At 35.0% G+C, this 144,179-nt stretch overlaps 3 protein-coding genes across 5 annotated transcripts in view; 1 reads left to right on the forward strand and 2 right to left on the reverse strand.

Annotated features, from left to right (window-relative positions):
• LOC110106314 (cysteine-rich receptor-like protein kinase 2) overlaps window positions 1–957 on the forward strand; it is a 10,922-nt gene extending 9,965 nt beyond the window's left edge. For all 3 annotated transcript variants that reach the window (XM_020836180.2, XM_020836179.2, XM_028694770.1), the window contains exon 8: window positions 399–957. In XM_020836180.2, coding sequence (XP_020691839.1) covers window positions 399–707 — 309 coding nt within the window. In that variant the 3' untranslated portion in view covers window positions 708–957. The remainder of the gene's footprint in view (window positions 1–398) is intronic.
• A 1,158-nt stretch (window positions 958–2,115) lies between these two features.
• Window positions 2,116–58,693, reverse strand: LOC110106317 (protein MICRORCHIDIA 6-like). The gene is made up of 25 exons (XM_028694765.1): window positions 58,550–58,693; window positions 58,335–58,463; window positions 56,741–56,786; window positions 55,097–55,321; window positions 54,942–55,016; window positions 54,769–54,829; window positions 54,552–54,651; window positions 53,343–53,416; window positions 49,110–49,340; window positions 48,806–48,983; window positions 48,573–48,652; window positions 48,112–48,462; window positions 42,530–42,608; window positions 42,260–42,394; window positions 29,533–29,631; window positions 29,145–29,255; window positions 28,922–29,068; window positions 27,614–27,706; window positions 15,917–15,968; window positions 15,681–15,792; window positions 4,830–4,942; window positions 4,545–4,738; window positions 3,601–3,677; window positions 3,136–3,178; window positions 2,116–2,565 (listed from the first exon to the last, which is right to left on the reverse strand). The coding sequence occupies exons 4-25, from the start codon at window positions 55,311–55,313 to the stop codon at window positions 2,464–2,466; spliced, it is 2,724 nt and encodes a 907-aa protein (XP_028550598.1). The 5' UTR covers window positions 55,314–55,321; window positions 56,741–56,786; window positions 58,335–58,463; window positions 58,550–58,693; the 3' UTR covers window positions 2,116–2,463.
• A 4,203-nt stretch (window positions 58,694–62,896) lies between these two features.
• Window positions 62,897–80,129, reverse strand: LOC110106319 (DNA (cytosine-5)-methyltransferase DRM2). Its single transcript, XM_028694766.1, has 9 exons — window positions 79,908–80,129; window positions 79,772–79,811; window positions 79,596–79,691; window positions 79,323–79,419; window positions 79,192–79,238; window positions 72,129–72,242; window positions 66,295–66,394; window positions 64,354–64,517; window positions 62,897–64,312 (listed from the first exon to the last, which is right to left on the reverse strand). Exons 2-9 carry the CDS (start codon window positions 79,772–79,774, stop codon window positions 63,110–63,112), a joined length of 1,824 nt encoding a protein of 607 aa, XP_028550599.1. The 5' UTR covers window positions 79,775–79,811; window positions 79,908–80,129; the 3' UTR covers window positions 62,897–63,109.
• Between the last annotated feature and the right edge of the window lie 64,050 nt (window positions 80,130–144,179).

Genomic DNA, 144,179 nt, shown 5'->3' on the forward strand with positions numbered 1-144,179 from the left:
ATTTCATTACTCATGTCCCTGTTGATAAAGACACTGATAACAAGTTGATAATATGTGCTTGTGTTTTTATATATACTGTGTATCAGATTAAAACATATTCCAAAGACCCACCGTTGCTTAGCATGGTTGGTGGGCGAGTACGGTTGGGAACCCTCAAACCGATGCTCGATTCTCCTCGAGCGGCAGCGCCTCTTAAGTGGGGCCCAATCAAATGCGGACTAGGAGGTTTCTGTGGTGGGTGCCTCTTCTAGGTCATCCGAGGATTAGTCACACGCCTGCCAAGCGCCCTTTAAAGGGTGGCAGCGGGTGGATATCCCGTTCCCAAAAAAGAAAAAAAAAAGTTCTCGTTGCTTTTGTAAAATTTACTGCTTTGCTTCATCTTATATTGCCATTAACAGGTATGGAACCAGTACAAGGCGAATACATTGGACAATGTCATCGACAATAGAATCTACAACAAGAATGTGAGGGATGAGATAATACAAGTGATTTTGATAGGTCTTCAATGCACCCAAGCTGACTCACATAGCCGGCCGACAATGTCGAGAGTTGTGGAGTTGTTGAGGAGTAACCGTAGTGGTGATGATGAAGAACTTGTACTGTTGGATCCTCCCTTCTTAGATGTCTCCCCCATGGAAGCTCTTGAGGGAGAGAGCTCCAGGCTGATATCTGCTGATATGTCTGTATCTCGGCTTAGTGCAAGATGAGCTCGCTACCTGCTATTGCAATTAAGCTGAGTAATGGTGTGTGCTTATATATAATAATAATATGGTTTAACAGGCATGAGGCGTATAGTTTTGAAGGTCTATACTTCAATGGCATTTATGGTATTATTTGTAGTAGTGGTAGTATTTTGTAGCTTCAATTAGTACTTTTTATGTAGGAAATAAGTTTTAATTTTCTGTCAGCTGAATCTCTTATAATTTCTATTGAATATGGTGGTCGCATTCTTATGAATTTGTTGTTCGTTATGGAGTTCAAAATTTAGCTGTCATTGTTATTGTTTCAGAAGTGAAAGTGCAGAACATGAACGAGAGCTCCATTAGCTGCATTTGATAACAATTCAGCAAATTAATTATTGAGCTGGAAAAAATTATTTTTACTCGTTTATGAACAGATGAACATGAATTTGCATGGAGCAAAAGTTCTAAGTTTTCTGCCAAGTCAATTAATAATATATATATATATCAGTTTAAATTTTATTAGGGACAGTATTTTTGCTTTTTTAAAAATAATTTTATGCTTAGAAATCAGCAAAACATTAATCTCTTAGATATACAAATTTGATCTTAAATATTCCTATGAATAAAAATTGATAGAATTTGTGCGTTTGAATAAAAAGAATATATATATATATAACAATTAAGATTCAGAAAATTTATTTCTATAAACATCACGTCATAACAATTTTTTTACTTGCATGTCAAATTGATATGATATGGATATTTGATCTCAATTCTAAGGTATGAAGTAAGTATTTCTCCAAGCCCAAACTAATTGAATACTTGTGTGAAAAATTTCTCAAATTGACTTGCCATTTTGATGAAGTAAATAATTTACAATTCAAAGTTTACATTATCCTTTTCCTTGCAAGAGATCTTGAGAAAAAATTGTTACTAAATTTATTCCATCAGCTATTTCATATATAACTACGGGCCAAACCAAAACAAAAGACTTTTTTTTTCTCTCTCCGCTTGGACTAATCCACTTAATCGACTTCTTGTATTCATATTTCAAGCAAGTTGTGTATCTACTCCTATGATACTATTATTCCGGACCATTATGGGCAAAAATCCGGATAAGATATGCACTTCCTCGGGAATGAAAAAAAAAATCTACTTTCATTTGATATTTCGGACTAAATTCTTTTGCTCCTCAATAATCTATGAAATCCACTTTTTTATTTGAATCTACTTCTACAATCCCATAATTTTTGTCTATCTTTACACATGGTCTTCATACGCTACCTACATAGATGATCATCATACTCGAAGAACAAGAAAATTATTTGAATTAAATTTATAGATTTACTTATCCATTAAAAAAACAATCTCATAAGGAATGCCATAGTTCAATGACAACAACATACATCCTTCAACTGAACATCCAAGAACAAAAACAGAAACTGCAAAATTTTAACTTAATTGATTTAACTGTCAACTTCCAAGTAGGAGAAATTTACCCCAAATTACAACAGATTTACATCTCATTCTATCGACATTACAAGATCCGTGAAATTCCCTGATTCTATAATGAAAAGATTTTCCCTAACCTACTTAGGCAAAAGAATGAAACCTTTTATCGTTAAATTGCAACAAATATACAAACGCCCAGGACAACAAAACGATCCCAGCCTCCTAAAATTCAGATTTTTCAGCATTGGTAGAAGTAGAGTGGTAGTTAGCTGGCTATGAAATGGTGAAAGGTCTAGACGCTGATGTACTGTACAAATTCAATTACTAATCAAAATTTTTCTCTCTTAAGATCATTTATTATGCTGGCATCAGCCAAAAGCTTCGCATACAATTCTTCAGCCTCTCTCAGCTCACTCCTAAGCTTTTGTTCCTGATAAATAAATGAAATTCAGTCAAAATATTACAAGAAAGGCTTTGAAGCATGAGAAAACTTCTGAGTCATGATCATAGAGCTGTTAAGATAATTTATTGTTCATGCTCAATCATACTCATGCTCAATCAGCTCATTTACTTGATGAGTCAAGACGAGCCGTCGTCTCATTTACACCCCTAATCATAGTTTAGGGAGTTATTGAAACTAAGATAATGATTTGGATATAGTAGTAAGATGTAAATAGTCATAGGGGATTTACATATAGACCATAATATATATATATATATATATATAACACTTAAGTTTTTTTATTTATTTATATGCACTTTAGTGTCTTAATCACATCAAAGCATATACATAAAAAATATGTTTTATTTTAAATAAGTTCATATTAATGATATTTTTTATATGATTTTGATATGTGAGTTTTATATAAGTAAATAGTAAAATTTAAGTGACATATATAAGTAGATAAGAATTTTGTGGTATGAATGTAAATCCCCCAAAGAGTTAAATCGCAATCTACATTATGAAAGAATATAGCATAAGGTTGAGGAAAAGGAATACCTTAAGCAAAAGTTGTTTCTCTGTCTCTTCATACTCCAAGCACCTAAACAAAATAAACAGAAAAAACAAATTATCATCCTAAAATTGTAATATATGTTTATGCAAGAAAAAATTTCGGACAAGTTATCTGGAATAAAATGTGGTCATGATGGTTCTCAAAGCAATTGGATCAACTTTAAGATGAGCATAATAAAAAATTAATCAATCAAAATTTTTATTGTCCTAATCTCAAAATAAATCTAATAATTTAGAAATTCTATTTGAGCAAATTTCAGGATATTCAGACACAATTTTTTACCTTTACATCCAAATGATACATTAGGGCTCACTAATTCCTATGCCAACCATTCCAGGTCAGTTTTTTTAGAGGAGCTTTAAACCATGCCATCTCTTTGGAAGGCTAAAGCTGTATAAACTGTGTTTGAAAAAAGTACATACACTAAAAGAATGTGTCATTTTACTCACTGTTCATGCAACCTCTTATTTTCTAGCTTCAATGCATCCGATGTCTTCCTTTGCTTGTCAGTAACAACGTTTTCCACCTACACAAGCAACTGATATCAGTAAAAAGCCGCACTTATATTCTATAAGTTATAAAAGCCAAATTCCAGGATCCCAATTACAAAATTCAATTCGAAAATGACTTTTCATCATCTCAAAATGATTTATATTTCCAAAGTCTAATCTTCTGTAGCTAAAAAAAAAAAGATTTCTAAGCTAATGCAACCTGGTAATCGTAAAGCTATGCATTTTTAATTCTAATTGTTATAAATGGATTTTTCTGATAAATTCGATCCAGTAAATGCAACCTGGACACCAACCGTTTTGAGGCTTAAACCTAACAATCCAAAAATTGCATAAAGTATTCCTAGAGAAGAACCATTGTTAGAGAATGGAGATTCCTTGTGGAAGAGGGAAATTTAGACAGGAGGAAGAGGAGGGTAAGAGAGCAATGGCATCAACGACGTTAGAGATTGTTGGCAGTGGAAAGGAGGCCGGAAAAGTCATCATTTACTTCATAGGACAAACTAGATGAAACTCTATTTTGCTAGGTCATGATCTAACATTCATGTGTGCGCATCTTGTGTCATATGATATAACAAAATAAAATTACTCGAGGCATATGCCTCAAGCTTTTGAGGCGAGACGTGCCTCACAATTTGCAAGATGTGCGCCTCATATAAACAGTCTGAGGCATGCACCTCAAAGCAATTTTTAGTTTTTTTTTTTGCTAAGGTGCACCTTTAGGAGTGCCTCAAATTACGTAATTTTAAACAATAGATAGGGTTAGAAAGCTCAAATGCATGAAGGACACAGAAAACTTAATTGTACGTAATCATTTTTATATAGTGTAGAAAAAAGTAAAAATACACCAAGTTTAAACATCGTGAAACGAATGTCTTTCTTACCATCACCATCACTTTGTGATTACCACAAAAACCATCTTTAGTTGCATGAGGTGCAGGTCCACATTTAAATGATTCAGTTTGAGAGCCATGGATCTCACGTTTTCTTTTTTGAGGCAACAGCGCTGGTAAGAATGTAGGTGCACTCAAAGCAACCACACTCGGAGCAGCAGATGCCACACCAACCGAAGCTGTGCCTGAAGCATCAAAAGAAGAGGACAAGTCAACATTGATCTTTCAACCAATCAAGCTTTAGAGTAAGGGGAAACAAAAGGGTAGCTAGCTCACGATTCATCTTAGACTGTTGCAGGGCTACCGATGAATTTGTGGAAGGCGACTGAGGAACAATTTTATGAGGCATTTTCCTATTCTGGTAACCAACTAAATGACAATATAGGTCCCTATCCAAATTCAAAAGGTGGAAAAAAATCAAAGTTAAAAGCCAGATAGAGTCCCATCCTCAACTAATGAAATGACAGCCAAGCCACAAGAACAACACATTAGTGAAAGAAAGATAAAATTTTATCATACAGTAAAACAAAGTGAAGCCCAAGGTATTCCCATTCTCACCATTCATGGATTAAGCCAATCAGCAGAGCTGTTTGAAGTTGTTATTTTGCAATCACATCACTTGCCGTAATACCCAAATTAACATTAAAAACAAATATTTAAATTTTTTATTAACATTTATATCAAATTTTCACACATCTCAAACATGATCAAAAGTATTTTTATAGCATTCTATATTTCATTTTGATTATTTTAATATATAGAAGTATAAATATAAATATATAAGTATGATAGAATTTATAAAATTAGTTTATTAATTCAATTATTAAAGCCATAATCCTATAAATTTTGCTGTTTATATATTACAATCACTGCAGCAGGAATTAATATACTGTAACAATCCCTTTACTTTTCTACAAATCCGTGACATGCATGATTAAATGGGTGGGATGTTTTCAGATTTAAAAGGGTATTAGATTATGTTATATAACTATTACTTAAATAAATATTTACTTAAACACTAATTTAGCATTTCCATCCCATTTGCCGTAATCTTCACAGAGCCAAAACAGAGAGCTGAGAGCGGGCCTGAGAGTTCAACTGTGAATGGAAATAAGAAGAGAAGGATATAAGAAGAGAAGAAGTAGAAAAGGTGAAGAAGAGAGAACTAGGGTTCGAGGGTAAGAATCCTGTTTTTTTCGTGTTTTCACTCGAGTTTTGATTTAGTAAAGCTTTAAAGCTTGAATGAGAAATCCTTTTAAGGTAAAATGTTATTTTAAAGTTATTTCATATAGATTCATGTCATTTGGTAGAACTTGATTTGAATTGAGGAATTTGTTATTGTTAGGTTGTTTACAAAAGAACAAATTATGCGGAGATAGAAAACAGGAAACCTCTCCAAATGATAAACCAATAATTATGGTGAGATACTCAATATCTAAATTTGGAGAAAATTATTCATAAGCCTAATATTTGTAAACTCCTTCAAATGTATTGAATTATTATGTCAATGTTTATAGACTTTCTTCATATTAAACATGTTAATGACACCTGATTTTACCAATAAATCTATTGCATTTTTTATGATTACCTATTTAAACATTTTCAAGATATTTCGAACTCATTCATAAGATAATTTAATAAAATACAATGCATATTTTAGTACCTAGATGTTGACTTGCTCATGTCATGCTTTACATTTGGTACATGTTAATGCAGGTTAATTGATAACAATGCTAAATACTTTATAGCTGATAATAATGCTAAAAATAAAGAAAATGAAAGGTCATGTCATGTAAGATATGTTAACAAATTATGATGGCAGGCACAATGAGAGGCAAAGTTATGAAGAGACAAGCTTCGGCAGGGAATAAAAGAGATTCTCAACTCCTCTCGATGCTAGAAAGTTTAGAGATAGTATGATACTATGATCCAACCTTGATCGAAAGATAACTGATAACTATCACATTCGGTTAATTCCAAAGCTCATCAATGATTATTATAGCTGACAAGTAGATGATGACCAAATGATATAGATGTGTTGAAGCCTATACAGAAATTATAAGACATTTATAAAATAATGATTAATAATAATGAGGAAAAAAAAAAAAGCAAAGCAACCAATTTGATACCAGCAGTTAACTAGCCCAATACATTTAAATGATTTAACACTTAACACCTTTAGTTCAATTTCTTGCAAATCTTCATACCTATTGCTTATGATTGAGGTTTTTTACTTATATAACCAATGAAGCTTGTCTTAATTTAAAGTCTATTATATTGATATGGGTATATCTACGACTAGTAATGCTCATATTAGTTCAAATGATTAGTATGGCATACTAATTTTTTATTGTATTTTTCAATTTTATATTAAAATTATTTATCCTATTAGACTAGTAGTTCATCAAATATTCTAAATACTATTTCAGGCTATAAAAAGGAACATGTTAGATGACCTAATTTTGCCCAGTACCTTAGAGTTTAAGGTGCAAAGTTTTGCATGTATCATAGAAGAAAGATGCAGTTGATGTACAATTAAAGATTTCTCATTCGTGTTACTTTTTAATAACGTTTACTAGAAACCCTATAGCTCATTTTGATAATTTAAATTATATACTCTTTCGTATTAATCATTATAATGAATTTATTAGATGATCATAAAATATAGTGTGCATTTTGTGACGATTTGGGCATACCAATTTTCTACTTAATCGATCATAAGTAACAAAACTCAAGTTAAATGCGGCTAAAAAAAATGTGACTAACTGGATTGATCTGGCTATATCTATGAATAATAATGTTCATATTAGATCAAATAATTAGCAGGTCATATCAAATTTTTAATGCATTTTAATTTTATATTAAATTAATTATCCCACTGGACTAGTAGTTTATCAAATATTATAAATACTATTTCAGGTAAAAAAACGGGAACAGGCTAGGTGACCTAATTTTGCCCAGTACCTTAGTTTTAGGCATACAATTTTGAATGTATCATAGAAGAAAGATGTATTTTATGTAAAATTAAAGATTTCTCATATGTATTACTTTTTAAAATTCATGCTTAGTAATGGATACCGACAAAGTCTAGGGGACCATACACTATTCTTTAAACACTCATACTCGGGGGAAGTCACAATATTATCAATTTATGTGGATGATTTTATCTTGACTAGGAATGATGAAAAGGAAAACATTATTCTAAGGAAAAGTCTTACCAAGGAATTTGATATCAAATAACTCTGTTGATCATGTATCATCAAAAGATCAATTTGCAGATATCCTTACCAAAGGATTGAATAACTCTATCTTTCTCAGAATGATTGCCAAGCTGGGAATAACATGTCTATATTCCATAGCTTGAAGGGGAGTGTTAAATCCCAGCCTCTAATCTCCATATTGATCCCACGGCCACGGATAGGGATCTGTGGGAAGGCCGCCAGAATCATGCTGATTCCCTTCCATAGTTAGGTAGCTGATTTAGGAATGAATATATGAGGGCAATAATGCCTAATTCTGTAATGTAGTTATTTCTTTATTTAACATTTTGTATGGATCTATAAATAGGGATAGAATTGTGTCATAAAGTAGAAATTTTTTCCCTCTCAAATTCCTGAATTCAACACAATAAATAATATTATCCCCATATATCAACTTCCTTCTTATTAGGAAAAAAAAAGAATTAATTTGTTGAGAGAGCAAAAAAGAAGGTAGGATCCCTTAGTTTTATTGATGCAAGTGGAAAAAATTTGAATGCGCCTCAACGGTTGAATGAACAAAATAGAGAACTTTGATAAGCTTTTTAGATTATTATCACGAGGGTTTATCATTTTGAAAATTTGTTGATGCTTCCAATATCAATAAAGATGCAACTACTTTGTGATTTATTTACTAAACAATTAAATTGATTGGTTAAAAAATGTGGCTCAGTTGGCAATAGCTATTGCATGAAAAACACGGTAATATTTATTAGTCATCGTGTGTTGCATATTTAGATTTGATTTCAAAAGAATTTGATAGCATAAATCAGTTGGTGAATATTACCACACAAGTACTTGGAAGGTGACTTATTCTTTACAATCATATCTTTATATTATCTTAGTTAAAGAAACAATCATTAGAGAGATCTTGCACGTCCATTAGTATGATTTGCAAGCATTTAAAGAAAAAGGATGGGTCCCAGATCAACTCATTTTGTATTAGCTTTCAATAAAATGAAAAGTTTATATGACCATAATGATGATTTACAAGCATTTAAAACAAGCAAGAATTTTCTTGACTCAAAGTTGGAAAAACCATTAAAAGGAATGCTATAATTTCAATCGTTTCAGAAAAAATATTTGATTAAGTCAAAATTATCAGGCGCACACAGCAAATTATTATGGTTGGTTGATTCTAATGAAAAGCCATCACTTTTTTATGTGTATGATGGAAAATATAAGGTAAAAAAGGCAATCAAAAGCATGATAAAAAATACTAAGAGATTGTCCAAGTCAATAACAAGCATTATTAAAAAGAGACGTAACAATCAGCTACATCCTGCCGTTCACTCAACTATATATGCTTCAGCTACATCCTTTCTAATTTGATCAAGTTAATTATTATCATAAACCTTAAGTGATGAAAGACTTGACTGAACATACTAGAAACCTAAATTTGTAATGAATAAGGTTATAATTTATTGGGATAATTTAACAAGCTTTGAGAAATCGATTGTTCCTATCATGTCCAAAGAAATGAATATTGGTAAGTTCTTTGTAATACTATCCATTACATTTATGATATTTATATATCTTTCTAAAATTTATCAATATTTCACAATGTTTAAATTTGCGTATTCGGGTATTGAGGCGTTTTTCATTCGTGAGGCGAGGCGTAAGCCTCAAGGCGTTTTGAGGCGTAAGCCTCAAAATCAAAATATTGCGTAAACATAAAATGATAATTTTTTTATATACTAATAAGCGAATAATATAAAACATAAAAAAACATAAGATATGAAGTGAAATCAAAGTATCTCAATAATAAGACAACATGAAATATAGTTCAACTCAAAATTCTATCTTTCCCAAATCCCAGTATTTTTTTCATTAACATATAATTCCAATTTTCAAAAATAAATAGCAATGACATATCACATAAGAACTCATAAGTCATCAGCACTGTATTTACTAAGGGGTTCTTCATTTGAATCATCATTATGGTGAACTGCTCTCTCCCCTTCCTCCGCTCCTATAGAGTCCAATGTCGGACATTTACTTCAAGATTTATATAAGTTTTAATATATATAGCGTGAGGCGTAAGCCTCATGCCAGTGAGGCGAGGCGGGCTTCAAAGCGGGCCTCAACCAAGTTGAGGCGCAAGCCTCATAAAAAAAACTCGAGGCGTAAGCATCGAGGCGTTTTTTATTGGAATTGCGCAAAGGCGGACCTCAAGGCGAGCCTCATATTGCGCAATTTTAAACCATGATATTTCACAAATGTTTGATTGATGATGGACTGTTTGGTTATAGTGATCTAAATTTGTAAAATTCAGGCATTCTAGTTCATAGTCCAACTTCATTCTCTTCTGGATGAGAAAAAATTGTAACATTTTGGAGCAGATTCATACAAAGAGAAAAAATTAATTGAATCATCAAAAGCTAAATAATCATGTGAATGTTCAATATAACCTTAATTTACGGAATAGTTATGCCTTCTAATTAGTAAATCATATGCTCAATATAATCTTCATTTGTATTTTTAGCTATAATGATAATTAATAATCTTAAAATCTCATATTTGCCTTAGGCCACACTTAAAAAAAATCATAATTTGTTGGAAAGCACAAGTATTTAGGTAAATTTTTTTATAGTTGATGAAAATACTCTTGAATTTCATTATGATAATTTTGAGAGTAAAATCTATAGAAATGATGCTACTCCAATTATTGTTTTGGATAAAATATTAACTTTATAAATATATGCTTTGTGGTAAATGCGTTGATGCTGCAGATAAAAAACTTGAATATGATGATTTGTAAGTTTTCGGGTATCAAATTTTGTTGGATATGTTATGAAAGGAAAATACTATTAAATACACTTCAACTTAGATTGCATCAATTGTAATTTGCTTATGTTATGTTTGATATTATGCTAGGGTCAAATTCATGAACTAATGACATATGTTGAATATTTTGATTTATGAAATTTTTTATTAATGTAAAATAATATCTAAAAATATTAGCGATATATTTATGCAATTGGAAATAAGCATAAGCACTAGTTTTATTTCAACTTATTTTTACTTGTACATCTTTTTAGTTGACACTAACTTTCTTTAACCCTAAATTCATTTTTAAAGCATCGATTTTCTGAAGGGAATAGAAAAGTTTTAATGAATTATATAAATTTTCATTATGACTTCAAAAGATGCTTGTAGAGCGTGAATTTAAAATTATATAAGATATTTCATGTGTATGTTATATATTTGATAGAATAATTAACATCATTTTTTATCACATTGCATTATTATTAACATTTAAGTAATAATTAAATAATTTTGATATTTATTACATCATCATGTTTGAACCCCCTATTGAACCTTTAAACTTCTTCTAGTTCAATGTCTGGCCCAGTTTTAGAACCCTTAATCCCAGCAAGAAAAAGTTTCTCAGCATCAAGCATACAGCTCATTAGATCCGTTTCTTCAAATTTTAAAGAAATAAAGACAAGACACATCATTCTCAAAGATAAACAAATATATTCATAAACAATAATTAGTGTAACTAGTCTCATCAGGAAATGCTACCAATGTAATACAATGGACTTACACAATCTTGTTTTTTAGAAAGTGGTAGACAAAAATAAGGTGGTTTGAGCCACTATGGCAGGATACATCAACAAAAATAGAATTGAATGAGGGTCACTATAGGGAGCTTTAAGTGATGAGTCTTTATTTTTTATGTTTTATTTTATTCATGTCATTTTATATTTCCTGTTTTTCATTTGTACCTCTATGAGGGAGTTAGTGTTTATTGTAGCCCAAGGGCAATGTCGTCATTATGACTTTTATTTTCAGTTGGCCTATATATAGGCTATGTCATTGTATTTGAGATTAGTTTTTTAATGAATGAAAATTTGCCTATCATGTTCTCTTTGTGAGTTCACCCTCCTCGATCTCTTAGTGAGTTCGTCGGAGAAGATAGATCTCTTTGTGAGTTCTAGATTTTTCGTCAAATTTTTTTTGTCTTCGAGAGTTCTATATTTTCAGTCAAGCCATTGTTGAGGAAATCCGGATTGAGGATATTGGAGGTGAGTGAATTCGTGGCCCATTGAATCCCTGGAAGAATTTCCCTTTCTCCCCTACTTGGATCCTTTGCCGCCGCTCCTCCCTATCAAACCGCCGGCCAGCAGCAGCCCAGCCACCCGCCGGACAGCAGCCCGGCCACCCGCCGGCCAGTAGCCCGTCGGCCAGCCCGAAAACCCCATCCCACCGCCTCCCCCTTTGGATCCTCCCATCATTTGAATTTCCAATCTATTGATTTATTCATTTTCCTAATTTGTGCCTATTCAATTAGGAAAGTCCATTAAAGAGATTAAAGCCAAATTCGAAATTCAAATTTGCTTCCCTCTCATATTAACTCTATTTGGGGAAGTTACTTAAGATATAATTAAATCTGAAATTAGAATTCATATTTAATTAAATTATTTACTTAAACTTGGGACCCACTCTCATAACTCCTAAATTCCTCTCCCCTCTTCATATGGCCGGCCCCCCTCAATGGGCTCTCTCCTCCTTCCAAATTACATTACTAGCACCACAAATTCAGCCCAAATCTTCTCCCCTTTGCCACCCCCTCTCTCCCTCCTTTGATTAATTTGAATTTCAAATTAAATCCCTCCCCTAAACCTCCCAAATCTGAATTTAATTCAGATTTCCTGCACTTACTATTCAGCCCCCACCATAGCCGAATCCCCTCTAGCCCTCACGCCGGCCAACCCTCTCCGCTCCAAGCCGCCACCTCCTCCCTCCCCTCTTCTTCTCGGATGCTCCCTAAACTACCAGCAAGAATGCATGGTGGATCCTGAACTTGAAGGCGGACTCGTATTCGACATCTACGGAAACATCCATGTTCTTCGATCTCCATTCTTCGACGTGGGGTTTGACCACGACGACGACACAGTTGGAGATTACTTGGATCGAATCCTCCCCACCCTTGCGCACGTCATCGACGGACAACTTTCAGACTACGACTGGACCATCAACGGACGTCCATCCGCTTCCCCACCTCCGCCGCCACCACCTCCCTCGCCATCACTACGGATCGTCGGCGCCGTCTACCTTGGAGTGATCTCATTTCTTGTATGGTTCTTCTTCCTCCGACAACCCTAGACGTAGAAGAGAGACTTTGAGCCTCAAGGTGAGACGATCGCTTTGTTAACTGCCGGATTCTAGTTGATTACTCATTTCATTACTTTTGTTTAAGTTGTTATTTTAAGATCTTGCAAATTTAGTTGTAACAACTTGCCTAAGCATTGTTAACTTCTACGATCTTTCTTGATTTGTCAATTTTTGAGAAGCTTTAAATTATTTTATTATTGCTCTAACAATACTTTAATTAATCTCTTAAAAACAACTCCTGGTTTCACATCATTAAGATTAGAAAAATTGGCAGCAAAAAGAGAACTGCAACAACAGATATCAAGTGAAAAGCCGCAGCTAAGTTAGGTCTTTATTGCACAAAGTGAAAAGAGAACGACACAAGAGTTTTTAACACAATGCAGGCACTAGATGGAAATCAAAGACAAGTGATAAAGCAACTAGACAAGGCACACCTCAAGAAGTGCCAATCTGACATCAAGAGCATCAATCAATACAAAGCCAACTTATAGAAAGAAAGATCAAGGAAAGATAATTCCAGCATATTAACCATCATACTACCACCATTCCTTCAACCACTGAGCGTGCAGTTGGCTTCCACAGTGAATAGACAAATGCAAGGAGCAGACTAATACGTGAAGAGGAAAAAAAGATAACAGCACAAGAAACCAGAAGGCGGCACAGCTCAACGAGTGCCAATCAGCTACTGAGGACAGTTATCAACACAAAGCCAATCTATAGAAAGAAAATGCAGGAAATAAAAATCCAGCATATTAACCATGATACTCTTACTACCGCCATTCCTTGCACCAATGAATGTGATGATGCCTTCCACAGTGAATGCTCAGATGCAAAGAGCAAAGTACTATGTGAAGGGGCTAAGCTATTAGATATTTCTTCACCCTTAAAGTGATGGGGTTTCACAGGTTTCTTAAGGGAAGCATTACTGTTACTATCCAGTGCTTAGAAGTGTATAAGAAATGTAGAAAATGTTTCCAGGCCGTTAAGCAGAAAGCAGTAAGAGAACATGCTTCCAGGTTGTTAAGAAAAAAGGATTTCAACATAACAACCCAAATAGGGTCCATTTATGTTCAATGCATAAATGAAGCCATCCCAAATAATGACATCTTCGGAACAGCCCATAATTTTTTTCTTAGGCTTCATTTGAGACAGCTTTCTTACTGTTTTTAAAGTAACTTTTTAGAACAAAAAAATTATAACCTAGATATTTTTTGTACTAAAAAATTGCTTCAGAAAGCAGTAAGAAAGTTGTCTCAAATAAAACTTTAATCTCAATAAACCGGAAGCAGTAAGAGAAGCTTAAGGGAATGTGCAAATTTACACAAACCGCAAACAAATAAATATATGACAAGCATAATTAGTTTTATTATACGATAGTCCGTAATTTTTAATTTTTTTACTTCAATTTATTTGAAATATGCCTATGATGAATGCCTAATGGGCTCACATTAGGTTCATCGTGAATGCTGGGTTTTGCTATTGATTTGCTGTAGGGTCGGACTAACAACTAAATAATTTGATTCCCTAATGTTAGGTTGCTTGATGTAGTTTGGTATGGGCTCAGATTAGTTTAGTTTGTGGTGATTCCGAGGTTTCAGGCTATGATTAAAGCCATTTATGTGGATAACATCATTTGATTTTGAGATGGGTGTTCTCCTCTCTGCAGTTCACCTTATTGTTGGAAATGTGGAGCTAAAATTGGGGGCTTCTCCAGATTTTTTTGAATTGCACTGCACCACTATCTGCCATTGCATAAGACTAGTATGGGGGGTATTCGTTACCGCATTTTTAAGGCTTCATGTGTGCACTTATAATATAGGGTTTTGGCTGGCTGTATCTAACCTATTGTAACTTTCAGAACCCTGGACAAATATTAAGACTGAAATTTAAAGGTTAGCAAAATTGAAATTGGTTGATCTATACCAATCTTAACTATTGATTTAAAGTTTATCCATTGATTTAGAGTTGAGAAATATATAACTAGATTATCTAAGGCATGCAAGTGTTAGCTTTTCATCAATAAAATTTCATATTTCTATTTTCATCTTGTATATGTCAGCTTACCGTAAAATTCATTAGAGTGTGGTAGACAACCTTTGGAGAAAGATATCTCCATTTTGTTGACTTCTTTCCATTATCTATTTTTACCCTAAATACTTATTATTGGTATTGCAAAAGTTTTATTTTTTAAACAAATTGGCAATAACTAAGATTTCCATTTCAGTGTAACAAATCAATTGCCTGTTGATTTTTCATTTTTCAAACATCTCATTGATTGCTTTAAATTAATCAATCTTTGCTTCATCACTATGTCTCTGTTTGACATAATTTCAAGTTTACATTAAATAATAAATAATTTTTTATTTATATAGTAATCTTAGGTCTGCAACTCTTATTTTCTGTTGTGTGATCAACATCCGTTGCACCTAGTTGCATTAAACACTCTAGACCCTAAATATCATGCATCATCATCCGCTAAATAGGCCATTTATAATACAAGCATTCATTTATGTTTGTTTCCATCTATTAATGAGATATGACATTTTTTTTTTATGCGCTCTTTGGATATATTTCAAATTGTTAACATGACAAAAGCTGATACATCCAACGCTCATGAAAAATCTGAGATTAACACAACAAATAGAAATGAAGTACTTCTTCACTAGTCCAGTAAATTCTTAATTATTTAAATAGCTCTGCAGGTGGCCTACGTTTAAGACTTATAAGAAGAAAAAAGAAAAAAGCTCACCAGTACTCATATGTCATGTCCTTTAAGCGCATCTCAAGCTTTTGATAAATGCTTGACCTCTCAAAATCTTGCTTATCATGTGTAGGCTTGATAAAATTTGCCTCAAGAACCCCTGAGAAACAATTATTATTGATAGCACAACATAATGTAGCCAGGTTTAAATAAGCTCAAATTTTGCACAAGCCGGCAATTAAATAGATTTTAAAATATTCTAAGAAAGAAAATGTGGCTATTACCAACAACGCCTCTGCCTTTGCCATATGAATTGTGAGCAACTTTCCAAAAAGGCTGCAGACATTAAAATATATCAAAGATGCATTAGCCATACGTGCTATTAAATGCTTAATACAATCAAGAATACTATGATAAAGAATACAGTTACAGAAGACAATGAAAAATCACATGTACTTGATAAAATGCTTTTTTAGATGGGAACTAGAATTTGAAGAAAACGTTATCTGGATTTTGCCAATAGATAAGTGTTCATCTTCCATCGAGCAAGCGGAAACTCAGTCATTCAAATCATTATCATTCATGAAATTTAAAAGGAACAAAAGAGAAATAAAAAATAAATGAGGTAGATGGGAGAAACCTTGAAAAACTTGGTAGTTATAGTTACATGCTATAGCTGAAGCATGCATGTGAAGGGAGATTTATTTCTGTCTCCCCAACTGATTGCAGAAAGGGAGACGAGAGATGATAAATTCCACCAGCCAGCTGAAGTATGCATTTGCGACCAAATGTGGGCGGTAGTAAAACAATTTTCCTCCTCTATTAACTATGGTGACAAGACCTTGAAATAGTCATGTTACTTATGTCAAATCATACTTGAGTTGAACAATAGCATAATATAAGACAAATGAACCTAACTAGGTTGAGACCATGGAATTCAAAGTTTTGTAGCTTAATGAGTTGTTTGTGCAAGTACCCATTTAGTTGGAAATCCTCTTGCATTTGAACAAGAGAAGTGGAAATTAGCTCTAACTTAGGGGCGTAAGTGAGCCGAGCCGGCTCGAACTTGACTCGTTTATGGGCTCACGAGCCAAGCTTATCGAGCTCATGAGCTCGAGTTCGAGCTTGAGCCGGTTCGGCTCGTGAGATTGCAAGCTGGCTCGAATAAATATTAATATTTTTAAAATAATTTTATTTTATTTATTAAATTTAAATATTAAAAAAATTAATAAAAACCACCTAAGTTTTATTTAAATGTTAAACATTTCATATTATTTTCTAATTTTGACTAAGTTTTAAAAATCTCACTTAAGTTTTAAAAATCCAGCCTAATTTTTAAAAATCCCGACTAAATTTAAAAATTCTCACCCATGGCTCGCGAGCCGGCTCGATCTCATTTACAGTCAGATGAGCTCGAGCTCGCCAGTCGAGCTCAACTCAAGAGTTCGAGCTCGCTTTCCATCTAACAAGCCGAGCTCGATAAGTTCCTAAACTCGACTCGATTCGACTCGTTTACACCCCTACTCTAACTCTTTCTGCATTTATAAGTCATCTGACGGACCAGTCCCTAGACCAGCATTTGTTTACAGGAGGTGGAAGGGTTCTGCCTCCAATCATGCCGCCCACTTTGGGGGGTTGGTTCCAACATAAATCAGGAGCTTTAATGGGTAATTAAAAAGGGATTATGAGAGAAATTTAAATTATAATGGTTGTTTGGGTACTTTAGTCAATTAATTGTATGTTTAAGTATGTTGGGATCTGCGCCCTAGAGGGAGCGGTTCAGATCACAAGGAATAGTGTTGAAGATGAATACCACCTACCACCCTCAAACAGACGGGTAGACAAAAGTGGTGAACATAGGCTTAGGGACGTACCTACGATGTTTTGTGTTCGAGACACCTAGGTTATGAGCTAAATGGCTCGCATTGACAGAATATTGGTACAACACTTCTTCTCATTTAGCATCCCAAATGACTCCTTTTCAAGTGTTGTATATAAGATAACAACTTCACTTGATACATTTTTTACAGAGGAGCATGCCAGTTTCCTCAGTAGAGCGGTATTAGAAGGAAAAGGACAGGGTGTTAAATGAGTTGAAAAAACACTTGTTGAGGGCTCAACAGATTATGAAGAAGCAGGCGGATCAGCATAGGAAAGACATCTAGTTTGAGATAGGAGACAAGGCGTACTTGAATCTACACCCCTACAGACAGAGGACAGTAGCTTACAGGAGGAATGAAAAGCTGGCCCCGAGGTATTTCGGCCCTTATGAGATAGTAGAGAGGATTGGAGTTGTGGATTATCGACGAAGTTACCCCCAACTACTACTATATACCCAATGTTTCACATCTCACAATTGAGAAGAGCCATTGGAGATTATGCAGTCAGTTCAGAAATAACAGGGACATTGATAACGGAACTGGAGGTAATGTCGGAACCACTGGAGCTGAAAGGGGCACGATAGGGAGAGGGTGGATTCAAGAAAGTATTGATAAAGTGGAAGAGCCTACATGACTATAATGTCACCTGGGAGCCATATGAGAGAGTGAAGCATCAGTTTCCATCCTTTTACCTTGAGGACAATGTGGCTCTTTGGGGGGTAGTATTGATAGACCGGTCTAGCCGGTCCAACCTAGACCAGCATTTGTTTACAAAAGGCGGAAGGGTTCCGCCTCCAATCATGCCACCTCCTTTGGGGGTGGAGTCCAGCATTAAATCAAGAGATTTAATGGAGAATTAAAAGGGATTATAAGGGAAATTCAAATTAGAAGGGCTGGTATGTTTAAGTATGTTGGGAGGCTAGGGTTAGTTTTTTTTTTTTAATCTCTAATTTTTGCTGAAATTTGAGTTCTTGTGTTCTTAAGTGGGATCTAGAGGCGTCTAGAGATTCGGGAGAGACGGATCTTCATCTCAAATAGAAGATCCATTGTAACTTGTTGTTTTTCTTCATCTACTATCAATCAAAAAATTTCAATTCTGATTTTTTTCAACAAAGTCTTTGCAATTTCTGCTTTTACAAATTGCTGAAATTAAATTTCAGCAAGGAAATTTCTGATTTTCTACAAGCATTTCCTATCATCATCATTCAATATTTTCAATGGCCAAAATTTTGCTGAAGGACAGAGTAGGAGTGGGAGTGGGAGTGGGAGTAGGGAGCTGGAATTTGACCTTCCATTTATCTTTCATGCAGTAATTTGCATTTCTTCATTTTAAACATTCCCATGTATATTAGAATGAATGGAAGGGGATATAATGAGCAAGGAACTTACAAGGATCACAGATCAATGGGCAGAAAATAAGTGAAATAACAAGCTGCATCCATTAACCTCACAACCCTTATGGTCGGGAAGCCTCATTCACAGCATATAAACCATTGGGTTCATTGTTTATTGCAATCCTCTTCAATGATGAAAAAAGCATGTTTAAATATATCATCCTTATCATCACTATCTTATCCCGATTTGTGATATTCTTTATGAATTCTCTTTCTTCGTTCATAATTGTACAGCTCTGCATAAGGTATTACTTCTAGTTTACATGAGTTCCCTACAAAACATCTAGCTTGTTTTACATTGGCACGCTTCTTTTTCTTCACATTCCTTTTATTTTACTTCCATCCACCTATATATTGATGAGCATGTACATAAACTTCATGTTGATATAAAGTTACTAATAGCTAGAAAATGCGAAATATAAAATCAAGACTGATGTTTATTAAAGAAAGATGGAATCAAAAGAGAGTAAGTTTTTACTTGTTTGAATTCATCCAAAAAAATTTCTCCACATAAAATTAAAATGCTCTCTTCTAAACCATACAAAATTCTTAGAAAATTAGTCTCAAATGCTTATTTTATTGATTTGCCTTAAGCACTAAATTTTAATCTTGAGTTCAATAATGAAGATCTAATACCTTATTGAAACACTGTCAAGCATTCGGTACATACAGGGGGAACTTCCACAACGTCAAATAATGTAATTCTCCCTGAACTTCCATGTGTGCCATTATTACCCCAACTAGCAAGGTGGAAGGATTATTTGTACTTCAGATAAAATTACTACATGTGAGTAGCTGCCCTAAGGGATTTATTACATCATATTAGCACAAATTAAGGATTAAAGTTTGGTCTAAATGTAATTTAAGTCAAACCAATTAATTAAAACTATTTTTGTTGTATATTATTAGTAGTATTCAAGTTGGATGGTCGAAGTGAAGGAATGCATCGGATTTTTTTTGTGATAGAAAAGTACCTCTCAAACTTAAGGGAAAATTCTATAAGATGGTGGTGAGGCTTGCAATGCTTTATGGCGCATAATGTTGGCCATTAAAAGAGAAGCATAAAATTAAGTTAAGTGTTATAGAAATAAGAATGCTTAGGTGGATGAGTGATTTTACAGTTTACTCTTAGAAACAAAATGTAAAACAAGCATATACATGAAAAGGTTGGAGTAGCTCTAGTGGCAGATAAGATTATAGAGAGTTGCCTTAGATGGTTTGGTAATATAAAACGTTAACCTTCTGATGATCCTATTCGGAGAGAAGATGCAATAGATTTGGCCTTTGTTAAGGAATGTAGAGGAAGACCTAAAAAGAATTGGTTAAGAAGTATTATAAATGACCTTTTTTAGAATTAAATGAGAATTTGACTTTTAACCAAACACAATGGAGAAAAATGATTCATGTTGTCAACCCCACGTAGTGGGATAAAGGCTTGATGTTGTTATTGTATTTAATTTAGGAATTTTTTTCTTCTTTAATTTTAAACTAAGTTGGATTATCCATTTGGATAATCTTAGATTTGAATTTGAGTTATTTGTTAGGATTTGAGTGAAAATAGATGGGACTCATTTTGAATTCAAAAATATGATATCAAGCGTGAAATATGAATTATATTGGAATTGAATTTAAAAGTTATAAAATAAGTACCTCTTTTTCTCCCCCTCCCTGGTACCCTATTTCATAGTAGGGTTTCTCAATTCTTATATTCTCCCACTTTGCCTTGGCATTATTTGAAATGCATGAAACTTTCATCAATAATAATTTTAATGTTCCTTATATGTTTGGGATTAGTCAGAACTGAGAGACAAAGTTCCTTAATGTAAAAGGCACATCGACAAAGTATCTGATACTTAAGGTTCATTTGGTGCATTTGCAACTGTTTGTAAAAAATAGCTGTAGAACTATTTTCGAAAAAATAATTTTTTTTTTAAGTTGTGGGTATTTTATATATTTTTCCCTTTAAAAAAAGTCAAACTATAATTTTTTTAGTTGCAGCACTTTAGCATACTTGGTTGTAAAATACTATTTCTCAGCACAAAAATTTCTAAAAAATAGCAAATAAATTGCAACCAAACAAACTTGTGTTAGATGTTTGAAAAGTAAAGTTGTGAAAAAAAAAAAAAACCAAATGGATCTTTATTTGGTGGAGTGTTGGTTTGGTTTTGTACAAAAGCTTGTTGGAACAGAGGATATCAAAGGAAAGTTGAGTTGCTTTTCTTGAGGAGCATGTTGAAGAATCGTCCTAGTAATGATAGGGAATTTGTGCCTACTAACTAGGCAAGTGTATGTGCAATCTTGCGTAGGGATTTGTTGGTTGATGCAAATTCCAGCCTTCTCATGTTATTTTGTGCGGTCCTGAATAACTAAAAATCATTCAAGCTTAAATGAACCTCATCTTAGTTCACGTCCTAGTTGTGGATGGCTTAATACGACCTACCAGTCCTAGTATTGTGGATTAAGGTACTGGTTGTCATTTTTTTTCTCTTGGTTTAGATTATTTCATTGTTTATGTTCATTACTGTATCTGGGCATTGAGTCAGTCCAGGCTTGCGTTATGCTATTTAGTGACCCAAAACATCAGATGAGCGATTGCCAGTTTGGATTGTAAGCCTCCTTCCAATACAAAGAGTTCCTGTAGGAACAAATAGGCCGTAGCTTTGGAGGGAACAATATGGTCAATTGGAAACTTAGTGGGGCTTAAATACCAACCCATGTTCCAAATGTTTCAAATTTTCACCTCTACCTCTTTTCTTTCTAATATGGTTTACCAGATTTTAGTCTGACAGACAGATCTTATACATTGTTTTCCATTATAATCTAATTTTGAAACAATAACCTAATTGGACATTAAAGTGGGATTCCATCGGAGCTTGAACTATGTTATGTATATATGTAAGAACTCTTTAAATTATATATATATAGAAAATGACCGAATTGATCCCCTAATATTTTTTGAATGATTAAAATTAGTCGCCGACTATATAAAATACCAATTTGGTCCCTTGATTGTTTAAACATTGACCAAATTAGTCCGTCCATTGGGTTATGCCCATATTTAAAAAATTCTGAGACTAAAGTGGGACTTTTGAATACTGGGGGATCATTTTGATCCTCTGTAAATAGTGGACAATTTTGGTCATTCTCTCTCTCTAGAGAGAGAGAGGAATCAAAATGAACCATTGACTCTTCATGAAAGACAAAAATAGTTCCTAACTATATTAAATACTATTTTGGTCCCTCAAATCCTTAAAAAAATAAAAATAATCTCATGGTGGGGCTATTTTGCTTTCTCTTTAAAGAGTTGAGGGACCAAATGATCATTTAATATAGTTGAGGATTATTTTGATTTTTCATAAAGAGTCAATGAATCATTTTGGTCTATATATATATATATATATATATATATATAGAGAGAGAGAGAGAGAGAGAGAGAGAGAATGACCAAAATGTGTGTGTGTGTGATACTGCAATTAGTTATTGAAAATAAAATGAAAGATTATTAAAATGCAAAAAAAATTGGAAACGTTACATTTTAATGAACTCTATTAGTTCTCCTTCGTTGGCCAGCAAGACATGCTCCTCCAAAGGATTTTCTATTGTCATTTCTAAAAGAGAGGAGGTTTCTTGTAGCAATTCTTCATTCAGCATGGGTAGGGAAATTGAACATTATGCGACCAAACCCCTGGCATTTAAAGCATTTTGGGGAAGCTAGAGTGCTGACAGAAGCTGGACCTGGAATTGGGCATCCCCAAATCTGGCCGGCAGCAGCTGCTTCAACAGCGGGAATGTCAAGGTGTCAGCTTGCCCAAGGGACGGGATGGCTTGCTTATTCACCCAACCCCTAAACTGCTACGATTTTTCTTTTCCTCTACTATTATTGTTTTTCTTCCTTGAGGGCAAAGTTGATCACATATGCAATAGTCCACTACGGTTGCAAGTGAACCACAATAGCAATAAATGGGTTCAGAACTACAAGAAAGTAAGTGATTGTGTTTTCTACTGGTTCCATCAAGTAAAATTTTAAGCACAATAGTTCAAATTCAAAAGCATGGCTTTCTACGGAAAGTTATTATTGCCAACGATTGTGCAATCAAAGGAATATATTTTGCTGATAGTGGTTGGGAAAAAACTTTCGCTGCAGCTCCATCTTGGCCCAAGAAAAGATCTTGGTTTGTCCTTCTCAATGCTAAGAATGCTTCAAGTTTTCCCACCATAATGATGGCCACCAAATTCATAATGCAGTCAAGACGAACTTCTTTCACTTCAAGAAATCGCTCAATGATATGTATCCAATTGATGAATTCGTATGGGTCCAATCGACCCTCAAATTCTGAAATGTCTATGTTGATTACAAAATAAGGAGGCGGCCTTATTAATTCTCGGCGGTAGTAGTGAAGTAGGAGGAGGCCTTCTTGGGTCTCGGTTCGTCCTCCTCGCAAGAGGCTTCTTGATGGAATGAATTTTCCTCCCCTTCTTCACGGGGTTCTTCCTCCAATTCATTCCAACGATACTTAGGTTAGAAGAGCTACATCTCAACAAGCCTTTCTTGGCAAATCTCTTGTTGCAATCCTTCAATCACAACTTCTTAAATGGGCCATGAATATGCTCTTCTTGGCAGCATGCTACGATTTGGAGGCTCTTATACCAAATAATAATGGAATAAAGAGTCAACAAGGAAATCTTCTCCCCACCCAAAATATGAACATCATTAAAACCAAAAAATGAAAACAGAAACTGGAAAGAACCACCACTTGGAGACTTAACATCGGGATAAAAAACACCCTTGTGGCGAAAGAAAACTTCACTAATTATTATTATTCACCACCCTCCAAATGGAGGCATCCTGTCCTTATTTGCACAAAAATTGAGACTAAAATGCGAGGGAAAAACAAAAACAAAAAACTAAAGCTAGGCCGTAGAGGATTAAACCATCCCTGAGAAAGACCAAACCTGGGCAGGTTCAATTCCTAGGCAGCACCGGCGCCTAAGCATCTGCTGTGAGGGAAAAGCAAATGCAGGTCACCAGCTGTCAATAATACACTCGCACATTTTCGATACATGTGCACAGTGTATTTGCACACTTTCTAATGAGCCTACAAGAAGCACTTGCAAGCTTTTCATTGCATTTGCACATGAACTCGCATGCCTTTTAATGTACTTGCAAGCTTTTGGGATGACAGCATGCTTTCAAAGTTGTTACACGCTTCTCAAGCCAACATCATGCTCAATGCACTGACATGCTTCTTGAGCCAAGTGCATGCTTATTGAGGGAACTACACACTTCTTGATGCACCAACAAGCTTCTTAAGGCAATTACATGCTTGAGTTTAAAATTTACGTCATAATCCATACATGATTTTAAAAATATCTAGATTTTGATTATTTGCGCAAACTTCTATCATAGAATGGACATTAAGTTTTTAATTGAGATTTAAAAAAAAAATCTACTTGCGTGCTTGTAATTTGGATCCAATGGCATGAGTGATTAAGATTCTTATCAAATGTTTCATGGTGTCCTTTTTAATTGTTTTTACATATTTGAGTTTTAGTATGGGAGAGGCCTCACAAAAACTATTCCTCCTATAAATAAGAGGGCTGTTGTAGTTCACCATAACCCATTCAATCCACAATTCTCAAAGCTCTAAGTACAAAAGGGAAGTTCTATTCATGCGTAAGTTACTAGTCAAGTTCCCAATAAGTTTTTACTTTTGTTCAATTTTGAGTTCAGCTATGTTTTAAATCCTACAATTTAATAGTCATTTTTGTTACTTATATAATTTAATATTTATTTAGATAAATTTTAAAACTGCATTTATTTTCAAAATTCCCTTTATATTTGGATCCCCTATAAGTGTAAATTTCAAGCATTTCCCCACATTGGGGACATCTCAGATGGCGCTTAAAAAAACATACAAGGTCAGTGTCATGAGATACCGCGACAGATGAGTCCTCATAAGTCATACCCATCGCATTTAAAAAAGCATGCATAGTCTTTCATCACCTGCACAAGTGAATAAGCAAGATTTTCCCACCACATTAGAATAATGTGCACAAGTATTGAATTTACAAATTTCCTCACCGCATTGGACCATTGTGTATAGGTACTAAATTTAGAGTTTTTGCATTAAAACTTATGCGCGCATTAAAACTTATGCACGCGAGGCGGTTGACGATGGCAAGACAATAAAATTTGTGGAGGAATTGCAAAAATGTTTTGAAATCTCTTTTGTGTTTTCTCCTTTTTTTAACTTCGTTCCTTTTTTATCTTTTGTTCTCTATTTAGAGAGAGAAAGGGAGAAAGGGTGGCAAAGAAATAGTAGAGAGAGAAAGATCTGGATAGAGCAAGAAAGATTGGAAGAAAGAGAAAAAGAGAGTAGAGAGAGAGAAAAAGAGAGTAGAGAGAGAAGAATGACACAGAGAGTTAGAGAGGGGGAAAAGAAGATAGAGGAAAAGAGAGATGTGATTAGAGATAGAAAGAGAGGGAAGAGTTAAAACTGAAAGTAACAGAGAAAGAGAAAAGGAAAGGGAGAGAGAAAAAGTTCAGCAGTTGGGAATTCCCCTGCGATGAACTTGGAGTTGCCTTAAATTCCAATTCTTTGTTTTACCTTAAATCCTTTCACAACTTCCTTGATTTCTTGACGCCATAAATTTCAAGTGGGAGCGGGTTCTAGGTGCAAGCAAAGGTGGGTTCAACTATGATTGCTACTATGTACAGGCGGTAAGTTGGAAGTGGAGATCATGCATGCAAGGTGGGGGGATTTAGAGAGGCAAAGAAGGTGCGAGGGCACAAAGACTTCGATTTTGGAGAGGAAAGGAAAGGGAGAAATGCCGGTAAATTGGATTCATTATGGATCCCATGATCTTGAGAGAGCAAGACAAAGAAGCTAGCAGTGGTGTGAGGAGTTCTCAATTAAAGGCATGCAAATGAGAAGAGGGACAGGTAAATTTTTAATTTAGATTTTTACTCAAAAAGCGATGGGAGTGAGAGAACAAGGCCTCAAAAGATGGGCGGATGCATACGAGGTTTCCTGACTTAAAGGGTATAGAGTTGGATTCCATTCTAATCATGATTTGATATTATACATTTTTTCTTTTATATATACATATATATCACATTAAAAAAATATTTGAACTGATCTAATTTAATTATAATAAATTTATTTTAAATAATAATAATTTTCTTTTTTAATGACACATAGATTGCTCCTAATAGCAAAATTCATCATTTGCCACCATTAATTATGTGACATCACCTTGCGCACGGGTAAATGTTGTGTCTTGCTTTCATGCATTGGATAGGGCAATGTGGGCTAGGGCTGCAAACGAACCGAGCCGAGCCGAGTATGTGAGTGTTCATGTTTGTGTTCATTTAATATCAGCTTGTTCAAGTTTGGTTCATGTTTGTTCGAGCTTTATTGTTTGTGTTCATGTTTGGTTCATTTAAATTAATGAGTGTTCATGTTCGGTTCATGTTCAGTTCATGTTCGTACGTTTAATGCTTATCGAGCTTGTTCACAAACATATATAACGAATTTTTTTTAACTATCAAACAAATACGTTCAAGAACATATCTATGAACAAACAAATTTATAATAAAAGCAATTGTCTATGTAATAAAGATAATGATTATTTATATTTATTAATTTTATAGTCAAATATTAATTATTTTTATCTAGCTTATTCACGAGTTCAAAATCGAACACGAATCAAGCTTTTATCGAGCTTCTTATCGACCTTAATGTCGAGCTTGTTCACGAACTTCAAATGATGTTGTTCGCGAACATAAATGAGCCGAACGCATTAGTGTTCAAGTTTGTTTATTTAAGAATCGAGTATTTAAAATTTTGTTCAAGTTTGTTTGTTTAGCTAATTAAACGATCACAAACGAGCTTTAATCGAACCGAACAACGAATAGCTCGTCGAACGTTTGGTTCGCTTGCAGCCCTAATGTGGGCCTCCTTCCAAGATAATTTCAACGTTCTAAACATGTTGGCACAATATATTTTTTGAATGGGCGACATTTTAGTGACTTTAATTGCAGTAGATGTATTTTAACCCCAATTTGCACGACATTGCGCTTGTTTTCTATCATTTTCTTATCATGTCATCATTTGACAATAACCTAGGTCTTTCTAGGTATTTTCAACTCCCGGATGCGCTAACATTATCCATTCTGTGAGACAAATGAGGGTTGAGCATTTTGTGTTGTGTCGCATCCATCATTTGTCATTTTTGTCAAATTCCTATTGGTGGTGCAAGGAATCATCTCTAATTAACTTTGAAGCTTTGGACACTTTGGTCGAGTTTATCTCACGAAATAGGAGCCCGTTAAATGATTTTGATAGGGATTGAGGTGTTCAATTAATTTTGTGTTATGTTATATCCAATGATCGGCGTTATTGTTGATTTAAAGCAAGTTTAGTTCGTATTTCCTCATGATGAAGATATGTGGGTTAACACATCTCTCTCTCTCTCTGTCTCTAGGGAAGGGGCATCAAAATGGAACTTTGATTTAATGTGGTATCTAATCCCTTATGTCATTTCCAAGGAAATTATGTTGAGAGAAAGCAATGCAGTACAGACTATACTATAGTCAAGAAATAACAATCTTTAACCAAGACTACAACTGGCATATAAAAGTACAAGACTTTCTATATAGTACGTTAGGTATAAAAGGTTGAGTTTGGCAATGCAAAAATATCACCAGAATAAGGCGATTCTTGTGGTAGACATTGAATCCTTGAACATTAATAGCAGGCGCACCATTCATGAATCCAATCGTAGTGTCCACAATTACCTGAATAAAGACAGAAAAATATAAAATCAGTCTGTAAAATCAGTCGTGAAAAGATAACTGAAGAAAGAAGGAACAGTGTTATCTTTATGGAGTATACAATTGAAGAACTGATAGTTTTTCATCGTTTCTGTAATTTCTACATTTGAGAAAAGACTTGCAAAATAAAGAACTACAAAGCCCAACTCAAAACAAAAAACACCTTAAATGATCTATAAGGTCAACATTCTCCAAAACATCACAGCTAGGTTTCCAAAATCTGAAGTAAATTTTCACTGCAATGAAACTTTCAACTCTGAATATGCCCTCTCGGAAAAGAGCTTAATGTTGTAAAGTTTCACGTAGTGGAATAAAGGCTAAGGCTTGATGTTGTTATTAGAAAACAACTTGTAAAGTCCAAAGGCTACATGAAACTTACTATGGAAAAGCAAGGAAAACATCATTACTGCAAGATCAGAATTGATTCATGCGCTATACAACTACATCAAGCTCACAGCAAGAAAGGAATATAGTCGTTGAAAAATAATAAAAGACAAAATCCTAAACTTTAACATGCATTAACTAGAGTATGTAATGGAAATTAAGGCTTCGTTTGAGATGGCTTTCTTACTGCTTCTTAAAGCAGCTTTTTAATATAAAAGTTAAAAAAACTGCTTTAAGAAGCAGCAAGAAAGCTGTCCCAAACGAAGACTAAGTTTGTTAAAATTAGGTGTGACAAATGAAAACTAATCCGAAAATGAATGGTGAAGTTCCAGGCAAAAAAGCTACATGTGAATCTTGGAAGAGGGTTGCTTCAAGTGGTCCTTTGTTAAAGTATAACAGGTAAAAGCCTATACCTCAACAAGCACCTGGAAATTAGAGGATATGACAATGAAAGGCTGACAATGAATAGTGAAGTACAAGGAAAAACAACAAATAAGACATGTATCTTCTTCCTTTGAAAATACATATGTATAGTTATACAAGAAGTGATAGCAATTTTCAAAAAAAGGAAAGTAGTAAATAAAATTAAAAAAAACATACTCCAAGCAGGGATATGTAATAACGTCAATCTTCATACTACCAAAATATAGAATATAAGATAAGTATAATTAAAAATACATCAAAAGATATTATCATCAGAACTTGAGGATAGATAACTTAAACTAAACTTTAAATGGTGTACAAATCATATATCATAGAGCAACAATAATTTTGATTGTATCTAATTATACAAACCTCCTGGTTTACATCAACTTGTGGTTTGTACCTAATGCACTCGATATACATTAAATCCTTAACAATGTGGTGAGGTTCAACTTCTACACCACGTAACAATATCTTGAAGTTTTGTGGCAACTTCAGATACAAGATTGATGAGTATACCTGTAAATTGAGAAAAACAGAAGTATTAATAAAAGAAGACCACTATTGGTAAGTCACGCATTGTCTCTCAACTTACTCTGAGTGAATATTGATATCGACCTGCAACATTTGTTTGGGTTAGTTCAGCTTCCGTGTTAGACTTCTTTACTTTCTTTTGCTCTACATGCCCTCCAGTGATCAGTATATCCTGCAAGAATATGCAAGGAAGTAAAAATAACTTAAGAAACCATCTCTTGTAAGTTAACACAAAGATAGCAAAGAGGAAAAAAACCGTCATGAAACCACCAGATATATAACATAAAACAAATTAAACAATAATGAAAATAAATAAGCAATAGATCAACAAAAAGGGAATGCATAGATTTTTCTTAAAGCAGAAAGAGAATTCTAGGGAAGACAAAAAAGAGAAGAGCCGGGTTTTAAAGAATCTCAAAACAATGATAGCAACAGGAAGCTACTCTAACCTCTGAATCTGTGTAAAAATCAAGCTCCATAACACCATCATCATTGTGCCACAGATTGAACACGATAATTTTAGTTCCATGATGTCCTATGTCATCAAACTGCTCATTAAATTCAAAGCAAGTGTGAATTTCAATTTCTGAATAAGCAGAAAATAAGTACAAAGTTCACTTCAGTCAAGAACAAAAAAAATTAAGTTTTTCTGACACAAGTAGGTTATACATGCAATAAATAAGAAATAATGAAATTCAACATATCTAAAAGTGATGTGAAACATGTAAGTAAACAAGAATTGTGATGTGAAACTACTAGGAGTTACCTTGGAAATTAGAAAGACAATTGAATAAAGCTTTGCTCATGAAAATTTACTACTAGCACATAAAAGAAGATTATGAATCTAAATTAATCAACTTGCTTAGGCCAAAAAAGTGCAATAGTGATTAACCAAACAATTCCATCAAAGTTCAAGGCAAGAGTAAATGCTAAATACACATAACATAATCCAACGTTTAACAGCGAGAGGTTCACCTCAAGGGCCTTCTCACTCAATCACTCGTAGGCTTTAGCGGAGAAAGATGAACCATACGAAGAAAGATATTACCAGTAGGAAGACGGCGCCGAAGACCTTCGTTGATGGAGCGGTAGCCGATGGTGAGGAAGGTGGTGGGTGGCCGACGATGATCCAACGACTTGGTGGAAGGTGCTCTTCGATTGCCAACGTCAATTGGTACAAGATGCGGTTGATGTACCCTTCAACGGTTTCGTCGTTGCCAAAGAAAACGTCAAAGTACGGGGACCCAAGGATATCCGTTCTTCCCTCTTCGTCAAATACGAATCCGAGGTCGATCTCAGGATCGGCCATGCATCATTGAAGAGATGGGGAGAGGGCGTCGTCTTCTTCTATTGGCTTCAAGTGTTATGAGCAACCAAAACTTCCCAAGGGAGGGAGCAAAAAGAGGGGCGGCCAAGGTAGAGAGAGAGGGGGCGGGTGACTTGGGTGAGGGGATTTAGGTTAGATGGGGGGAGAATGAGATTTACTCAAATCTGAAAGTAATTTCAGATTTTGAGTAAATTTAGAGGGAATTAATTTGAAATTTGAAAATCAAATTAATGAGAGAGAAGGGGAATTTAAGTGGAATTAATGGGGAGCCCATTAAGGGTGGCTGACGGCATTGAGAAGGAGGGAGAGGGGTTAGGGGAAGACTAATTGCTTTCCAAATAAGTTGAGGTCAAATAGGAGGGAAATTAATAATTCCACTCTAAATGAAATTTGGATTGGATTCAAATTCGAAATCTTTCCCCATTTGGAATTTTGCAAATATGGAAAGTTTTTTAATTTCAAATTTTGAATTTCAAATTTACTAACTTCACCCTTTATTGCAAGAATCAAATTAGGGAGTCATTATGACGATTAAAATCATCATAATGATTTTGGGGGAAGATGGGGCCGACGGTCAAGAGGGAAGGGGGCGGTTGTGTGGTGGGTTGGGCTAGGTCGGCGGATGGGATTTATGTGGTAGAGCTAGAGGATGAATTGTGGTGGAAGATGTGAAGCCTCCGGTGGTGGAGATGTTGCAAGGGGGGCGGCGATTGACTTGGGGAGAGGAAGATGAGAGAACAAAAGCAAACTAGAAGTAAACTAACCACGAGCCGTGGACTCTTCCAACGACTGGTGGGCCTTGCACTCACTCACCTTGAGCTCACTCTACCTTCTCTCTAGCTCTCATGCAAGAAGAAGAAGAAGCAAAGAAAATTTCATTTATCATTCATCAAAGAAATTACAACATATGAGACCACTATATATAGGTCTCCACTCATGAAAAGAAAAAAGTACGAAATTGCCCTCTGGGCTACAATAACAAAACAACTTCCCAAAGGGGTAAAAATGGAAAACAACAAATAACTAAATAACACATTGATGAGGACATCGAAGATCAACGGCTACGATCGTGTCAATTTATTTTGATATATTTTATGTATTTGAATTGTTATTGTATTTTTCCCTTTCTACCCTCACTTGAGGGCTTTGTCTTATGATTGCCCTAGGGGCAATTGTGTCTTTTTATTTTCCTTCATGTATTTGGCTATTTAAGCCTTCTCCCTCCTTTTGGATGGGGGATGATGATTAATATGAAATTTCAGCTTTTTGTTTTGGATCTCTTTGTGAGTTCTAGAGTGAGTGGTGAAGCCTAGGAGAGGCTCAATCGAAGTACCCAACAGCCCTCTTTGTGAGAGCTCTTGGTTCATATCTTCTTTCTCTTCCAATTCTTTCTTTCTCCCATACCCGCCGGCTCCCCAACTAGCCCCCACACAGCCGGCTAGCCACCCGCCCCTCCCCCTTTCTTTAGCCCCTAGATCCCGCTCCCTCCACCTACCGTCCGGCCCCACTTCCTCCCCCACCGGCCGCCGGACCCCATGTCTGAAGCCGCCGACCACCCATGGAACCCCACCCGCCTGCCATCCAAAATTCATCCTTGGAATTTGAATTTCAAATTCAAATAGGCTTTCAATACTTTCCTAATTCGTTCCTTTGTCATTTAGGAAGTTTAATATTTGAAATTCAATTTGAAATTTGAATTTTGAATCCCTCCTTAGATGATAATACCCAATTGGGAAACTTTTCATATTTAATCAAATCTGAATATAATTCAGAATTTGATTGGATTATTGTATTCAACCACATGGGCCCCACTCACATTGAATTTAGACACAAAATTCAACCGCCCATAGGGTCGGCCCCTCCCTCCTCTCTCCACTTTGCCACCTAAGCACCAATTAAATCCCTCATAACTCCCATCATAACCGCCGGCCCCCTTTCCCCCCATTACTCCATTAATTGCAAGATTAATTGGAATTCAAATTTCAAATTAGTCCCCCCAAATTTCATTCAAATCCTGAAATTAATTTCAGGTTTTGAAAACAAAACCCCCTCCTCTTCTTTATTTCTTTCCCATAATGACCTCCCAATCAACTCCTTAATTGAATCCAATTAATTCCTATTGGATTTGAATTTCAGCCCTGACGAAGAGTTCTGGGATGGAAATACTTTGTTTCCCTGCAGCCATAGATGTCCCCTTCCCAAGCCTCTCCCCCCCTACGTCTCTTACCTGTAGGGGAATCCGATTCCTGGATGTTGTCGTGAATTACAGCAGCATAATCTTGATGCTCTACTTCTTCCCAAGCCTCTCCCCCCCCGTGTCCAAGCCTTGACGTTGCTGATTGCTCTTCATCCAGTGCCTTGGTGATCAAACTGGAAGCTTCGTATTCTCTGATTATTTGGGTAAACTCTCCCCCAAATCCTTAAATCTCTTAGTCACTTTTCAATTGTGGTTTATAAATGATTCATGAAGATTCTCGTCACTCTCTGCTAAACCCTTCTAACTAGATAAGTTGAGTGAGGGATTTCCTTGTAGTGACTAGTCTTATTGTTAGCATTGGGATTTATGGTTGAAAACCAAGCATGCATGCAATGTTAGATTAACTTGATTGTTTTCTGATCTTAACTTTTATGCACGCGATTCGGCCTAAGCTTGTTTTACCGCTCTTAGTGTTTTATTGCGCCGTTTAAATTCAACATTAAGGTATAATTCTTTGTTCAAGAAATCTTACGTGTGCAAATTCCTTAAAGCAATTCATCCATGCAATTATGTTTTACATCACACATCATGAAATATGAATCAAAAGTAGAGGCGTTGACTCGTGGCCGTAGATCTGCGATTCCTTCGTCGATAAACATGTCGGTAGTATCTGTCGATGTCCTCATCAAATTGCTTTTGAAAATTAATAATAATTTGAACTTTAACTTTGCTAATCGTAAACTTATGTTTCACCAAGTTAGATTCTTAGAAACTTTCGTTAGAAAATAGCAAGTGAATACAAATGAGATTAATAAGATACTTGCAAGTAACAACAAAATAAGAAAGTAAAACTAATGGCAATGAAACAAAAATCCACGGCGTAACAACGAGAAGTGTTCACCCTGAGTTCCCTCACTCTCGTTCTTGAGATTGGGGTTTAACGGAGAAAGGGTAGAAGCAACCCTGGTGATGCCACCACAAGACAAGTGACGCATAGGTATTGTCTGCCGGAGAAGTAGCCAGAGGAGGGAAGTTGATGGTCGGACGACGATTTGTCAATGTCCTGTTGGTCGTTGCTCGTCAATCGTCTCGGCGAGATGAAAAAGTATCTGATTCAAGTGGCTTTCCACTGAATCCTCGTATGCCCAGTCTGGATCAAAGAAAGGAGATAGCAAGATGTCGATTTCTCCTTGAGCGTTGTATGCGAATCTGTGATTGACCTCAATGTCAGTCATACACTAATGGTAGATAGGAGGAGGGAGTTTGTCTTCTCCTCTTGGCTTTAAACTCATGAAAGATTTAGGTTTTCCAAGAGACAAGGGGAGAGGAGAGGGGCGACCAAGGAGAGAGGGGAGGCTTGTGGGCTAAGTTAGGTTTGGGGTTTGGGTGATGGGATTATGAATAACTCTGAAATTAATTTCAAATTTAAGTAATTTGGGAGGGAATTGAATTTAAAATTTAATTTGAAATTCACATTAGAATTAGGGAATTGAAGTAGAGAGAGAAAGCAATAGTAAGAGAGAGGGCCGGCGGCATCTAAAGAGGGAGAGGGAGTTTGGGGAGGGATATAAAAGCTTCCAAAACGAATTATGTAATTTAGGAAGGGGAATAATAAATCAAATCTAATTTAAAATTAAATTAGACTTAGATTTATGCACTTTCCTAATTTAGAATTTGTAAATAAGAAAAGTATTTAAAATTCAAATTTGAATTTCAAATAATATTAATTCCTTTCCTTTTTTGCTTGAGTTAATTTAGGAAAGCAATTATGATGATTGAAATCATCATTAAGTGAGGTGGATATGGGGGTGGGCCGGCGGCATTGGGAAGGGGATGGCGTCGGGTAGGAGAAGGGAAGGGGAGTTTGGGCCGGCGGGTGGAGGGGTCTTGGATGTGGCGTTAGTGTGAAATTAGAGGGGTTGGGGTGGGCCGACCGGAGGGGGAAGAGAGGGGTTCGGGTGGCAGGGGAAAGAAGGAGAAAAAGAAATTTTGAGGGAAAACCAAGAGCTCACCCGAAGGGGCTGTTGGGTACTTCGTTTGAGCCTCTCCTAGGCTTCTCCTCTCTCAAGTGCACACACAAGAAGAAGACAAAGCTGAAATTTTATTTCATCATTCTTTAACCTCTTACAAAGCACAAGACCGCTATATACAGGTCTCAATAATAAAGAAAAGAAGAAAGATTCAAATGCCCTTAGGGTTTACAATAATAACTCACTATCCATAGGAGTAAACTAGGAAAACTGAAATGCAAAATAAATAAAACATAAAATACATCAAAAGTAAAGACTCTGAATCGTAGCTGTTGATCTACAATTCCGTCGATGGTACACATGTCGGAATCTCTGACTAATGTCCTCATCAAAAAGTAATCAAAAACCAAGATAACATGAGCAATTAAGGTAATGCTGAATCACGACTTTAAACAGCATGCGGAAACTAGATCTGCTTATCAACAATCAGAGTACCACAAACCACATCACATGTTAAAAACTTGACAATACATAAATTTCTTTATGAGATGTGCTACCAAATGTCTAAATCAAGAACACATGAAGCAGACACTAATGTACTTTCCATGCTAAATTTCTTCAATATCATTATGATGCAAACATTACTAGCTTCCAGGAAAAGAGATTTCTCCAAGTGAAACTAAGCATGGCTAGCAGGCTGATAGACAAACTCTTAAGCATAAAGCCTAACAAGACCATCAACTCTGTAATAATAATGCACAGATTGCATACTCATACCATTCAGATAAACCTTTCCATATATTCTACCAGGAGCATTATAACAATGCATTACACTAGATTAAGGCAATGTCACGTAGACAAAAAAAGAAACTTGGATAAATTGACTTTACAAGATGTCATAATGCATTTTTCAGTTATTCATTGGAAAAGTTAAAAATGCCTGCTTTGGGGCTTCCCAAGCCCTTAGAGCCGCCTATCATGTCAGAACCTACACCAAAACAAAAATTTACATTTCTGCAGAAAATATTACAAAACTTTTAGTTGGAAAGAGTGCTTCGCTAGATTAGCCAAGAAAAATATGTATTATTCCAATTTAGCAAAGAGGGCAGCTGCATTCTGCATATATGTTTATCTATTTAAGGGAAGTAGAATCTGGCAAGGTTTCAAATATTTCGAATCTTAATAAAATGGCTAATTTGCTGTAAACCAGCATATATGGCATCAAATTTGAGGGATGACCAAATATATCTCTTTGTTTCACATCTTCAGGCATGCACATGTAACAAATCATGTCAATTAAAACTGGAAAGAGGAAAAATAATAATAATTTGTCAAGGGCAACATAATATCGGGACTTCAACTTAAAATGGTTCAGAAAAAAGGAAAATTCATGTTTGTGCTTAGACCACTCTATCTTTTGATTTTGCTATAGCACGTGACACAGCAATAGCAAACATGTAATGAAAATAACATTTAATGACTTTAAAAGTGGTTCTACTAAATCATAATTAAAATATTTCCAAGCTCAAAGGAAAAATGTTCCTTTAAAAATCATAAGATAAGTCAAAGAGAAAATTTAATCACACTACATAAAGGTGTCATGAATGTTTACCATAGATGCACAAAGAAACCAGTGAAAAGAGAAAATGGCCTAAGATAAGAGAGAAGTTGTCAGTACTATAAAAAAAAGATTTTTACATATATAACACTTAAAAATTTCGTATTTACTTATCTAACACCTAAACTTGCCTATTTACACACCTACCACCTAAAACTTAATTGGCTTTCTAATATATCATTCCGTCTTCCTCTCCGTCAAAACACACCCGATGCCTAGCGCGCGAAACTCATCTTCCATGCCTCTTGTCTAAGCAACTCCTTCGGCGTTTGCTCATCTTCTCCATTCTGTCGAACACCGATACTCATCTCCGTCCACGTGCGCCCTCACACTCTCATTTGCACACAAGAACCGAACCCCAGGACCTCTCCCATCTCCTCTTGTTCGTGAAAACCGTTCGCCAATAGTCGAGTATCAAGCAACACTTCAGTTTCCCATTTTTTTTCTCTCACTAGCGGTTTCTTGACAGAGAAGGTTTGCAAATGGTAGGGGTGAAGGTGACAGAGCTACTGGTAATGGTGATGTTGATAGGCGGCGGTTCAAAGAAAGTTGGTGATCGTTCTCCCTGCATGCTCATTTCAGGCAAATCAAAGGGTAAGGTGCAGGCGGTGATGAAGTTCATGGTCGCCGATTCTGCTGATCGTCAAGGTGATGAGAAATTTCGCAATCTGGTTTCAAGGCGGGTGCATTAGATGAGCAAGTGCGGTAATGTGATGAGTAAAGCCGATGGAATTAAATTCAGAGATTCTTCTACTATGTCTGAGGAAGGAAGGAATTTGAAGTCTGGGATGAAGATGGTCCATAATCTGAAATTCACTGATTTATTGTCATTGATGGAGGTTGAAGTGATGAAGAAGGAACGTGAGATTGAATGCAGATTGACTGGCACATATATCTCCCTGTCCGGTGAAGCATTGCCTGCTAGCAATCCTATGGAGGTATAGGTTGTTTCAATGGATGCAGATTCAAGTGTTTGTGTGTTGGAAGTGTGTGGAAAAGTTTTTGGGAATGGATTGTAAGAGGTGCTTGATGCAGGTGTAGACTACTCCGGTCCCAATCCTCTTGAAGAACTGAATTCATCATTTTGCACTTCAGATGTTCGGATGAAGGTGGCTGAAGGCAAAGAGGGAACAAACGGATGATTTTCACGAACAGGAAGATGAGTTTCGTGCACGAACGGGCGGGTTTTAACGGAGAGGAAGACAGAATGATATATTAGAAAGCCAATTAAGTTTTAGGTGTTAGGTGTGTAAATAGGCAAGTTTAGGTGTTAGATAAGTAAATAAGAATTTTTTAAATGTTATGTATGTAAAAATCCCAAATAAAAACTGTTAAATGTGATAGATTAGAACTCAAAAGATCAAACAAATTTATTACGAAACAGCATGGTGATATGAAGTACTGTCTACAATTTCAATGGAAGTGAGTATGATCAATCAAAAAAAATGGAAGAGGAAATAATACCTAAGAGGTGATAGGATTCAATATCTTGGCTCTGTTGTACAAAAGAATGAGAATATAGGAAAATTATAACTTGTAACATTGAAACAGGATTGTTAAAATGAAGATATGCTTCAAGAGTATGAAATGATAAGAGAAAAACATGAAGATTGAAAAGTTTAATTTGTAAGCTTAATAACATAAATAAGGTTGTGTGGAATATGGATCACAGTTTTAGGCAAAAAGTTGGAAACAATTTAGTCATGAGTGACAAAAATGAGATCAAGGATAACATGTGAAATGATTGTGCAAAATCTACTGAAGAAAATGTTGCATAAAAAGGATTTAAGTGTTTTCAGAATATTAATGAAGTAAAGAATATGACAAATAAGGTAGGTAGATGGTATCAACATAAAAGACTGATACGCCTTAGGGTTCCCAAGTTAGGATTTGCCCTAATGCTCTTCCAAAGAAGGAATTTCTCTTCCAAATCCACGACAAAAATCAACACAAGAGAGATGAGAGGAAGAACAAGAAAATTTGCATTCAAAATCCAAGAGAAACAAGATACAAGTTGTCCACTTCGAGAAGGACAAGGTCTCCCACTACAAACCCTAGAAAAAGCAAGAGAAAGAACTAAGAGGCTAAGAGAAAACTTCAATCTTTCATGCCCTAGAAATCCCCCCTTAATCCCTACATATAGCAAGCAAAAGACCCCACCATACCCACTAGTGGGCTGCCCAAGTTGAACCGCCCGGTTCAAGCTAGACTTGAGCCAAACCGGTCCAGAAATGGACCGGTTCCGCTCAAGCCGCTCGGCGTGTCCCGCTCGGCGTTCCGCCCCGCGTCCCCATCCCGCGTTCCCCGCTTCAGCGGGTCGAACGGCGCAGTCCGACCGCGCGCCGCGGGGTCGCCGGCCCTCCCTCTGCCGGTCGGCGTCGGCGGTGGTCGGCGGTGGCCCGCATCAAAGACATAAGCTCAAAAAAGGGTGAACGAAAAATAAATTGACTAGTCAGAATAAATGCTTGCATTAATTAAGTAGCAGCATCATATACAATACTTAAAATGAAGAATAATGATCCATAAATGGATGGCATAAAACTATTGATAATGTTGATGATAATGATAAAGCAAGCATCTTGCAAGCATACACATCTATGAATCATTGAATCTACTCTTCTACACTCCAACCCTCTAAGTCACTAGAAACTAAAGAAAAGGGGAAATGAGCAGAACAATAAAATAGAAGCTAATATATTCCACTATTTTCCCCCCTTCAGGATGCTAAATATATCAATGCAAAATGAGCACACTAGCGAATGATTTGGTAGAATAAAGTGCTATATTTGAAGGCCAGTAATATAAAACATCAAGACTTGACCAAGGGCGAAGGATATTGCTTGGTTTTTTCATTTTTCGTCATCCTTTTAATCTAAAAAAACATATCAAGCATACAAAAATTATGATAAAAACAAAAAACGAATTACATGTTAAAAATCCTATCTTCATTATAAGTAAATGACAAGTACACATAGCCATGTTGAAAAAAAAGACCATGCATTTATCATACAAACTTTGCAAAGACTGAATGATGCCCGCTGACTTTTGCTGTGGTAATTTTTTGTTGTACCATAAATATTCATAATGATTCTTAGTTACTGATGCAAGCAACTCAAGGACAAAAGGAACCCAAGTTGATTAGACCCTCCCTTTGCCTACATCAATTCTCCCCCGGTTGAAGAAGCTCATCTCCTGATGAGGAAGCTTTATATTTATCCGGATGAGACGAAGGAGACGCATCAAGTTCTTGAACTTTATCCGCGTACTTCTTCAAAATAATTTCTTGCTCTTGCAAAAATTGGGCTTGCAACAGTTTCTTTTTCTTCATGTAATTTTTTGTACACAGTTGCATTTTTGTTTGAAGCTTGTATAGCTCATTCTGCAAAGGATCTGTTGAACTTACTTCCGTTGAAACCCATCTATTTATTGGAATTTGGACTTCACGATCTTCTGGTTGATTTTCTTCCACCACTGGTTCAATATTTTTGGTTTTTCCCATTTTTCTTAAACACTTAAAAGAAACACGAAAAAAACTAGGAAGACACACAACCTAAAGCTCTGATACCAAATTGATGCAAGAAAAAATTTGGGAAAAGCCACAAATTTTTGCGAGCAAAACACACGCTTCCTAGGATAAAGAAAATACACCAAAGAACACAAAATAGACAAAATAAGAAACAATACAACTTTTTATAATAAAAGACTCTTACAAACTTAGACACAAAATCAAAAACACCTAAATTAACTCTTCTTTGCTAGATTGAGAAGAAGGATACAGGTGGGGTGGTCACTTGCAGATAGAAGAAATGGGTTAGAAGCCGAGAAAAGAAGGAGAAGCTCGCAAGCTTTCCTAGAAGAAGAGAGGAATGGAACAAGCTCTCGAGCTTTTCCACGACGAAACTCGCAGGTTTAGGCTCCCAAAAATAACATTATAACCCTTTACAACCAACCTTTTAAAACAGCCACAAACTATCTATATATAGGCACAAAAGGGGAGTCAAACAGCCACCTAAAACTTCATTTAAAACTAATTAACTAAGGGGAAGAGGAATGCCAAAAGACACCACAAATAGCCCACAAATACTGCACAGAAAACAGGAAGGTCACAGGAAAGTCAGCCAGCAAGCCACGGGAAACACAGCCAGGGACAGAACCGGCAAGCAGAGAATCCCAACAGGCAGCAGGAAACAGAACCGGCAAAAGGAAATCCCAACGGGCAGCCAGGTAACAGAGAGCAATCGGCACAGCAAGGGGAAGAGAACCGGCCATGGGTGGGGGGGGGGAGGAAGAAGAACCAAGGAGGCACAATAATGGGAAGAAACATGAATGGGGAAACCAAAGAGTCAAAGGCAAGTGGGAATGAACCTAATAAAAGCCAAATTATGAGCTGATTAAAGTAGTGTGAAAGCATTTATGAGCTGATTTTTAGTAGAGGAAATCAAAGCTCATCAAAAATAACACCCAACTTGTTTTGACCCCCACCCCCTTTGTCTACATAAATTCTCCTCCGGTTGAAAATATTCATCTCCTGATGAGTTGTCTTCAAAATTTTGGAGATCCGGCATTTCAAACTCTTGGATTAGAATGTCATACTTTCGTTTGATGGCTTTCATTTCTCGTTCAAATTCTGCTAGAAGTGATCGCCTCTTAGACTCGAATCTCTCATCACATAATTGCAGTTGTTCTTGAATCTTTAAAAGCTCAAACTGTAGAGGATCTGAAGAATCTTCATGATGAGGCATCCATTTTATTGTTGAAAGATTGTCCACTGGATTACTTGGCTGTTCTTTATTTTCCATATTTAAACACTTAAAACAAAGACACAAAAAGAGAGACCTAGGAAGACACAAACCTAAGCTCTGATATCAAATTGATGCAAGCAAAAATTTGAAAAAAAAACCCCAAATTTTTACAAGCAAGAACACACGCTTCCTAGGATAAAGAAAATGCACCAAAGAACACAAAATAGACAAAATAAGAAACAATACAACTTTTTATAATAAAAGACTCTTACAAACTTTGACACAAAATCAAAACACCTAAAGGAGCTCTTCTTTGCTTGATTGAGAAGAATGATACAAGTGGAGTCGATCTTGCAGAGAGAAGAAAGAGATTTGAAGCCGAGATGAAGAAGGAGAAGCTCGCAAGCTTTCCTAGAAGAAGAGAGGAATGGAACAAGCTCTCGAGTTTTTCCACGACAAAACCCACAGGTTTAGGCTCTAAAAATCACTCACATATCATCCTTTTTATGTACAAAACATCATATATATATATGATAAAAGGGGCAGCTAAACAGCCACCCAAAACCCCATTTAAATCAATCAAGGGGAAGAGGAAGGACAAAAGGCTGTCCAAATTCTATCCAAAAACAGATCCCAAACAACTAGCATTTATTACAAAACAGCAACCAAAAACTGCACAGGAAACAGGGAGGAGAAGCCACGGGAAACCCAGCCAGGAAGCCATGGAAACCCAGCCAAGAAGCCACAAGAACACAGCTAAAACGGGACCCAAAGAGCCAGCCAAGAAATGGGTTGAAGGAATCACGGGAAAGTAGCTAGGAGAAAACCGAAAAGGCAACCAGCACAGCCTTTATTCACAAGGAAGAAACCAAGGAGACACAAGAAGGCGAAGAGGCAGCCCAGGGGGAAGAACCAAATGCCAATAAAGGGGAATGAACCTAATAAAGCCAAATTATGAGCTGAAACATAAGTAGAAGCTCATTAATGAGCTGACTCAAGAAGAAACTTACAAAATTAAATCCCAACTTGTTTTGACCCTCCTCTTGCCGACATCAGTTACCACTCATACCCAGGGTGTGCTTTTCATGCTAACCCTTGAAAAAAATATTTTCAAAAAATATTTTCTCTCCATTCGACACTTTATGCCATTCCTAAACAGAGGACACTTGCTTTGCTTGTTCTGAAGGTTAATATGCCAACAAAATATATCGAGATTATCAATCACAAGCAGTTCATGGCTCATTTAACTATCAGATATGCAATGAAAACAGAATAGCTTTCAAAATACATAATTGTTAAGAAATACGTAATTTACAACATACCTGCTTCAACAGTTCAACTTCTGTATCAAAAGGAGACCATTTCAAAAGTGTGGTCAAGTTTGAAGAGAAATTCTTTTCATTAATGCGAAGTAGATGAACCCATGCACCTGTTGCAGAATTAAACTCATAATCTACCTGCAATTATAACAAAAAGGACGGCATAAAAGAAAATTGTCACATGAAAGTTAATCTGATTTATTTCTTTATACTTACGCATAAATAAAACCGTCATTAAAAAAAAAAGGAACAACATTCTATAGTCAATCTTACCACAGGGACCACTATGTCATCACATCCCGTTTGCCTTAGGAAGGTATAAGAAAGTAGTCCAATACTGCGAGTTGATTTACTGTTGCAATCAACATGTTTGTAATTAGGAAAGCTCAATGAAATACAACCAAGAACAAGGTTTATTGGAAATGAAGCAGGGAGAGTTATTAATGTGAAACATATGTTAGGTGCGGGAATTGCTTAGGATTAATAAGTGATTGACAAGCTTACCAATTATAAAATTTTACATTTCACAAGAGCTGATTTTAGGATTTTCTTCGTTGGTGATCAAGCAATAGCATGCGGTTACGAATAGAGTAGGAGAATAATAAAATAACAACAAAAAGACAATAAATGAATTCCCACAATTAACAACTAGAACAATCACAATGAAATTCTCTTACTCACACTCTTTGAGAATTTCAGCGGGAGAAAATTTGACACAATATTAATGATGCCACTAAGAAGAGCATGCACATAAAGTTTTGTTCAAGGAAGAGTTAACTCAGGAAAGAGGTGACAGGCGGCCGGAAGGAGAGTTGCCACTGAATGGGAGGTCAACGCTGATAGATGGCGGTTGCAAGGGAGACGAGAATCTGATCCATGTATTCCTTGATGGAATGGTCGTTTTCCCAAAGTCGGTGTCGAAGAAAGAATAATGAAGCATATCCACTAGGCCTTGATCATCAAAGACGAAGCCATGATCCAAATTGGGATCACAGCCCTCCATGGAGGAAGGAAAAAAGGGGCAGCTACTTGGAAGTAAATAAGTGGGTGGGAGTGGGCAATTGGGAATGAATGGAGAGGAGAGTGGACAGCAATAGGGGAGATTAATGAGGGTTGGGAAGAAGAAAAGGCTTCCAATGATGTGATTATTCTGGGAAAAGGAGAAAGCTTCGCAATCAATCTTTTCTTCAGCTGTCACAGATGAGGGAGCAAATTAAAGGTGCAAAATCAATAGGAAAGGAAGATAATTTTCTTGTCCCAAAAAAATTACAAAGTAACATAACGCACTACATGAACAAACTTGGTTATGATGCAGACAACAAGACCTACTTTAGGGGGTTAATATCATAATTCGCATCAAATTTGACCCAATTGCGATTATTTAATAGATACATTTAATAACTCAAATATATGAAATAAATTTTCTTGAAAAATATGAAAATTCTGAAGTTGAGCGTTTTGGCGCTAATCTGATGAGCGTTGCGGTGCTAGGCTATGAATAATATATATATATATATATATATATATATATGTCTCACCCCACCGACTCCTTCACTTGATCGCTTGGCCAAAAAGGAATTGAAAGAGGAGAAGAAGATAGAGGAGAGAGAAAAGCCTTTGGATCATATTTGTCAGTCATTCCAATTACAAATTTTATTCTATTCATAGTGACTAATCTCTTACTTTTGTGTTCAATAATTTTGATTTTTCTAGGGATTTTCTCTTAAATCTACCAAAAATACATTCTCCTTATTTCATAAGCTTTCACCATGTAAATTTGGATATATTATATATTTGATCATTCTAAATGATTTGATATGATTTTAATGCATTTTAAATGAAGTACTGAATGATATCAGATATGATAACTTCATGTGATACCCTACTAATCCACGTGATTCACTGATTAGGAGTCATAAGGAGTTGGCGATTAATTGGGAGTTATAAAGAGTCGGGGGTGACTGATTCACATGATTTAAGGGGAGTTATAAGGAGTACATTAATTGAGAGTTATAAAGGGTGACTGATTGGGAGTCATAGGAGCAGGAGCAAGATACTCTCAAGATACAATTATTGAATATCTGAATACTGATACCGACACTGTCACAAACACTAATTGATATTGTGAATGACACTAATAATTGTTACTGTCATTAATACTTTTTAATGTTATTGATCATAATTCTAATATTGTCACTGGCAATTAATACTGTTGATTGTTATTGATACTGTGACTGATGTGTGATAGATTGAGATGCGATGAACTATAGAAGGATAAATTGATACAGATAATCAGTATAGACATTGATGCATTTATTTATTTATATGATTTATAACATATTGTTCTATGTTATCTTGCATTAATTTCAATTATAATATTTTAGTTACTTGTTGGGGTATGTGCTCATTACGTAGTTTTATATGTTTTCAGGAAAGGATAAGGATCCTATGATATCAGACTCCGGATAAGACAAAAATACAATCATGTTTTTTTTTTTTTTCATTATTCATTAGTAAGCACTAGTTGAATTGTTAAAATGAAAGACAAATGTGATTCTTTCAATATATATACTGGAGTGTGACAAATAATGCTTCTTAACCAGGCGTAACAGAGATGACTTAAATAAAGGTACGTAGTAGGAGATAAGAAAAAAATTTTGGTTAATAGATTAGAAAAATGATTCAAAACTCTCAATAAATCACAAATAGAAACCATGAAAAGACAATCGTCTTCTTTTTGTCCCAAAGACAAGTGCTTGCATGACGGTGCTGAAGTAAAATTGTCAAGTTTAAATTCAAATGAGCCCAAGAATTTCTGGCTTTGAGAAAACATGGTTTAGCATGCTAGTAATGTGATGCAATCAAAAATTTGGGAGAGGGACCCAAATTTTTGATCACAAAAAGAAGCTCTTTCTAAGAACAAAATAAAGGCATAAAAATACTCAAAAGACACTTTTTATATCATATAAAGAAAAGACTTACAAGCTTGACTTTCAACATAAGATGACATTACAACCCTTGACTCTTACAAACAACTCAAACAAAATGACAACAAAAAAAAGACACCCTAAACTTGCTGACTTTGAGAAGAAGGATACAATGGAATGGTTACTATGGAGAGAAGAAAGAGATTAGGAGACGAGACGAAGATTGGAAAGAGCCCGCAGGATTTCCGAAGGAGGTGGAAGAGGGAATGGACAAAGCTCGCAAGCTTTTCCAAACAACAAACCCGCAGGTTTTATCTCCAAAAATAACTTATCATTCACTTATAACACTTACAACATCATCTCATTTATATAGGCAAAAGAGGGTAACTAAACAGCCCAAACAGCCATAAATATCCAGCACAGGACTCAGGGCAGACTTTCGGTTTCCAGCATAGGAAAACCAACAGCAGCAAACCATATAAAGCAACGGTAATATCAACAACAGAGAATTCCAAACGGTAGAGCCAATATCAAGAAAAAGCCACGGAATACCAAGGCATTATTTAAATGGAAAAAAAGGCCACAGCATCAGCACAGAGAAACCCCAAACGTCATAGTAGTTTTCAAGGGAAAGCCACGGTGCAGCATTTAAAAGGGGTATAAAGGCCACGGCAATCCAGCAAATAAATGAAGGAAAAAGGCAGCAGCTCAAGAGGTAAAGAAGAAGAGGAAAAGACAAGTTCCACTCACCATATAGCTTGCACACTTCTCCAACTTTAGAGCTAAACATTAGCTCATAATGAGCTACACTTCTACTAGATATTAATGAGCTTGCACCAACTAAAAATTCAACAACTAAAGCTCAAAACCGAAATTAGCCAAGGCCCATATGAAACCAACAAGCAGCCCAAAAGACAAGATGGAAGATGAAAGGACAAGATAATGAAGAGAAGGAGAGGGGGAAGATGAAAAGACACAAGGCAAGAAATTACAAGAAAAACTCAACTTGTGTTGACCCACCCCCTTGTCTACATCAAGAATCCGTTGAGATTCTGTCAGTGTCAGGGAATCTGTTCTGTCTTTTGATCTGTTCTGAAATGATATGATTTTCGATTTTCGTATGATATAATTTGATTTGATTTGTATGATTATGATTCTGATCCGATTCTGACACGCTTCAGTTCTGTTCTGATCTATTCTGATACGATCCGATACTGATTTTCTGTACGATTCTGTCTGTTCTGATATGAATGCTGATCTGATATGATTTAATCTGATTTCCGATTTTGGTACGATTCTGTCAGTTCTGATGTGATGTATTTATGTTCTGTTCTGATTTGATTTGATCTGTACGATTCTGATTCTGTTCTGATTTGATATACGATTGTGTTCCAATTTCTATTTGGATTTATGTCTGATGTGTTTGATGTGGACTCTGAGGATTTTGATTGGAGGTTTGTTGTCTTGCTGAGCTGTTGTAGCTCATCCTTGTTTTCTGCGTGGTTTTCAGGTTCTGGGAAGGGGAAGGAAGTCCAGGAATAGAAGTTCAGAGTCTGATTCCGTATATGTATTTTTGCCCTTTTGATTTTTGTACAGTCATGGCTTTTCTGTTCTGCTTTTCTTTCTGTCTAAAAGCCATGAGCTGTATTTGTACATGATTCTTTTGAGGAAGAAAAAGGATAGATGATCTGTTCCGCTGCATTTGATGTTTATAGTAGCTCTGCGCGTCTGTTTTTGTCTATATGTTTGGAAGAAAGTTCTGAAACAAATTCCAAAGTCAGATCCTGGAATCAGTTCAGTCAGTCTGAATGTTCAAGCCCCACGACCCGATGCGAGCGGGATCCGTCCCGGTCGGGTTGGGTAGTGACAACCCGCTCCTCCGAACCCGGCTTCCTTCCCAGAAAACGAGTCCTCTCAAGATCACCTGTCTACTAGTGGCATCGCTAAGTCTACTTACAATTTTTCTCCGCTAGCCACCACTTTCAAAATGAGCGAAGGACTTCAAGGTGAATGATCTAGATGTTAAATTTGGGGCTTTTGATTATTTCTAGCTATTTGCATTATTTCAATTTTGGTGTTATTTTGTGAGGCTCCTCAACTCTCTACATGTAATTTATTGTCATTGCCTAATCTACCTATGTCTTACTCTTAAACTCAACTTGAGTAAACAAAGAGTTTTGGTAGCAAGCTAAAAGTCATTGCTTCTATTAATTTCTTAAGTGCAATTCTTAATTCACCGTATGTGGTTTCACATCATTTGTGGTATCAGATCATGGTTAGCATGCTTTACTTATGCTAGATGCATCCTAGGAATTTATTTCAATTTGTCTTTAGGTGTTTGCATACATAGCATCATTTAGATAGCTTTAATTCCTGTTTTTGTGTGCTGTCCAGTAATTCCCTGCATGTTTTCATCGTAGTATGCAAGCAGTTTACTTCATGTAGGTGCTGTCTTTTCCGTTACATCTCACCCAACCACTTAGAGTACTTACCACACCTGAAATCACTGCTGTCCAGAGCAGTTCCTGCACTTTTCAGAGACATCTAAGTGACCCGAAAGCTGTCCAAAGTTGCTGTCCAGTGAAATAAACCTACCCGTAACTTTTAGACAACTTAACTCCTTGTTGTAAGTTGCTGTCCACAGCCAACCAGCAACTTATAGAAGCTCTAGGAACCTCCTAACTTAGTGTCTAGGTGCTGTCCACCACCCCAATACCTCCCCTAGCGACCCCTAACCTTCACCCATGGACCCGGAACACATGCAAGCTACTCTAGACCTTATAGTGGGGCAACTCGGCACGTTGTCACAACAAATACGCAACACCCAAACTGATTTAGCAGACTTTAGGCGCCATACGAGTGACCGTCTAGATAACATCGAGCGTATTGGGAATCCCGCTATCTATACACCTTCAAGACCGCACTCGCCCTATGGCGATGATAACAGAACTGAGCGTGAGCAGCCCCGAGATAATGGCCCTCCTCGAGACCATTACCGTCATAACCCGAGACCCCATCACGAACCCGTAGGAGATGAGAACCCTTGGAGAGACAACGACGCCCAACTGTTGAAGAATATTAGGATTGATGCTCCAACATATGATGGAACCCTGGACCCCCAAGTTTTCTTGGATTGGCTTAAATCCATGGATAGTTATTTCAAATGGTACAACATCTCTGAAGCTAGGAAAGTCAGGTTCGCTGAAATGAAGCTCACTGGTCGAGCCAACCTGTACTGGACCAACTTGGAGAACATGCGTGAAGCTCGAGGTGAACACCCTATCAACGATTGAGAACTATGAAGCAAGAACTTAGGAGAAAATACCTCCCGTCATCCTACTATCCTAAACTCTTAGATAAGTGGAATAGACTGACTCAAGGAAGCATACCTGTTAAGGACTACATCTCTGCCTTCGACGATTTCTTGATTCGCTGCAACGGCGAGGAGTCCGCCACCCCAACCCAAATCCTATTCATGTTTAGAGCTGGCCTTAGGGAAGACCTTAGAACCGAACTTTTTGTCAGAGGAATTGACACCTTAGAGGCAGCATGCAGCCTAGTACTTGACCTAGAGGAGTCCAAGACCCACTCCCACACTCAACAGTTTGACTCTCGACCAAACCCATATCGTACTTCCACCAGCTAGCCCCAAAACCGACCCACAAACTCGATAGGTAGTCGACCCACTGCTAACCCGGCCCCACCTCGCCCGGATTCCAAAGGTAAAGCCCCCGAACGTGACGCGCCCAAATCCAATTCCGGAACCAAATGTTATAGGTGTCATGGGTATGGGCACATTGCTTCACAATGTTCCAGCCCCTATAAAGTCACCATAAAAGAAGAGGTGGATGGCGACGAGGAAGAGCCCGAGACTGACTTAGTTCATCATGTTGATGAAGAGGAAGATTCCTTCACTGAGGATGAACCTGTCACCCTTCAGGTCATTAGATGCGCTTTGTCCCAGCCTAAACCAAGTGATGACTAGAGAAGGACTTCCATTTTTCACACCTTTACTAAGATTGGAGATAAGAACTGCAAGGTCATTATCGACAGTGGGAGTTGCATTAACGTCGTCTCCTCCACAATGATTTCCAAACTTAGCATTAAGGCCACACCTCACCCAAACCCTTACAAGGTTGCTTGGATTAACTCGACCTCTATGACAATCAAGGATAGAAGCATTATCCCTCTCGAATTTAATGGATATCAAGAGAAGATTTGGTGTGACGTTTTGACAATGGATGTGAGCCAAATTATTCTAGGCCGCCCTTGGTTGTTTGACAACGACGTCCATATTTATGGGAGAACAAACACCTGCGTGTTTGAACACAATGGAAAGAAAATTAAATTGATCCCCTCTCAACCTAAGACCGACAAGGGTGACTCTAAGACTACCCCACCTAAAAACAATAAGGACCTACACCTCGTGACGGCGAAAGAAATGGATATGGAATTTCACCAAGGATCCCCTATGTACGCCCTAGTAGCTAAGGAAGTTGATGATGATCAAGGGGAGCCTGTCCCTGATGAGATTAAGCCTCTTTTGGAAACTTTCGCTGATGTTTTTCCGGAAGATTTACCTAACCAACTTCCACCCCTTAGAGATATTCAACACGTGATTGACTTAGTGCCAGGAGCTTCCCTACCAAACCTCCCTCACTACCGGATGAATCCAACGGAGCACACAGAACTAAAAAGGCAAGTAGACGAGCTCCTACAGCGCGGATTTATCAAAGAAAGCCTTAGCCCGTGCGCAGTTCCCGCCTTTTTAACTCCGAAAAAGGACTGCTCTTGGAGGATGTGTGTTGATAGTCGTGCTATCAACAAGATTACTGTGAAGTATCGTTTTCCGATCCCACGATTAGATGACATGTTAGACATGATGACCGGAGCAACGTTGTTCTCAAAAATTGACCTTAAAAGCAGATATCATCAAATCCGAATCTGCCCCGGGGATGAGTGGAAGACAGCATTTAAGACGAAAGATGGGTTGTACGAATGGATGGTTATGCCATTTGGTCTTAGCAACGCTCCTAGCACCTTCATGCGAATTATGACCCAAGTCCTTCGACCTTTCCTAGGGAAGTTCATCGTCGTTTACTTTGATGATATTTTGATCTATAGTAACTCAGTGGATCAACATCTGAAACATCTGAAGCAAATCTGTAAGATTATGAGAAAAGAACAGTTATATGCCAACCCCCAAAAATGTGTGTTTTTCACTGATAGTGTTACCTTTCTGGGATTCATAATTTCATCTCGAGGGATTTCCGCTGACACTGAAAAGGTTAGAGCAATTAATGAGTGACCCGAGCCCAAAAATATTAGAGATGTTCGGAGTTTTCACGGATTGGCCACTTTCTATAGGAGATTTATTAGGAACTTTAGCACTATAGTGGCACCCATAACCGATTGTCTCAAGAAAGGAGAGTTTCATTGGATACCAGGTGCCACTAAAGCGTTTGAGGATATTAAAAAGAAAATGGTTGAATCCCCTGTATGCGTCTCCTTGATTTTTTTAAAGTCTTTGAGGTAACGTGTAACGCATCAGGAATTGGTATAGGAGGGGTTCTTTCTCAAGAAGGACACCCTGTGGCATATTTTAGTGAAAAGTTAAACGACATTCGTCAGAGGTACTCTACCTATGACAAGAAATTCTACACGGTCATCCGTCCCTCAGATACTGGAGACACTACTTACTGCCACAAGAATTTGTGATATTCTCAGATCACGAGGCCTTGAGATACATCAATTCACAGAAGAAACTCAATGCCCGCCATGGTCGTTGGGTTGAATTCTTACAAGAATACACTTACACGATTAGACATAAGGCTGGATCTGAGAATAAAGCTGCGGATGCTCTTAGCAGGAGGCTGATGATTACTCAAGGGATGAGGACTGAGATTACCGGATTTGAACGCCTTAAGGAGGAGTACTTGGACTGCCCTGATTTCAAAGAAACCTATTCCTTACTGACTAGCAGGGAAGATCAAGTTATAAATGATTTTCTCGTAGAAGATGGCTATCTGTTCAAAGCGCAAAAGCTCTGTATTCCCAACACTTCACTTTGGGAATTTCTAGTTTGGAAGTTACATGCAGGAGGTTTAGCTGGCCACTTCGGGCAAGCCAAGACTATTGCTGCACTAGAAAATCGATTTTATTGGCCCACCCTCAAACGAGACGTCGGCAAACTCTTACGGAGGTGTCACACCTGCCAATTGGCCAAACAATGTAAGCAAAATATGGGCCTCTACACACCCCTCCCCGTGCCCAATTGCCCTTGGCAGGATGTAAGTATGGACTTTGTATTAGGATTGCCTAAGACCTTGAGAAAACACGATTCTGTTTGTGTTGTCGTCGATAGGTTCTCAAAGATGGCCCATTTCCTCCCCTGTGCTAAAACTTTTGATGCCTCCCGGGTTGTTAAGCTCTACTTTGACGAAATTGTGAGACTTCCTGGACTACCAAAGAATATTGTCTCTGATAGGGATGTTAAATTCATGAGTTATTTTGGAAAACATTATGGTTTAAGATGGGTACGAAATTGCAGTTTTCCATAGCCTTCCACCCACAGACCGATGGTTAGACTGAAGTCGTTAACAGAAGCTTAGGAAACCTTTTAAGAACGTTAGTAGGCGAAAACCTTAGAGATTGGGATTCTAAGTTACCCATTGTCGAGTTTGCCTATAACAATTCTGTCAACAGAACCACGGGTCTGAGTCCTGCCGAGATCCTGTATGGATACCAACCTAGGCAACCTATAAATCTAATTCCCATGAGTCATAAGTCTAGGTCGTCTGAGTCTGCATCTGCATTCGCATCGCATTTACAAGAATTGCTCAAAGAAATTAATAAAAGAATTGAATTGAGCAATGCTAACTATAAACTCAATGCGGACCTCAAGAGAAGGTTCAAAGAATTTGATGTAGGTGATTATGTGATGGTTCGGATTCGTCCGGAGCGGTTCCCGCAAGGGACCGTTAAGAAATTACACGCGAGAAGCGCGAGCCCTTTCAAAATAATTTCTAAAATTAATAGTAATGCTTATGTGCTAGACCTTCCCTAAGGTTTTAACTTTAGCTCCACTTTTAACATTGAAGATCTTGTAACCTATGAGGGTCCAGAGTTTAACCCACCCAACCCATTACTTGTTGAGCCTTGTGAGTCCCCACCTGGTGAGATCCCCAGCCTACCTCCACTCCCAAAAATTCCCACTTTACCTACTGCGGAGAGGATTGAGGCAGTACTTAGCGATGAGATCATTTCTACAAGAGACGGTGGTCGCCGAAGGTACTTGATTCAATGGACAGGAAAGCAGGAGACGGAGAACTTGTGGATCGACCGAGATGAGCTACAGAGATTGGACCCAGACTTGCTGGAGTGGTACGAGTCTTCTAGAGACACTCACTCGTCGGGGTCGAGTTTTCTCCCACCTGGGGAGAATGATGGGGACATCAGATTTCGACACGTGTATCATCGCCGGCGGCGCAGATCGACGGCTACGATCCAGAGCCTCTATTTCTGATTTATTTACAACTTATTTCATATGTATTTTAGTTTTCCTAGTTTGCCCCTGAGGGCATTATTTTGCTTATGTAGCCCAGAGGACATTTCTGTCTTTTCAGCTTTTATTTTTGGGCCTCCTTATATGACGCATCATGTATTGGAATGAGTTAGTTTTTGGAAAATAAAATTTACTGCTTGTTCTCTTTGTGAGTTCCTCTATCCAAGATCTCTTGGGGAGTTCGCTGGAGAAAACTAGATCTCTTTGTGAGTTCTAGTTTTTGTACTACCTAATCTTGTGGAAATTCAAAGTGAGGACATTTGAGGTTAGTAAATTCTTAGTTGTCGAATTCATAGAATTCCACTTCTCCCTCCCTTGCTCTTGCCGCCACCTACCCCAAACAGCCCAAAGTTGCCGACTTCCTGGCTGCAGCCTCCCGCCGGCCAGCATCTCAGCCTCCCGCCGGCCAGCATCTCAGCCTCCCGCCGGCCAGCATCTCAGCCTCCCGCCGGCCAGCATCTCAGCCTCCCGCCGGCCAGCATCTCAGCCTCCCGCCGGCCAGCATCTCAGCCTCCCGCCGGCCAGCATCTCAGCCTCCCGCCGGCCAGCATCTCAGCCTCCCGCCGGCCAGCATCTCAGCCTCCCGCCAGCCCACCTTCCGCCGGCCAGCAGCCCAGCCACCGCCGGCCAGACTCCCACCGGCCAGCTCAGCAGCCCCAACCCGCCCGCCTGTTTTCGAAAGTTGAATTTCCATGTCACGGCTTTAATTCTTTCCTATTCTACTTCAATCTCTATTAGGAAATTGGCCTGTGTTAATTCTTTTCAAGTAACGGATGACTTCCAACGGGATTAGCAGCAAGCCCTTTTAGGTAATCCTTTTTTTAACATTAAATCTGATATTCACATGTCAGATTTAATGATCCCGTGATTTCCTCAGGAGAAGCCACATGAGAAATCTGATTGCTCCCTCTATACTCTCACTGGGGTCGGCCACCTCCTCTTTAATTTTTCTCTCTCCCAATTAATTCACAAACTCCACAAAATCAGCCTCGAGGTGTCATTACCGCCTCCTCTCCTTTTAGAATTAATTTGAAATCTCAAATTATTCCCTCCCATGTAATACAACCTGAAATAATTTCAGCTTGCTGAGATTTTTCCTAGCCTCTCCAACCTAGCCGACTCTTCCTATCTTTCCCGCCAGTCACCCTCTCTACTCCAACCCGCAGCCTTCCCCTTCCCCTATTCTCCTCGGACGCTACCTTAATTCTGGGCGATGATGCATGGCGGATCTGGAGCTAGAATGGGGACTTGTGTTTGCTCACGGCAACCTCGACATCCAACGATCACCTTTTTTCAACGCGGGATTTGACTCCGACAACAATACCGTTGGGAACTACTTGGATCGGATCCTACCGACTCTCATTCACGTCATCGACAAACAACGTCCTGACTCCGAGTGGATCATTGACAGCCGTCCACCCGCTCCTCCGAACCCGGCTTCCTTCCCGGCAACGAGTCCTCTCAAGATCACCTGTCTATTAGTCGCATCGCTAAGTCTACTTACAATTTTTCTCCGCTAGCCACCACTTTCAAAATGAGCGAAGGACTTCAAGGTGAATGATCTAGATATTAAATTTGGGGCTTTTGATTATTTCTAGCTATTTGCATTATTTCAATTTTGGTGTTATTTTGTGAGGCTCCTCAACTCTCTACATGTAATTTATTGTCATTGCCTAATCTACCTATGTCTTATTCTTAAACTCAACTTGAGTAAACAAAGAGTTTTGGTAGCAAGCTAAAAGTCATTGCTTCTATTAATTTCTTAAGTGCAATTCTTAATTCACCGTATGTGGTTTCACATCACCTTTATACTAGTATATGTTCTCTTGTTGCATCTAAACCTGATTGGCACTTCAAATCCTACACCATAAATCAGAATGGCATGGATCTCTTTATCATCCGTTCTTCATAACATAAGAAAAAAAGAAAGAATAGTAAACTTCATCATTCAACAAATTATAAATAGAGGTGTGCTTTGTCTTCCCTTAACAACCACCACCCCATCCACCAAGTAAGATCACACTGAAATGAGTATACTAATGATTACCTCATCAATCGCATTATCAAGTAACTCTGCTATTGCTGCCAAAACAGGAAACGTCAATATAGAAAGCATTAGAAGATAAATACATATGTAAATGATGCATCCATTATCTAGGAAGATTGTATAACTGTAGAAATATACTGAGCTTACCACCAAAAGCCCATTTATGTGAAGTGGCATTTGAATGGAGAAATTTGGGATGGATACGCAAGCGGTTCTTGCCATCTAGGAGCACATAAAATATTAATCAATCTAATATGGTACACAAAATCTGTCATATAAACTAGCATATGAAAGTAATATACTTCTAGGTAATGATTCAATAGAATTCCCAAGCTCATGATCGCCAGATTTCCAAAATTGCCTGCAAGGTGGCCGATAAGAACCCCGAGAAGCAAGTATTGAAGAGTTGCTAGCTGTTTCTTTGCAGGGTGCTGATAATATGATGGGCTTAATATCTTTAATATCCTGTGATTCAGCTTCATCATCGCTACACAAATCAATAATCTCCAGAGAGCTCATCCTGATGACTAAATTGTGAAAAATCCAAATTATGGATAAGAATTGTCCACAAAAGAAATCATTATGTAGGCATTAACTAGAAAGTTTAGGAGTATTTGCAAAACAATCAGAGGACCTCTAAAATGAACTAGTTTTACTATAAGGATTATGGAACACCAAACTTCCAAATCAACAGTGAAGTGTAAAAACAAAACGTTGTGAAATCATGCAAAGGACAATGATTCAAATATTGGTACAACTCACACCGGTATTAGCTAAGTCTAAGATAAGTAAAATACTTAGCAAATAAAATTTATCAATTATGATAATGCATTCATAAAATAGACTACATAATAGCACAAAGAAGGTACTCCCATCTAATAGAGAAAGCAAGGTACCCATATACAGATAATTGAGAAAAAAATTGTGTAACTAAATCCTCATACAAATTATATATGACCATATGGGCTTAAAAATCATTAGATTTGCCTTGAGATTAGAACAAGAATAGATTGCACTAAGCCCAAGGCAAATTAAATGACTTTCAAGCCCATCCTGATGCATTTTGTATCAGGATATCCTAACATAATTTTTTTCCTAGATAATTAGTTAAGTAAAAGTAAGTTCAGCTTAATTTATAACTACTTTTATCATACTTATAACATAATCCACAATAAACAGAAATAAATTTAAGTCCACTATAGAATCATTCTTAGATATGTAGAAACTCAAAAAAAAAAAAATCACCAAGTAGAGAAAAAGACTACTCTAAACCACACAGAAACAGACATCATGTCATATAATAGCAAATTCAAACAAAAATTCCTTCAAGTCACTACTTTTTAGATCTATGAAAAAAGAATCCCAGGCAAATTATTAACATAATAAAAAATCACGTACAAAATAAGAATATAACAAGGTTTCCTGTAGACAATAAGTCAATCTTACAAATGTACTATTAAACAAAAAGATGCCAATCACTCCATCTTATATTCAAGAGTATAAATTTCTAATATTTTCCTATACTAATAACAATACCCAGAAGATCTTCCATGAAGCAAATTAAAGTATAATCAAGTTTAACAATATGTGATCACAAGATACAAAGACTCTTAAGTACACTTTAAGTGCTCCAGGGCAGCGTCTCAGGGAAAGCAGGGGAATGCGTTTGAGAGATTGGTTTATTGTGGAGTTTAACTACACAAAACAAGAATGTGCAAAATAACCAAAGATTTATGACAAACTATTGACAATCTCAACTTTCTGAAGAACCCCAAGATCTTTACCTTTCACTAGCGCAGTTTTTCTCTCTATTTTACAAGAGATCATAACATGTACTTTGTCTATGTTTAGTTTCTTTATATGATGATAAGGGTCTAATTCCTCAATTTTCCCTCAAACAAAAAATAAATAAATTTGTGATCACTTGATAATTTATAATCGATTACCAGCTAGATAGTAACTCGCAAGTTCGAGTGGATGTCATCTAACAACCTGCAAAAAATTCATAAATACAGACAAATATTAGTTTTTGTGCCACATTTGTTTGTTTGTATCACTATTTTAACATCATAAATACAATAATTAAAGCCTCTACTATAATGAGAGTCGATACCCCGTACCTTAGATTACAACAATCTATCTATGGCATGCATATTTAGTATAAAAACCTTAACATGTCCCTATTAAAAAAGAGTTTTTTTTTTCCTATTAAAAAAGAGTCAATCCATGCAATGAACCCAAATCATTGAGTCAAGTTTGATGAAATGTGCTAACCAACAATGGAACAAACCATCATAAATTCATTCTTGGTGGAAGAACCCTCCCCTCCCCTCCAAACTAATATGAAAGTTGGCTATTTTTATTCTATCCAATAACGACATGAATAACCAAAAGAGTGTACCTCAAAGCAATAATTATTCACCTAAAACCAATGTGTCCTACAATTATTCCTAAACAAACCCAAAACCATCAAATTTTTTGATAGGTATGTCACTAATGAAAAATTAATACTATCATGTTTTTACTCTGATATTGGTAAAATATAGTCATCATTAAATTCAAACCATCGAAGGATCATTCCAAAAAAGTTAATCAAAACTAGTATTTCACCATGTATCTCTGAAAAGTACCAAACTCACTAAAATAAATCATATTCTCTTAATATATTAGCCCTTCCTGTAAGGATAGTTAGACTACCAGATAACTCATCTTGAATCAATGTGCATAGCACGCCATCTCCACAGAGGTTACAGCTTCTTTGAGTTTGAACCAACTTATGATACAAAGCCAAAAAACCCACTGAAATAAGTTGTTTAACATGTTGACAAGGCGTTGTAAGGTTAAAATTTAAAGATAGTAAGTGAGCAACTCTACATAGAAAACGTAAATTGTTTTCCCACCCATCAAATTGCTAGTTGAGCAGGGAGAAGATTCGACAAGTAACACTAATAATTTGCACCCACTAAGAACTGTAACTGCCTAAATATATCAACATGACATCAGTACGTAGACTGTAAGACCATACAAAAGCACCAAATGTATGATAGATGTGATGAACTGACCCTCCCATACCAATTTTAGAATAACCAAGTGAATCTCGTAAAGATGGAGGCGATGATTTCAAAATGTCAACGCTAAAACAGAATAACCAAGTGAATCACGTCAAGAATGATCATAGGCGGAACCAAACGTTGATATTTTTTTACCAGATGAAAAACGCACATTGTAGCAAGAAGAAAACACAAAATCAAGTCGAGGGTGGCGAAAATTTTATTAAAATCTAAGGGTATCTTTCGTCCATTGTTCTCCTTTCTTTGACTTTAAAAAAAATATATATGCAATTAGGTTTTCATTTCGAGATTAGCCAAATAAAATCCTTCTAACTACAACAATGCTCTGAAGCAAGAACTTCTTGCACGCAAATTTAGCATTTTTCATTTAAAAAAAAAAGAAAATCAAGAAAACCAAAGAAGAAAATAAACTACTGCGTATCAGAACTCGAATAGAAAAGCAGCCAAAACAAAACAAAAAAATATGTACCGTGGCATTGGAAGTATGTAACCACCCAGGTTTTGCTGAGTCTGTAGAGAATAAGTTTTCTAATGAGTCTCCCAAACTTTAAAGTCCTGCCCTAAAATCAGCCGCCTCACCGCAAGTCGCGTCAAAACCCTTCCAGAGACACGAAAAGTATAGTGGCCGACAAGAACAAAAGAAAAGGGAAAGAAACATGCAAACGTTCGAGGTTCGTATCATACCGACTGATGGCGCCGTCGCCGCCGATATGGAAATCGGCGAAGCCCTGCAGGGCTGCAGCGATGACAATTGTATTGGACAAGAAATCGGGGACGGGAAGAAGGGCTTTGGAATGCTGTAGCCAACCCTGTAGCGTGGGTAGCTCAGCTGACTTCCGGCTTCTAATAAAATCTTAACACGTGGATTTAATATTTTAACATTTAATATGAATTTTCTATTTTAGTTGTATCTTGTCACTCCGAATCCTAAAAATTATAAATTTGTGAGAGATCAAAAATCTCATAACATATTCACTTTGTATCCTCGCATCCATTTTTTATCTTCTACATTCAATATTCACTTTCAGCTTCAACATTCCAAAGGACTCATTGTTCAACAGCATTCAGGCGTTAAGTTCATCATTCATCAACAAGGTTAGTCTATCATTCTCGTTCAATTCATCTTCAAATAGATGCTTTTTGACTTATCTCTCAAAATGGGTTTTAGGATTTAACGATTAGAATTTTTAAGGTTAAGGTATTTGATTTTTGTTTTATAAGTTAGCCCGTTACCTTTCAAAAAATAAGAAATTATTATTATGGATTTATTGTGCATCTTTTTTTAATTATGTATTAACTGTATATTTACTATGTATTCACTAGTATCGATTGTCTTTCATTTCCAAAATTATGTTGCACAATTTTCAAATTTCTATGAGTTTTTTTTTTTTAAGTATCTTTTTCGAACTGTGTATGAACTGCAATTTTTTTTCATATTTTTTGTGTGTTTTTCTCTGTATATTTACTGCGTATTCACTGCATATTTACTACGTATTTTTATCTATATATTTACTATGTATTCACTGTGTGTTTTTTTCTCCGATGTCTGCAGATGTATGTTTGCCCTATCATTTATCATTGTTATACATTAAGTTTTAGAACTAACTATTTGTTATTCACTCATGGAAATAATAGATAACGATGCCGAGAGCACCTTGAAGACAATAAATTTCTATCAAATTTTTAAGTTCCCACCGTTCTAGTAGAATGTTCAACCGATATTCGAGCTGCTCAAATTATGGGATATTTCCTCAACAATGTTTTATCATCAAGGGTCATCAGATAAAGTCCACCTCATATAAAGTTGCTCTGCTTACAAGATTGCCAAATAGAGGTGTTGAAATCTGCGGGTAGAGCGATCCACTTATAGGATATAGATCAATGGATATTGAAAGTGAAATGATATAAATCAATAGATCAACTAACCATTTCATTATGTTAAAAATATTTATCATATTTTATTGTCAAAATTATTTTTCCCCTTAATAACTACAATATCCCAAGAAAGCTCAATTCTATTACAAATAATATAGATAAATTATCATCTATAAACTAGACCGGGACCATAAGAGATTTCTTAGTTAATGAGTTTAATAAAATTGTAATGACTTTTGTTATGCAAAAGTTTCCTAGTTATATAAATGATTTTGTACAACTTCTAATTATGAGTATTAAGAGCATATAAGTATCATTATAATTATTAATTTATTTTACTAATTCATTAGATAATATTATATTTGATCTTATACATATTTGATTCTTGGAGTACTTCAGAATAAATGTCACTATATACCATGACTTAAGACCCCATTTCCTTCAATTGGTATAATGTTGTTAGGCAACAATGATTGGGTTATGTCATTTGGGCAACAAGAGTCACATAAACTATGATGAAATGATAGTAGTTAATGGTGGTCGGATGATGATGCTTGGATAATGGTAGTTTGGCGACTGTGATCAATTGACACTACTTTGTTTAAATGGCAAGTCGAATGTGATGGCTAAGTGAATATGGTCAAATGAAGAAAACATATAATGACAATTGAACGACAATAGTAAATAATTGTGATTATCAGCATCATATGTTAGGTAAAGCTCTATATTTCTTTAGATCTCAAAGTTTTCTCTAAACTCAAGTTAAAGTCAATTCATGTAATGAATGTGAATCTATTTACAGTTTTTTGAAAATACCATTTTGATAACTCCAATGATTCAAATTAAATAATTTGATCATAATTCATTTATTCAACATATACATATATTAAAACCCTCATAATCCATTAATCTTGGGTTTATAAGAATTGGCTCATCAAGATACTCAATTTGACTATAAGCATGTAATATTTAAAAATCATTTTATCTTCCAATTGAAACCTTAAAAATTTTAATCATACTTCAAGTGTCTAATTTGGTCTCATTAGACTTCAGTTTGTATAGCATTTGATATCATTAGGTTCATCTTGTTAAGACATTAATTTAGACTACAAGTTTACTAAAATCAAACTTAATTGATCCTAAATTATTTTCAAAGCTTTCACATGTAATGCATCCAAGTTCATGAATGACTTAATTTTCTTAAGCCGCGTCAATATTTTTGATAATCTTCAAATTGAAATGTGCCAATTTTGGTGAGAGTTTTTCTTGTTTCGAGTCTTCTTGATTTTTACTGCTTTTATTTAGGTTTAACAATAACTGCTGAATTTCGACAAAAGTTTGGTCGACGTTATAGCAAAAAAACATCCATGTGCCGCTCATAGATAAAGACGTCAAGCAAGGCTTATATATGCTTGGTTTTGTCTGGCGAAATTAGTGTCGTTTCAGTTCTGAAACGCGAAAAAAAGATGTCGGTTACTGTTTGGATGAATATCTTTTAGAAAACTATATTTTTCAAATCTCTATTATAGTATCCATTTGTGAAACTTTTTATTTTTGCTTCTTCGTTGGTAACAGTAAATTTCTCGCCAAAACTCCTGCTACCAAACGAGGCTATAATTTTATAACATTATAGTTTTGGACTTTTAACTTTTAAAGCATAACCGGTTTCACTAAATTAACTTCACGAGACACATTTTAAACTTTTAACCAGCATCATATATAATTGTATTTCGAACCATTCTACAAACTACAAAACTACCAAGTTAACTATAAGGGCTCATTTGTTTGTCTATTTCTACAGCTTTTTCAGTACGTCAACAGTAAAGCAAAGGAAAATTATTTGTTTGATAAAATTGTTTTTCTTAAACACGTTTTAGTGGCTTCTGCAAAGTGATCTGCTCCTCTAGTAGCCTCCGATCAAACCCCAGCCGATTTTTTGTTCCTTTTAGGTTGCAAATCTGCATAAGTTCTTCACTGTATCGTCGCCTCCACCCCTGCTCGATTCGCAACGTAACTACAACGATTAACTTCCATATTTTAAGTTGATCAATACGATCATGGTATTCCCAGAACTTATCCTACTCTTCAGAATCTTATTCGCATTTAAATATCACGAGATGTTTAACATGAGACATTCTTCATTAAGAAGTGTAATAGAACAGGCATTTGGTGTATGGAAAAAGAAATGGAGAATTTTACGAGATATGCCGAACTATTCTTTTAAAAAAATAATGGCTTATTGTAGCGGCTACAATGGCACTACATAACTACATAAGAAGACATCACTCAAGGATTGATTCTGAATTTGAGTAATTTGATGCCGATGAAAATTTTGTTCATCTAGAGACACATGAGTTCCGACTTGAAGAAGAAGTTCAACTCCTAGGAAGTACGAATTATTTTGTAGAGTTGCTTAATGGCGAAGGTGCGAACGATATGGTTGAAGTTAGAGGGACTATTGCAATTCAAATATACATTTGTAATAAGTACTACATTTAGCTTAAAGTTTATTTATATTTAAATATAAAATAAATAATAATTAGTAGAGCTAGTAGAAATATAATAGTAAATGATTGATGATATATGTATAATATAAGAAAATTGAAATACTGGAAGTGTGAGTTACTCCAAAGTAAAGCATGGAACAACAATAGTTCAGTTTTGTTGTGAAAAAAAAAAAAATGTTAATTGCATTAAATACTAATTATCTAATTTAGGCCTCATCTGTTTCAGTGTTTTTTAACTTTTTTTTTTTTGAAATGACGAAATTATTTTTTGGTTGCTATTTGGATGGAATGCTTTTATAAACATTTTTTTAGGGAACTTTATTTTTCTACTGTTTTGAGAAGCTTTTTTTACATTTGCTTCTTAATTAGAAAACTCCATTCTCTTGACCAAAATTTCTAAAACAGCCTTTTACAAAAAGAGAGGAAGAACCAAACCAAACCTTAAACTTTGAATAAGCACACAAAAAGTAATTTAATCAAATAATATTATATAATAACTCCATTATATAAAATGTTATTTCTTCAACTGCATTTTCTTGACAACAACTCTAAAACAAACTTTTTCTAGAACATCGACGCCTGCCACATGCAAGTCGCCTCGTTACATCACCAGAAAGAGGAAAAAAAAAACACCGACCTAACTTAAAACTAGAAGTACTACCCTAACAAACAAAATCTAAATATATGTAACAGGCCGTGTGGTTTTTTGGATAAGCCCTACATAGGTTAGTTTAGTTTAAGTTAAGTTTCCCAAGTCGTTCTAACCGAAACGAAGAAATGCAGGATAAATTATTTCAGGGATGAACGATATATGTGGTGGTGGAAAAAGGATAGTATGATTACGAACTTGTTCCCACTGCGGTCAAAATTTCTTCCCCATGATACATTTGACGAGGTCGAGGATACGAAAGAAATCATAAAAGAGAGAAGAATCTTTACCTTCAAGGCCATCCCGGCTGTGACGGTTGCTGCCGGTAAGGTTGTTGCAGGGGCTTCCGCCAATAACCAGATCAAACCCACCAATTCTCCGCATAAACTCTTCAAGGTTACCACCATCTAGCTTCTGAACATCATCAACTTCTATCAAAGTACCCTTTTGGTTCGTCTGTTCCCACCAACACCTTATTATGTTTCTATTAACCTCCGATATCTCAACGGAAACAACCGCCTTCAGGCGGATACCTAAGCTGTGGAGAGCCACTTCAGCTCCGCCAATGCCGGAAAAGAGAGAGAGTACATTAATCCCATCAGGAAAAATGTTCTTCAGCACTGAAAGGTGGTAAGCGACAGTATCAATCTGGAATGAATTTCCTAACGATTTGAACCTCTCAGTCCTGCCAATGCCTCCACCTCTAGTATGATTTTTTGGGAACCGAAGCAACATTTCTATTTCATCTGGTTCCAATGGTGCAGCTTTGTGGTGCCCAACCCAGACGAGGTTCCACTTCTTACATTGAGCAAGAACGTACTCCTGAACTCTTAGTGAGGGTACATCACCGGAATCATCCAAAGCCTTTCTGATCTTCTCAGTCAACTTAGCACTAGCAGTGCAGGTCTGCAAGCAATTAAGCTGGGCTCTGTTATCCCATTCAGGCCACCATTTCTTTGTGGTGGGCAATGCTTCCTGTATCGTCTTTTTGGGGAGAGGAAGAAGTGGAAATCTATTCTCAATGGGGAGATTGTGGATGTATGCTCTCTTTCTCATGGCAGCACAGAAATACTTTGAATCTACAAACTCGGGCTCTATATTGTACAGGAAGCGTGAGATAGTATCCCAAACGCCCTTAGGAGCAAGAGCGACATTCTCATAATAGAAATATGGGGGGCCAAGAGCAGAGTCCGGGAGATTTCTACGTTTGATGCGGTTCTGAAATGGAAGGCTAAAACCGATCATTGGCTTTGGAATATCAACATCCAAAGCAGCCTTCTTCAAAAATTCGCTTCTTCGACTTCCTTGGTGACGGTTCCTTTTGTGCTTGCATTTTTCTTCCATAAGTATCCTCTTCTTCCTGCTGGTGCTGTAAAAAGTGGCTTCGTTTGGCTGAGAAGAATAAATCAGTAACAGTACTAGTTTTCCAAAGACTTAAAATGCTGTTCTAACATCACCCGAAAATTAGGACGGCAACACAAAAAAAAACGAAAAAAACAAATTATGGACCTTCCGATTACCTTATTTATCATTGGAGATCCCAAAACTATTCCACGAGAATCCTTGGCCATATGAGCAGCATGGATTGAATCTGCAAGCTCCAAAACTGAAGCATCCAGTCCTGCATGGGTCAAAGATGTTAGTTTTGTGTGGAATCTGGTTGTGTTGATAAATCATTGTATTATTGCCTTGGAACTCGAGCCATTTTCTAGTGCTCGCTGAGGGGTGCGGACCCCCTACTTGGGTTCAACTGCTTTGCAACCGGAATTTTTTTTTTGGTACAACACCCCGGCGTTGTGTACACGAGCGCCCCAGCGCTAATCGATTGAGAGCAGAACGCAACAATGCTCTAGATTCAGCGTCGCAGAGCTGAGAGTTTGAGCGCTACAACATCATAATGATAGAGGCTTGAGCGCTGCAACGCTCAAAACTAACACTGCAACTCTTCGAGGCGGACTGGACAATTTTCTTTCTCATTTTTTCCTCAAAGATTGCTTACCTTGGAGTTATTAACTTGACTTTCTCTTGTATTGTGAGTAATTAGAGCAGGAGAATAGTGAGGTGTAAGAGAGAAGAGTAGCAAGTACAAAGCAAGAGAGAAGAGAAATCTATGCTTATTTCTCCCCATTTTCATAGTTGATTTCTTGGTGTGTGGTGTGGCTCCGTGATTTTCTTCGCTATTTTGGATTTTTTCATGTTAAATCATGGTATCCTTTACTTTTTATTTTCTTTATTGTTTCGCTGCGGTGTTTTTACTTCCATCCCCAACAAAAGAACCATTATTAGCCTTAAATCAGTAACTTGAAGTTAACTTAATGCATCCTATTCAATAAACATTCATGTTGAGTACTACATATGGTTTTAGTTCTAATTTAAACAATTCTTTCTGCACACTTCGGCATTTTGCATTTGGTCTTTTGATCAACCCATTCTTTTTAATACTCCTTTCACATTTACTTTCGCCTCACCTTACTTGCATCATCTGCTACTGTCCCTGCTCAACCACTAAACTTCTGCTTTTTACCACATGATCTTCACGGGATTCTACTCTCACCATCAGTTAATTTAATTATTTCCTACTAATTTTACCACAATTGAACTAAATCAGGTTATCCTTCCTGGTTATTGGACAAATTGATCGTTAACATTTGATTTTATCAATTTGTGTTTTTTTTGTAACCAACTGAAATATTTATGTAGCCTAGGAGATCAAATTAAAATTTTGTTACTTTGCATTTAATATCTATGGCATTCTCTAATCTCATAGAGCACCTTAGGCAACTTCGTTTGGCATTCAATTTTAACTCTATAAATTATGATTGCATCTCCACTCATATTATTTGTTAAAATTGCATGCAAGATTCTCGATATTTTATCAAAATATATCCCATTGGATGAATCATAGAATTATAAATAAATTATTAAATAAATGTGGTGCATAAAGAGAACAAAAGTATATGTGAAAAAAATAGAGAATCTTAATACTTTTTAATTTCGACATTGATTACCTAGGTATACAAACAAATATACCTACATCAAGCTGGCACGGTCACTTAATAGATAGAAATAATATGAAATAGAATGAAGAGTTGGAGCAAAAATAATAGATCAGATGGCAAGAAACTTAAAAAACATCATTATCTTTAGTGTATCTCCTGATGCTTTGTTTAATACAAAGAAATATATTTATTTATTTATTATGATAACAATCGCGAGAGGGAAAAATGGAGACATCTTGATACTAAGTTGTCATCATGACCAACTTATCCAATTTGTTTAGGGTTTAGCTATATGAATCCAAATTTGAAGTTTTAGACCCCAAAACTATTGCAAATATTAAAAGATTGCACATACGACATGGTAAGATGTATTCTCATCAACTAGACAAGAAATAATACCACATCGGTCTCTAGCCGCAGATGCTTCCTCTGCCGAAAAGCCCATTTCTACCAGGGTCAACAAATTTCTGTCTCTCCCTGGGGGAGCCTCTATGAACTCCTGTACAACAGTTTTCAAAGGAGAAACTTCATTAAAGTTATGCATATCCGTAAAGCCTCTAAATTTGCTGTGATGTATAACATTATATACATTATGGCTAACAGATAAAAAATGAAAAACTGCATTGTTATCATGCAGTCACTATAGTCATAAAACATGGCATATTTATCCTATCATGACAACGCAACAATAACCCCAAGTCGTCAGCCATAAGCCAATATCTAATATCAAGTTTTAAATTAACATAATTTATGAAGATTAATTGATTGCAACAAACGGTTACAAAGACTAGTGAAATAAATAACAAACAAAAAAATTCTTGAGCATGAAAAAAAAAAAAGACAGCATGATTAGAATTCCAGGACCAGCCATTTGCTCCAAACCCAAGAGAGTTTGTTTGATCCAAATTGGTTAGACTAAATTTGGGGAAAAGTGAGTCAATTAGCCAACTAATACAGGCAATAGAAGCTAACCCAACCACACTATAAATGAAAAATGACTATAAAACCCTAGAACAAATTATATGCACAAATTACTGAAAATCTATCTAAAGATTAAGCATGAAAAAATTTGGGAAATAAGTTCAAGATCAAGATTTGAAAAGAAATTTAATGGCAGCACTCAAGAATAGGAGCAAACAAAGTTCAAAACTCCAAAGAAATTGTAATGACCTGACAATATTGTAAATAATTTTAAAATGAAAATCTAGAAAATTTGAAAATTCTAAAATGAACTGTTGCGGCACTGAAAGGTTCAGGGAAAGCACCGCAGTGACGCTGAGCACATGGAATTTTTGAAAAATAATTCAGCACTGCGACACTGAGTCATGGAAGCACCGTGGAGCTTAACACTAAAAAATATTTTTTTAATAAAATTTATCCACTCAGTCATTCTCATCCTTTTCATGCATGGTCGGGTAAGAGAAGAAAGAGGAGAGAAGGGGTAGAGAGAATAGAGAGAGAAAATTTGCTTCGGGTCATTTTTTGTTCGTTGCTCCAGTTAGGAAATATCTTGTGATCGTGATAGGTAACATTAATTTGACTTATGCTTTCATTGTTTCGATTCCTCGGATTTTATATCTTAAAAGTGATTAAAATGCATTCTCTCTCATTTTAATCATTTTCCACCGTACAACTTTTGATATGAGGTAGATAACATCCTCAGAGTATTTTGGTTAGTTGATATTAAAATTTCACTAGGTGATTATTGTTATATATTGTTTTAATTGAAATAGATAGTATAATGTTAATTATAAAATGATCATGAAATGGTGTACTGCATTTAGACATAAAATATACGACATGAACTCATTTATCATTCATTTAGGTCAACATGTATTTTTGTCATACTAGAGGTATCCTAATTAGCGTATTGATAATTGCATAGAATGTTCATATGATGTTCATTATTATGCTCTATACAATGTGATGTGTGAAAATGAGAAAGAAAGACTGCCTAAAAATTGTTGATTAATTAAAGTTGGTTGGAAACATGTTACCATGTACCGAAGGGTGGACCGGCGAGCTTTCTTTAAAGTGAAAGGTTTGTGGTGTAATCATAATGATATAAAAAGGGAGGTATAAAGAGATTAATTGATATGATACAATATGCCGACGGGCGGAAAGTAACGACTTCTTACATGAAAGCCACGTGACTGACTTGTGATATGTGATATGAAACTGAATTATGGAAACATGACTGATATGATTGAGACCGATTCTTATAGAATTGACCTACAAGATTGGATACTAGAAAAAACACCATAGGTTGCCACATATCATATATTGCTTATATTGATATACTTTTTGCATATGCATATAATAGGAGCGTATATGATAAATTGCACATATGACATGACATGATATGATCTATACATGATATAGGACATGATTGATACATGTATGTGATATGATTGATAAACATATAAAAAGGCATATAGGGGGCGTGTGTGTGTGTGGGGGGGGGGTTAAAAATCACATGGTATTGATAGAACTCCTGATTATTTACACGAATTTTGATGAACGAGCATAATTTTACATTTTAATGAATATGATTATTAATTATTTTCAATAGACTGAATTATATTGATAGGTTATTAGTAGCTTGGGTAGTTCAATTAGAGATTAAAATAGGTAATTCTTCAAAAATTGATATTGAGGTGTGACAAGAATTCCCTTGCAATATTCTAATATTTGGAAACCAAATTACTCTAAGGGAGAATAGTGATTCCTCAAAGGGAGTCTTCGTTCAATGAGAGTGCTTTCCTCGAGAACAAGAGGAGAGGTTAGGTCTGCCTCAATTAGATAAAAAAATTAAATTGTGCACTTGGAATAAAGGAAAAGAAGAGAGTTCCTACTCCTATACTACCATTAAAGAGAAAAATAGAACAAGGATGTTCCTGCCACTGATATCACAATTAAGAGATAAAAGAACACATAGGTCGCCAAATCTAAGACTCTATCAATACCAAATCAAAAGAGATGAAGTGATGTACATTATTGCGAAATGGAGCCAATCTTGACCTTATTAGGATTCTCCACAGATCTCAACTTCACAAGTTAAACTCGCTCAACTCTACCTTATTGTTGTGAGCAGCTCGCAACTCACCTTCAAGCTCGTGTGTGGCATGCACACAATTTATCCGTGGATTCTCACCCTTCGTATTATGCCCACGCTATATTTATTCTCAGCATCTCATCTATGACTCTTCCACTAGGGTTGCAAGCGTTGTGCGCTCTCACTTGCTCTCTAGTGTCGATGCCTCACGACATTGGCATCTTATTCTTCACGCATTCAATTAAGACTTTCGAGATAAATTCTCTATGTATCTTAGACAACTCTTCTTCTTTTTTTTGTCATCTCTCTTATATATCTTAGACAAACCTCTTATTGCCTTCTTTTGTATCATAAACCATAATTTTTTTTCTTCCTATCGAATCTAATGTTAGACTATACCACTTTCTTATTTTTTTAATCATAAACCATTCTGAAATTCAATTTGGAGTTTCCTATCGCCTTTCCTCCCATATTGTCGGCTTTTTAGAGGATTACATCACTTCTTTCTCCAATATTGGTTGCCCGTAGGGTTTCAATTAAACCCCCAATTAGATCTTCATAATCGCCAGCCATTCCAGTGACTCATCTCTCTGTGGAGGCTCTTCATCCTACTTTCACACCTTCAATACCAACGTCTCCGCTTGCCTTTCCCTTTTTTCTCCTTTGCCAAGACTGTTGGTGGATTGCATTCCTCTCCATTTAACCTCTACCTTAATTTTTTTAATCAAGATTCAAATACTCCTCAGCATAAGCAATTACCCATATATCAAGATAAACTTGAGCTCATTTTCACTAAAGATGAGATCTCAATGCATGCTAGGACACTTTTATATCCTTTTGTAGGTAAACTCTCATAACAACGCCCCAACCTAGAGGTTATTCACATATTCATCTTAGCTTTGTAATTGGTTGTTGACCATTCTATTGGGCTCATTGACCCTCATCATCTCATCATAAGACTATTCTTAGAAGCAAGTTACACTAGGCGTTTTCTCCTAGTGATTTAACTATCAGTGGCTATTTAATATGGATGTTAAAAACTATCAGTGGCTATTTAATATGGATGTTAAAATGATCTCTCAATTTTGACTCTTCCATGGAGACACATATTTAGGTTACATTCCCTCAGCTACATCTATATTAGTTCAATCAATCTACTTTATATTTCATGGGCTTGGGCTTTTTGATCCACTTAAAGGTACATATAAAATTCATGGTTAACCAAACATTTGTCAAAAATGTGACATGCATCCATTTCTAATCCAATGAGACAGCACAATGCATGCATAAAGCAAAGCAAAAAAGAGCAGACAAGTGAGGCAACGAAGTATAAAATTTTGCAGTTACATGCATAACTTGCATGTACAACAACAACATCAAGTCTTTATCCCACTATGTGGGATCAGCTATGATACGTCGTCAAAAAATTATCTTAAACGGACGCGAATCTCGATGCAAAATCAAGTTGGAAACTTCAAAAATTATTTCGGATACCATCCGAACTCCGATTTCAACAAACTTACAGTCGAACTGAGCGTCTTGGAAATACAAACCCAACGACACCAAATTTGACTCAATCCGAGCCCAAATGGATCCAAATCAAGGACCCGAAGCGATGTTGGAGGGTTCAAACCACAAATTGGATTACCAAACGGTTTCCAAACATAACAAGCTTATACTCGAATCGAGCGGCTCGACGAGACGAATCCAACGAGCCCAAGATCACCAAATTCCGACATCATTAAGGTCTTCAAATGTCTAAACACTTAAGGCCCTCGCCTCCGCCGGACCACCGCCTGATGTCGTTGCTCCGTCTAACCACCACTTGAGGCCCTCACCTCCGCCGAACCACCGCCTGGCGCCGTTGCTCCGCCGGACCACCACTTAAGGCCCTCAACTCCGCCGGACCACCGCCTGACGCCGTTGCTCCGCCGATCCACCACCTGAGGCCCGGACTTCCTCCGAACCACCACTCAAGGCCCTGAGCTCCACTAGGCCACCACCTGACACCCAAACTTCTATAGACGTATCGCCCTCCTACTACAGTCTTTCAGATCCGTCTCCTACAAACAACGGTCTTTCAGACCCTGGTCTCCTGCCAACTACGGTCCTCCTGACCTCCACTAGGCTATCACCAGACAACGGTCTTTCAGACCCTGTTCTTCTGCCAACAATGGTCTTTCAGACCCTTGTCTCCTACCGACTACTGTCATCCTGACCTCTGTCTCCTACTACGGTCACTCCGACCTCCATCAACAAACAACCGTCTTTCAGACCCTGGTCTCCTGCCGACTACGGTCGTCCTGACCTCTGATGCCTATTACAGTCACTCCGACCTCCATCAACAGACAACGATCTTTCTGATCCGGTCTCCTGCCTACTACGGTCCTTCTAACCTTCGTCGCCTACTAGTCCTTCCTACCTCCATTAACAGACAACTGTCTTTCTGACCCCAGTCTCCTACTGACTACGGTCCTTCTGACCTCTATCTCTTGTCGACAATGACCCTTCCAACCAAACAAACATGTCAATGCTGATTATTGTAACTCCCTCCATGTAATGCGCTCTATATGACGTACATTTGTAACATTAAGGCAAGGCCTTCTCCCTAAGAAGGGCCTCATTTGTAATCGACTGCAAATACTAGTGGATTTATTCAAATTGGGCCAGGCCCCGTGGTTTTTCCCCCTTTTTCAGGGGTTTCCATATAAAAACTCTGGTGTCTCTTACAAATGCTACACCCTCTCTCACTTATCTGCTTGTGTGTTAGATCTTCGTACAATGCTTAGATGTTAAACTATATATTTCTCTACCGCCGCGAATACTCCAGGACACAACAAGCTACATGAATCATTTTTCTCCATTGTGTTCTGTTAAAAGTCAAATTCTCATTTACATCTAACAAAGAAAGGACATTTCTAATATTTGCATGTACATTAAAATAACAAAAGACAAATAATGTATATAAGAAGATCATGTTCATTGTAGTTCAAGACTTTTAAAAAATCATGAAAAAAAACCCATTATTATACGCAAAATATAGATGATCAGCATCAATAATAAGAAAAATTGGCACTGGCCCAGGACACAACAATGTTTACGATAGCAGAGATACAAAAAAGTGCACAAGTAAGCTACACATCTGCTACATTTTCAGTATACAATCATAGTAAATTACTAGATCATCAAAGTCATCTGTATCAGAAGAATCATCCTCTAGGCCATCCACGTAATTACTAGCTATTGAATCAATCGGACCATCCTCATTTTTTAAATAAGGATTTTCAGTAGCCTGCAAAAAACAACAGAAGCAGATGTAGCCCTTGAAATCATAAACCACACCAAAAGTTTGAAGTCTTCAGCATGAAAAAAAATGAAAATCACAAATTAGAGCAAAATAAGATCAACTAAACTAGTACTTTCTCTTATGACTGCATTGATCTTGTCCAAGTATATTGCTAAAGTTTGATAAAACAATGGTTAATAATGAAGAAGCAAAACTCTCAACGACAAATGATCACATTTTAAAAAAGCTCACATCAATACTAAACTGAATAAGTGAAACTGAGTACTACAACACAATGAGACAATGAGTACTATCATTTGAACTAGAAAAACTCACGCAACAAGAGAAAAAAAATACTTGCTTGCACCTGAACAAGAAAAGGTCCCCACTATAATATATATAAGCTAAAAATAAAGCCATAGTGATAAAAGTATAACATGGGGAGAAAACAGATATCTTTTCTGCATAAGAGTTTTTCAGAAAACGAACGAGAGACCAGCATTTAGGCCTTCCTTCGATGATGCATTATAGAAAGATAAAAATGTTATTTTAAGAAATTATTAATAAAAAGTTTTAAGGAAATAATTATTTTAAAAGAACATAATAAACAATAGAATGAGATATATTAAAGACTATGAATAACTGACACTCCATTAGAAAGCACTATTTAGTAAACGACACTTCAGAACTCCGACACAAATGACACACTTCTTCCACATATCGAGCACGACATAAAAAATGAAAAAAAGATATCAAATATGTGTGTCTGCACTATCACAAGAACAATCTCTACCTCCCTCGCATTAGGCCCGCCACACGCCCCTCTCTCTCCATGAGAACAAGATAAGTTATATATATTTTTAAAGTTTATTTATTCTTCAAATAATTAAAAGGGACACATCTTTGTATCCAATTAAAATGTAATGAAATTCATAAAGTTGAGTTAGAGGATTGGTCGTTAGATTATATTAAGTTGTATTTTTTATAGCATTTGGATAAATTAAATTAAAATAATTATTAATGAAAGATAAATGATAATATCATGTCAAAAGTATGTTCGTATAATATTCTCAATAATAGGTGTTTTTGACATTCATATTTTGTCATCTTCCAATTTTCGTGTTTGTGTTGGTGTATTATAAATTATAGATTAAAAAAGTTGAGTGTAGTTAACTCTCAAGAAGATGCAAGAAGATAAGGCTTTAGTTAGTAATATACCTAATAAAATCCATATAATATACCTATCAAAATTTGGAGAATAATTGGAGATATTGCAGCTATATAGTTAATAAATATCTTCATTGGAAGTTTGACAAAGAAAAGATTAGGATAAATACTTTGGTATCAAAATTTACGAATAAGCATGTGTTCAAAATTGTGTGAACTGTAGTGTTATCAAACCTATGAGCCACACAATGAATATCTGGGAAATAATAGTAGAGCATAGGTTTGAAAAACTACATCAATTTCAGTGACTTAAGTTGGTTTTATGCAAAAAAATAAAAAATCAATCATGTAAGTAATTTTTGCATAATCAGAATTTACAGAAAAAATAGAGTACATAAAGAATCTTCATATACTTTTAATTGATCTTGAGAAGGCATATGCTCAATTACTTGAGAATTAATTTGGTGTGCATTAAATCAAAAAGGGGTATGTCAAAAGTATGCTTGAGTAAGTATGATAGAGCATGACTAGTAATAGTCATAAAGTGATCAAAGAGTTTTCAATAATAGTATGATTGTATCATGATCAAAATTGAGTCTATTTATTTTTGTATTGGTTATAAAGATGCTCAAAATTTATTCAAAGTACGGTGCATTGGAGTAGGATTTTTGCATAAAACATAATTTTAAATTTAAATAATGTAATATTAGCAATTATCAAGGAATAACATTAGAAGATAACAAGCATTCAAGTGGTGGTTTATATATTTGGGCATTAAAGTTCTTATATTTGAAAATCATTTTAATGATTATTATATTTTGTGAACATGCATTTAAGTGGCTCATCACTATAATGTCGTTCACATATGTATGTCAACAAGTTTTAATAATTAGAAAATGTTAATTATATGCAATGAATTTAACTTTTAGGCTTAATTACCTCAATTATATCATTAAGTATCTAATTAAAAAAACAAGCTTACTTACAATATCATTACTTTTCTTTAATTAAATGCTTACCATGCTAGCAAATTTAATTTATCATATATTAATTTGTTTGATTAGTTAAGCAAGATTATATAGGTAACTATTTTTCATTACCATAGATTCATTGATTTATTTAGATGCATGTTGATATCTAATATCATATAATTTACCTATATATTATGTTGAAAAGTAAATTTCTGAATATTTGAATTTCCTTCCATCGCACTAGATTTGCCAAAACTCATACACACCCCAACTAGCTTCAAATTAGTTTTCGGCGGGTTTTAAGCTAGTTGTTGGAGGTTTAGTCAAGCTTTAGGGAGGTATATTTTAATTTTATTAAATATTTATTCTAGAAGATATTGAGACTTATAAATACTACATGAAATGTAAAGAAAAACCAAGGATGGCATTTTGAGTGCTTAATGACTTGAAACAAGGTTTTAGGAGCAGTAAGCGTTTGATGCATTTTGGAAGTCTTACTTTGATGCATTTTTGAAGTAAAAACAACAAGTTAATAAGTAAAAACTATAGAAACTTGAAGATATGGGCTGATTTTGATTAATACTTCAACAATAATGAAGGATACAATTGATTTACAATTTGAGAGTTAGATCGGCTCTCCCACAAATCCTAGGTGCCACTAGAAAACTCACTAAGTAAAAGCTACAACAAAAATAAATTGCAACATAAAAAATAATAACATAGTTAGCCCTAAATAGGCTCTCCTACTTCCCTCCCAAATCATCCCCCTTTCCTTAAATTAACTCCCTCCCAAATCAATCATCTTTCCTTAATTAGTTCCCTCTCATATTTGAATTCAAAATTGGAACTATTTTCCTAAATAATTCCCTCCAAACTATAAAAAAAACTTTCCTAAATAACTTTCACTTGATTCCGCCTCCTTATATAATGAATTAAAGCTTTGTAGGGCCCAACAAGGAGGGCCGAACTTTCCTCTGGTTCCACCCAGCCAAGGGGCTGGTTCAACCCTTGCTAAACCGACGATTGGTTGGGTTGGTCCTTGCTGGACAGTCCTCCTATCCCCTCTCCTGTTGTATCAGTTTTACATGGAAAAGATATGATTGGCCACTTGCAAAATTTTGAAAAGATATTCTTTGTTTGTTTTTAACTACTATAATTTTGTCAACTAGAGTTAAGATGTAGATTGATAAAATGACATTATAAATATCATCCTCAATATCATTAATATCCCAAAAAATTTGGTTCAATGTAGCCAATTCTAAAATATGACAACGCAAAACACATTCTACTTTTGAAATGTCTTTAGGTTATTATTTAGGCCATTGACTACTCGATATGAAATAAATTGAACCTATCACATGATCGGCTTAAACCCATTTCTATCTTATCTCTATCCAAGCCAAACTTAATTATACAATGACTCGATCCAATCTTGCTTTGAGCTAAGTTTACCATTTTACTTTTGATTCTAGCTAGATGCGAGTGAATTTTTTATTTAATTTTGATTGATTTTGCTCTAACAAGATAAATCCTAGCCCAACATACAAAAATGCATCCATACCTATATAGAACCTACAAATATATATGCGTAACTACAAATATGATGTACGCTTGCTCTCAAACAAACTTGCATATACAATTCAATCAAATGTCAAATTAATATAATTTTGATTCAAGTCAAGCACAGCTCATCTAGATGCTAGGTGACTTTGATTTGTTCTCGACCTAAGCCAAAAGTTGATTTGATTATCCAACAATTTTCATTCTTCCCACCAAATTAATAATTATGTAACATCATTATCCTCCAAACAAAATTTAAAAAAAAAATACTTCAATTATTTTATACAATATGAATATTGTTTATGTTTTGAGCATGCAAATAGAGGAACTCATAGAAACTAATGAAAACTTGAACATATAATCTTAGGGTGGATGCTTTTCAAATTGAGGGTATTCACAAGATCTATCATTAGGATAGATATGTTCTAAAGGAGACAGGTGGCTAAAGTTTCATATGCCAAACTTGACTAATTACATGCTTGAAGTTTACTAAGAAAATTGGATATCTTAACTACACTATGACCCTAAAATTTGCTTTCTAATTCTTTTAACGCCACTTGGCCAATTGCATGAATTTCACATAAATGGGTAAATATATCAACCCATCAACTCTGGGATACAAGTAGTTTAGATATTCCCAAAGCTTATTCCCAATTTATAGCTTTGTAATTCCAACTTCATAGAATTGATAAGTGCATTAGGCACTGATTTAAGAAATTAATAGTTTTATTAAGGGCCTTAAGATTAATGATTATAATGATGTTAATATATGCATGAAATATTAAAAGTAACTGGGCCAAGCAAAAAGTAATTCTAAACCTTTTGAGAAAAGATAGAGGAAAATTGTAATACAAGGTACATTTACGCCCACTCAAGGCCAGTTTCTATAAATCCGATGAAAATACATGCATGATTCTCTAAAATTAAATTAATTAGTTACCTTACAAAAGATATATAACATTGTAGATATGATCCTAAAATCTATAAAAAGTATAGTTCAAGCTAACTCGAAAAATGGTATCATATAGCATGGGAAGATCCCCCAATGTTACCCCTTTATTTAGTAAGGCCTATAAAAAGAAACTGCTACCAGTCATCTCCTTTAACCGATAGCCCCTTTTCTTATAAATGCATTGGCACAAAAATGTTATAGTGCCAATGCACTTCTAAAGACAAACCTCCGAACCCCATAAATCCTATACCACCAAAAAACAAACTACTCATGTTCGAATACCACCTTCTCATGGTAAATCAATACTCATCCAAACTTATTTGCAATGGTTATGCTTAATATCTTTGAGCTATGCAATATACCTGGAGTGAAAACTCCATGTCAGCAAAATGAGCTAAGTTTACTAAGGAAAAATAATATTGACATAGCATTAGCCACATTACATATGGGAGCACATTCCTAACAGGGAACCAAACAATCATAACAAGGGCGTATTCAAATAAGGCTTAAGGCTGCAATCTCAATGTTCATGGTCATAGTAAGCTTCCTTACCTATGTCAACAGTCACAATACATGAATTCTTCAGTTGACGTAATATTAAAAGGAGAAGGTTCCCAACTTCATTTTTGGGATACCTAGAAAATGGAACCAAACTATCATGGCAAGATTTTCCACTATCCCTGTAGCCATTTCTCGCTAAATAAACAAGCACTCAACTGAAGATAAAGATTGAGTGATATCTTTAATCAAGAGTGTTGTCCCAACGGGAAGTATTAATTGAAAATATGGTTTTAAGTCTATAAGAATTCAAAAACATCCTATGTAAAAAAAAGTTGGGTGTATGGTGAACTTTTGCTATAAAAGCTATCTTTCTTCTCTCAATCATTGATTTTCAATACATGAGACCAAAGGAGTCTTTTTAGATCACACGCTTGATACTTATTATTGACTTTCGCTATTACTCATGTTTTAATTCAGCTTTTACCTATTGGATTTAGTTGTATGGTTAAACAACAATTTTAAACACTGAAATATGTCATCTTCCCCTAGAACCCTCTTTTTAAAAAAAATTTAGAGGGAGTGTGATTATATTAGTATGAGACATCTAATCAGATCACAATTGTTAGTCCATGTGGAATCTTATTGTGTCAATCAATTGGATTGAATAGTTACCTCGAACTTCAATTCAATTTGTCTTGCTCATTGGGGGGTACGGTGGGGTCCTCCTGCTTAGGTTCGGGTGCTTTGCACCATGAAAATAATTTTTCGTGCACCGCCCGGCGTTGTATACCCGAGCACCAAGGCGCTTTGTACCTGAGCTCTCCGGCATTGCAGAGTTTGCTCGGAGAAACGACAAAGAGCGAAGCGCCATAATATTTTGGATTCGGTGTCGCAGTGCTTTGTGATGTCGCAGCACTACGGGTTTGAGTGTCGCAGCATCGTCAAATGGACCGATGACAGATGTTTGAGCATCGCAGCACTCCAAACTTGCCCCGCAACTCTTCATGGAGGATTGGACAATTTTCTTTCTTATTTTTCTGAAGGGTGGTGTCCCTTGGTATTATTAACTTGTCTTTCTCTTTTGTTTTATGTGAGAATGGTGTAAAAAAGATAAGATAAGGAGATAGTGAGAGAGAATAGAGATATGTACTTATTTCTCTCAATTTTCATGTTAGATTTCTTGGTGTAGTGCGGCTTCGTGATTTTTTCCCTATTTCGAGTATTTACCCATTAAATCCTGGTGTCATTTACTTTTCACTGCTTTTCTATTTTTCTTGTTTGTTTCGTTGTGGTGTTTTACTTCCATACCCAACAATAATAGTCACACATATTTTTTAGCTTTTACTAAGGTATTTTTCCTATTTACATACTATGATAGCACGCTTTATCAATCAAGCATCTCAGCAATACATATTGTACAAATTGAAAAAGAGAACACTTTCCAATTTAAAACAAGGTGCCGAACCTTATTAAATGTAAGACAAATGCAATTCCAAATTTAATTAAAAGAAAGTAAGCCCTCAATTAAGCTTATCTGCAAAGACATGTCTAATATGACTCATTTCCAGCATGATACAAACAAAGTATTGAAAGTATTGAAAAACTGCTATTTGAAAATTTTTCTTCTTTGTAAAAAAATCATGCCTAGGAATTGCCTTCCATCATACACCCATGAGGGCCATGGCCCCAACATTTGAAAGCTTGAAAGCTAGAAGAATTGCTCCAACAAATACTAAATCAACCAAACGCTGTCTATGTCCACCGGCAAACTTAAGTAGTCAATAAAAGTTGAATGATTACTCACCGAATAAGTGAGCAGAGTTTCTAGAATGGCTTCTGAATTTCCTTCTCCTGAAAACCAATTGTGTGAGCTAATATCAATAATCATAAGAAAGGAAGAAAAACTCAAAAACTGACGCAACATGGAGAACCAACCATTTTTCTTGATTGCCTTTTCAACCATGTTTTTAGAAAATCCCATGGCTATGAAATAGGAATACAAGCTAGGCTGAGAAGGTCCTGCCTCGCATGCCTTCAGGGAATAAATTAATGGCGTTAATATATAAATAAAGTTCATGGAATAATTAATCCAGCACAGTGACAACACAAACAAGCAAACAAGAAGCTAATCGGTGCTTCACACGTGGAATTAAAGACATGCACAAACAAGAGAAAAATTCTAGTTCATCTTCACGTAGACTACGTTACCTCCCCTGGCATTCCGGCTCGGTTTTCCTTCTCATCGTCATCACTCTCCCAACTGAACTCTTCGTTATCATCGTCATTTATACCACTATTCCTACCCTAAAAATAGCAGAAATATTTTAAAACAGATTTTCAAATATTTACACCGAGGAACTGAGATCAGCGACACAAAAATCTACCATCTCCTCCAAAAACCTCCACGGACTAACAACTGCAACCCTGCAATTACACAATGATCAACAGAGAAACGAAACGTTTTTCAAACCCAATCAGTGACTCTGTAGAAGAAAGATTGAAGCAGCAGAACGCCCTTACCCTAAGCAAAGAACAAATAAGATTAAATGATCAAGCTGATGGAGATTAGGACTGAGGATAAGTAGCTGAGAAGCTGAAAAAAAGAGAATTGTGCCTTCTGTATTTCCACTTTTAAAGGAGAGAAATCAGGTGTGGAGGGAGCTCTGGAGCTCCATTGTTTGCTGCTCTGGGCTTTCCAGCAAACTGTTTTGCCATCGGCGGGTGTCTACTCTCTACTGAGATTATCTGCTAATTTGAGTAATAAGATCAATAAGATCGAAGGTTGTGATAGATTGTATAGCTTATTTTATCTGTTCTGTGTTGCTTGGATCACAGCAAATTATGTGCAGATGTTTTTATGGCACCATGTGAAGTTGGACACCCTCAAAATAGAATTTGGGCTATTTTAATAACATATGTTTTTAAGGGTAAAAATTATATGAGAACTTTTTTATGAAATTTGTCTGAGGCTGAGAGTGATCATTCTCTGGAGATTTAAATTTGAGTGCATTTAATATTATTTCTTATAATAATCATCAGACGCATTCAATATTAAAAAAATATTGATTTTTTATTATATATTTTGATATAAGAGTTTTTTACTTATAATAATCATCAGACGCATTCAATATATATATATATATTTGATATTTTACTCAATTTTATTGTCAATGTTATCATCTAAATTATTATCTAAGCTTATTTGCAATGCTACAAAAAAAATTAATATTTTTTGTTGAATTTTATTTTTTATGTATCTTGTTCAACATGATATTAATTAATATTCTTCTAAAAAAGTGAACCACAAATGTTTATTTTAATCTTTAAAATTTAAATGCCAAAAATGGTGCAGTTTTAATTTTTAAAATATAAATCAAGCTAATATTACATTATTTAGACAAACGCAATATTTATATATTTTAGAGAAAGTTAAACCCACCCGAATCCAATCAACACAAAACTGACCCCTTTAATAAACGTATCAAAAAGACGGACACAAACCCGACCCGCTAGCAACCCGATTTGATGAAAAATAAATGACCATACCCAATGCAAAATAATTTAAGAAAAAAATATTAAATCAGTCAATATTATCAATGTTATCAATGTATGAGTTGCAATAGTATAGGATTCAGACATTCAACAAGGCATGACATCCATCTTTAATATAAGATTTTCATTCATTTGTATGTATTCATCATTATCATTATAGCATCTATATCCTTTTATCATTACCCGTAACTTTCAATAAATTATTAAGTATTGTCACAATCTGTATGTCGGCGTAATCATTTATGAATTACATGTTACAATCGGAATAACACCACAAAACATATTTAAATGAAAGTTTGTCGACCCATCCTCCTGCATAGCATATTATATTTTAACAGCCAACCCGAATTAATTAGAGTTTTAATAGTCAACCATCATGGCTTATGTCATAATCAGACCCGATATCACGTCATATTCTATCCGATTATGACAAGATTGACCCTAAGATATGTTTGGAGAAATACTGAAATAAAACTTACAATTTATATCCTACATATATATAGCCACTATCGAATTGTAATATAAAGTGATAGACTACTAAATCTCAATATAATTTTATTTAAGTCATCCTAAGTATATATAGTCTGAAATCTATCTACAATACCGCTTGACAACAGAGGGTATAACAAAAAATAAAAGCCAAGCCTACAAAAAATCAAAACTAACTAAAACATATATACAAAACAGATCATAGCGTGTTATCCAAACAGCTCAGTTCATTCCTTACCCTTCATTGGGCCTGAAAATAAAAACTAAAGCGAGATGAGCTAACATGTCTCAGTAAGCTATCGTAGCCTATAACAAAAATAAAAGACTAAAACCAAAAGGACTTAAAACACAGCGTTGAATCATATGCTGAAACTAAATATTTAAATGAACTTAATTATAAGCAACACTTTAAAACAGAAACCCACTTTTGCAGTCCATTAGCTCCGGCATAATAACACTTCGATAATGGAATCTCTACAGCATAACAGAATCCCACCTCGGTTGCTCACAGGCGCCGGCATAATAAAATCCAACCTCGGTCACTTATTGGAGCAAAAATCACATCACAACACTTCATAATATATTTTTCAATGCATTTCATTAATTAAAGCATAATTTAATTAAATTTATAAATTACCAAAATATCTCACCAATAGACAATAGAAATACTACTGAGTAAAACATCATTATAATTTTCAAACATAACTAAATTATCATAAATTGTGTAAAACATCATTATAAAACTTTAATTTAATTGAAGAACTATTTTTAGATATCAAAATAAATTTCTATGTTGAAAAAATTGATGCTTTTTCAAAATCAACTAGCAACAAAATTCTAGAATATACTCAAAATGTTATTAATCATAATCTCTATAATATATAAAAAATTACAAAGTTAAAGTTTTATCAAAACAAAATTATACTCGTTTTTTGATAACTAATATAAAAATTTGATCTAAATATATAAAAACACGAAATTATTGAAATCTTAAATAGGCAAAATGAAATATATATATATTGAGACGAGAAAATTTTCCAACTAGGGATATGGGCGAAAATCACTCAACAGTTGCCAAAACTTAACTTTCTTTTTGTATCTCCTCTATTTTCTTCTCATTTCCCAAAACCATTTCTCCCCAAATGGCTAAATGAATGGGATTAATGGCTTCCGATGTATAGTGTTTTACATTTTTTATAAAATTATAATATTATGATATTTTTAATATAAAATTCTTATAAATTTACGACTTCACAAATTATAGAAAAATATATACAAAATAACTTATTTTACTTAGAAATTTTAGATAACATATGTTTGCAAAATAGACACCTAATTCTCCCCAAACACCCTCTTGTGATGTCATGTGCCAATTTCTTTAGGAATTTCTCCAGCGCCAAAAAATTATAAAAAATATTAGGAAAATCAAAACACAATAATAGATATATTATGGAGAAGATGGTTTATGAATTGAGCTTTATAATGACTTCTGAATAAATTATTGATTGTTAATTATAGGTAAATATATATAGTTTTCAAATTTTTGAGTTATAAAAGCTTACATGCATGCACTACATTTATTTTTCATATTAGTTGTATCAATCTCTCTTTCATGATGACCAAGGAGGTTGACCTGGTCAAATTGACCAAGTCAGACCCCAAGACCCCCTCCCATGAGTTCAGTGGATCAAACCAAGTCCATTGGAACCAGACTTGGGCCCTGGGTCAACCCAGTTAACCAAGTCAACTAGGGTTGACCACTTAGCCCCTTTTGAGCCTCAAATCAAAATCAAACTCATCCAAACTCATTCATGGCTCAAACCTCATACCCCATTGACCCAATTGGCTGATTTGACTAAGTCAAATGTTGACTCGGTCAAATTTGGCCATTAATGGGTCATAATCACCCATTAGGAGCCCAATTAATACATTTAAAGGCTCTAATTTAACTCCTTCGAATTTCAAATGCTTTCCACGGCCAAAACCGACATATTTTCCTCCTAAATTCATCTAGGATCGATCCTAGCCGCTGATCATATGATTAGGAGCCTTAAATAGCCAAAATTAGGTTTAGGAAAGGATCTTTGTGCCCTTGCTTGATCTAGAGACGACCTCAGGCTCTGAGATTTGGTAAGAGTGCTCCCACACCCTTCCTCCACCTTCCCCCATCGAATCCCGACGGCCAAACCTCGCCGGCGGCGAGATTTCAGAGACCCGAAGGCTTGGACGCTTAAGTCTTCGATCCCACCAATCCAGAGCTCGTTTGATCGAGGTCTCAAGAGGAGAAACGTACGAGAACAGTTTACAAGTGCAACCATATCAAGAAATCGAAGATCCAACTGTGAAATCTCCTTAAAACCCTTAGAATAGACTAAACACTTAGAGTTAAATAAGTTTCTCTATGGTGCTTTTCAGATCAAAATAACTTTCCCCCACGATTTCTGTTCATACACAGATCTTACGTTTAAAATTTTGTGCAATTCCATAGTGTATTCTAAGAGAACGAGGCGAATTTTGTTTTAGGGTTTCGGTTTCTATTAAAATGAAAATTAATTAAAATAAAGAATTACAATTAAATTTTAATTAAAACAAATTATTAACTTAATAATGAAATAAAATACTACTAAAATTACTAATTAAAAAATAAATTAAAATTTAAAATATAATTTTATAATCTTTTTACTTAAATTAAGGAAATAATTAATATTATTTTTAATCATTTTTGTTAAATCATTTAAATAGTTAAAATGTTAATCAATTTAATTAAATTTATAAAATTGTGCTGGAGAATTGAAAAAGCCGCCGGAAAATTCTGTTGGAAAGAAACCGTCGGAAAATTTCATCGGAAAAATTGTCTTATTGTCTTCCGTCGGAAAGCCACCGTAAAATTATCCGCTGGAAAGCCGCTTGAAAATTTCGCCGGTAATATATGAGTGATTTTCCTGTAGTGAGGTCGGACGTGTTAAGAGCATGTCAATGTCGGAGTTGACCCAAAATAAACCTGAAATATATTTTGACACCCCTAATATCAGAATAACCATCACACTCTAGATTTTTCAATAAATGTAACAAATAACAAAATTCCTTCCGTTCATGTAAATTAAATATTTCAAACACATGTTGAAGTTATTACTCTGATCATCTAAATTTTCAAAATGTTATAATGGCTCTCAAAATCATTCCCACTGAGTGTTATGTAGTCCATCAAAAATACAATTTTCGTAATTCCATCATATTACTAGATATTATGAATAATAATATTTTGAAGCTTTAACTGAACAAAAGTATTATTTTTAGATGTTAAAATAAATTTTTAAATTGATAAAAATTGCTTATTTCAAAACCGTCTATTAGAAAAAATTTGAATAAATATTAGTGGCGGAACCAAAAAATATTTACAATGGGGGCACAAACTTATGTTTTTAAAAAATTCCCTCAAATTTTTCAGTCAAACATAAAATCAACATAAGGAAAAAAAAGAAAAAAAAGTTTATAAGGATTTAGCTGAAGTGAACATTTTTAATCTCAAACCATTTTCAGGTTTTACTCCTCCAAGGTTTTGAATTTACAGGAATTAATAATCAATAAATCCTACTTGAGTTATTACATGAAGACAAAAAGTTGATAAGAGGCATTCCAAAAAACTACAACATTAGTTATATACAAGCCAAAAAGCCCATAAGAGGCTATAAATCTAAAAGCAAAATAGTTGAACAAAGATATAGAAGTGCGTGCAAGAGAACAACAAGAACAAAGAAGAACAGGAAATTGAAATTGTGTTGATATGTATGCCCTCGTTCCTCGTTTGTCCTCGTTCCTCGTTCGTGAACGAACAAATCTTCCTCAAGACACAGGAGAATAACGACGAAAACATCGAATGTTCGCCTGTGGCTCGTATGCCCTCTTTCGCGAGCGAATCTCCTCATAACTCAGGAGAGCTGCGAACGAATCACGAAAATGGCATGAGAGCAGCGAATTACGAATAGGGCTTAACGTCGAGTGGAGAAGATGAATCGCAAGAGCCACCAACAGTAGGAAATAAAATTAGAAGTGCGCACAAGAGCCCCCCCTATATACACCACTCTCTCAAAATTATTAGAATATCAAAGCTATGCGGTGAAATTCACAAGAATATGAGAAAAATTGTGTTTTTTTTTTTAAACCAAATTATAAATTCAATTAGAAAAATCCCAAAAACACATAATTAATGAAAACTCATATAGGCAAAATATAATCTACCACGACCCAAGCTACTTTTAGAAATGGGCAACTAGCTAAAAAATGACCCAAAGCAGCCCCAAACAAACTTTCTCTCTCAACCCCCTTCTCTCTCACACACTAGTGCTGATTGCCCAAATTGATGGATAGAATGGAATGGTGAATTTGGATATTTTAAATATTAAAATTTGGCCTAACACCATAGTGCCACATGGAGTCATGGAGCAAGATACAACACTACTTTTGAAAGCACACATCAACAAACACAACCACTATGAATTTATTTCTAATTTTTCCAAGAGCACTAACACAAAAAGCGCCACCAACCCCATCATCGTGGCTCCCCAAGGGTAAAGTTTCATATTTCTAAACATGCAAATAAATGCTCGAGACCCACAACAAAGCACATAAAGATTCACATGCACACAAAACCCTTCCAAACACGCCTAGAGGGTTCAAAAGCAAAAGTTTAGTGGGCTACCTTAACTCAGGTTGGATAACAGGTTGAATCATATAGAATGTGTCATAACCCTACTACTGTTTATGTGAACCACAAGATTTGTCCTACTAATTTGAATGACAAAGAGTTTTCTAGAGTTCCTGGTGTAAGCGCTGAAAAGTTTAATGAATGAAAGTGTTTTGAATCTATGATGGTGAGGAAATGCATGTTTGCTTAAGTTTGACTCCTCTAATGCGTGTAATAAATTAGACCAAAATCACTCCTAGATTTTTGTCGAGCTTGTAGGATTTTCAAGTAAAATTTTTACTCCACTATAATTGATTTATCTCTATAAACTCCAAAATTCTAGCCATCATATGTTTATGCATGTAAATGTTTCTTTTCAATTCTCCTATTTGTTCTATTATTTATCCATCAAGGCAATACTTTGCACTAGGATTCAAATTAGAGCATGACCAATACAATCATTAAATGAAGAACGAGATAATTGAAAAAATTATTGAATATTATCAACAATTGAGTCTTTTTAAATAAATTATGATTTCTCAAATATCACAAGTCCAAAATAAGTTAATTTTTCATCCATTGGTTGGGAAATATACAAAATAATATACATCTAAATAAAAAAACAAACAAATGCAAAAGAAGAGTTACTAAGATGTTACCCATAAGTGTTTTTACATTTGACTACAAAAAATTTTAGCTCTCTGAATGGTCTTCTCCTAAGTACTCTTACTCCCACACTCTCTAATACCTTTCTCACACTATTTTGCACAATAAACAAATGGCCTCTCATCATAAATTTGGAAAAAAACTTTATTTATATTAAATAAAATAATTGACAGTAGCACAAAAATGATGTAAATGGTGGTATTGCGCGGTTGATGGAGTGAACTAACATTGTGGTGCTACTGAATATCTATGTTGCGGTGCCAGATTTGAATCAATGAGTTGTTTCACCTTAAAACTGACCCAACTGCTGCGTCTTTGTGTTGGGGCTATTTGGCACTGCGGTGCTATCTCCAGCAATGCAACGTTTCTATTTTCTTGGCCTTGTGGCATTTGAACAACATTACAGAACTCCATTTCCTCCGTTGTGGTGATGCTCTGCCTTTTGAGGAAAAAAAAAAGGAAAGATGCGCCGCGACACTCCACTGGGTGGTGCTGTTGCTGTAATAACCCAAAAGTGTCGAATAAATTTATTTGAAAAATAAGAAAATTTTGAAACAAAGTGTTATGGTACTAGGCCATATTCAAATGGAAGACCTATAATATCAAGCTTTCTATATGCATATTATCTTATATAAATTAACATCAACATTAAGATCAACATCAAAGACAAGAAATTTGACTTGACTAATGATTGGAATATTATACTTTGAGCATTATTCAAGAGTTTTCCAAACGCTTATTCAATCTTCTTATCTTAAATGTTTATTATAATATTACATCTATTATAGAATTATACATTAAAATATTTTATATTCCTCTTTTTTTAAATGTAATTTATAATAACTAAGAGATTTTTATAATATCAATCTATCCTTTTTAAAACTGTTCACTGCAAAAATAATTGAATAAAACATATAAATTAAAAAAATACTCCAAAACACTAATCAACCCCACTCCAGAGGTTCCTAACCCATTCCCATATCTGAAATTAATAGAAATCACATAACAAGCTAACAATGTCAGATAAGTTTCCAAAATCTTATCACAACATTTAATGTAAGGCAAAACAATTAATATTTATGCTCTAGTTCGAGTCAAATATCAATCAATAGGTATCTTATGGGCTAGAAAGTTTGTGATGGTAATCCAATTAATGCTTTGAATCTCCTAATGTGTTTCAATGCCATGATTTGGATCCATTTGGGTTCAGGTTGAACCTATTTTGGGGTCGTTGGGTTCATCTCCTTTAAATATTTAATTTGAATATAGATTTGTTGAAATCATAGTTCAAATGGTCCCAAATTTAATTTTGGATTTTTTCAACTTGGATATGGCTCTAGATTTGTGCCCAATCAAGATAGTTTTTTGGTAGTGTATCAAATATAAATGTAAATATTGATTCAATTATAAATATCAAGGTATAACATCTAGCTTTAAAGTAAATATAAATATCAAGGTAGAACATCTAGCTTCACAATATCACTACTTTTTAACATATGGAATATCCACACCATTATTTATACTAGTTGAATTAATTTTTAAAAGACAAATAAAATTTTAAATTTTTGTAAGTTGAAAAAAATAAGAGTAAAATATGAATTCATATTAAATGATAAAATAAATTAATGATAACAATGTAAGGAGAGAAGTGAATCATCTAATTATCAAAACTTTAGATGTGTTTTTCTGTGTGTGGTAATGATATCGCTTCCTCTAAATCAAATACGTTGAATCAATCATTACTTGTTTATTTAATTGTTGTTTCAAACATGATTTATATGAATTGTTTATTTAATTATTGTTTTAAACATGGTTTATATTGTCCATTTAAGTGATTGGTCATATTAATTTAAGTGATAGGTAGTATGATAAGTTTCAACTAAGCATCATATGTACTATAGAATGCAATTAAATTACATGTGAATGAATTAAGTGATTTAAAGTTTTAGTGGAATTTTAAATATATTAAAAATAAATTTATATTGGTAAACAATATAAATTTAAATACTCGCCCGTTAATTTGTTCTCACTTTATTAATTCGAGCCTCCAAGCCCGGTCCTGATATATAGGTGTGGTATCTCTTGAGCGAAGAAAGTCAAGTGCATGTGCAATGATAATGATTAAAATGAAGAAAGCTGATGTGAATGGGGCGAAATATTCTCCCTCTTTTATAGTGAGAAATGAGCATAGTGAGAGTATTGTGACCATCAATGAACTTTCAGACATATTTTCCTGAGGAATTATATAGCAAGTTATGCATTGATATTATTGACTATATTAGGCAATAGAATCTGTTGGCATTGACATTGATTTTGATGGTGTGTATTAGCCTTACAAACAATAGTGTACGAAAATGATTTTGATAATGGCATATGACAAAATCCATGGGGCATCATCTTCTTAAATTCAACAACACTAGAGGGATCTGATTTGAGTATAAAGAAGCTCAAATTAAATACTTGAAGTATGATAGAAATTTAATGATATTAATTGAAAGACCAAACAATCTTCTAATCTTGCATGCTTAGTTTCAAAATGAGTGGCTCAATGACAGGAATATAATGAACTTCTGATCATTTAATTATGTGGTCATTATGTCACTTAAATACTTAAATAATGATTTATGATTAAGAGAATCAACACGAGTCATGTAATGATGTATTTTATTATATTGGCTAAATTTATCAAAATATAACTATAAAAAATTAAGATTGATCCGATTATTCGTATGAAATAGGGCATGTAGATTAGTCATCGACTTATGATTGGAGAGAGCTTTGAGCTTGAAAGAACTTTAGAGCTTCAACCCATATTTGATGTAAAAATCAACATCAACAATCATCATCACCCATCGTTCACTCTTAATTTTTTCCTTCTTTTTAGAGTTTTTAATATAAATGTTTTGATATCTCTAGCAATATTATATATAGTCATAGTAAATAGTATAATAAGAATAATATAAAATTATAAACTGAGTTATTAGAAGCTATTTAAGCTAATTTAAGGAATAGAATGTCATAAATTTAGTTAATACAAATTAAAAAACACACAACCAATAAAAGTCTCACTACGATTAGATTTTTACTTAGAATGCGTAATTAGTGATTTATTACCTGACCCTTCTATACTTATCAAATTTTCTCAGTGGATTTCCGACCTTCTTAAGAGATAAAAGTTGAAGAGAGCATGTTTGCTTCCCACAGTCTTTCTCATGAGGGTTCTTTAACCTCGAGACCACTTGCCACTCCGTTGCACTTTTCTGATTTTTAGGGTTTCCAGGTGGAGCAGACAAAGCGGGCTTGATCTCTGAACTGCTAAGGGTACTATTTCTCCCTTATTTCTTTGTGATTTTCCTCGCCATTCTAGGGTTCGTACCAACTTGCTTCTATTGTGACCATCCTCCAATGCATAGGCAATACTTCCAAATACTTTCAAATGACTGACAACAGGCTTTCTACCATTCCATGCTTCATAAGGTGTAATATTTTGAACAGCTTTTGTTGGAGATATATTCAAAATATAAATAACAGTTGGAGCAGCTTCAGCCCAAAATGTAATTGATATATTCTTCATCTTCAACATACTTCTTGCCATTTCTACAACAGTTCTATTATTTCTTTTCACGACCCCATTTTGTTGTGGTGTATTAGGAGCAGTTAATTGCCTGAAGAGTCCATATTTATCACAAAATTTGCCAAACTCATTTGATGTAAATTCTCCACCTCTATTTGTGCGTAGAGTTTTAATGTTCTTGTCACTTTAATTCTCCATCAATGCTTTAAAATGCATAAATTTTTCAAAGGCTTCTGATTTATACTTCAAAAATACACCCAATTCATTATGTTATATCCATCAACAAATAAAAGAAAATATTTACACCCTTAATGAGATGGTGTATTCATTGGGCCACACAAATCTGCATGAATTAACTCCAAACATCTTATTGCTCTCCATGATTTTTCATATGGCTCTAGCTTGCTTTCCCATAACACAAGCTTCACAAATTCCACCAAAGTCCACTTTAGGCAAACCATAAATCATGTTCATTTGATATAATAATTTCAAACCTCCCATATATAAATGATCATATCTAATATGCCATAATTCAGCATCAGATATTTTCTTGGCTATCAAAACTTTTTCTTGAACTGTTGAAATATTAAGTGGAAATTTTTTATTTGGAGCCATCAGAATTCTTGCAATTTGTTGCTTATTTTTTTCTTCAATTTTCCAAGCCTTTTCATCAAATTCAACTTTATATCCACTATTGATTAATTGTCCAATGCTTAGCAAATTATGTGCAAGTTTTGGAACATACAAAATATCATGTAATAGCTTTACCTTGCCATCATTTGTCCCAACAGCAATGCTCCCCTTGCCATCAAGTTGAACAGCATTATTATCATCAAATCTGACTTCTGATTTCTTTGACATAACAATCTCTTTGAAAAATGACTTCATTCCAGTCATGTGATTAGAACAACCATTATCAAGGAACCAAATTTCTGAACTATCACAATCACCTTGGAAATGTGTCATAAATAGATTATTTTGATCTGTTGTCTTCTCCGTAATATTGGCTTGTTTTTGTTTGGACCAACATCTATCTTTTGAATGTCCAAACTTCTTACAAAAATCACACTGCACTTTATCTTTGCCTTCTTGATTCATTTGTTTATTCCAATAATTTGTCTCAATATGACCAAACTTCTTACAATAATAACATTGCTTTTGACCTCCAATTGATATTTTATCTCCATAAGATCCTCTTCCACGAAAAGCACCACGACCACCTCTTCCTCCATAAGCACTTCCTGCTCCCCTACCATGACCTCCTTCTTTGTTGCCACTAGTTGAGTTTCCTTCACTTGATATGCCTTCTCAACTGCCTTCAATTCTCTTCTGTTTATTCTCTCCTCATGAGACATCAATGAACTCATCATCTCATCAAAAGAATACACAACAAGATCTTTGGATTCTTCAATAGCAACCACTACATGTTCAAAATTTGTTGGAAGACTCCTTAGAACTTTGGAGACTACATTCTCATCATATATTTGCTCTCCAAATGATTATTTTTTGTTCACAATTGTTGATACCCGAGAGAGATAAGTTTGAACACCTTCTCCTTCATTCATATTCATAGTTTCTAAATCACGTCGCATAGGTTGCAACTTTACTGTCTTTACTCTTATTGAACCATGAAATTCTTTCTCCAAAATATCCCAAGCTTCCTTTGATGTCTCTGTCATAAAAATTCTTGAAAATACACTATCATCCATAGCTTGTTGAATGAAAAACAAAGCCTTTGAATCCTTCTTCTTGTTATCATTATTTCTCCCTTCATCTTCTCCAATTTGCACACCATTTACCACAAGATCTCATAAATCTTGTGACTTAAACAAGGTCTTCATTTTGATACTCCAAAACTCATACTTCTCACCATTGAAGATGGGAATCAAAGGTTGAGAAGAAGTGCTTATTGCCATGAAAAATTTCTCACAATACTTGAATGAGAATCACACACCTTGCTTTTAGAAGAATACACAAGATCTTCTAAAACTTTACTTCAATTCAGAAATTTGACACCCACTTCAGTCAAAACCGGGCCCGTTGCCCCCGTCTGCTGCCCGCTGCCCTAGCCCGCGCCCCTCTGCCCCATGTCCGCGCCCGCTGCCCCGCGCTGTTGCCCCCGCCCTCGCGTGTCGCGTCTGATCCCTCTTCCGCTGTCCTCCCGCCGCCATTCCGACGCCGGGCCAGGTCCAGGTTCAAATTTCCGACCATAGTTCCAGGATCTCCAATTATAAAAAAGGTACTTAGAAGGTCCATAATTTATTTTTCATTAATTTTTTTTTGTTACTGTCCTTATTTTCAGTTAATGTTAGAACAGCATTTTTTGTCTTTGGAAAGCTAGTTCTGTTACTGATTTATTCTTCTCAACAGCCAGACGAAGCCACTTTTTACAGCACCAGCAGGAAGAAGAGGAGACTAATTGAAGAAAAACGCAAGCATAGAACGAACCGTCACCAAGGAAGTCGAAGAAGCGAATATTTGAAGAAAGCTTCTTTGGATGCTGATAATATACCAATGGAAATTCCAAAGCCAATGATTAGTTTTAGCCTGCCATTTCAGAAGTTCATCAAACGTAGACATCTCCCAGACTCTGCTCTTGGCCCCCCATATTTCTATTATATAATGTCGATCTTGCTCCTAAGGGCGTTTCGAAAACTATCTCACGCTTCCTATACGATATAGAGCCCGAATTCATAGATTCAAAGTATTTCTATGCTGCCATGAGAAAGAGAGCTTACATCCACAATCTTCCCATTGAGAACAGATTTCCACTTCTTCCTCTCCCTAGAAAGATGATACAGGAAGTATTGCCCACCCCAAAGAAATGGTGGCCTAAATGGGATAACAGAACCTAGTTAATCCTCTCAGTCAACTTAGCACTAGCAGTGCAGGTCTACAAGCAATTTAATTGGGTTCTGTTATCCCATTTAGGCCACCATTTCTTTGTGGTGGGCAATACTTCCTGTGTCGTCTTTCTGGGGAGAGGAAGAAGTGGAAATCTGTTCTCAATGGGGAGATTGTGGATGTAAGCACTTTTTCTCATGGCAGTACAGAAATACTTTGAATCTACGAATTCGGGCTCAATATCATATAGGAAGCGTGAGATTGTATCCCAAACGCCCTTTGGAGCAAGAGCGACATTCTCATAATAGAAATATGGCGGCCAAGAGCAGAGTATGGGAGATTTCTATGTTTGAATCACTTTTCAAATGGAAGGCTAAAACCGATCATTGGCTTTGGAATTTCCATCGGTATATGTTTGAAGCACTTCCATGATGACGATTCGTTCTGTGCTTGCATTTTTCTTCAATTAGTCTCTTCTTCTTCCTGCTGGTGCTGTAAAAAGTGGCTTCGTCTGGCTGCTGAGAAGATTAAATCAATAATAGAACTAGCTTTCCAAAGGCCAAAAATGATGTTCTAACATCAACTGAAAATAAGGACGATAAAAAAAAAATGAAAAAAAAAAAAACAAATTATGGACCTTCCGACTACCTTTTTTATAATTGGAGATCCCGAAACTATTCCACCAGACTTTTGGGCCATTTGAGCAGCATGGATTTAATCCGCAAGCTCCAAAACATAAGCATATAGTCCTTCATGGGTCAAAGATGTTCGTTTTGTGTGGAATCTGGCTGTGTTGATAAATCAGATTGTATTATTGCCTTGGAACTCGAGCCATTTTCTAGTGCTCACTGAGGGGTGCGGACCCCCTGCTTGGGTTCAAGTGCTTTGCAAATAGAAATTTTTTTTGTTCGTACAATGCCCCAGCGTTGTGTACACGAGCTCCCTAACACTAATCGATAGAGAGCAGAGAGCTGAGAGTTTGAGCGCTACAGCATCATAATGACATAGGCTTGAGCACCGCAATGCTCAAAACTGACACTGCAACGCTTCGAGGTGGACTGGACAGTTTTTTTCTCATTTTTTCCTCAAAGATTGCTTAACTTGGAGTTATTAACTTGACTTTCTCTTGTATTGTGAATAATTAGAGCAAGAGAATAATGAGGTGTAAGTGAGAAGAGTAGCAAGTACAAAGCAAGAAAGAAGAGAAATCTATGCTTATTTCTCCCCATTTTCATAGTTGATTTCTTGGTGTGGTGTGACTTCATGATTTTCTTTGCTATTTTGGATTTTTTCACGTTAAATCCTGGTATCCTTTACTTTTTTGTTTCTTTATTGTTTCACTGCGGTGTTTTTACTTCCATCCCCAACAAAAGAACCATTATTAGCCTTAAATCAGTAATTTGAAGTTAACTTAATGCATCCTATTCAATAAACATTCATGTTGAGTACTACGTATGGTTTTAGTTCTAATTTAAAGAATTCTTGCTGCACACTTCGGCATTTTGCATTTGGTTTTTTGATCAACCCATTTTTTTAATACTCCTTTCACATTTACTTTTGCCTCATGATGTAGAACGAGAGGGTGTGTAATTAAAAAAACATTAAAGAGCTAAAATTTTATCTCATATTTTCCTTAATTAATGGATTTGAATTTGAAATTCAAATACAAAAAAAATGGAGTAAAGAGAGGAATTAATTATCTCCTTAATTGGGGTCTTTAATTATGAAGAAAATAATTAGGATAGAGGAGAGAGAGAGAACGGCCGACCTAATGAGAAGGGAAAGGAAAGGTGTCCACATACAATGTATGTGGATCCATGCGTTAATAGGAGATTGGAGAGTTAAATCTGAAATAATTTTATATTTAATATGATTGAAGGATTTCCTAAAATAGATGTATGTTATTTAGGAAAAAATTTAAATTCAAATTCATTTGAATTTGAATTCAAAAATTTTCCAAATAAGATAGGAGCTAATTTAGGAAACTAATGATGGTGAAATTAAATTGGAATTAAGTGATTAATTAATCAATCAATTTCGGAATTAATTAATTAATTGAATGAAAGAATTAAGTTACCAAAAATAAAGTAATTAATGAGGATGGATTTAAAATTCAAATTAGATTCATTTGAATTTAAAATCTTTCCAAATTAATGACAACTTAAGTAAGAAAAGGGTTTTTTTTTTTAGGGAGGTGGGGCTAGGGAAGGAGGTGGCCGACAGTTTTGTGGAAGAGGAGGTGTTTATGGGAGAATCGGTCGGTGGAAAGTGGGGACTTTGGTCGGAGGTCAAGGGAGGAGGAGAAAAGGATTTAGGGAAAGAAAGATACAACCGTGAGCCCGGACACATCCTACAGCTGACGGGTACTATGTTGCCCTTCTCCAAGGGACTTCAAGCCACGAGCCCAGACACATCCAGCAGCTGGTGGAAGCTACGAATTCCTCTCATATGAATCTCTCCCATGTTCTCTCTAAAGAATACAAGTGCAAACAAAATTTTTGTAATAATCTATTATTGTCTAATACAAGAGCAATGGCCTCTATATATAGGCTTTAAAAGAAAATAAAAGACAACTTTGCCCCTTGGGCTTACATAAGACAAGACCCTTAAGTAAGGATAAAAACAAAAAAATGCATAATTTAAATAAAAAATACAATTAATAAACTAAGATAAAATTGAGGGATCTCGACGGTCGATCTTCATCTCTTCCTTTGATTAACATCCATCGTCGGATGTCCGCATCTTTCTCCCGGAGTGGAAAAGAGCTCGACTCCTTCGAGTCCGCACCCCGAGTAACCATGCTCTGATACCAAACTGATGTAGAACGGGAGGGGGTAATTAAAAAAAAAACATTAAATAGTAAAAATTTCATTTCATATTTTCCTTAATTAATGGATTTGAATTTGAAATTCAAATACAAAAAAAAAATGGAGGGAAGAGAGGAAGTAATTACATCCTTAATTGGGGCCTTTAATTATAAATGAAATAATTAGGATAGAGGGGAGAGAGAGAGAGAGAGAGAGAGAGAGAGAGAGAGAGAGAGAGAGAGGCCGACCTAATGAGGAGGGAAAGGAAAGGTGTCCACATACAATGTATGTGGATCCATGCATTAATAGGAGATTGGAGAGTTAAATCTTAAATAATTTCATATTTAATATGATTGAAGGATTTCCTAAAATAGATGTATGTTATTTAGGAAAGAATTTAAAATTCAAATTCATTCGAATTTGAATTCGAAAATTTTTCAAATAAGATAGGAGCTAATTTAGGAAAATAATGATGGTGAAATTAAATAGGAATTAAGTGATTAGTTAATCAATCAATTTCAAAATTGATTAATTAATTAAATGAAAGAAGTTACAAAAAATAAAGTAATTAATGAGGATGGATTTGAAATTCAAATTTCGGAATTGGTGTCTAAATTTCTTACTTCCGAATTTCATTCTTGACCAAAATTATTATATTCAAGTTTTGTGAATGATGAGATCACGTTATAACCAACAAATTTTTTGGTGCCTAATTCCAGTTTTCTTGTTATGGGTGTTGAGTTTTTTATTTCTGAATAAATTTTTTTCATGCAAAGTTGGTTTTAAGCTCTAATATTATGGCTTGCTTAGGAAAATGCCTTATTGTAAGAAGTTAGGTAATGAGTGGAGGCCTTGCTTATATTTGAGATTAGTGTGAATATTTTAATTGTTGAAAATGAGTCATTTTTTCTTTGATATTAACTTATTGTGGGATGATATAAACAAAGCCTCAAGAGGCATTCACCCTTGAAAATAATTTAATCAAATGTATGTGGGTGAACTTCTAAGTTTTTGAGTTTGAGTTGTGTTTTGCACTTGTGTTCTTTGGGAAGAACATTAGTGAAATCCCTATGGGAGGGAGTCGGAGTTTCCACCAGCCGCATGATGGGTCCGGGCTCGTGGCGTGAAGTCCCTTGGAGGAGGGCAACGTATCACCCGTCAATCTTCGGAAGAGTCCAAGGCTCACGGTTTTATCTTTTATCTTTTGTTTTTGTTGTTGTTCCTTCTTGTTGTTCATAGTCGTCATCTTCATCCTCTCCCTACTTCCACCATCTCGTCGTCTCCATCTCCACCTTGCCGCCGGCCATTACCCTCCCCATTCAGACCGCCGGCCACACCCTCTTCCATTCCCCATTTCCTAATTTGGATAATTCCTAATTTTGGATTGTCATAATTTAGTTGGTGTTTGAATTCAAATTTTCTCAAATTTGAAATTCAAATTCTTTCATAAATTATAAAATCTATTTTAGAAAAGTTTTCACATTTTTCCTCCATTGGATTTTGAATTAATTAGGATGACTTAATTCATTCTAAATCTAACCACCAAAATTAAGGAAGCATTAAAGCCTCCTTAATCCTCTCCCTCTCTCACCCCTAGCCACCGGCCATACTTGGCTAAACTGCTGGCCCCACTCAACTTGCCATTAAACCTTTTCTAAATTAGCATTCCATATTTTAGGTAACTCAATTCATGAATAGATTCAAATCCAATTGAATTTAAAATAGTTACCTAAAATATACTCTTATTTTTGGTAACTTCTTAATTCATAGCTTATTTAAATTTCAAATTAAATTGGATGAAATCTTTCATTCCAAATTTAATTTCTTAATTTAATAAAGCATTGAATGCCTCCACAATTCCCTCATACTTTCTATGCCGCCGGCCCCATAGAGATCTCCTTTGAAATTGTTTCCTGAAATCACTACACCCCTTTTGGAAACAATTCAAAACTCTTCCTTTTCTTTTTAGCTGAAATTATTCTTGTTCCCCACGTCTTAAACCTTTCCAAAATAACTCTCCCCAAGTGGGAATTAAATCTCAGGTTCTCCTCCTCTGCTGGCCGAAATTTCCCCTATGCATCCACCTCTTAAAATCTTACCAAAATTCTTGATTCTATTTTGGAATTAACTCCATCCCCTTTTCCCCCTTGCTACTCGAATTTTTCCAACCCCATTACATTAGTTTTCTCCACTAAAACCTCCCAAACCCCCTCCAACGTGGAATTTCCTAGCCCCCAATACTACTGCCAGGGATTTCCAGCCACTGTCCTTGCATCCCCACCCTACGGAAGCCTCAAAACTGCTGTTTGAGTAGTGAAACCTGCTGTCCTGCGCCGTTGGAAGTCTGAAATTGCTGATTGAAAGGATTCCAGTAGCCTATATCAACTATCTAGGGTCTGCACAAGAGGTAGATGTTGCTGTCCAGAATTTCCCAAGTGTCAAAAGCTGCTATTTAGACCTCACGAGTTGCTCTTCAAGACCCATAGGACTCAATCCTCATACCCGTTCTACATCACCTCACCTTACTTGCATCATCTGCTACTGTCCCTGCTCAACCACTAAACTTGTGCTTTTTACCACATGATCTTCACAGGATTCTACTCTCACCATCATTTAATTTTATTATTTCCTGCTAATTTTACCACAATTGAACTAAATCAGGTTATCCTTCCCATTTATTGGACAAATTGATCGTTAACATTTGATTTTATCAATTTGTGTTTTTTTTTTATATCATTGATTAAAGATGTCTAAACCTATCAAACCTTAGCATTACTTGATCCTTCAATATTACCGACTTATTATTAATTTTATATTTATTAAAATTGCATGAAAGTTCTCGATATTTTATTAAAATATATCCCATTTGATGAATCATAGAATTATAAATAAATTATTAAATAAATGTGGTGCATAAAGAGAACAAAAGTATGTGAAAAAAATAGAGAATCTTAATACTTCTTTTTAATTTCGATATTGATTACCTAGTTCTACAAACAAATATACCTACATCAAGCTGACGCAGCACTTAATAGATAGAAATAATATGAAATAGAATTAAGTTTTTGAGTAAAGCCATGCTCTTAATTTATGAGGGCTAAGCAGCTCCACCTGTAGTAGTTATAATTATTTTTAGCCCTCATTTATTTAGGGGGGCTGAGCAAGCAGCTGCATAAGACAGTATTAAAAATCATAACGGTGCCCCCCTTTATTAGCTTGAGCATGGCCACCTACATGGAAGAACAATATATATATATAATAATAGCGTGAGGGAAAAATGGAGACATCTTCATACTAAGTTGCCATCATGATCAACTTATTCAATTTGTTTGGGGTTAGCTTTATAAATCGAAATTTGAAGTTTTAGATGCCAAAACTATTGCAAATATTAAAAGATTGCACAAACGGCATGGTAAGATGTATTCTCATCAACTAGACAAGAAATAATACCACATCGACAAATGACAATAAAACCCTAGAACAAATTATATGCACAAATTACTGAAAATCTATCTAAAGATTAAGCATGAAAAAAATTGGGAAATAAGTTCGAGATCAAGATTTGAAAAGAAATGTTATGGCAGCACTCAAGAATAGGAGCAAACAAAGTTCAAACTCCAAGGAAATTGTAATGACCTGACAATATTGTAAATAATTTTAAAATGAAAACCTAAAAATTTTGAAAATTTGAAAATTCTAAACTGAACTGTTGCGGCACTGTAAGCTGCAGGAAAAGCACCGCAGCGACACTGAGCATATGGAATTTCTGAAAAATAATTCAGCGCTGAGAGACTAAGTCATGGAAGCACCGTGGAGCTTAACACTAAAAACTATTTTTTAATAAAATTTATCCACTCAGTCATTCCCATCTTCATTTCATGCATGGTCGGGTAAGAGAAGAAAGAAGAGGAGATAAGGAGTAGAGAGAACAGAGAGATAAAATTTGCTTCGGGTCATTTTTGTTCGTTGCTCAAGTTAGGAAATGTCTTGTGATCGTGATAGGTAACCTTAATCCGACTTCTATTTTAAATTATTTTGATTCCTCGGATTTTATCTCTTAAAAGTGATTAAAATGTATTATGTCTCATTTTAATTATTTTCCACCGTATAACTTTTGATATGAGGTAGATAACATCCTTAGAGTATTTTGATTAGTTGATATTAAAATTTCACTGGGTGATTATTGTTATAAATTATTTTAACTGAAATAGATAGTATAATGTTAATTATAAAATGATCAGGAAATAGTGTACTGCATTTAGACTTAGAATATACGACATGAACCCATTTATCATTCATTTAGGTCAACATGTATTTTTGGCATACTAGAGGTATCCTAATGAGCGTATTCATAATAAAATGTTCATATGATATTTGTTATTATGCTATGTAAAATGTGATATGTGAAAATGAGAAAGAAAGACTGTCTAAAAATGGTTAATTTATTAAAGTTATTGGAGACATGTTACCATGTACCGAAGGATGAACCGATGAGATTTCCTTAAAATGAAAGGTTTGTGGTGTAATCATAATGATATAAAAGGGGAGGTAAAAAGAGATTGATTGATATGATACAATACGCCAGCGGGCGGGAAGTAATGACTTATTACATGAAAGCTACATTAATGACTTGTGATATGTGATATGAAACTGATTTATGGAAATATGACTGATATGTTTGAGACTGATTCTTATAGAAGGTCAGAATTGACCTACATGACTAGAGACAAAAAAAAAAACACCATTGGTAGCCACATATCATATCTTGCTTATATTGATATATATCTTCAATATGCATATAATAGGAGTGTTAAACAATATGTAGTACTCAACATGAATGTTTATTGAATATAATGCATTAAGTTAACTTCAAGTTACTGATTTAAGGCTAATAATGGTTCTTTTGTTGGGGATGGAAGTAAAAACGCCGCAGCGAAACAATAAAGAAACTAAAAAGTACAGGATACCAAGAATTAACGTGAAAAATCCAAAATAGCGAAGAAAATTACTGAGTCACACCACACCAAGAAATCAACTATGAAATTCAAGAGAAATAAGCATAGATTTCTCTTCTCTCTTGCTTTGTACTTGCTACTCTTCTCTCTTACACCTCATTATTCTCCTGCTCTAATTACTCACAATACAACAGAAAGTCAAGTTAATAACTCCAAGGTAAGCAATCTTTGAGAAAAAAATGAGAAAGAAAATTGTCCAGTCCGCCTCGAAGCGTTGCAGTGTCAGTTTTGAGCGTTGCGGTGCTCAAGCCTCTGTCATTATGTTGCTGTAGCGCTCAAACTCTCAGCTTTATGCTCTCTATCAATTAATGTTGGGGCGCTCGTGTACACAACGTCAGGGCGTTGTATGAAATAAAAAAAAAATCGTTTGCAAAGCACTAGAACCCAAGCAGGGGGTCCACACCCCTCAGCGAGCACTAGAAAATGGCTCGAGTTCCAAGGCAATAATACAATCTGATTTATCAACACAGCTAGGTTCCACACAAAACTAACATCTTTGACCCATGCAGGACTGGATGCTTCAGTTTTGGAGCTTGCATATTCAATCCATGCTACTCAAATGGCCAAGGATTCTCATGGAATAGTTTCATGATCTCCAATTATAAAAAAGGTACTCATAAGGTCCATAATTTGTTTTTTCGTTACCATCCTTATTTTCGGTTGATGTTAGAACAACATTTTAGGTATTTGGAAAGCTAGTTTAGTTACTGATTTATTCTTCTCAGCAGCCAGACGAAGCCACTTTTTACAACACTATCATGAAGAAGAGGAGACTAATTGAAGAAAAACGTAAGCACAGAATGAACCGTCACCATGGAAGTCGATGGGATTAATGTATTATCTCTCTTTTTCGACATTGGCGGAGCTGAAGTTGCTCTCCACAGCTTAGCTATCCACCTGAAGGCCGTTGTTGCCGTTGATATATCGGAGGTTAATAGAAACATAGTAAGGAGTTGGTGGGAAGAGACAAACCAAAAGGGTACTTTGATAGAAGTTGATGATGTTCAGAAGCTAGATGGTGGCAAGCTTAAAAAGTTTATGCGGAGAATTGGCGGGTTTGATCTGGTTATTGGTGGAAGCCCCCGCAACAACCTTCCCGGTAGCAAGCGGCACAGCCGGGATGGCCTTGAAGGTATAGATTCTTCTCTTCTATGATTTCTTTTGTATCCTCGACCTCGTCAAATTTATTATGGGGAAGAAATTTTGACCGCAGAGGGAACAAGTTGGTAATCATACTACTGTTTTGGCAATCTTCTATTGTTACTATCCTTTCTACTGGCAGCGTCAAAGCAAAGGAACTTCACTCTCCTCCGCCGCAGTCGCAAGATGATGGAGATCAGGACTGAGGATAAGTAGCGGAGAAGCTGAAAAAGGGAATTGAGTTTTTTTTTTTCCACATTTTAAGGAGAGAAATCAAGTGTGGAAGGAGCTATGGAGCTCCCTTGTTTGCTGCTCTGGGCTTTCCAGAAAATTGTTTGGCCATCGGCGGGTGTCTAATCTCCACTGAGATTATCTGTTAATTTGAGTAATAAGATTGAATGTCGTGATGGATTGTGCAGCTTATTTTATCCTATTCTGTGTTGCTTGGATCACATCAAAAATAATGTGCAGATGTTTTTATTGCACCGCGTTAAGTTGGATATGCTCAAAATAGAATTTGGGCTATTTTAGTGAAATATGTTTTTAAGAGATTTCTCTCCTTAAAATGTGGAAAAAAACAAGGCTCAATTCCCTTTTTCAGCTTCTCCGCTACTTATCCTCAATCCTGATCTCCATCAGCTTGCGGCTGCGACGAAGGAGAGTGAAGTTTCTTTACTCTGATGCTGCTGGTAGAAATGGAGTTATTGGCTTTATCATTTAATCTTATTTGTTATGTCGCCTGATGCCGTTGCTTCGCCGGACCACCACTTGAGCCCCTATGCTCCACTAGGCCACCACTTGACACCTAGACTTCTATCGGACCACCACCTGAGGCTTGGACTTCTGCCGGACCACCACCTGAGGCAAGGACTTCTGCCGACCCACTGCTTAAAGGCCCTATGCTCCACCAGGCTACCACCTGAAGCTCGGACATACACCGGCCCACTACTTGAGGCCCTGTACTTCACCAGGCCACCACCTAAGGTTCGGACTTACGCCTAACCGCCACTTGAGGCCCTCTTCCACCAGAAAACCACTTGAGGCCCGGACTTCTGTTGGGCTACTACCTGACGTCCGGAGTTCTACCAGAGTACCGCCCTACTACAATGGTCTTTCAGACCCCGGTCTCCTGCCGACTACATTCCTTCCAACCTCTGTCGCCTACTATGATCCTTCTGACCTCCATCAATAGACTATGGTCTTTCTAACTCTAGTCTCCTGCCGACTACGATCCTTCTGACCTCCATCACCTATAATGGTCCTTCCGACCTACATCGTCAGACAACGATCTTTTGGCCTCCAAACTATCGACTATAGTCCTACCGACCAAACAAACATGTATATGTAACTCCCACCATGTAATGTGCTCTATATGTTGTACATTTGTGACATCAAGCCAAGGCCTTCTCCTAAGGAAGGGTCTCATTTGTAATCTACTACAAATACTAGTGGATTCATTCAAACTGGGCCAGGCCCCGTGGTTTTTTCCCTTTTTAGGGGTTTTCAATGTAAAAATTATGGTGTCTCTTATGAATGCTTCACCCTCTCTCTTATTTGTTTGTGTGCTGGATCTTCGTACAATGCTAAGACGTTAAACTATATATTTCTCTACCTTCGCGATTACTCCAAGACGCAACAAAATTCAAGCCTGCAAAAAATCAAAAATAATAATAAAATGTATACAACACAGATCAGAGCATGTTATTGTGGACTCCGAAAGAGCACCGCGTGAACGGGTCGATTGGAAGGGACAGATTGGATCGTGTATGCGACTAATCATTGAGGATAGAGGCTGTCGCCAACACACCCCCATGGGTAGTAATATACACGACATAATCATGGGTTTCTCCCACCCGATACAACAGTTTGAATGGGGTTTAGTAGATGTGGGACCTAGTTTCCCATGGGCGCAAGCCCCCGTGATTAATTATATCCCAGGCCGGAGCCTGAGAAAACTCTCGATTAATGATTATATGTTATCCTTTCCTAAAGTGGAATTGGCACAGGGGAGTAGACTAAGAAGTCCTACTCAAAGGAAAGAAATGTCCCAAAAGGCTCAGTCAACATGCGTGGTTCATACCAGCACTCGGAGGCTCTAGGATACTAAAAAGAAACTGGGAAAAGAAAATCAAACACTCAATCACATGCATGAGAGAAGAGATAGAGGTGGCGTCATCCTGTGATGCAGATAAGTAGTATTTATAGTCCCTGAAAGGAAGAGACCTACCTACTATTTAAGGCATACTACGAGACCGAATGTAGTAGCCCTGAATCCTAAATCTAGGTTGGGTTTAGTGTTCTACGAAACACTACGACCCGTGTCCTAGCTAATGCAGTGCAAAACCTGGACTTATCCCGGCCTGGATTGGGGAGCCAGTTAACCACCTAATCGCTTTAAAACCATGCTATCAAGTGAGTTATGAAAGATGGGTGGGAGGTACAGTTTCTGGAAGTAAGACCGACATCTAGAGAGTTTCCTAAGTGGTCCTGCACTTATGCGGGTCAGATGCTCCTAGCTAATGCAATTAAATTTTATTTAGTTGGTTACTAATGCAATGCATGCTAGTTGAAATGTCAGCTCATGAATGCTATAGAATTTTAAGAAACAGGCTTATAAAAAATAATTTTTTGAAAAGACTGGATCTCCCTAAGTCCGGCACTTCATCCTCATAGGCCAGATTATCCGGACTCTACCCGCAGGTAGGGGGATGTCTTATAGCAAGGAAAGAAGAATGCAGTAATATGCATGCAACCCCGGACGATTCCGAAAATTCCCTAAGTTCGTTAAGTTTCTATGTTATTTAGAACTTAAAATTTTAGGAGTTAGTTATGAGTAGAAAAATTTTATAGTCCTTAGAGAGCCTAACGAAAATCCAGTCGAAAAAAAAAATCGGCATGCAAGAAAAAAACCTAAGAAAAGCAGGCAATTTCTACCGCGCAATCAGGTAAACACATCAATATAAATTCAAAAATAATCAACTAAATGGCCATAGGCAAATTGTTCTTATTACAACCCATATATGTAGAAAATAAAGTGGCCGGGCACCACTGCTAACAACCCGGATTTCTAAGCCTATGACAGACGCAAATGACTTTGAGTGGGATATTGGTCTTCAGTCTTCTGGGTGTCTTCTTCTCCTTTGACTCCTTGGAACTCTCCTCCTTGGACTCTTGGATCTCTCATCCTTGGACTCCTTGGATTTCTCCTCCTTGGACTCCTTGGATCCGTCGTGGCTTGAATATCCAAACGAAGAGATAATTCTCCCTATTGGGGTTGACTGCCTTTTCTCTTTGGATATCTAAAGCCATCCAACTCGATCTTCCAAATGGAAGAAGACTCTCCCCTTTAGGGATGCCTTCTTCTTTTGGAATTCGAGTTGGATAAGAATATTTCACTCCGAGTGCATTTTCACAACTCTTAACTATATTAAAAATTTTACATCCATTTAAAAAGAAAATTCTAGACTCCATGCATGGTTATCCTAATAAAAATCAGAAGTAGTTATATGTGGAAATTAAAATAACTCAAACCATTGACCCTGTGCCAAGCCATGCTCTTAATTTATGAGGGCTAAGCAGCTCCACCTGTAGTAGTTATAATTATTTTTAGCCCTCATTTATTTAGGGGGGCTGAGCAAGTAGCTGCATAAGACAGTATTAAAAATCATAACGGTGCCCCCTTTATTAGCTTGAGCATGGCCACCTACATGGAAGAACAGTATATATATATAACGTTCCTAACCTATGGGCAAACCTAGCGCTCATCACATCATCCATAGTGCAGTAAAAGTAAGCAAATATATCAATTCAATTTCATACAACATGTAGTGAAAACCATCGAAAAAGCTCCGGCACACAGCAGAAAAATAAAATCCATCGGCCTAACCTAGATCTAGAATTGGTGCCCTAGCAAACAATTCTATGTGTGTGTAAGGCTGTTGTGGTTTGGATAAGTCATAAGCAGGGTAGTTAGTTAAAGTTATTTAGAGTTCAGGTTTGTTGGGGGTCTAAAAAGGATATTTTAGTTGAAATTCAAATATTAAGGGATCAGGGTCCATTTTAATAATTTCAGTTTGTTGATCAGTTTTAAGAGCTTAGGATACTGATATTTAAAGTTTAAGTGATATTAGCCAATTTTAGAAAGTCCCGGGTCCTCCTAGAAACTAAGCTAAGGGTCCAAAAAGTCATAATGGAAAATAGGCAAGGTTTGGGATTTCCAAAACCTTAGAAAAATACTAGACCTTGAGAGGAGTAGTTAGCCAGGTAGTACACTGAAATCAGAATTTTCTAAGCAAAGTTATGAATTTTCTAAGTTTTGAGCCCTAAATGAACTACGGTTGACCAAAAAGTTGACTTTCTAATATAGGCAATTTTCTGGAAACCTAATATTTTTAATAAATACTAGAACCTAATAGGAGTCTAATTCAAGTGAGTTTACCTAATTTGGAATTTTCTACAATTAGTTATGAGTTTTCTAAATTCAGGGTAATTATGAAATTTTCTAAATTTCCTAATAAAGGGTTGATTTTATAGTTTTGACCCAAATCAGCTCCAAACTGATTGGAATCACTCCCAAAGGTCAGGAATGACCTGAAAAGGTGTTTCCAAGTGTTTGGGGGATAATTTGAGATTTTTAATAATTTTTAATGAATTATTAGGGGCAAAAAGGTAAATTTCACATATGGTCAAATTAGGGGTCAACCTGAAGCCAAACATGGGATCCCTATTTATCTAAAGGTCAAGGATGAGATTCTGGTCAGTTTGAGGTATTACGGGTAGTTTTCTGACCTAAAATGTATTTATTGTAATTTTTAGAAGGTCTCGGGGCCTTATTTAACAGGTTAATTATTGTTGGTTAATTAATGGGTCTAACAGGCCCTAAAAATTCCTAGAAAATTCTGGGATGTTTCATATGACACTAAGTTTAAATGTTAAAGTTTTCATGTCAATATGGGGTTCATCCTAGCCCCTAGAAAATTTCTAAGTTCGCTAGACAAGTCCTTAATTTTTGTCCTTAAGATGTCACTACTTTAAATGGGTTTAAATCGAAGTTCACACTAACCCTCGAGGTAATAATGCATGAGAAACATATAAAAGCAGTAAACACGTCATGTACTTAAATCTAGGAGAGCCTAAACTAAGTGGTGGTGCATCCTACACATGCAAACTACGATTAACAAGAAAGAAAAGACACTTAATGAAGAGATTAGTAAATGATTGGGATCCAATCACCCACTAATCCACTCCCCCATAATTACTCTTCACACATAGACTCTATATTTAAAATTCCATGTAGTGAATCTCCCAAAATTAGGTTAATTTAGTAATCTATGTAATTTCAAAAGAGTTTAAAATAAAATAAAAAAATATATATTAAAAGAAAAGAAATAAAATTTTGAGAAAATAAACATAATTCAAAATAATTCCATTCATAGATCTTTGGGAGATCCACTGACCATCAAATCAAGGTTTCAAAATGATTTGAAAATAGTTTGTAATTTCAAAATAATTATAATAATAATAATGTAAATAATATTAAAGTACTCCCATAAACCCATCCAAACAGGGATATGTCTAGACAACCAGCAAGGGATACTAAAAATAATTTTAAAATAAAGCTATCATTTTTCTAAAAAGAACGAGGGGTCACACGCTGAAATTCGATTTAAAATGAGGGAGTTATGATTTTTGTAAGTTTAAAGCAATAAATATAATTTTTAAATAGTTAAAAAAATAATAATAAAGATTTAAAGTATTCATTAAATATTAAAAGTAAACCTAAAAGTTTTCTGGAAATTAAAAAAAAAATTAAAATATGATAATAATACGGCCGTGGCGGCGGGACACGTGTCCGGTCCGGATTGGCTCCCGCGGTTCGGCACAATCATTGCCAATGATTGCGTCGCTGTGCAATCATTGGCAATGATTACCGCGGAACGACTTAACCACATCGACAAAGCGCGTGGGCCGTTGGATCCGTGCGGTATGAGATCAACGGCCCAGACCGTGCCGGACCGCGCGCGAAACCGCGGGGTCAACTACTGCGGTCAGACAGAACCGCGGAACGACGCGGTTCTGACCGTTGATCATGGGATCAACAGTCCAGATCCCGTGAATCTAGACTTAGGGCGAACCCAAAGACCAAAACGGTTTTTGGCTTCGTTCTCGCTCGATACTCAACCAAATTCAATGAAATTTTAAAAGAAGTATCTACGTATGAACAGAAATCGTGGGGATGTAATTGCTTGATCTAACAAGACCTCTGTAGAATGTTATTTAACCCTAAGTGTTCTAACTAGTGTTTAGGATTATACCGCGAATACTCGATGAAATCGAGAGATCTCTGGCTTGTTGCACTTGTATACTGTCCACGCTCCTAGTTGTAGAGAAACCATGAGCTCTCGACGTCTACATCACACGCAAAACGGATTGGAACTTCTGTAGCCTCGGGTCGCCTGAGAACTCGCCGGCGGCGGCCTTGGACGGTCGGGATCTGGTCAAGGAAGGTGGGGAAAGTCTCCAAGAAGACTCACACAAAATCTCAGAGCTCGTGGAGGTCTGGAGAGAGAGTAATTGCAAAAAGATCCAAAAATTGACTTGATTTTTAGTATTTAAGGCGCCTAAACTTACCCTCAACGGTTGGGATGAAATCAGAGGCTTAATGGGAGGGAAACCATGCTATTTAGGCCGTGGTTTTAATTTCAAAACGGAGGGAATTGATTAGGGCATTAAATGAGGCTTAAATAAGGATTTAAGTTAGTTTTAAAGGGTCGATTTGACCCATTATGACTTGGATTGACCAAGTCACACATGACTTGGTCAACTCAGTCAAGTGGGTCCAATGGGTTTGAGGTTTGAGCCATGAATGAGTATGAATTTAATTTGGGTTCAAAACGGGCTTAATGGGTCAATTTTGACCCATTAAGACTTGGGTTGACCAAGTCAAAGGTTGACTTGGTCAACTCAGTCCATCATGCCCATGTTTGGGCCAAATTGAGGTCAACAGTTATCCAAACATCTCAGCTCATTCCTTACCCTTTCCTGGGTCTGAAAACAAAAGCTAAATCGAGATGCGCTAACACAGCTCAATAGGCTATCGTAGCCTATAACAAAATCAGTAATTAAACCAAAAGAACTTAGAACACTGCGCTAAATCATATATTAAAAATAAATATTTAAATGAACTTAATTATAAGCAAACACTTCATAATAGAATCTCACCTTGGCAGTCCATTAGCTCCGGCATAATAACACTTCGGTAACATAATCCTTGTAGCATAGTAGAAACCCACCTCGATCGTCGGCTGGCGCCGGCATAATAGAATCCCAACTCGGTCGCCCACTAGCACCAGCATAACAGAATCCCACCTCGGTCGCTCATTGGCTCCGACTTAACAAAATCCAACCTCAGTCACTCATTGGTGCTAGTAATCACATCACAACACTTCACAATATATTTTTAATGCATTTCATTAATTAAAGCATAATTGAGTTAAATTCATATATTATTAAAATATCTCAGTAGTAGACAACCGAAATACTACTAAGTAAAAATTCATAATTTTCAAACATAATTAAACTATCACAAATTGTGTAAAACATCATTATAAAGCTTTAATTGAATTGAAGAATTATTTTTAGATATCAAAATAAATTTCTAAGTTGACAAAATCGTAGTTTTTTCAAAACCAACTTACAAAAAATTCTAGAATATACTCAAAATGTTCGTAATCATAATCTCTATAGCATATAAAAAGTTACAACTTTAAAATTTCACAAAAACAAAGTTATACTCGTTTTTTTATAACTAATATACAAATTTGATCGGAAAATATAAAAATCACAACATTATTGAAATCTGAAATAGGCAAAATGAAATCTATCTTGAGACGAGCAAATTTCTCAGCTAGGGATATGGGTGAAAATATGGGTGAAAATCACTCTACAGCTGCCAAAACTTACCTTTTTTCTCTCTCCTCCATTTTCTTCTCTTTTCCCATAAACATTTCTCCCCAAATAGCTAAACGAATGGGATTAATGGCTTCAAATGTATAGTGCTTAAGATATTTTAATAAAATTATAATTGTTGCGTGTTAGAAAATACGCGGCGGTAGAGTTTGTAGATTCGCGTCTGAGCGTTGCACGTAAATTTAACACACAAGCAGAAAAGAGAAGTGAACACCAAGGCTTTTACGTGGAAAACCCAAAAGAGGGAAAAACCATGGGGCCTCGCCCAGTTGCAAAAATCCACTAGTATTTGTTTGAAGTACAAAGATTGATCCGTCTTACAAATCAAGACGATCAGTTTACAATCAACTTCTTATAAAGTTACAAAGTTCTGCAAATTTCCTGCGTTTCCCGAAAATCCGGCAAAGTTCCGGCGTATTCAGGCGGTGGGAAGAGCTCCGGCGGTGGTCGAGGAGGAGAGGAATCGCCTTTTCCCCGACGCTCAGTTTGACTATAAGCTCGCTGAAATCGGAGTTCATATGCTCTCGAAATTAATTTTTGAAGTTTTCAACTAGCTTTTCCCTCGAGATCCGCGCCCGATCAAGATGATTTTGCGATGTCGTATCAATAATATTATAATAACTTTTTAATATAAAATTCTTATAATTTCTTTTATGGCTTCACAAATTATAGAAAAATATTTATAAAATAATTTATTTTATTTAGAAACTTTAGATAAAATCAGTTTGCAAAATATACATCTAACGCTCCCCAAACACCAGCTTGTGCTATTATGTGACAAAAAATTATGAAAAAAATTAAAAAAATTATAACACAATTATAGATATGAAGAAGGTTTATGAATTGAGCTTATAATAACTTCTGAATAAATTATTGACTGTTGTAGGTAAATATGTAATTTTTTAAATTTTGAGTTATAAAAGCTTACATGCATGTAGTACATTTATTTTCATATTAGTTGTATCAATCTTTCTTTCATGCATGAAATATAATATGAAATGTTAAAATATATAAATCCAGAAAATTTTGTATAATAAATATTATATTTGGAAAATCATAACATTTATTTAACTGTGAAATTTAATAATTAATATTACGTTCAAAATATCCATAATGCGAAAAGTTACACTATAAAAGTGAGATAAATTAAGTGAAAATATATTTTTATCAATTTAAGAAAAATTAAATTCATCAAACTCAAAATTATTAAAATCTAAAGTGAGATTTAAGTTACTCACTAAAAATAGAAGAATTTTTATAACAAAAGTGATGGACTAAAACGACCAATATCCTTTTTCTCTTTTATCTCTCTCATTTTCTTCTCCCTTTTCCTCTCTTATTCCAATACGGCAAACTAAGTGAAATGGGCAGAGGCGGCGATGTTAGCTGCTTTTAGTGCTTAGAATTTGATTAGAATATATATGCAAAGCATTGTTAGTGCCCTAGTGCTAAAGCGCTCCGATCCAGTGCCGCAAAGCCACACACTAAATTCAAAATTATATATAGAACAAATACTTCAATGCCATAATAATGATATTTGGCGTCGTCGTGCTCTCAAGCCTAGCACCGCAATACTTGCAAGTACAACACCAAAGCGCTCCAATTAAAACAAAATTTTAATTTTTTTAAAAAAAATTTGTCATAATTTGGGTTATAACATATGATACAACCCGAAATTTCGACCAGAACTCGGCCCAAAAATTATAGACCAGGTCAACTCTTTTAACAAACAACTCAGGTTTTGATTTAAGTTTTTAACTCAATTAAAATTTCAGCTGGGTTTTGGTTAACATGCGAACCCAAATGGAACTCGTTTGAACCGAGGTCATCATGCACCCACACACCATACTCGTTGAGCACTTGTGCTTGTTGCATAGGCTCACTAGCTCATTGATCACCATTGCACTCGATCGCTTGCCCACTTGCACTCAACCTGGTTAACGAGTCGGGTCTTCTTAAGTTGGGTTGGGCCCAGGTCAGCTATGGGTCTTGATTTTTAACCCATTTGGACAAGAGTGTCGGGTTCATGTCTAAACTTTTAACCCATTTTGACAAACAGGTCGGTCGTGTTAAGAGCATGTCAATATCGGGTTTGACCCAAAATAAACCTGAAATCTATTTTGACGCCCCTAATATCAGAATAACCCTCACACTCTAGAATTTTCAATACATGTAACAAATAACAGAATTCCTTCCGTTCATGTAATTCAAATATTTCAAACACATGTTGAAGTTATAATTGTGATCATATAAAATTTCAAAATGTTATAATGACTCTCAAAATAATTCCCACTAAGTGTTTTGTAGTCCATAAAAAATACAATTTTCTTAATTTTATCATATTACTATATATCATGAATAATAATATTTTGAAGCTTTAACTAAACTAAAATATTATTTTTCGATGTTAAAAAAAATTCAAAATTGATAAAAATTGCTTATTTTCGAAATCATTTATAAAAAAAACTTGAATAAATACCCAAAATGATTAGAATAATAATAGTGACAGCATAACAAAGTTATGCGATAAAATTCACAAGAATTTAAAAAACTGTATTTTTTTAAACCAAATTATAAATTTGATCATAAAAATACCTAAAACTCAGAATTACTGAAAACTCATATAAGCAAAATATAATCTTCCATGACCCGAGCTACTTTCGGAAAAGGGCAACTTGCTGAAAAATGACCCAAAGCAGCCCCAAACAAACTTTCTCTCACAAACTCCTCTCTCTCTCACTCACTACTGCTCATTGCCCAAATGGATGTTAGAATGGAATAGTGAATTTTCATATTTTAAATATTAAAATTTTGCCTAACACCATACTGCCACATGGAGCAAGATATGATTCTACTTTTGAAAGCCCACATCAACACCCCAACGCAACCACTATGAGTTTAATTCTAATTTTTCTAAGAGCACTACACAAAAAGCACCACCAACCCAAACATTGTGGCTCCCCAAGGGTAAATTTTCATGTTTTCAAACATGCAAACAAATGCTCGAGACCCACAACTGAACACAAGCATATTCACATGCATACAAAACCTTTCCAAACACACTCCTAGAGGGTTCAAAACAAGAAGTTTAGTGGGATACCTTAACTCAGGTCGGATAACATGTAGAACCGTATACTGACTTTGAATGTGTCATAACCCTACTACTGTTCATGTGACCCACAAGATTTATCCTACTAATTCGAATGAAAAAGAGTTTTCTATGAAAGTACTCTGATGGATGTTAAGCCCTTATGAACTAGTCCAAGGCTAATTAAAGAGAGAGCTAAATCGGTATTTAAAATAAACATAATGTTAAAACCAAAATCAAGATTCACCATAATGAAATTAAAGTGCGGAAGAAATTTTTGCAGAAGCAATAATAATAAAGAACACACTAGATTTATAGTGGTTCTGTCAAACATTGACCTACGTCCACTCCTTGGAGGCACCCTCCAAGTATTGCACTAAACTAAAATGCTCTCCTTTAGCCCACACAGCTAGGCGGAGAAGCTCTTATAAAATCACTTCCACCTTCCCCGGTGCGGTGGAGTAGTTGGGTCCTTTGACACCAAAGAGATATTCTTCTTTGGAGAACTTCGTTCAAGACAAGCCTTGAATCTGACGGTATTAAGGTGCAAGCCTGCCGGAGCAACCGTGTGGAATCCCCCTCCACACTCCCTAGCTTGAGTCCCCCCTTATAGGATCTTCTCTCTCTCAGACTTCACCCGTTCCTTACTCCCTTTCAAGCTCTCTCTTCAAGTTCCCCCAAAACAACGAAGCTACAATGGTTGCCAAAGACACTTACAAAAGTGCCTAGTCAAAAGCTTAAATAGAAGATCTTAAAACGAGCTCATTAATGCAACTTACCGACTTTATCGTCCAAGCCGATATGACGATCAGCGTAAATTATGCTCAATCAGCCCGGTCAGTTAGGGACGATTAGACAATTTTTGGTCATATTGTCTAGGACGATAGGATATCATCATGGACGATTAGTTCAAATATGAGGAAAATAATCTTGAACATCACCCTGAAAAGAACCTGACCGATGTCAAATCGACCCGGACGATCCTGCGATCGGCTCGGGCGATGTGATCGTGCAAATCAACATTAATTGCTTTCCTTGATTGCAAGATTTATTTAAGAAAAAATTGTGCTGGATCAGCCAGGCCGATCCTGATAGGCCAATCCGATCCATCATGACGATGTTCAAAAATAAGTAATTCTTAAATAGATCTGGCGACAGATTCTTTCTGAATTGAGTCTATCGTCCTGGCCGATACAAAATCATTCAGGACGATGTGTTTAATGACGGCTTCCTTAACAAGGATGATGCCCTAATCAAGGTTTCTGTTTTTGAACCGATCATCCAGGCCGATATAAATATCGTCACGGACGATGTTACCAAAAATAGTAAACTATAGGGAACAGTTAAAAATTCTTCTAAGGTGTGTGTGTGCAAAGTTACTTAGCATCAGGAGCCACAACAATTACAAAAGACTCAATAAAGGAAAAAGTGGTACAAACTAACTCAGATATAGTCTACCCAATCTTGAGCTGGTTCCATATTGCAGTCTGATCTTGTTGACCTGAAATGTCAGTATATAAGACAGACGTAGAGAAATAAGAGTGTTTGCTATCATCAAAATAGTAAACCATAAAAACAGATCCGCAACATTCTAGAGTTCCTGATGTAAGTGCAGAACTGTTCAATGAATGAAAGCGTTCTGAACCTATGATAGAGAGAAAATGCATGTTTGCTTAAGTTTGACTCCTCTAGAGCGTGTAATAAATTAGAGCAAAATCACTCCCAAATTTTTGTAGACCTTGTAGGATTTTCAAGTAAAATTTTCACTCCACTATAATTAATTTATCTCTATATAATCCAAAATTCTAGCCATCATATGTTTATGTGTGGAAGTGTTTCATTTCAATTATCCTATTTGTTATATTATTTATACATCAAGGCTATACTTTGCACTAGGATTCAAATTAGAGCACGACTGATACAATAATTAAATGAAGAGCGAGAAAATTGAAAAAAAAAAGTATTGAACATTATCAGCATTTGAGTCTATTTAAATAAATTATGATTTATCAAACATCACAAGTTCAAAATAAGTTAATTTTCTATCCATTGATGATAGCAAACACTCTTATTATAATTGACAAAAAAAAAAAAAATACATCCAAAGAAGAGTTAGTAAAATATTACTCAGAAGAGCTTTTACATTTGACTACAAAATTTTTAGCTCTCTGAATGGTCTTCTCTTAAGCACTCTTACTCCCACACTCTCTACTACCTTTCTCACATTATTTTCCGCAATAAACAAATGGCCTCTCATCATAAATTTGGCAAAAAACTTTATTTATATTAAATATAATAATTGACACTAGCACCACAATGCTCTAAAGGGTGGTATTGCGGCGTTGATGAAGTGAACTGACATTGTGGTGCTATTGAATATCTATGTTGCGGTGCCATATATGAATCAATGAGTTGTTTCACCATGTAACTGACCCAACTACTACGCCGTTGTGTTGGGGCTATTTGGCACTGCAGTGCCATATCCAGCGATGCAACGTTTCTATTTTCTTGGCCTCGTGGCATTTGAACAGTGTTGTGGAACTCTATTTCCTCCGTTTTGGTGATGCTTTGCCATTTGAGGAAAAATAAGGAATCACGCGCCGTGACACTCCACTATATGGTGCTACTGCTGTAATAACTAATAACCCAAAAGTGTGAAATAAATTTATTTGAAAATTAAGAAAATTTTGAGGTTAAGTGTTATGGTACTAGGCCATAATTAAATGGAAGACCTATAATATCAAGCTTTGCATATACATATTATATTATATAAATCAACATCAACATTAAGATCACCATCAAAGACATGAAATTCGAATTGACTAATGGGTGGAATATTATACTTTGAGCATTATTCAAGAGTTTTTCAAACGCTTCTTCAATCTTCTTATCTTAAATGTTTATTATAATATTACATCTATTATATATTTACACTTTAAAATATTTTTATATTCATATTTTTTAAATGCAATTTATAATAGCTAAGAAATTTTAATAATATAAATAATAATATCAATCTATCCTTTTTAAAACTGTTTACTAAAAAAATAATCGAATAAAACATTTAAATTATAAAAAAATACTCCAAAATGCTAATCAACCCCACTCCAGAGGGTCCTAACCCATTCCCATATCTGAAATTAATAAAAATCACATAACGAGCTAACAAAGTCAGAACAAAATCATATCACTACATTTAATGTAAGGCAAAAAAAAAATAAATATTTATGCTCTAGTTCGAGTCAAATATCAATCAATAGGTATCTTATGGGCTAGAAAGTTCGTGATGGTAATCCAATTAATGCTTTGAATCTCCTAATGTGTTTCGATGCCATGATTTGGATCCATTTGGGTTCAGGTTGAACCTATTTTGGGGTCGTTGGGTTCATCTCCTTTAAATATTTAATTTGAATATAGATTTGTTGAAATCATAGTTCAAATGGTCCCAAATTTAATTTTGGATTTTTTCAACTAGGATATAGCTCTAGATTTGTGCCCAATCAAGATAGTTTTTTGGTAGTGTATCAAAGATAAATGTAAATATTGATTCAATTATAAATATCAAGGTATAACATCTAGCTTTAAAGGTAGAACATCTAGCTTTAAAGTAAATATAAATATCAAGGTAGAACATCTAGCTTCACAGTATCACTACTTTTTCATATGGAATATCCACACCATTATTTATACTTTGAATTAATTTTTAAAAGACAAATAAAATTTTAAATTTTTGTAAGTTGAAAAAAATAAGAGTAAAATATGAATTCATATTAAATGATAAAATAAATTAATGATAACAATGTAAGGAGAGAAGTGAATCATCTAATTATCAAAACTTTAGATGTGTTTTTCTGTGTGGTATTGATATGTCTTCCTCTAAATCAAATACGTTGAATCAATCGTTACTTGTTTATTTAATTGTTGTTTCAAACATGATTTATATGAATTTTTTATTTAATTATTGTTTTAAACATGGTTTATATTGTCCATTTAAGTGATTGGTCATATTAATACAAGTGATAGGTAGTATGATAAGTTTCAACTAAGCATCATATGTACTATAGAATGCAATTAAATTACATGTGAATGAATTAAGTGAGATTTAAAGTTTTAGTTGCATTTTAAATACATTAAAAATAAATTTATATTGGCAAACAATATAAATTTAAATACTCGCCCGTTCATTTGTTCTCACTTTATTAATTCGAGCCTCCAAGCCCGGTCCTGATAGGTGTGGTATCTCTTGAGCGAAGAAAGTCAAGTGCATGTACAATGATAATGATTAAAATGAAGAAAGCTGATGTGAATGGGGCGAAATATTCTCCCTCTTTTATAGTGAGACATGAGCATAGCGAGAGTATTGTGACCATCAATGAACTTTCAGACATATTTTCTTGAGGAATTATATAACAAGTTATGCATTGATATTATTAACAATATTAGGCAATAGAATCGGTTGGCATTGACATTGGTTTTGATGGTGTGTATTAGCCTTACAAATAATAGTGTATGAAAATGATTTTGATAATGACATATGCCAAAATCCATGGGGCATCATCTTCTTAAATTCAACAACACTAGAGGGATCTGATTTGAATCTAAAGAAGCTCAAATTAAATACTTGAAGTATGATAGAAATTTAATGTTATTAATTGAAAGACCAAACAATCTTCTAATCTTGCATGCTTAGTTTCAAAATGAGTGGCTCAATGACAGGAATATAATGAACTTCTGATCATTCAATTATGTGGTCATTATGTCACTTAAATACTTAAATAATGAGTTATGGTTAGGAGAATCAACACGAGTCATGTAATGATGTATTTTATTATATTGGCTAAATTTATCAAAATATAACTATAAAAATTTAAGATTGATCTGATTATTTGTATGAAATAGGGCATGTAGATTAGACATCGACTTATGATTGGAGAGAGCTTTGAGCTTGAAAGAACTTTAGAGCTTCAACCCATATTTGATGTAAAAATCAACATCAACAATCATCATCACCCATCGTTCACTCTTAATTTTTTCCTTCTTTTTAGAGTTTTTAATATAAATGTTTTGATATCTCTAGCAATATACTGCTCTATGTTTTGATGTTTTGTTTAGTCTTGTGTTTGATGTTTTGCCGAGGTGATTTGATTTACTGCTTTATGTTTCTAGGTCTTATAGTTATAAGTCACCTTAGCTGATTTTGTCCAGCCTAGTCTCTGTGTGTTTGTTTTGCTCCCCTGGTCTTCCAGAGTCTCGTTAGTCATGGTTTCCTCATCTTTTTCTAAAAATCCGAGTAGATGGCCAATTGTCAGCACCGGCGTAGACCCTAGATCCCATAGAAATGCTGTCCATTTTTTTTATATGTATATGTCATTTGTATGTCGTTAATCTTTAGATTTCTTTTGAGTTTATTTAAATTTCCCCTCAAGTTTTTATAATTCTTGTAAGAAATGTTTTTAATTCAATTTTGGACTTAAATTTTTATGTTTTATTTAGTCTTGCAATGTTTTTTTGATTTATTGATTTATGATTTATTTTATATAACTGTAGAATTCCTTAAATCGAGACAACCAAGCATGTTTGTCATTTATATGATATTTTCTTGTTTATTTTGAGTTCACTATTTGCATAATCATTCTCACACGAGTGAGGATAACTAAGGGTTATTTGGCTTCATCCTAAAAGCCAGGCGGATGTCCAACCGAAATACCAAATTGGTCCTAGGTCTGGTATAGGTTCTTCCCATTTGTTGATTGACATTTTCATGTCATTTGTATGATTAGTAACTTAGAATTCTTTTCAAATTTATTTGATGCCCTCCTCAAATTTTTGAATTCCTTATGTTTGATTATTTTCTTTGATTTTTGTAGCGGATTTCAACTCTTTATCTTTATTTTATGTCTTGTATTGATTTGATTTTCTTTTCATTTATTTTGTATAATTGTAGAACTTCTTAAATCGAGTCAACCAAGCATGTTTGTCATTTTTATGACATTTTGCATGTTTACTTTGAGTTCACTGTTTGCATGATCATGCTCATAACCCAGGGTTACTTGGCTTCATCCTAAGAGCCTTGTAGATGTCCAACTGGGATACCGAATTGGACCTAGGTCTAGTAGGGGTTCAACCCGTTTGTCATCTGACATTTGCATGTCATCCGTGTATCATTTGGATGTCTTAGACTCCTCTATTTTTATTCGTATTTAGTTTTTGGGTGAATACATTGAAATCAAGCTTTAGATTATAAATTCTTAATCTATCTCCCCCTCCTAAATTCTTCTACTTTTGTTTACTTTAGTATATATTTGAAATTCTTAAGGAAAAGGGTCCTTATTTAATCTCTTTCCAATCTAATTTTGATTCTACTTTAATCATTAATCAATCATTCTCAAATCTACACCCTGTGATTTTGTTTCCATTTTTATGGGCCCTTAACTGGACCATTTCATATTTTAAATCTTCAACCTATCCAACTCTATCCTAGACTCTAAATAGATTCAAAATTTGATTTAGTATTTAAATTCAAAAAGATTAGTTATTGATTTAGATCCCATTGAATCACTGAGAAATTGTTTGGAAAGCTAGTTTTCAATATCAATGTTACCACAACTCAATCTGCCGAGGGAAACCTGATTAGATTTGGATATGGGCTTGATAACATTCAAGTACCTTTGGTGCACCACAATCTAGAGTGGTGGTACCTCCTGTTGAATCTGTCAGATCAACTCTTGTCCAAGTTAACATTCAAGGTTGGTCAGTAGCTGCCCCTACAATTGCTAAACCCTCAGTTTGTACCCTTTTGACTTATCCCCAGTCAATTGCTCTGGCTTAAGGAAAGTCCCCAGTGGTTGTTGAAACTCCTGTAGTTAGAAACTTTGAGATGGGGTCATCTTCTGGAATCTAGGAGATGACTAAATCTTAACACCGCAAGATGATTCACCATATGAGACAAAGAGAAGAAAGAGAAGAGACGTCAGAGAAAGATGCCTTGATCTATTGCCCATCAAATTTATTTACATATTATAGTAAAATTAAATAGACACTTACATCGATCAATTTTCAATCATAGCATGCAATGAAATCTCAAAAAACCTTACACATAACAGTAAAAGTAAACACCGGTCTAGCCTAGAATAGAGTTGGTTATCCTAAAAAATAATCTAAAGTGTGTGAGGAAGGCTGTGTAGTTTGGATATGTCCTATATAGGGTAATTTGTTAAAGTTATTTGATTTTCTGAAAGACTTAAGTGAAATTTATTTAAAGTTTAAATATTAAAGATTTAAAATTAATTTTAAGACTTTTTTTTATTAAATTGCTACCACCTTTATTGCTCACTGGGGTCATGAAATTTATTTCACCTTGGCGCTAAGTTAATAGCCTCGTAGGCTGGATTACCCAGTAGTAACAGATATAGTTAAGTGAATTGAATTAATTAAGATTTACAGATTGATGAAATTTAATTATGGTTTATTTGTTGCTATTTTTTAAGTTGGATATAGATTTTCAAGATTTAAAAAAAATATTTAATTTTCTAGAATTATTTGAATTATTTAAAAGAATGAATTAATGGGGTCAATATTTAACTTTTAGATTAAGATTGATTTCTGAAGTTTTTATATTTTTTTTAAATAATAGACCTTAAGATGAGAGATTAGAATATAAGTTTGCTAGATCTAGATTTTTTTTACACTTAATTATGAATTTTTGAAGTTTTGACATGTTTTCAACTTATGGTTGACCAAATTGTTGACTTTTTTATTTCAAATTATTTTTGATTGTTTGATATTTTTGATAAATATTAAACCCTAAATTGAGTTCAATGTCTTTGAGTTAGCTCAAATTTGGAAATTTCATGAATTAGTTATGATTTTAGAATTTTGGGTGTTTATTTGAATATTTAAACTATTTAATTAGAGTGATTTTAATGATTTGAATCAAATATGCAAACTTTTTGAAATCACCTCCAAAGGTAAAAATGACCTAATGACGTGTTCTTAAGTGTTTGAGAACTTTTTGGAATTTTTTTAATTATTTTTAATTAATTAAATTAAAATTTATTTTAATTAAAATTTAAATAAATTTAAAATTAAGGAACAATCAAGGGGACTTTTATTTTTATTTGATTAAAGGTTGAATTCTAATAGTTTGAGGTATTATTTATATTTTTTGAATTTAAATTTGATTTATTGGAATTTTTAAGGCTTATTTAATGAATTAATTTTGATTTAGTTAATTAGATAACTTAATGACTTTTAAAATTAGCGAGAAATTTTTCTAAGGCTAGGGATATGAGTAAGTTTAAATGGTTCAAGTCTCATGCCTATTTTGGGTATATTTAAATTTATAAAATTAACCTAAATTTTCTATAATATGTTATAAATTTTTTTCATTAATTATTTTTAGGTTAGATAGGTTTACAAATAGATGTCACTTTTCCTTGACACACATATAAAGGTATACACAATCACACTTAAGCTCTTAGAACTAGGAAAGCCTAGGCTAAGTGTGTGTCACTACAGGAAAATCTACTTTTACTGTCGAACTTTCTAGCGGTAGCACATATGCCAGAAAAGGTGGCGGCCAGACCAGTAAAAATTTTGCTGGTAACATTACGGCGGTCCAAAAAAATTTCCACCATCCACTTTCCGACATATATTTTATCGGTGGTTTTGTCGATCTATAAAATATCCCGGTGCAAATTTTGTTAGTTATTACTGGTGGAATCACTAGCGTAAATTACGACGGCTTACTTAAACTCAATAACTATTTTTCGACATATTATCCCCCGATATTAGAACGAACAGATAATCCACTAGAAAGTTCATCAAAAAGGACCCTATTTTGATTGCTCCACCATCTTTCTTCTCATTTCTTTCCCTCTTCTTGGTTTTCTTTGCTTGCATTTATGAGCTAATCTTAATGTTGCCTCTATTGCTACTGGTTCCTCACCGACGTTTATTGCCAAGCTTGACCACATTTGTTGCCTTCGGTTTTCTAAAGTCACCACATCCATTATGTGCGTAACCTTCCTCCAGTAAGAGAATGTACCCAGGTGTATGTTTTTTGTTTTAGTTCTGGATGTTCTCATTAGACATTTGCAAGAGAATATACCTTAGTGCATGCTTTTTTGCTTTAGTTATGGATGTTCTCACAAGACATTTCAAGAGAATGTACCTTAGTGTATGTTTTTTTGCTTTAGTTATGGAGGTTCTCACTAGACATTTGCAAGATATTGTACCTTAGTGTATGCTTATTTGCTTTAATTATGGATGTTCTCACTAGATAATTGCAAGAGAATGTACCTTAGTGTATGCTTTTTTGCTTTAGTTATGGATGTTCTCACTAGACATTTGCAAGAGAATATCCCTTAGTGTATGCTTTTTGCTTTTATTATGGATGTTCTGACTAGACATTTGTTAGAGAATGTACCTTGGTGTATGCTTTTTGTTGATTATATTCTTCTTGTTGATAATATTCGAGTGGTAGTTGAAGGTAAACTTGAATTATGTAGGAAATCTCTGGTTGATCATCTTTATAGAATAATATGCATTCATTGACCCAACAATCTATCTTTGTATATGTCAAACTAAGTTTTGAAACTAACTTCTTAATTTGATATTAATTTATAGAAATTATTTTATCTGTCAGGTGAGTTTCCTTAAGTAGGATAAATAATTAATTAAAATATTCATAAGGGATATTATATTTTGTCTTGATGTTTAACATCTTATCAATAATGGATAACTCTGAGTGAGTGGTGCAATATTGGCTATTGGGAAGCATCCAATAAATCATAAAAATTATATGCCTCCTAATTCGATGACTCATGTATATTATTTAAATTGTGCTCCAATTGCATTATGACCTAAATCCTCAAGATCAGGTCTGATATTTTCTTCCTCATTTATATTAAAAATTATCGATGGGCCTCAACAAGAATCAAAATATAGATCATACTTACCATGCGAAGTCCAATATTAATATTCATGCATGAAGCCTCTATGGTATAGATCAACAGTTACATCATATGGTCTTAGGTGCACCTGATTTTTATATTTAGAACATGGGCAATGAAACTTTCCATTTGAGATGAAGTTGGGAAATTGAGAAGCTGTGTGAATGAAAAAAATCACCCCTTTAATGAACTCATCCATTAATGTCTCTCATCCTTACGTCAATCGATTATGCAAACAACTTCTTTGAGTTTTGATATCTATAGTATGACCTATAAATAATATGGATATATTAGATATTGTTGTAATATTTATTGAAGGAAAATAGATGAATTTTAATTTCACGTAAGTCCCTTGTCAATGAAAAATATGTCACATCTGTTTAAGGGAAATATAAAGAGACTTAGCATACTCGAAAGGATGTCATTTTATGTGACCAAACCATCCAAGGAAACATTCTCTAATTTTATCTTAGGTAGGATCTACTCCAACCTTCTCAAATATATGCTCATTTTGTATCCTGTCTATAAGGGTAAATCCACTACTCATCCACCTGAGCATCCTCATCTCTGCAACACTTAACTTAATATTATGTTTATCTTTTAATGGTCAATAGTCTGCTTTATAAATCATTACGGGTCTCACCAACATCTTATATAATTTAACAAGACCCAATGCATTCTTTCAATTCAACCATCCAACTTGAATTCTACTGATAATATCCCCATCTATTTCACCATAAATAGATAAAGATATCAAAATCCTTAACTTGATCGCCCAAAGTCATAACCCCCTTAGTAGGTTTATTATTACTAAAATTACACTCCATATATTAAGTTTTAGATCTACTTATGCGAAAACCTTTAGACTCTAAGGTTGATGCCGTTACTACAACGTAATAAGATTTAAACCAAAATCTATTATGAAAATAAAGCTGAAGGAAGTACTAGTCAGTAGGATGTTTTACTTACTCATAATACTTAGACTACAACGATTATATGCATCTATGAAATCTGCTTTACATATGAGATGTCATAATGAACACATCTCGCAAGAAAGTTTTATCACATATTCGTTAGAAGTAGATGCCTGGAAACACTATGGTCATATGCATCACACCTTTGCCATAAAGTTAAGAAATATAAGATTAAGTTTATATTTAGATGATTTTACTCCATTTAGCCAGTCTGCTTAACCTTACTCATACTGGCTCGTGATACTCACCCCATACAATCTTTCCCAAAAGTTGTGTATAACTACTCCTTACATAGTTCTAACACTTATCATTCTAGGACCATGTATTCCAAAACAAAGATCGATGTATTCTTATAATCATTAATTAATGATTTAAATTTATTATGGGAAGAGGGAGTAAGTATAAATGATACTCCACGAAACAAAATTTCATTATGAAGCTGCATTATTTTGGACAATTGGTGACTTTTCTACACATGGTATGCTCTCAAGTTGTAACACTTCTACCAAGTTAGCTTGTCTATATTATATGGAATATACAAAGTCATTTACTTTAAAAAATGGAGAGAAGAACACTTGGTTCGACTATCATTGCATGTTCTAACCTATAGGTCTTCCTTTTATGAGAAATAAAGATGTTTTTATTAAAAATAAAATAGTGATGTCGCATCCTCCTCCTAGATTAATTAGTGAAAAAATATTTAAAAGAGTAAGATCCATACCCATAATAGTGGATTCTCCAATATTAGCTAATTATAAATTGCCAGGGTATGGGTTCAACCATAGTTGGACAAAAAAAAGTATTTTTTGGTATTGCCATATTGGAGGTCAAACCTGATTAGACATAACTTGCACATGATGCATATAGAGAAAAATATTGTTGATAACATATTCAATACAATTATGGACATCAAAGATAAATACAAAGACAATATAAAAGCAAGAATGGACTTAAACGAAATTTGTAAGACAAAAGTATTTGAATTGAAGGATGGTGAAAATAAAAAATTTCTCAAACCAAAAGCTCCTTTCACCTTGACTTTAGAGCAGAGATGATTAGTTTATGAAATAGTGAAGATTCTATGGGTACATGATGGATATTCTTCAAATCTAAATAGATGTGTTGATTAAGATTTGCTAGATAGAATTTCTGGTGGAAAATTCGTCATTCCTATATGTCGATAGTAATGAAACAGATTGAGGCGACAAATTATCCCCCAGTAATTCTTGTATAAAAATGCACCAAAAATACCGATGGATTAAAAGCTAAAATCTACTAAAGAAGGCAAACATATTAACATCTTTTTTTTTGTTGAAACTGAACTAGAAACACTGTCGAAAATGTTTCCTATAGAAAAGCTTCGTCGGTATACATTTTTCGACAAACGAATTACTATCACATGAGTTTCTGTAGGAAATGTGATGGAAAATGGAATTTTTCTTGCGTATTTCTCTTTTTACCATCGGATATTGTCTGCTGGTAATAGGGCATTTCCATATAGTGTGCACATCCTAAATAAATTTTAGATTTTGAAAATATTTAATTAATTAAATTTTATTTAAATACTTAAGTAATTAAATAATTTAAATTAAAATATTTAATTTTCTAAGATGATTCATTACATTAATTTTTAGGATTAATTCTTAATCTGTTTTGTTTTTTGAAGGAAACCTCATTTTAAAACTAATTAATATTTATTTTTTTAAAAACAAAACTTTAAATTTAAGGTGGTAGGACGTGTGACACACTTTGATTGGGCATTCCAAACCATGGGCCAATCATTTGATGGTGGCACCATGATGGCCAATGAGTGTGTGGCGGCAATCATTGGCCATCAATACTAACACGGCAGTGGGTCCGCATGAGGCCACTTATCCGAGTCAGGAGGGCTCTAGGCCATTAAATCCTCCATAGTTTAAATCAACAGCTCTGATTGAATCGGACATAGAATGAAACCACTAGATAGAATACATAGTTGAACAAAATGACAAATAGGCTCGTTTTGGACTATTGATCACATAATTAATGGTCCAAAAAATGTATACGTAGAGTACATTATGAAAGAACCCTATGATGGGTTTTTTGTCTCGTTCTCTTGACAGATTGATCATTTGACTTGAAATTTTAGACCTAGCTAGCATGCATGAACAAATATCATGGGGGAGTTAAAAGCTCAGTTAAAAATGCACTATATGAAAATTTATTTAATCCTATGTGGGGTGACTAGGGATAATGTTTTCAAGGGATTTTACCATCCAATTTTTGGGATTTTAATTAGATATGTTTTCCTAGTTGGAAGTGAGGTCTAAAATGTGATGGATCGAGATGATGAAGCCTTGGATGAAAAACTCCTTGGTTTGCCATAAAACTTTCCACTAGCGGCATTTTGATGGTGGGGTTGAACTTGGAAAAGGGAGAGGGATGTCTTGGAAGCTTGAATGAAATATGAACGGGCTCTGGGAGGCCAGAGGAAGTGAGAGAATGGCTTGGTTACAATGAGCCTCTTTTTGGAGACTTTTCCCTATTTAAACAACGTAGGGATAAATGGATGGTCTTAATTGATCATAGGCCACCCTTGGATCATCACCATGTGCCCCAAGAGGTTAGGATGGCTGGTGAAAGGCTGGAAAAGGCTCTAAGGCCATTGGATGCTTTTAGGAAGAAGGGAACCACATTGCCTCTTAAGGCTAAACCAACAGCTAGGCTTGGTTTAAAGAGCTATAAGAGGGCTTTAACTCTCATTTGAGATTAACCCAGTAGCCAAAAATAGAGAGAAATGAGTTAGCATGTGAGTTTGACCATTTGAGGGAGTTTTTTTATTTGAGCTGACAAGATTGCTAGTCAATGAGTCATAGTGTTGAGGTTGTAGGTGAGGGGTATGGGTTGTTGGTCAAAAGCATTCCAAGGTCTTTGGAGCAATCACTTTGAGTTGGCAAGGAAAGTTGACCATGTGAAGTGTTATTTTTAATGAAATTTTGACTAGTTTAACTAGTCAAACTAGTTAAAGGTCAATAAGGTGTCCTCCATGTCATGCGGGAATACATGTGGAGTAGTTTGGAAAGGGCATGAAACCATATATAAAGAGCTTAAATGGATAATAAAGTATATGGATAAGTTTGACAAAATGTTCAAGTTGACTAAATAAAACCTAGTTGGATTTGTCTCATAAATGATTAGGAGGTGTTAAGTCATAGATTAGAGTAGGATTGAAGGTGAATGATTTGACCTAAATAGGCTAGGATTTTACCAGACTTTGACTTAGTTGACTAAGTCAAATATTGATTGGGTCAACATGTTTAGTCATGTCCAAGCCACTAGGGGAGGTGTTAAAAAAAATTTGACTGAGTTTGGAGTTTATTTGGGATTGAACTGAGTGAACATAAAGTTTATGGTTGATCTGGTTAACCAGGTTGACCCAAGGGTAGGGGTTGGGCTCATCATGTTTGAATTGATATTTAGGGTCTAGTAGAGGTGATTCCAATGGTTAAATTAGTCATTTTGGTCAACTTGACTATTTTTACACTGAAGGGGTTATTAGGTCAACCTAGGTTGACTTGGTCAACTAAGTTGACCCAAGGGCTAATTTTGATCTCAACAGACTTAAAATAATCAAAGAGACATGTTGGAGGTGGTTCCATGGACTAGTGCAGTGATTTGGTACAAAATGGGTATCTTAACCCTTAAGGGGTATTTTGGTCAACCATAGTTGACTTGGTCAACCAGATCAAACCATGGCTTGATTTTGGGTCCAATGGATCCCAAATGATATTTTGAATTCATTGGAAGAGGTTTCAAGGTTTGAAGATATTGAACCCTGTTGAGTTTTGGCCAAAAGTCCAAAAATCCCCTTAAAAGACATTTTGGTCATTTTGACCTCTAGTCAACTCTGGGTCCAGAATAATGTAACTTATTGGTCAACATACCATAACAAAGGTTATGAATATGGTCAAAGGCCTTGGGAGAAGCCTCATGGTCAGAATCAACAAAGGGGTTGGTCTAGTGGTATAGGCCCTAAATATTTGAAGGTTTTACAGCCTTTGTAAATATATTTAGTTTCTTGGGTTAGAGGCCTCAGAATGAGCACAAATTTGGAGGGTTAATTCTAGAGACATGTATGGTCAATATCAAAGTGATAGATCATGAATCATAAGTTATTTTGCTGGATTTCTAGGTGATGGAAAATTCACCCAAAATAGGCTTAAGGACTTAGATTTTTGGCCTCGGATTTGGACTCAAGAATTTTGGGTTCGGATTGAGTCCTAGACTTGGTTGAGTGAATTGGATTATTTATATCAGTATCAATCACATGATTGGTTGAGATTAATTGAGCATGATTGGAATTTGATTAAAAATTGATGTACTTCTTGGAATTAGAAATTGAACTAGATTTTGGACTAGATTTGATCAGTGATCTGGATTAGATTTTTAATGGGATCTATATGACTGATAGGTAGATAATTATTAGATCTTAGATCACCAAAGGAAGATTTTGATTGGACTTTATAACCTCATACAAAAATGAGGTCAACACATGTTTAACCCTTGGTTAGTACATGTTGACTAAGAAAATAAATTGTTTTCAAAATGCCCTTAAGTCTCCGAATTTTAAGTTTCTTAAGAAAATCTAAGCATTGAGATTTGCATTGAGCCCATAGATTAAACTCATTAAAAGATTGTTATGAATTACTCTTAATGGTTAATGCATGTTGATGATGGTTATGTTAAATTTTTAAAATAACCCACCCTTAGAGTTTACCCTATGCTTTACATAAATTTAAACCATATGACCTTCATAGGATTTATCCAAACCTTAGCCAAAGGTCCTCAACATAATGGCCAATTTCACCTAGTTTACACTACCCACTTTCTTTAGCCCAAGTGGGTCAAAGGGTTAGCCTAACCCATATGAGTGTTTAAAACCAAATATATCCTAATCTAAGCCAAACAAACTCAATCTAAAGCTCTATAAGACCTTTAGAATGTCCTAGAAGCCTTGACAACATATTTACCTAGTTAGCATGGCCTGCTTGATAATCCAAGGTTAGGCTGAGCCACCTTAGTTAATTTTATTCATATAACAACATGGATATTATCCAACTTATCTTAAGCCTAGGGAGCAACTAATTATAATTGATAACATCTTATTAGGTAGCCCCTAACTATTTTAGTTAGTTAGGATTAGTTGTAATTACCAAATTTTTATCCCGATATACTTTAAATATTCTATTAAATTCCCTCTTAGGGTCAAATCAACATAGATATTGATCATCAAAAACCCCTAGTGAGTTTTTGAGTCTCTATAGTGCTTACCCAACCTTCTTAATTCACTACAAAAAAAATCATCCATTACAGGAAAAAATGGGTAATTTTTTTTGGAAAAAATAAGATATACTGGTGGCTATTTTTTGGTAGTAATAACTACATAGGAAACACATATTGGCAATTTATTTTCTACCAAAAATATTTTTTGATGGCTTTCTAGTGGATTTGCATCAGATTTCTGGCAACAGTCAGAGTGGCTGCTTATGTAGGATTTCCACCGGAGATTTCTAGTCGTATTACCGGTGCTTTAACAACTAAAAATTACTAGTGTATGGACCATAGGAGAACTATCGATAATTTTTGTGGTATTTCCAGAGGCAATAACGAACGCTTTTTGTTTTGCAGCTAAGCCACCAGAAAACCACCAAATTTTTTTAGCAATTTTCTTATTGGTTCAGGTGGCTTACAATATTGTTTGATATCAATGTTTTTGGTGGCTAGGCCATTGGTAAGCCACTGAAAATGTGTATAAATTTGAAAAAGAAAATTAATAGACTCCCCTCTATCCACACATATTTTCACATTTCATACTTGCAATAGCTGAATAAATTGCACTAACACAATATTCACAATCAAAACATACTAAAATAGTTAAAAACATAAAATAAATAAAATAAACAAACTTTTAAATAGAATAAAACATAAAGTTCAATATAACAAACTTTAAAACACAAAATTTGACCACAAAAAAGAGTTCACATCAATGTTCTCAATAAAAACTTATTTCTGAAACACGAACAATAAATTCATTATTATCTAATCATCTTTTATGTCCTCACTACCCTGTGATTCATGTATAGGTTCTTGCTCTTTTTTCTTCTTATTTTCATCTTGATATGATCATAGCTCCACATGCATCTCAGCCTGAATCTATCTCATCTTCTCTATCTATGTTGTAAGAATAGCAGCCCTCATGCTAACAATTTCTTCAACTCCACTAGCATTATAGAATGCTGAGGTGTATGTACTGATCTCAATAGTATATCCCTATGAGCCTAAGCCATAAACCCTTCCCTTCTTCCTTCCTCCAATAGCTTTTGACCATGTGTGGTACTCAGAGTACTAGGAAGATACTAAAGATGATCCCTCACTAGTAGACGACTAACCCTATCAAAGTTGTATAAAATCATCCTATGAGAATAAATACATAAAATAAATTTCTATTTATTTTTAATTATTACTTAAAAAATGATAGTCACATGATTTTTTCTCGCTTTCTTATTAACCCACTAATGAACAACTTAATGTTAGTGATTCCTCTCATGCAACTATAATAGTGTAGGTTCTCGACCAAGATAATGTTTCTACAAATACAAAGCATGGTTTAAATAATGTATGTATATTTGTGAAACTAATTAAAATATTTTTTTTATTATTTATCATTTATGCTTAATATGAGGCATTGAGCCACCGTATATCAAGAGCTTCCTAAATCCCCATAGTAAGATGCTCTATTATGCTTATTCTACAGCCTCAATTTGGTGAACTCAGGGCTCGCCCAGTCTTTGGTAAAATTATCCCACACTCCCTCACCAAGAGATAATGGATGCTGCCTAAACTTTTTAATATCTATGAACATGTCCCTGAGATTAGTTGAGCTTCTTTTCTTAAAATTTATTCTAATCCTTGAACCTTGCTCAAGAAACCACCTAATTTTTTTTTTATAAAATATAGTTATTATAAATAATATTAATACAAATGTAATAAAAAATGTTAAGTAATGTCAAATAAATATGCCTAAAATTATCTGAACCACATATCCCTAACTTCCTTTGGGAATTTCTTCCATGATAATTTGGGAGCATCAAATTTTCTTCATATAATATAATAAAACTTATAAGTTCTATGCCTATGAGATTAAAGCTACATGTTAGAATTTTTCTTAATTACATAATAGATTAAATTTTAATAACTTTACAAAATAAATTGAACTTATGTATTGCCCTCAGGCTCTATGTATACATGCTTATCATCTGCTACTATATGATATCCTGCCTAAACCTCTGCTTATGTTGATGGTCCACCCTATTCTGGCTATACAATAGGTAGATAATAATATGGGTGATGGTAAGAAGGATAAGGGTAGGTTGATGGAACTGTTTATGATGTCGATGGTGGTAATATGGATAAAAGGGAGCTGGGTGTCTCTGATCTAAAGAGGGAAATCAAGGACTAGTAGACATAGGAGTGGGGAAGTACCCAGCATGGGATGGTAGTCCAATAACAGATGGATATATCTATCCCTGACCCTGCTCAGTGGGGGATTGATGCTGGCTCCACAGTGGTGGTGATGGCACTCCTGTCACTTATGGAACTATCTACCCATGACCTTGACCACCATGTCTAGGCTCAATTGGTCCTATGCTTAACATAATCCTATGACCAAATATTGATGTAATAAATCTACGAGGAGGCTCGTTACTTGAAGTTATCTATAATATAAAAAAGTAATTAGTTAACATTAATTGAAATTATAGTAACACTTTAATTATAACTCATATACATGAATATAAATGAAGTTTTGATAGATATGAAGATTTACATAAATAGAAAAAAAAAATTGTTACATACAAAAAATAAAAGTATAATTTTCATTTCATTAATTTAAATATCATCATGGACATCTATGTTAACTAATACTTCAAATATATACCTAAAGGTTTATTGCATTAGAACTACAACTCAGGCGGATCTATCTATGATTTTACTAACTTGTTATTGCTAAACATTCATTTAATTAAAACTTTGGTTGATACAACATTATGTACATTCAAATAAATTTCGACACTTAAGCTATAAGAACTATTATGAATTAGAAATGCTTTCAGTTCTCTACAAGATATCTTACTTTCTTCCTTGTTCTCACTTGAAGAGGTCTTCAAACTATCCACATCCTCTATCTATATTTTTGTATTATGCAATGAACTATCAAGAACATTAATTTCAATGGTCCTACAATATGACATCTCATCCTCTTGATGTGCCTTAGCTATAATGTATTGTTGGTTAATAATCCCTCATGCTTTGGTTTTGTGAAAGCTAGCCAATCTTGCTTATCTTTGTGACCATTGGGATATTTGTTGAAATATACTTAAAAAAGCTTGAATTGCTAGCATAAATGGATCAAACATCTCATATATTCTACTATGTTTTATCTCTACTAAACCATACATAGGACAAAAGATCATACCATTAATAGTTGAACAAACATACAAGATTCCTATCTTCTCCTTGGTACTATAGTTCAAGATAATCATCTAGAATAATGTAATAATTACACTCATTTTCTTCATAAGTGTTACATCTAACACAAACTCCATAATTTCAATTTTCTTCCTTCACTAAATGACTTGGAATGAAATCTAAACCCATTAACTATATAGATTTTACATGTATTTGCATTTTTTGTATTGGCCCCCAAGCCAATGCTTATAGCCCTTTATCAAAAACCTTGTTAGAAGGTTTATGAATCTAAGAAAAGTTAAAAAAATTAGAGCTTGTAGTATTTAATATGACATAAATTAATGAAATAATATATATTTTACTCATGTAAGATCTAAACCATATTCAGAATTCATTTGCAACAAGTTCCTCAACAGTTGTAGTAACTGTTGGATGCAAACTGCTTATGAAATACTTAGTTAGAAATCATCCAATTCACACTTCAGAATAAAAAATTCACATCATTTCTTATGCACATTATGGAAAAAACTTACTCTAAGATATGTTAGACTTCCAAGATGTTCAGGAGAACTTATAAAGTTAATGTTTTGAATTCAAAATCATTGAGGAATCTTGTAACACATTTCCCACTAGCCTTTTTATGACTTCTAAAGAGTGACATTGTATATTGTGGTTATTCTTTGATATTGAAGTCCATGTTATTACCATTTTTTGTTCTTGTGCATCTCACTTGGGGCTTGAAGTAGTGCGAGCAAAAGTGGGTGGTTTCTTGAGCCAAATATGCTTCACATATTGATCCTTTTTATCATGTTTTATTCTTAACATATATTTTTTATCTTATTTAAATATATGTTAGACTATTAGAATTATCAATTATAATTAGAAATATTAAAGATTATGTATTAAATATATGTATTACCTATCAAAAGGGTACATTTAGCGATATTGCATAGGTCCTCCAACTCTAGCCTCATATAGTAGATGGACTGAAAGATATTCATAAAATCAAAGAATTTAGGATGGAAATTTTTTAGTAGCTTTCATAGGATAATTGCTATGTTTTCCTCGCTCCTTTGTAAAGCCTATTTGCTTAGTTTAGATGAACATAGGTCTTCGAAAAGAAGGCTAAGCTCCATCAACATATTCGATATGTAATTTGGTAAGAAATATATTATAATTGGAAGGTGCACATTCATAATTATGTGACAGTTATAACTTTTTAGTCCAAATAATCTCATATATTTAAGTTTTATACATCGATTAATGTTTGAACCAGAGCCATCAGGCACTTTTACATCATAAACCACTGACATATTGATCATTTTTTATTCTAATGTAAATGAAAATGGTGCTTTTGGTTTCATTATTCTTCCATCATTATTTATTATTAGCTCAAGATTTCTTCACTGCAGTACTCTTTAATCTTCATTCTATCTTTCATATTATCCTTACTCTTGCCTTTAACATCCATGATTGTATTAAAAATGTTGTCGAGAAAGTTCTTCTCAATGTATATAACATCTAGATTACACCATATCAAATTTGTACTCCAATATGGTAATGTCCAAAAAGTACTTTTTTAATCCAATTATGTTGAACACCATACCTAGGAAATACACTCTAACAATGTTGGGAAATTAATAATTGATGAATTACTAGAAAGTCAATGTAGTATGTCATAACCACTCTCTCAACTCTATTTCTAAAAAAATTCATCTTTGTTTTTTCTAAATAGATGATCAGAAGGTAGGAACATATGATGATAATCAAACAAAGTATTTTTCCTTCATGTTTTAATGTGAAAGATTTGGTGTTCTCCATATAGTAAGAGAAATCTAACTTTCCTGGTGTGCTTAATCTAATAACATACGTAAGCAAAAAAATCACCAACAGTCCAAAACATGTAGTATTAGGGAGAAAATATTATTTGGTTGAGATGTCATATGTGAGGAAACCTTCTTTCCATAAGAACTCGAGGTCATCAATTAATAGTTGTAAAAAATATCAATTTTTGTTTTTGGATTTTGTGGTCTTGGTATTATAAGTGTTAAGAATATATACGAGGTAGTCATGCACATCTCTAGTAGAAGATTGTATAGTGTTAGTATGACTGGCCAATAAGATTATGGTGAAGCTTCCTAATTGTATGGAGTGAAACCATAAGCACATAATCCCAATCTTATGTTTGTAGCTCAACAACAAATGAAGTGTAGGCCCGATCAAAATATTTCCATGCTTCAATATATGATGGATGAGAAAGAACACCACTATGGGATAATTTCTTCTTATGTCGTCTCCTATAACCTATTGAACTCATTGTTGTATAGAGGCGTTGAAGGCTTGGTATAATTGATAAATAAAATAAATGAGAATATGTAATATTTTTCTTTTGATGATGTTATTATCCCAAGTTGGTTTGAACTGAGGTGTGTTACATGCACGACAAAATACTTCTATCACATCATCATTGTAGTATAACATACAACCATTTATACAACAATAAAATTTTATAATGGTGAGACCCAACTTGAATACTAATTTCTTGATTCCATACAAATATTTGGGGATTAAATTGTCTGTTGGATTTATCTCCTTCATAAGAGAAATGAACTCATTGAAGCACTCCTGAGGAATATTATAATCAAGTTTGATAATGAGCATCCTAACACCAATTGATAATTTTGAATGAGCTGTGTAACTTTCCCAAAGTAGTTTTTGAGTAGCTTGTAGTAATTAAAAAATTTTGTTTTTGGGTTTAGTGGCTCTTCTGTGTTTGCTCTTAAATTTTGATCAACTGCATCAATAATAAGTTCTTCAGATGGTCTACTCATTTAGTCTTCATCTATTATTTTAGAAGCTATGGATGGACTAGCATGAGTATCTATATATGGCTCATACTCATTATGCGAGATCCAGAATCAATATCCTAGAACAAATCCCCTACGATACAAAACAACTTTAAGATCATCGAGTTTAAGAAAAGATTAATTTTTGTGCTTTGACCATGGACATCTAAACATTCCATTATACTTAAATAAATATAGTTAACATGCGACTTGAATGAAAGTCTCAACTCCCTCAATAAATTCATTTGTCAATCTTGTTTGCCTTGAGAAAAATCTATTATACATCCAATATCTCTCTTCATGGATAGTCATGTCGATGTTAAATTAATAATCTTAAAATAAAAAATATATATTCAAATATTTATTGCTTGTGTTGAGATTCAAATTTAATTTGCATCAAATTACTAAGATTCAACAATGAAAGTGAATATATGTTACATGATGCATATGGTTTTGAATATTTTTGCTTCTGATTTTAAAGTTTGGCTAAGAAAAATTTTCAAGCCTTTATATTACATTACAAGTATATGTCCTAAAACACTTTAATAAGCCTCCAAAAGGATTATTGAGTTCCAATAAATAACTATTAAAATTTTAACTTTGTTGGAATCAAAACATTTTAATATTCAGTTATAAACATTCCCCAATTAAAAAACTAATAAATACTGTTCTAACATATTACAAAACCACATAAGCACTTATTCTTCTCCTTACTTCATCTCTATAACATGTAAATCTACTGTGCGAAAATTTCTACATGTATATTTATTTTTGGAGTCTACTTCCGCATATAGCCTCATGAATAGCTTATGGGCTAATATGTCTGCCCGTGTATATTATACTCTAAATGTTTATTAGCAAGCTTATCAGGATCTTGATTTGGTTCAGATGAATATCTAAAATAGTAAAAAAAACCTTTTACTCCAACCAATAAATAGCTTTGTATTGCAACTTTTATGAATGGTCCACCAATGCACATATTTTCTTTGCAAATGACCTTATCCAGTGCCTGACATTCATGTTATTTGTTGATGCCTAAACATCTATTATCATTACTTGGTTATTCTAATTAACCTCTTGAGTTTATTTTGTTTTTGAATTGTCCATATGCTTTGTGAAATTTTGAAATGTTGCTTTTGTTAAATAATCTTCTCAAAAAAATAGGTATTGATGTGACTAGAGAATTTTTTCATAAATTAGAGAATCATTCTTCAGCTTTGTGACTATAATGATTTTTCATTGAAATGAAGTTTTTATAATACAATATTAATTTATTAAAATGTGGAAATAAATTTTACATTTTAATATGCAATGTAAGTATAAAATTATATAAATTGAACTATCAATCACATATTTCACTCTTGCTTTATGAGTTTCAATACATCTAAAGAAATTATTTTTTAAATCATTTGGTTATTTAATTTAGGAAAATCTCTATATCTTATTAATCAAATATTTCTCTCTTGCTTATTCTTATTAATCATCAGATCTTCAATATTTTTTTGCTTCTAGATCTACGCATACAAATGTTCTTTGCTCCATAAAATTTAATTGGTCTACCTTTGCAAATGTGAATGTGGAGACACTTGAATGTTTACTCTAGATATGCTTCTCATTTATTCTTCTTTATTATATGCAAAATCTTTTAAAGAAAAAAATTCCATATTTCTAACGACCATATGGATGATCTCTTACAGAGGGAAAGGAAGAAGAGCAAGGATGGAGAGGATATCACCTGCAGCTACGGAGATGAGGATCAAGGTCGGCATCGACTAGGGAGGAAGGTAAATAGGAACTGTAGTGATGAGAAGGAGTATCGGCATTCTCTGGGATGGACAAAATTTAAGATGCATTAAAATAAAAAATAAGGAGTGCATTTGGGAAATATGGCTTATACTGGTGGCTACAACCACTAGAAATAATTCAATTAGAACTGGCAGTCATTACACGTATAATGGTTTTGAACTTATTTTATTACCAGCGGTTAATCTGCCAGCTTAAACACCAAAAAATCTACTGGTATGTTATGATTTTCTTGTAGTGACTCCTATGTCTGAACATTTGAGCAAGCTCTAGTGAGCTCTTAATGGCCAAAACTTGCATTGTGATTGTGATATAGTGGTCCTTTATCTTTGAAGGCTTCAATAAAAACATTCCTCAAAGTCAAGCAAATCTAAAATAAAAAACAACTATCTTTGTTACTCGTCATAACTAAGTTTTATCTAAATCAAAATATGAAATTACTATGGTTTCATATATTGTGAAACTTACTTAAAATCAATATCTGACCTTTGGATTTCATGTTCACACTTCTCTTTTTCACCTTGATTATTTTGGTGAAGATCCAGAGATCTTCCTAAATTAGAGAACATAAATCTTAATAGTCTCTATAACATCATTGGAGGAAGGAGATGAAACCAATACCATCCATTTTATTTAAATGGAATGAATGATTGCATTCAAGCTATATATAATTATAGATAACTTCCTCTGATTTCTATGGGTTGAATTAGAGCTATTCAATCTAAGATTGGATGGCTAAGATTTGATCAAGCATGTCACGTGGGACCCTCTACTACTAAGAGAGTAAAAGTGATTGAGTCAATAGGGAGTTAATTAAATCCTTTCTAGGATGTAATAAAGCTTCTTATTTTTCTTATTATATCTAATCAATAACAAGTTTCCAATGTACTAAATAATTTAGATGAGCAAATGGCTGTTATTTCTTCTGAACATAACAAAACTTTAAACTCATTACAATTGCCATGTTGTACTAACTATAAAAAACTTGACTAAATTTGATTTAGTTGTTAACAATGTTAAATAAGTTAATCAAGCTATTACTGATCCCTTTTTTATTGAGGAGGAAAATGTGGAAGATGGTGAACTTGTTCATAACAACATAGAAGAAGGGGAGCTTGTTCAGGATAACACAATGGATGTGAATATACCCAACCTGATGAATTGTGTAATGGTAGTAAGGATTCTTCAATATTTACATATAATTCAAATACTTTAGATGTTTCCTCTAAATGTATAACTAATAAAACTAATATGATGGACAATGGTAATGGCTTTACTATAGTGCATCATAAGAAGAACATGAAAAATATGAATTTGATTTTATAATATCCTTGGAGTACCCATTCTAAAACTTATAGTAAGTTGCAATTTAATGATTAAGCTATTATATGGAATGTTAGGTGTATTGGTTTCCCTTCCAATTAATTTTTTGTTAAAAAATTATGTCATATCCATAATATTTTAATTTTAGTTTAGCTTGAACCCTTTATTTCTGATGTTAACCTAGTTGATCTTGCTTAAATTTTTGGCTTTAATCAGGGTTTGGCTAATTAGTCTAATAATATTTATTTTTATGGAATGATTCAATTGCTATTGAAGTTATCGGAGAATTCTCTCAAGTCATTCAATACAATATTGAATTTAGTCAGTTAGATGTTATGCTTCTTTTATATATGTTTCTTCTTCTTATATTATTAGAAAGGCTATCTAGGATCAGCTTACTAATTTTCATGGTCTAATTAGTTTGTTGTGGTTGGTTGGTGGAGATTTTAGCACTATCTTCAATCTCATTAAAAGATTTTGAAAGTTCGTTAAGGATGTTAGGCCCTATGAACTAGTCCCAAGGCTAACCAAGAGGGGGGAGGGGTGAATTGGTATTTTAAAAATCTTTAAACAAAAAGAACAATTATCTCAAACCAAAGTCACCACCGAAAAACAAGTGCGGAAAATTAAAAAGCTGAAGCAGTAAAAAGAATACAAGGGTTTATAGTGGTTCGGTCAACTTGACCTACGTCCACTCCTCGTAGGCGCCCTCCGAGTATTGCACTACCAACGTGACTCTCCTTTAGCCCCTACAGCTAGGCGGATAAGCCCTTACAAAAACACCTCCTTTTTGCCACCCCCGACAAGGCAGAGAACCCCACTCCTTTTGCTTCCTCCTAAAGCAGGCAGAGAACCTCAATCGTTCACTGAAGCTTACCTCTCCCAACCCTTCCAAGGATAAGAGGCTCTAGGGAAGAAGAAGTGGAACAATGCTTGGAGCAACCCTTGTGAACTCCCTCATAAGCTCCCCCTCATAAGATCCTCTATCTCTCTCTCCCTTTCTCTCTCCTTTAGGTCTTCTCAGGTCAAGATAATAGCCAAGGATGTTCAAAAACGTTGATTAATAGCTCTTAAATAGAAGAGCTTCAAAGGAGCTCAATAATTGCAAGTTGCCGACTTTATCGTCCAGGACGATAAACATATCATCATGTACGATTAGTTCAAATCACAGAAGATCAGCCAGAACATCGCCCTGAAGATGATCTGGATGATTAAAAATTGGCTTGATCGTCCAGGCCTATCTGATGATCGATCCGGCTGATCAGTTCAAATCAAAGAAAAATCGTCCAGAGCATCGCCCTGAATTTGAACTGTCCGATCCTAATCGGCCAGAACATCGCCCTGAATTTGTACTGGCCGATATTTATCGTCCAGGAGCAACTAAGGGTTTTTGAATAGATAATCCTGGCCGATCCTGAGATTGTCCAAAATGATGTGATCGTATCAATCATCCTTAATTACTTCCTTAATTCCTGGATCAATTTAGGCATAATTGTGTAATATCGTCCAGGCCGATCTTACGATCGTCCTGGCTGATTTCCAAAAATACATAATACCTAAATTGATTATGACGGCTATTTTTTTCTATTTTGAGCATATCATCCAGGATGATCAGTTAATTATGGCTGCCTTAACTAAGAAATCCTGATTAGAACTTCTGTTTTGAAGTCGATCATCCTGGCCGATATAAATATCGTCCGGGATGATGTGAGTAAAAACAAAAATTTTAAATCTCTCAAGTATGTGTGTGTAGGGTTACTTAGCATTAGGCACTTCACCAAATTACAATTGACTCAAGAAAGGGAAAAAGAAAATACAGACTGACTCAGACCTAGTCTACCCAATCATGAGCTGGTTTCGTTTGCTTTCTGATTTCATGGTCATGAAATGTTAGTAGAAAAAGACAGTGAAAGTATTTGCTAACATTAAAATCACAATCCATGAAACCAAGTTTGCAACAATCTCCTCCTTTTGGATGATGGCAAATACTTTGATGATTATAGCAGTGTAATTCAAGAATTCCAAAAATTCAGAGTAGAAACAAGTGCAAGTACAAACTAAAGCAACTATAAGTACAAACTAACAAGTACAAACATAATCAATAAGTACAAACATATTAGTCCCCCTTTTAACATCTCAAAAAGGAGGAGGGAACTAAAAAGCAATTAAAGTAGAAAAGTACAAAAAGAAGGAAAAACAAACATAAGCAACTATAGGAAACAGAATCTAAGACTAGAAAGATGAGGGACCCTGATCATCAAACGAAGGTGGTGGTGGTGGTGGTGACTGCTGAAAGTAACTAGTCAGGGCAGCAAACTGTGATCCAAACCAAGCCATGTCCTGGTCGTGCTGTTGCTGCTGCTGAACTACCAAAGTGTCAAATCGGGTCTCCAATCGATCAAATCTCTCCACTAACTGATAAAACTATGAGTGCTGGCGGAGAGGAGCAGGTTCAGGAACGGGATCGGGAGCCTCCTCCTCATCAGCCCCTTGAGGTTCCCCATCCCCTGGGTGGAGATAAGTACTGTGAAGGATATTAAAAGAGTTGTTCGAGTAGAAGAGAGTTGGGAGGTTGGGAGGAGTAGGATATTGAAGTTTATATTTGGTTTCAAGAATATAAGCTATGAGATGTCCTAAAGCAAGGTTGGTTCTCCTCTTATGACCTGTATCACAGATTGTTATCAAATGATCAATGTAACAAAAAATCAGGTCAGTAGCATTAAATTCTCTATGGGCTATAATGTAAAAGGTAGTCAGATAAAGTAGAGGAGTGATGTGGACTCGGTCCCCGGCTTTTGGAATAATGGAAGTTTGAAGGACATGTTGGATTGTCCTAGCATCTTTAACCAAAGAGCTAGTTTCTCTAACATGAAAGGGTGTGTTGGTATGGCGTAGGAAATGATTTGCAGTGGACCAATTAAAATCAAGATATGAGATAATGGTATGCAGCTTATCCCCAATGGTGGATAGCTACAACAGTTTAGTACAGTCTTGATATGTGATCTCGATCGGACGTCGATTCACATAGGAGGTCAGGGGTGTGTAAGCAGAGTTTATGCGAAGGTTTGCGAAGAATTCATGAAGAAGATCAATATTAATGGGAACAACGAGAGTAAGAATGAAGCACAGAGAGGTGTGGGTAAAAATGTCTAGTACCAGATATGAGAGGTGGATAGGGTTGGTGATTCTGGAGATAGTAATCCCACACTCTTTATATTGATGGTAAACAGCTTCATCTTCTGCCTCCCTGAAACGAGGGTCAATTCTAGCCCTTGAAGAACTCCTAGAAGTTTGCCAGACTCGCTTCCATAGCAAGAAAACAGTAAGCAAATAGGAGAGGAGAAGAAGTTTGAGGTGAAAAACAATGGCTGGAAGGGCCTGAATTTAAAGAAACGGACACTTCATCCAGGACGATCGCAGAATCATCCAGGACGATATGTTACAATTATTGCGTACAGGCAGATTGGTCAAAAAGATATTTCAATCATCCAGGCCGATTAGATAACGGCCAGGATGATTAGACACATGCAATCGTCCCTAAGAGTCAAGCCAGATGACGGTTGAAAAAGCAGATCGTCTGGGCCGATTAGGTGTATCGTCCAGGATGATGCACAATAATTAATCATACCGGCCAAATTTAAAACATTTTAAATCTGTGCCACGTGTATCGTCCAGGACGAACAGTGGATTGGCCAGGATGATTGTCCAATAATGGATCATCCGGGGCCGATTTTAAGGATTTTAAACGTACTAACACGTGAATTGTCCAGGACGATCTAGTGTATCAGCCAGGACGATTCTTATAAATGCTTCAGCTAGGATGAAATTGTATCGGCCAAGACGATCAAGATGATTGTAGCAGAGAATGATCATATCGTCCAGGACGATATGGGATCGGCCAGGACGATGCTTTGTAGTAAGCTTAGAAAAAATCAGCAGATGGAATTTTGAATAGAAATTATCATATCGTCTAGGACAATAGAGATTTCGTCCAGGACGATGTGAAAACAATTGGAAACCAAAGGAAAGATTGAGAAGATCAGAGAGAACAAAAAAAAGCTAAAAATAGCAATAAAAAAATAAAAAATAGGCAAAGGAAAAAATCCGTTTAAAACTTGGTTATAAATAAAAATATCTCATAAATAATATTCCAAAGTAATTTGTCTCGATCATGGAATTTGAAATAAAGCCTTTGAAAATATCAAATAACCCATGAGTTCTTCTAAGTTTTAAAAGTTTTGAAAAGAGAGGATAGCTTGCTTTTAGTGGGCTCATTTTATGCCTCTTGACACTTTGATTGGCTCTTTGAGCATCTTTTGATTTTTGATACACTTTTGTGTATATTCTTTTTATTTCAACTTGGCGTGTTTGCCACTCCCCCCCTTTTTTATTTTTGCAAGCTAAATTCTCTTTTACAATCTCTTAAAAATATTCTTAGTTGTGAATATATCTTCTAGATATTAGAGAATAGGAGCTCTCTCTCTAACATAGTGAAGAACTAAAAACACAATCAAAATCATATGATATGTTCAACGGCTCGATTTCAATTAACTTGAAAGATATATAAAAACTTTGGACATTATATTTAGGATAGATTATTGTAGCAAGATAAAAAGATCTTACTTAAAAAAAGAAACATTTGTTAAAATGAGATAGAATTTTGTTTAGAGAAGAAAATTATACCACTAAACGAGGTTAGAAAGAGAGAAACTATCAACGGTGTTTCTCCCTTTAACCGATTTAGAGATGCTAATCATTGGCTTTAAATCACCAAAGTCTAAAAGTTTGAAAAATCATCATATAGAAAACCAAAGAAAGTCAAACAACTAAAACAACAAAAAAGCTAGCATGAAAAACAAACAAAATAATCATTTAATTGACAAAGCATTTCAAGAAATTATGAAGTAGTAAGTTTAAGCAATTATGAGCTGCGAGCCTCTATTTTGTCCAAGTATCCTATGCTTAACACAAGGTCTTTGGTGAGAGCAATCCTGCAAGAATCAACAACTATCAGATTTAGGAACCCAAAAAGGTTTGGGTCCCTTCTTATGAATAGTAGAAAGTGATGCTTGTGCGTTATGCAGTGAATCATGCAATTTTGGTCTCCACACCCAATGTGTACTATGGTGAACAGTGAAAGTGTGTGAGATGTGTCCTAGCATGCCACATGAAAAACATCTAACTCCAGGAAAAGGATTTCTTAAATGATTAGGGTTATAATGCATCTTCCTAGGTTTTGGCTTTTGATCAAATGTGTGTGTCATCTAATTTCCCTTAAGTGAGTCTAATTTTTTTTAAGCCTCAAGTTAGTATTTTTTAAGACATCATTTTCAATCCTCAAATTTTGCTTTCTCTCTTCAGATTTCTTAAAATCAAATTCGAGTGAGGTGTGTGAAGCTTTTAATGCATCATGCTCATAAATTAATTCCGAATGCTTTTTGTTTAATTCATCAAATTCATTAAGTAGAGCCATGTGATTTGAATCAATCGTAGAATGAACTTTGAGAATGATTTAATGTTCTTTTTGTATATTTAAAAGTTTCAACTTCAAACTAGCATGA

This window comes from Dendrobium catenatum, unplaced genomic scaffold, assembly GCF_001605985.2.
Source record: "Dendrobium catenatum unplaced genomic scaffold, ASM160598v2 fragScaff_scaffold_547, whole genome shotgun sequence".
Classification (NCBI taxonomy): Eukaryota; Viridiplantae; Streptophyta; class Magnoliopsida; order Asparagales; family Orchidaceae; genus Dendrobium; species Dendrobium catenatum.

What these genes read in the sequence shown, in the direction of transcription:
- LOC110106319 (XM_028694766.1), bottom strand. An exon ending in AAAGGCAATCAAGAAAAATG is followed by an intron (nt 79,239 to 79,322) that starts GTTGGTTCTCCA and finishes ATTGGTTTTCAG; the next exon opens with GAGAAGGAAATTCAGAAGCC. An exon ending in AAACTCTGCTCACTTATTCG is followed by an intron (nt 72,243 to 79,191) that starts GTGAGTAATCAT and finishes TGTTTTTTGCAG; the next exon opens with GCTACTGAAAATCCTTATTT.
- LOC110106317 (XM_028694765.1), bottom strand. Translation starts at nt 55,313, where the DNA reads ATGAGCTCTCTGGAGATTATTGATTTGTGTAGCGATGATGAAGCTGAA. An exon ending in GCAACAGTCTAAGATGAATC is followed by an intron (nt 4,739 to 4,829) that starts GTGAGCTAGCTA and finishes TTGATGCTTCAG; the next exon opens with GCACAGCTTCGGTTGGTGTG. An exon ending in ATCACAAAGTGATGGTGATG is followed by an intron (nt 3,678 to 4,544) that starts GTAAGAAAGACA and finishes TTGCTTGTGTAG; the next exon opens with GTGGAAAACGTTGTTACTGA.